At 51.4% G+C, this 144,179-nt stretch overlaps 1 protein-coding gene across 1 annotated transcript; it reads left to right on the forward strand.

Moving 5' to 3' along the window:
* The first annotated feature begins 22,573 nt into the window (after positions 1–22,573).
* PPP1R16A (protein phosphatase 1 regulatory subunit 16A) lies at positions 22,574–104,506 on the forward strand. Its single transcript, XM_069732177.1, has 10 exons — positions 22,574–23,210; positions 41,480–41,550; positions 46,517–46,662; positions 48,226–48,329; positions 48,405–48,529; positions 61,526–61,651; positions 63,035–63,110; positions 88,741–88,870; positions 88,948–89,113; positions 101,630–104,506. The coding sequence occupies exons 1-10, from the start codon at positions 22,967–22,969 to the stop codon at positions 102,074–102,076; spliced, it is 1,635 nt and encodes a 544-aa protein (XP_069588278.1). The 5' UTR covers positions 22,574–22,966; the 3' UTR covers positions 102,077–104,506.
* The last annotated feature ends 39,673 nt before the right edge of the window (positions 104,507–144,179 follow it).

A 144,179-nucleotide genomic window follows, 5' to 3' on the forward strand; every position in this document is an offset into this window, starting at 1 on the left:
CAGAGCCCACCAGGAAGCCACCTGCATCCGACTTATGGGGGTCACCAAGGGGAACTCAATGGAGAACCCAGAGCCCACCAGGAAGACCCTCCATCCCACTTATCTATTACTCCCTGTTATCAGCCATTACTGGGAAGGTGACTGGAGGACAGGTGCCCACAATCAGCCACACCCTGCTAGGAGCAGCACCTGTCTCGTGAGCTCCAGCACTTCCAGCAGGAGGCCCAGAGTCGGCCTCTCTTCTCCCCTGGGGAGGCCGGCATGGCTTCCCAGGCTTCTGTTCCCCAGTCTGTGTCGGCGGGGGACAGAGAGCAACAGTAATCGGCCCAAGAGGGACTGAGGAGGTCAGGACGGGTGAGAAGAACCATACCCACCTACACCAACCCTGAGACGGCTCATCGTTCGCCCAGAGAGGGAGACAGGGGCGCCCCAGGAAGGAGAGCCCAGGAACATCCTGGGGGGAGACGAGCTCCGGCGAGTCCTCGAGTACCTTCTCCTCCCGAGTGGTCGCCATGCTACGTGAGTACGAGGACGCCGGCAAAGCACTGACCGGGCTGAAGGAGGAGCTGCAGGTGGCTCGGGTCCTGAGCGTCTCCTCGCAGTTGTCGGTTGTGGAGGTGGAATTCTCCGATCACTGTTTGATTATGTTTTCTCTGAGCGTTACAGAGACTCCTCGGATGGGAAGAGGTTATTGGAAGCTGAATTCGTCACTCCTTGAGAAAGAAGCTGTAAGACGGTCCTTTGAGGAAGTTCTTCAGAGCCAGGTACCGTTGCTGGGCCTAAGTAACACTAAAGGTACCTTCACACTGAGCAACTTTAGAACGATAGCGATCCGTGACGTTGCAGCGTCCTGGATAGCGATATCGTTGTGTTTGAAACGCAGCAGCGATCTGGATCCTGCTGTGCCATCGTTGGTCGGAGCTAGAAGGCCAGAACTTTATTTCAGCGCTGGATCACCCGCTGACATCGCTGAATCGGCGTGTGTGACGCCGATCCAGTGATGTCTTCACTGGTAACCAGGGTAAACATCGGGTTACTAAGCGCAGGGCCGCGCTTAGTAAGTCGATGTTTGCCCTGGTTACCATTGTAAATATATAAAAAAAAAAAAACACTACATACTTCCATTCCGGTGTCGGGGGACGCGACAGATACCGGAATGTAAGTATGAAGTGTTTTGGTTTTTTTTTACATTTACAATGGTAACCAGGGTAAACATCGGGTTACTAAGTGCGGCCCTGCGCTTAGTAACCCGATGTTTACCCTGGTTACCCGGGGACTTCGGCATCGTTGGTCGCTGGAGAGCTGTCTGTGTGACAGCTCTCCAGTGACCACACGGCGATGCTGCAGCGATCGGGATCGTTCTCTAGATCGCTGCAGCGTCGCTAAATGTGACGGTACCTTTAGTCTGAGTGGTGGGAGATGTTCAAACATCGGGTGGCGAGATTTTTCCGGCAACTCTCGAACCTCAGAAGCCTGAACAGGGATCGTCTGTATCAGAGCCTGAGGAGGAAACTCGAGCATCTTGTCTCGACTGGGGGTTGCCGCGAGGCGATCTCCAGTGTGAAATCCTTGCTGAAGAGGTGTCAGTACGATAGGCACGCATCTTTGGTTTTTGAGAGGGACTACGGGAAATACTACTCACCCGACCGTTACAGAAGCTGCAAGATGTCAGTGAATAGTAAGATAGTGACAGGGCTGATGGACAGTACGGGATCCCCGAGAAGATCCAGATCAGGGATCTTGGAGGTCGTCAGTTCATACTACTCGCACCTCTTGGGGAGGAAGGAACTGGATCGTGACAGGATGTCGGCTTTCCTGGCTGAAGCTGTTCCAGAGCCAGGGGCTGACCTCTCGCTGGGCGGCTTGACAGAAGCGATCAAAGAAGAGGAAGTGAGACTGGCGATCGATGGGCTCCGGCCCAAAAAATCGCCAGGTCCGGATGGCTTAACATCCGAGTTCTTTAGGATTTTTAGGGACTCCTTGGTCCCCCTCTTGACTCAGGTGTTTAATGAGTGTCTCTCCTCGGGCACTCTGCCGAGATCATTAAGGAGGTCGGCTCTGATCATTTTGTCAAAGGGTAAGGATCCGTCACTAGTGTTGAGCATTCATTTTTATTAGAAGACAGCAATCTATATTATTTATACCAATTGTAATAATATCTAATATTATCAGTAAAGGAGTTATCCATTAAAAAGGCCATGGTAGGTAATGCTTGAAAATACAAAAATAATCGTTGTTTAAAGAGGACCTGTCACACGTTTTTGCTCCTACTTTATTCTTGCTACTCCCCTAAGTATTTAGCTTATTGTTTTTTTTGTTTTTTATTATTCTAATCTGCCATATGGTTCCAGGGATATGGACCTTATTATTTAGATTTAAATTTGATGGTTTTTACAAGGGGGAGTTGCTACAGGATTCTCTGGGGACGTGACTTTCGGCTGCTCTTTAAAATTACCCTGTGAGCCCCGCTCCCTTGATAATTACCATATAACTTTAAACCAAATAAAAAAGGCCCATATTTCTGGAGCTGTAAGACAGATTTATTAAAATAAAAGGAATGCTTAGGGGAGAATTAGGAATAAATTAAGAGTAAAAACGGGTCACTTTTGAAGTTTCTACAGAACATCCTTTGCCTTTCCTTGGCTCCTCTGAGGTCTCTCTTGACAGGGTTGTAGTGCTCACTAGAGATGTGCGGTGTTCGAGTCGAACTGTTCGCCAATTTCAAATTCGGGCTGTTTTGGGCGGTGTTCGAGTCGTTCATCGAACTTGAACAATTTGCTTAAAATTCGGCTGTTCGAGTTTCTGTTTGATAACTGTTCGTTCACCAAAAGATCTGTGCTGAATAGTGTTGAGCATTCCGATACTGCAAGTATCGGGTATCGGCCAATATTCGCTGTATCGGAATTCCGATACCGAGTTCCAATACTTTTATATTGGATACCGGAATCAGAAGTTCCCATAGTGCAATGATGCACTACAATGGAGTGTGGGCGGAACGTGGGCGGTGCGTGGGCGGAGACTGCATGTGTGTGTGCGCCGGCAGGGTCTGTGCGTGACCGTGGGGCTCTGTGCGGCCTGCCGGGGCTCTGTGCGGGCCTGCCGGGGCTCTGTGCGGGCTGCCGGGGCTCTGTGCGGGCTGCCGGGGCTCTGTACAGCCTGCCGGGGGTCTGTGCGGGCCTGCCGGGGGTCTGTGCGGGCCTGCTGGGGGTGTGTACGGCCTGCCGGGGCTCTGTACGGCCTGCCGGGGGTCTGTGCGGGCCTGCCGGGGCTCTGTGCGGCCTGCCGGGGCTCTGTACGGCCTGCCGGGGCTCTGTGCGGGCCTGCCGGGGCTCTGTGCAGGCTGCCGGGGCTCTGTGCGGCCTGCCGGGGCTCTGTGCGGCCTGCCGGGGCTCTGTGCAGCCTGCCGGGGCTCTGTGCGGGCTGCTGGGGCTCTGTGCGGGCCTACCTGGGCTCTGTGCGGCCTGCCGGGGCTCTGTACGGCCTGCCGGGGCTCTGTGCGGGCTGCTGGGGCTCTGTGCGGGCCTACCTGGGCTCTGTGCGGCCTGCCGGGGCTCTGTACGGCCTGCCGGGGCTCTGTGCGGGCTGCTGGGGCTCTGTGCGGGCCTACCTGGGCTCTGTGCGGCCTGCCGGGGCTCTGTGCGGCCTGCCGGGGCTCTGTGCGGCCTGCCGGGGCTCTGTGCGGGCCTACCTGGGCTCTGTGCGGCCTGCCGGGGCTCTGTACGGCCTGCCGGGGCTCTGTGCGGGCTGCTGGGGCTCTGTGCGGGCCTACCTGGGCTCTGTGCGGCCTGCCGGGGCTCTGTGCGGCCTGCCGGGGCTCTGTGCGGGCTGCTGGGGCTCTGTGCGGGCCTACCTGGGCTCTGTGCGGCCTGCCGGGGCTCTGTACGGCCTGCCGGGGCCATGTGCGGGCTGCTGGGGCTACATACATACAGTTATGGCCAAAAGTATTGACACCCTTGCAATTCTGTCAGATAATACTCAGTTTCTTCCTGAAAATGATTGCAATCACAAATTCTTTGTTATTATTATCTTCATTTAATTTGTCTTAAATGAAAAAACACAAAAAGAATTGTCCTAAAGCCAAATTGGATATAATTCCACACCAAACATAAAAAAGGAGGTGGACAAAAGTATTGCCGGGGCTCTGTGGGGGCCTGCCGGGGGTCTGTGCGGGCCTGCCGGGGGTCTATGCGGGCCTGCCGAGGCTCGGTACGGGCCTGCCAGGGCTCTGTGCGGCCTGCTGGGGCTCTGTACGGGCCTGCCGGGGCTCTGTGCGGCCTGCCGGGTGTCTGTGCAGGCCTGCCGAGGCTCTGTACGGGCCTGCCGGGGCTCTGTGCGGCCTGCCGGGGCTCTGTGCGGGCTGCCAGGGCTCTGTGCGGCCTGCCGGGGCTCTGTACGGCCTGCCGGGGCTCTGTGCGGCCTGCCGGGGGTCTGTGCGGGCCTGCCGAGGCTCTGTACGGGCCTGCCAGGGCTCTGTGCGGCCTGCCGGGGCTCTGTACGGGCTGCTGGGGCTCTGTACGGGCCTGCCGGGGCTCTGTGCGGCCTGCCGGGTGTCTGTGCAGGCCTGCCGAGGCTCTGTACGGGCCTGCCGGGGCTCTGTGCGGCCTGCCGGGGCTCTGTGCGGGCTGCTGGGGCTCTGTGCGGCCTGCCGGGGCTCTGTACGGCCTGCCGGGGCTCTGTGCGGCCTGCCGGGGCTCTGTGCGGGCTGCTGGGGCTCTGTACGGCCTGCCGGGCTCTGTGCAGCCTGCCGGGGCTCTGTGCGGGCTGCCGGGGCTCTGTGCGGGCTGCCGGGGCTCTGTACGGCCTGCCGGGGCTCTGTGCGGCCTGCCGGGGCTCTGTGCGGCCTGCCGGGGCTCTGTACGGCCTGCCGGGGCTCTGCGGCCTGCCAGGTGTCTGTGCAGGCCTGCCGAGGCTCTGTACGGGCCTGCCGGGGCTCTGTGCGGCCTGCCGGGGCTCTGTACGGCCTGCCGGGGCTCTGTGCGGCCTGCCGGGGCTCTGAGCGGGCTGCTGGGGCTCTGTACGGCCTGCCGGGGCTCTGTGCGGGCCTGCCGGGGCTCTGTGCGGGCCTGCCGGGGCTCTGTGCGGCCTGCCAGGGGTTTGTGCGGCCTGCCGGGGCTCTGTGCGGCCTGCCGGGGGTCTGTGCGGGCCTGCCGGGGATCTGTGCGGGCCTGCCGGGGGTCTGTGCGGGCCTGCCGGGGGTCTGTACGGGCCTGCTGGGGCTCTGTGCGGCCTGCCAGGGGACTGTGCGGGCCTGCCGAGGCTCTGTACGGGCCTGCCGAGGCTCTGTACGGGCCTGCCAGGGCTCTGTACGGGCCTGCCGAGGCTCTGTACGGGCCTGCCAGGGCTCTGTGCGGCCTGCCGGGGCTCTGTACGGGCCTGCCGGGGCTTTGTACGGCCTGCCGGGGCTCTGTGCGGGCTGCCGGGGCTCTGTGCGGCCTGCCGGGGCTCTGTGCGGGCTGCCGGGGCTCTGTGCGGCCTGCCGGGGCTCTGTGTGGCCTGCTGTGGCTCTGTGCGGGCTGCTGGGGCTACATACATACAGTTATGGCCAAAAGTATTGACACCCCTGCAATTCTGTCAGATAATACTCAGTTTCTTCCTGAAAATGATTGCAATCACAAATTCTTTGTTATTATTATCTTCATTTAATTTGTCTTAAATGAAAAAACACAAAAAGAATTGTCCTAAAGCCAAATTGGATATAATTCCACACCAAACATAAAAAAGGGGGTGGACAAAAGTATTGGCACTGTTCAAAAACTCATGTGATGCTTCTATAATTAGTGTAATTAACAGCACCTGTAACTTACCGGTGGCACCTAACAGGTGTTGGCAATAACTAAATCACACTTGCAGCCAGTTGACATGGATTAAAGTTGACTCAACCTCTGTCCTGTGTCCTTGTGTGACCACATTGAGCATGGAGAAAAGAAAGAAGACCAAAGAACTGTCTGAGGACTTGAGAAACCAAATTGTGAGGAAGCATGAGCAATCTCAAGGCTACAAGTCCATCTCCAAAGACCTGAATGTTCCTGTGTCTACCGTGCGCAGTGTCATCAAGAAGTGTAAAGCCCATGGCACTGTGGCTAACCTTCCTAGATGTGGACGGAAAAGAAAAATTGACAAGAGATTTCAACGCAAGATTGTGCGGATGTTGGATAAAGAACCTCGACTAACATCCAAACAAGTTCAAGCTGCCCTTCAGTCCGAGGGTACAACAGTGTCAACCCGTACTATCCATCGGCATCTGAATGAAAATGGACTGTATGGTAGGAGACCCAGGAAGACCCCACTTCTTACCCCGAGACATAAAAAAGCCAGGCTGGAGTTTGCCAAAACTTACCTGAAAAAGCCTAAAACGTTTTGGAAGAATGTTCTCTGGTCAGATGAGACAAAAGTAGAGCTTTTTGGGCAAAGGCATCAACGTAGAGTTTACAGGAGAAAAAAGAGGCATTCAAAGAAAAGAACACGGTCCCTACAGTCAAACATGGCGGAGGTTCCCTGATGTTTTGGGGTTGCTTTGCTGCCTCTGGCACTGGACTGCTTGACCGTGTGCATGGCATTATGAAGTCTGAAGACCACCAACAAATTTTGCAGCATAATGTAGGGCCCAGCGTGAGAAAGCCGGGTCTCCCTCAGAGGTCATGGGTCTTCCAGCAGGACAATGACCCAAAACACACTTCAAAAAGCACTAGAAAATGGTTTGAGAGAAAGCACTGGAGACTTCTAAGGTGGCCAGCAATGAGTCCAGACCTGAATCCCATAGAACACCTGTGGAGAGATCTAAAAATGGCAGTTTGGAGAAGGCGCCTTCAAATATCAGGGACCTGGAGCAGTTTGCCAAAGAAGAATGGTCTAAAATTCCAGCAGAGCATTGTAAGAAACTCATTGATGGTCACCGGAAGCGGTTGGTCGCAGTTATTTTGGCTAAAGGTTGTGCAACCAAGTATTAGGCTGAGGGTGCCAATACTTTTGTCTGGCCCATTTTTGGAGTTTTGTGTGAAATGATCAATGTTTTGCTTTTTGCTTCATTCTCTTTTGTGTTTTTTCATTTAAGACAAATTAAATGAAGATAATAACAAATAATTTGTGATTGCAATCATTTTCAGGAAGAAACTGAGTATTATCTGACAGAACTGCAGGGGTGTCAATACTTTTGGCCATGACTGTACATACTACATACTACATACATACTATATACTACATACATACATACATACTATATATTCATACATTATATACAATACATACAGTAAATATAGACATACAGTACATTACACATAGAGTACATATTCACCATTACTTGTCATTTTGATCCCCGAAGCCAGTGTCATCTGTAAAAAAGATTAAAATATCAAACAACCAATATACTCCCTGTCCGCAGAAATCCACGAATGTCCCACGACGATCTCACGTGGAGAACGGCAGCATCAGCGATTGCGACCGCTCTCCATGGGCCCAGAAACACAATGACGGGAGGAAGGTATCCTTCCGCACTGTATTCCTCCACCGCTGTAAAAAAATAGTCCCTAGTCTCACTTTTGGCATTGCTGAGTTAGAAATTTTCCCACGCAGCAATTGCCATAAAGTGAGACTTCGTCCTCAGGTAACCTCTCAGTGATGCACTGCAGGAGCCATTGTCTCCTGTCAGTGTGTCACTGAGGGTCCTATAAAGCAGTGACATCACCCGATGTCACTGTTCTATAGGGGAGATCGTCGTGGGACACTCGTTATTAATTGGACTACGGCGGACAGGTAGTATACGGTTTATTATTTTACTTTTTTTGCAGGCGCTGAAGTATGGTAAGTATGGTGAAATGAAGAATATTATAATACTTTTTTCCTAATGTGTGTGTTTTATTAACCCTTTCTTACTATTGGATTAATAATGGATAGGTGTCTTATTGACGCCTCTCCGTTATTAACCCGGCTTAATGTCACCTTACAATAGCAAGGTGACATTAACCCCTTATTACCCCATATCCCACCGCTACTCGGGAGTGGGAAGAGAGGGGCTAAGTGGCGGAATTGGCGCATCTTACAGTTGCGCCATTTCTGGGGCGGCTGTGGACTGGTATTTGTAGCCGGGGGGGGGGGGTGGCAATATCCATGGCCCCTCTCTAGGCTATGAATACTGCAGCTGTCTGCGTAGCCTTTCTGGCTATAAAATATAGGGGAACCCCACGCAATTTTTTTTGGGGGGGTCCCCCTCTTTTAATAGCCAGTAAAGGCTACGCAGACAGCTGCGGGCTGATATTCATAGCAGGCTACAGATATTGGCCCCCGGCCGTCGGCTTTCCCCCTCTGGCGCAGAAAATTGCGCAAGAGCCCACGCCGTTTTTTTCTATTTTTTTAATTTTTAATTCAATGCTCATTAAGGCCTCTTTCACATTTGCGTCAGTACGGGTCTGTCGCTATGCGTCGGGCCGACGTACCGACGCACGTTGTGAAATTTGTGCCTGACGTGGGCAGCGGATGCAGTTTTTCAACACATCCACTGCCCATTCTGAAGTCTGGGGAGGAGGGGGCGGAGTTCACTTGAATGTTTTTTCGTGCCGACAGTCCGCCAAAACACGACGGATCCGATGTGTGGCCATCCGTCGCGATCCGTCGCTAATACAAGTCTATGGGTAAAAAACGCATCCTGCGAGCACATTTGCAGGATCCGTTTTTTTCCCAAAACGATGGATTGCGACGGATTGCTAAAAACGCAAGTGTGAAAGTAGCTTTAGAAACATCGATCTTTCTATTATATATCTATGGATATATCTCTCTATACATACATCTATAGATTCATAGATGCATCTATCCATATGTCTGGCTGCTTTCACACATCAGGTTTTTGCCGTCAGGCACAATCCGGCGAGTTTTGAAAAACGGATCGTATTTTTTTCTGCCGGATCCGTTTTTTCCCACCGGATCCGTTTTTTTCTGCCTGATCCATTTTTTCCCGTCGGATCCGTTTTTTTTCCGCAGGATCCATTTTTTTTACCGGATTCCGTTTTTTTCCGCAGGATCCGTTTTTTTCAAAACAGGAGGAGATCTGCCGCGCTGTCACAGGAGGAGATCTGGCGCACTGTCACAGGAGGAAATCTGCCATGCTGTCACAGGAGGAGATCTGCTGCGCTGTCACAGGAGGAGATCTGCCGCTCTGTCACAGGAGGAGATCTGCCGCGCTGTCACAGGAAGAGATCTGCCGCGCTGTCACAGGAAGAGATCTGCCGCGCTGTCACAGGAGGAGATCTGCCGCGCTGTCACAGGAAGAGATCTGCCGCGCTGTCACAGGAGGAGATATGCCGCGCTGTCACAGGAGATCTGCCGCGCTGTCGCAGGAGGAGATCTGCCGCGCTGTCACAGGAAGAGATCTGCCACGCTGTCACAGGAGGAGATCTGCCACGCTGTCGCAGGAAGAGATATGCTGCGCTGTCACAGGAGGAGATCTGCCGCGCTGTCGCAGGAGGAGATCTGCCGCGCTGTCACAGGAAGAGATCTGCCACGCTGTCACAGGAGGAGATCTGCCACGCTGTCGCAGGAGGAGATCTGCCGCGCTGTCACAGGAAGAGATCTGCCACGCTGTCACAGGAGGAGATCTGCCACGCTGTCGCAGGAGGAGATCTGCCGCGCTGTCACAGGAGATCTGCCGCGCTGTCACAGGAAGAGATCTGCCGCGCTGTCACAGGAGGAGATATGCCGCGCTGTCACAGGAGGAGATCTGTCGCGCTGTCGCAGGAGGAGATCTGTCGCAGGAGGAGATCTGCCGCGCTGTCACAGGAAGAGATCTGCCACGCTGTAACAGGAGGAGATCTGCCATGCTGTCGCAGGAGGAGATCTGCCGCGCTGTCACAGGAGATCTGCCGCGCTGTCACAGGAAGAGATCTGCCGCGCTGTCACAGGAGGAGATATGCCGCGCTGTCACAGGAGGAGATCTGCCGCGCTGTCGCAGGAGGAGATCTGCTGCGCTGTCGCAGGAGGAGATCTGCCGCGCTGTCACAGGAAGAGATCTGCCACGCTGTCACAGGAGGAGATCTGCCACGCTGTCGCAGGAGGAGATCTGCCACGCTGTCACAGGAGGAGATCTGCCGCGCTGTCACAGGAAGAGATCTGCCACACTGTCACAGGAGGAGATATGCCGCGCTGTCACAGGAGGAGATCTGCCGCGCTGTCGCAGGAGGAGATGTGCCGCGCTGTCACAGGAAGAGATCTGCCACGCTGTCACAGGAGGAGATCTGCCACGCTGTCGCAGGAGGAGATATGCTGCGCTGTCACAGGAGGAGATCTGCCGCGCTGTCGCAGGAGGAGATCTGCCGCGCTGTCACAGGAAGAGATCTGCCACGCTGTCACAGGAGGAGATCTGCCACGCTGTCGCAGGAGGAGATCTGCCGCGCTGTCACAGGAAGAGATCTGCCACGCTGTCACAGGAGGAGATCTGCCACGCTGTCGCAGGAGGAGATCTGCCGCGCTGTCACAGGAGATCTGCCGCGCTGTCACAGGAAGAGATCTGCCGCGCTGTCACAGGAGGAGATATGCCGCGCTGTCACAGGAGGAGATCTGCCGCGCTGTCGCAGGAGGAGATCTGCCGCGCTGTCGCAGGAGGAGATCTGCCGCGCTGTCACAGGAAGAGATCTGCCACGCTGTCACAGGAGGAGATCTGCCGCGCTGTCGCAAGAGGAGATAAGGCACAGGATGTAATGAGGCATTGGATGTAATGAGGCATCGGGATGAGGCACTGTATGTAATGAGGCACGGGGATGATACACTAGATCTAATGAGGCACTGGAGGTGATTAGGGATCATGATGAGGCACAGGATGTAATGAAGCACTGAGATGATGCACTAGATGTAATGAGTCACCAGGATGAGACTCTGGAGGTGATGAGGCACTGGAAGTAATGAGGTGCTGGTATGGGGCACTAGAGATACTGAGGCACCGAGATGAGGTACTGGATATAAGACCGGGGTCACACTTGTGTGTGCAATGTGAGAATCTCGCCCGAGCCTCTCGCATCAATACCCGGCACTCAGGACCGGAGCGTTCACTGCATAGAAATACATGAAGCCGCAGCTCCGGTCCCCAGTGCCGGGTATTGATGCGAGAGGCTCGGGCGAGATTCTCACATTACACACAAGTGTGACCCCGGCCTAAGGCACACGGTTGACTTGAGGTAATGAGGTTGAGGTACTGGATGTATTGAGGCACCGGGAGGAGGCACTGGAGGTAATGAGACGAGATGAGATGAGAAGATAGTATTCTGCTGCAGATGGATCTGGATAAGTTGGAAACTTGGGCTGAAAGGTGGCAGATGAGGTTTAACAATGATAAATGTAAGGTTATACACATGGGAAGAGGGAATCAATATCACCATTACACACTGAACGGGAAACCACTGGGTAAATCTGACAGGGAGAAGGACTTGGGGATCCTAGTTAATGATAAACTTACCTGGAGCAGCCAGTGCCAGGCAGCAGCTGCCAAGGCAAACAGGATCATGGGGTGCATTAAAAGAGGTCTGGATACACATGATGAGAGCATTATACTGCCTCTGTACAAATCCCTAGTTAGACCGCACATGGAGTACTGTGTCCAGTTTTGGGCACCGGTGCTCAGGAAGGATATAATGGAACTAGAGAGAGTACAAAGGAGGGCAACAAAATTAATAAAGGGGATGGGAGAACTACAATACCCAGATAGATTAGCGAAATTAGGATTATTTAGTCTAGAAAAAAGACGACTGAGGGGCGATCTAATAACCATGTATAAGTATATAAGGGGACAATACAAATATCTCGCTGAGGATCTGTTTATACCAAGGAAGGTGACGGGCACAAGGGGGCATTCTTTGCGTCTGGAGGAGAGAAGGTTTTTCCACCAACATAGAAGAGGATTCTTTACTGTTAGGGCAGTGAGAATCTGGAATTGCTTGCCTGAGGAGGTGGTGATGGCGAACTCAGTCGAGGGGTTCAAGAGAGGCCTGGATGTCTTCCTGGAGCAGAACAATATTGTATCATACAATTATTAGGTTCTGTAGAAGGACGTAGATCTGGGGATTTATTATGATGGAATATAGGCTGAACTGGATGGACAAATGTCTTTTTTTCGGCCTTACTAACTATGTTACTATGTTACTATGTTACTATGAGACACCAGAATGTGGCACGGGTGATGATGAGGAACTGAAGGTAATGAGGCACTAGATTTAATAAGGCACCAGAATGTGGCACTGGATATAGTGAGGCACAGGGATGAGGCACTGATGTAATGAGGCACTGGAATGAGGCACTGTATGTAATGAGGCACTGATTAAAATAGGTACTAGAGGTAATGAGGCACTGGAGGTGATGAGGCATTGTAATGAGGCACTGAAGAAAAAGGCACTGGAGTTATCGAGGCACTGGAGGTGATGAGGCACGAGGAAGATGCACAGGTGATGAGGCATTGAGATGAGGCACTGGAAGTAATGAGGCAATGGCATGAGGTACTGAAAGTAATAAAGCACCAGGCTGACTTGAGGTAATGAGGCGCTGCATGCAATGAGGCACTGGTATGAGGCACTAGAGGTAACAAGGTAACTGGATGAGGTAGTGGTGTTGATGAGGCACCTGGATGTAATAAGGCACTTAGCTGACTTGAGGTAATGAGGCGCTGCATGTAATGAGGCACTGGTATGAGGCACTAGAGGTAATGAGGCAACTGGATGAGGTACTGGTGTTGATGAGGCACCTGGATACAATAAGGCACCTAGATGTAATAAGGCACTTGGCTGACATGAGGTAATAGGGCATTGCATGTAATGAGGCACTGGTATGAGGCATTTGAGGTATTGAGGCAATGGGATGAGACACTGGAAGTAATGAGGCACCTAGATGAGTCACTGGATCTAATGAGGCACCGATTTGAGGCACTGGATGTAATGAGGCACTGGGATGAGGCACTAGCTGTAATGAGGCACTATGATGAGGCACATGATGTAATGAGGAGGTGATGAGGCATTGCAATGAGGCCCTAGAGGTGATGAAGCACTGGATGGAATGAAGCCCTGAGATGAGGCACTGGAGGTAACTAGGCACTGAATATAATGAGGCATCAGGATGAGGCACTGTAGGTAATGAGGCAATAGGATGAGGCACTTGAGGTAATGGGGTACTGAAATGAGGCATTGGAAATAATGAGGCACTGGGAGGAGGCATTGTATATAATGAGGCACCAGGATGAGGCACTGGAAGTAATGAGGCACAAAGATGATACACTACATCTAATGAGGCACTGCAGATGATAAGGCATCATGATGAGGCACTGGGATGAGGCCTTAGAGGTAATGAGGCAATGGGATGAGGCACTGGGTGTAGTGAGGCACCAGGATGAGGCACTGTATGCATTGAGGTACTGGGTGTAATGAGGCACCTGGATGTAATGAGGTGCTGCATGTAATGAGGCACCAAGATGAGGCATTGGATGTAATGAAGCACTGAAACTATGCACTGGGGTAATAAGGCACTGGATGTATTGAGGCACAGGAGGTAATGAGGTACCAGGATGAAGCACTGGATGTATTGAGGCAACGGCATGAGGCAAATAGATAAACTTGGGAGTCCGGCTCAACAGGACTGGATTTTCCTTTTTCAAAATAAATTACGGTGCATACATGAGAAAAACGTACATAGTCGACATGATGCGTTTCGAATGCACTAGGCAGTCTTACTCATGACGGGATGAGGCACCTGGATGTAATGAGGCATAGGAGGTTAATAAGGCACCTGGATGTAACGAGACACAGGAGGTCATGAGGCACCTGTGTGCAATGAGGCACAGAAGGTAATGAGACACCAGGATGAGGCACAGGAGGTAATGAGACACCAGGATGAGGCACCTGGATGCAATGAGGCACAGAAGGTAATGAGACACCAGGATGAAGCACCTTTATGTAATGAGGCACAGGAGGTAATGAGACACCAGGACGAGGAACTGGATGTAATGAGGCTCAAAAGGTATTGAGACACCTGGATGTAATGAGGCACAGGATGTAATGAGACACCAGAATGAGGCATCTGGATGCAATGAGGCACATGAGGTAATGAGGCACCTGGATGCAATGAGGCACAGGAGGTAATGAGACACAAGGATGATTCACCTAGATGTAACGAGGCACAGGAGGTAATGAGGCAACTGGATGAGGTACTGGTGTTGATGAGGCACCTGGATACAATAAGGCACCTGGATGTAATAAGGCACTTGGCTGACTTGAGGTAATAGGGCATTGCATGTAATGAGGCACTGGTATGAGGCATTTGAGGTATTGAGGCAACGGGATGAGACGCTGGAAGTAATGAGGCACCTAGATGAGTCACTGGATCTAATGAGGCACCGATTTGAGGCACTGGGTGTAATGAGGCACTAGCTGTAATGAGGCACTATGATGAGGCACATGATGTAATGAGGCACTGGAGGTGATGAGGCATTGCGATGAGGCCCTAGAGGTGATGAAGCACTGGATGGAATGAAGCCCTGAGATGAGGCACTGGAGGTAATTAGGCACTGAATATAAGGCTGCCGTCACACTAGCAGTATTAGGTCAGTATTTTACATCAGTATTTGTAGCCAAAACCAGGAGTGGAACAATCAGAGGAAAAGTATAATAGAAACATCTGCACCACTTCTGTATTTATCACCCACTCCTGGTTTTAGTTTACAAATACTGATGTAAAATACTGATCAAATCCTGCTAGTGTGACGGCAGCCTAATGAGGCATCAGGATGAGTCACTGTAGGTAATGAGGCAATAGGATGAGGCACTGGGATGAGGCCTTAGAGGTAATGAGGCAATGGAATGAGGCACTGGGTGTAGTGAGGCACCAGAATGAGGCACTGTATGCAGTGAGGTACTGGGTGTAATGAGGCACCTGGATATAATGAGGTGCTGTGTGTAACGGGGCACCAAGATGATGAATTGGATGAAATGAAGCACTGAAACTTTGCACTGGGGTAATAAGGCACTGGATGCATTGAGGCACAGGAGGTAATGAGGTACCAGGATGATGCACTGGTGTAATAAGGCACTGGATGTAATGAGGCACAGGAGGTAATGAGGCACCAGGATGAAGCACTGGATGTATTGAGGCAACGGGATGAGGCAAATAGATAAACTTGGGAGTCCGGCTCAACAGGACTGGATTTTCCTTTTTCAAAATAAATTACGGTGCATACATGAGAAAAATGTACATAGTCGACATGATGCGTTTCGAATGCACTAGGCAGTCTTACTCATGACGGGATGAGGCACCTGGATGTAATGAGGCATAGGAGGTAATGAGGCACCTGGATGTAACGAGACACAGGAGGTTATGAGGCACCTGGATGCAATGAGGCACAGAAGGTAATGAGACACCAGGATGAGGCACCTTTATGTAATGAGGCACAGAAGGTAATGATACACCAGGATGAAGCACTTGGATGCAATGAGGCACAGGAGGTAATGAGACACCATGATGAGGCACAGGAGGTAATGAGACACCAGGATGAGGCACCTTTATGTAATGAGGCACATGAGGTAATGAGGCACAGGAGGTAATGAGACACTAGGATGAGGCACCTGTATGCAATGAGGCACAGAAGGTAATGAAACACCAGGACGAGGAACTGGATGTAATGGGGCTCAAAAGGTATTGAGACACCTGGATGTAATGAGGCACAGGAGGTAATGAAACACTAGGAAGAGGCACCATGATGTAATGAGGCACAGGATGTAATGAGACACCAGGATGAGGCATCTGGATGCAATGAGGCACAGGAGGTAATGAGGCACCTGGATGCAATGAGGCACAGGAGGTAATGAGACACCAGGATGATGCACCTAGATGTAATGAGGCACAGGATGTAATGAGGCACCATAATGAGGTACCTGTATGCAATGAGGCACAGGAGATAATGAGACACCAGGATGAGGCACCTAGATGTAATGAGGCACAGGAGGAGGTAATGAGACACCAGGATGATGCACCTAGATGTAATGAGGCACAGGAGGTAATGAGACACCAGGTTGAGGGACCTGGATGCAATGAGGCACAGGAGGTAATGAGACACCAGGATGAGGCACCTAGATGTAATGAGGCACAGGAAGTAATGAGGCACCATAATGAGGTACCTGTATGCAATGAGGCACAGGAGGTAATGAGACATCAGGATGAGGCACCTAGATGTAATGAGGCAAGGAGGAGGTAATGAGACACCAGGATGATGCACCTAGATGTAATGAGGCACAGAAGGTAATGAGACACCAGGGTGAGGAACTGGATGTAATGAGGCACAGGAGGTAATGAAACGCTAGGAAGAGGCACCATGATGTAATGAGGCACAGGATGTAATGAGACACCAGGATGAGGCATCTGGATGCAATGAGGCACAGGAGGTAATGAGGCACCTGGATGCAATGAGGCACAGGAGGTAATGAGACACCTGGATGATGCACCTAGATGTAATGAGGCACAAGATGTAATGAGGCACCATAATGAGGTACCTGTATGCAATGAGGCACAGGAGGTAATGAGACACCAGGATGAGGCACCTAGATGTAATGAGGCACAGGAGGAGGTAATGAGACACCAGGATGATGCACCTAGATGTAATGAGGCACAGGAGGTAATGAGACACCAGGATGAGGGACCTGGATGCAATGAGGCACAGGAGGTAATGAGACACCAGGATGAGGCACCTAGATGTAATGAGGCACAGGAGGTAATGAGGCACCATAATGAGGTACCTGAATGCAATGAGGCACAGGAGGTAATGAGACACCAGGATAAGGCACCTAGTTGTAATGAGGCACAGGAGGAGGTAATGAGACACCAGGATGATGCACCTAGATGTAATGAGGCACAGAAGGTAATGAGACACCAGGATGAGGAACTGGATGTAATGAGGCACAGAAGGTAATGAAACGCTAGGAAGAAGCACCATGATGTAATGAGGCACAGGAAGTAATGAGGCACATGAGGTAATGAGACACCAGAATGTGGCACTGGTGGTGATGAGGAACTGAAGGTAATGAGGCACCTTAATAAGGCACCAGAATGTGGCACTGGATATAGTGAGGCACAGGGATGAGGCACTGGATGTAATAAGGCACCAGGGTGAAGCACTGGATGTAATGAGGCACTTGAGATAATGAGACACCGGAATGAGGCACTTGAGGTAATGAGACATGAGGATTAATTGCTGGAGGTGATGAGGCACTGGGGTGAGGCACTTGAGGTAATGAGGCACTGGGATGAGGAACTGGATGTAATAAGGCACTGGGGTGCGTTGCTAGAGGTAATGAGTCACCAGATGAGGCACTGCATGGTGTGAGACACTAGATGTAATGAGGCACTGGAGGTAATGAGGCACCAGGATGAGGAACTGGATGTAATGAGGCAGCGGGATGCATTATCAGAGGTAATGAGTCACCAGATGAGGCACTGTCTGGTGTGAGGCACTAGATATAATAAGGCACCAGGATGAGGCACTGGAGACAATGAAGAACTTGAATGTGGCACTGGTGGTGGTGAGGAACTGAAGGTAATGAGGCACTAGCTTTAATGAGGCACAAGAATGTGGCACTGGATGTAGTGAGGCACAGGGATGAGGCACTGGATGAAGAACTGGATGTAATGAGGCACTGGAATGAGGCACTTGAGGTAATGAGGCACCGGGATGAGGAACTGGATGTAATGAGACAGTGATTAAAACAGGTACTAGAGGTAACAAGGCACTGGAGGTGATGAGGCATTGTAATGAGGCACTGAAGATAAAGGCACTGGAGTTATCGAGGCACTGGAGGTGATGAGGCACAAGGAAGATGCACAGAAGGTGATGAGGCATTGAGATGAGGTACTGGAAGTAATGAGGCAATGGCATGAGGTACTGAAAGTAATAAAGCACCAGGCTGACTTGAGGTAATGAGGCGCTGCATGTAATGAGGCACTGGTATGAGGCACTAGAGGTAATGAGGCAACTGGATGAGGTACTGGTGTTGATGAGGCACCTGGATACAATAAGGCACCTGGCTGTAATAAGGCACTTGGCTGACTTGAGGTAATAGGGCATTGCATGTAATGAGGCACTGGTATGAGGCATTTGAGGTATTGAGGCAACGGGATGAGACACTGGAAGTAATGGGGCCCCTAGATGAGTCACTGGATCTAATGAGGCACTGATTTGAGGCACTGGATGTAATGAAACACTGGGATGAGGCACTAGCTGTAATGAGGCACTATGATGAGGCACATGATGTAATGAGGCACTAGAGGTGATGAGGCATTGCGATGAGGCCCTAGAGGTGATGAAGCACTGGATGGAATGAAGCCCTGAGATGAGGCACTGGAGGTAATTAGGCACTGAATATAATGAGGCATCAGGATGAGGCACTGTAGGTAATGAGGCAATAGGATGAGGCACTGGAGGTAACGGGGTACTGAAATGAGGCATTGGAAATAACGAGGCACTGGGAGGAGGCATTGTATATAATGAGGCACCAGGATGAGGCACTGGAAGTAATGAGGCACAGAGATGATACACTAGATCTAATGAGGCACTGCAGATGATAAGGCATCATGATGAGGCACTGGGATGAGGCCTTAGAGGTAATGAGGCAATGGGATGAGGCACTGGGTGTAGTGAGGCACCAGGATGAGGCACTGTATGCAGTGAGGTACTGGGTGTAATGAGGCACCTGGATGTAATGAGGTACTGTGTGTAATGAGGCACCAAGATGAGCCATTGGATGTAATGAAGCACTGAAACTATGCACTGGGGTAATAAGGCACTGGATGTATTGAGGCACAGGATGTAATGAGGCACGAGGATGATGCACTGGTGTAATAAGGCACTGGATGTACTGAGGCACAGGAGGTAATGAGGCACCAGGATGAAGCACTGGATGTATTGAGGCAACGGGATGAGGCAAATAGATAAACTTGGGAGTCCGGCTCAACAGGACTGGATTTTCCTTTTTCAAAATAAATTACGGTGCATACATGAGAAAAATGTACATAGTCGACATGATGCGTTTCGAATGCACTAGGCAGTCTTACTCATGACGGGATGAGGCACCTGGATGTAATGAGGCATAGGAGGTAATGAGGCACCTGGATGTAACGAGACACAGGAGGTCATGAGGCACCTGGATGCAATGAGGCACAAAAGGTAATGAGACACCAGGATGAGGCACCTTTATGTAATGAGGCACAGAAGGTAATGATACACCAGGATGAAGCACCTGGATGCAATGAGGCACAGGAGGTAATGAGACACCAGGATGAGGCACAGGAGGTAATGAGGCACAGGAGGTAATGAGACACCAGGATGAGGCACAGGAGGTAATGAGACACCAGGATGAGGCACCTTTATGCAATGAGGCACAGGAGGTAATGAGACACCAGGATGAGGTACAGGAGGTAATGAGACACCAGGATGAGGCACCTTTATGTAATGAGGCACAGGAGGTAATGAGGCACCTGGATGTAATGAGGCACATGAGGTAATGAGACACCAGGATGAGGCACCATGATGTAATGAGGCACAGGAGGTAATGAGACACCAGGACGAAGAACTGGATATAATGAGGCTCAAAAGGTATTGAGACACCTGGATGTAATGAGGCACAGGAGGTAATGAAACACTTGGATGAGAAACCTGGATGTAATGAGACACAAGAGGTAATGAGACACCAGGATGAGGCACCATGATGTAATGAGGCACAGGATGTAATGAGACACCAGGATGAGGCATCTGGATGCAATGAGGCACAGGAGGTAATGAGGCACCTGGATGCAATGAGGCAAAGGAGGTAATGAGACACCAGGATGATGCACCTAGATGTAATGAGGCACAGGAGGTAATAAGGCACCATAATGAGGTACCTGTATGCAATGAGGCACAGGAGGTAATGAGACACCAGGATGAGGCACCTAGATGTAATGAGGCACAGGAGGAGGTAATGAGACACCAGGATGATGCACCTAGATGTAATGAGGCACAGGAGGTAATGAGACACCAGGTTGAGGGACCTGGATGCAATGAGGCACAGGAGGTAATGAGGCACCTGGATGTAATGAGGCATAGGAGGTAATGAGGCACCTGGATGTAATGAGGCATAGGAGGTAATGAGGCACATGGATGTAATGAGACACAGGAGGTCATGAGGCACCAGGAAGAGGCACCTGGATGTAATGAGGCACAGAAGGTAATGATACACCAAGATGAAGCACCTGGATGCAATGAGGCACAGGAGGTAATGAGACACCAGGATGAGGCACCTGGATGCAATGAGGCACAGGAGGTAATGAGACACCAGGATGAGGCACCTGGATGTAATGAGGCACAGGATGTAATGAGACATCAGGATGAGGCACCTGGAAGCAATGAGGCACAGAAGGTAATGAGACACCAGGACGAGGCACCTTTATGTAATGAGGCACAGGAGGTAATGAGACACCAGGATGAGGCACCTGGATCTAACGAGGCACAGAAGGTAATGATACACCAGGATGAGGCACCTGGATGCAATGAGGCATAGGAGGAGGTAATGAGACACCAGGATGAGGCACCCAGTGACTGCGAGGCACAGGAGGTAATGAGACACCAGGATGAGGCACCGGGATGTAATGAGGCACAGGAGGAGGTAATGAGACACCAGGATGAGGCACCGGGATGTAATGAGGCACAGGAGGAGGTAATGAGACACCAGGATGAGGCACCTGGATCTAACGAGGCACAGAAGGTAATGATACACCAGGATGAGGCACCTGGATGCAATGAGGCATAGGAGGAGGTAATGAGACACCAGGATGAGGCACCCAGTGACTGCGAGGCACAGGAGGTAATGAGACACCAGGATGAGGCACCGGGATGTAATGAGGCACAGGAGGAGGTAATGAGACACCAGGATGAGGCACCGGGATGTAATGAGGCACAGGAGGAGGTAATGAGACACCAGGATGAGGCACCTGGATGCAATGAAGCACAGAAGGTAATGATACACCATGATGAGGCACCTGGATGCAATGAGGCATAGGAGGAGGTAATGAGACACCAGGATGAGGCACCCAGTGACTGCAAGGCACAGGAGGTAATGAGAAACAAGGATGAGGCACCATGATGTAAAGAGGCACAGGAGGTAATGAGACACCAGGATGAGAAACCTGGATGTAATGAGGCACAGGATGTAATGAGGCACCAGAAAGAGGCACCATGATGTAATGAGGCACCAGGATGAGGAACAAGATGTAATGAGGCACTGAGGTGATGCAGTGTGGGGCAATGAGACGTCTGGATGAGGCACCAGGATGAGGCACTGAGGTGATGTAGTGGAGTAATGAGGCACCTTTGATGTAATGATGCAGAGATGAGGCACTGAGGTGATGAGGCAGCGGGATGTAATGAGGCACAGAAGGTAATGAGAACCAGGATGGGGCACCTGGATGTAACGAGGCACAGAGATGAGGCACTGAGGTGATGAGGCAGCGGGGTTTCTTTTGTTTCGCCGTTTTGCTGGTTCGGACGTGTCTTTCCACTTTCCCTCGTTTCGCCGTTACAGGTCTCCGTTATGTGCCACGCTCCTTTAGATCCGCCCACTCACACGTCTCCTCCTGTCTTAGTTTTCTTGCCACGCCCAGTCTGCTATTTTTCTCGCTACGCTGAGCACACCCACTCATGACTCCACCCACTTTCAGTTCCTTTCTCTGTTTTCTTTGCCGTCTCTCTTTTTGCTCCGCCTTCTCTATCTCCGCCCCCTGCTCCATGACCACGCCCCTTCATCATGATCTCCAGGAAGCGGCGAAGGCAGTGTCAGAGAGAACCCGACCGAAGGTCCCGAGCTCCGGGGGGCCCCGACCGCACGTCCCGAGCTCCGGGGGGCCCCGACCGCACTTCCCGAGCTCCGGGGGGCCCGACCGCACGTCCCGAGCTCCGGGGGGCCCCAAGCGCACTTCCCGAGCTCCGGGGGGCCCCGACCGCACTTCCCGAGCTCCGGGGGCCCCGACCGCACTTCCCGAGCTCCGGGGGGCCCCGACCGCACTTCCCGAGCTCCGGGGGGCCCCGACCGCACTTCTCGAGCTCCGGGGGCCCCGACCGCACGTCCCGAGCTCCGGGGGGCCCCGACCGCACTTCCCGAGCTCCGGGGGGCCCCGACCGCACTTCCCGAGCTCCGGGGGGCCCCGACCGCACTTCCCGAGCTCCGGGGGGCCCCGACCGCACGTCCCGAGCTCCGGGGGGCCCCGACCGCACTTCCCGAGCTCCGGGGGCCCCGACCGCACGTCCCGAGCTCCGGGGGGCCCCGACCGCACTTCCCGAGCTCCGGGGGCCCCGACCGCACGTCCCGAGCTCCGGGGGCCCCGACCGCACGTCCCGAGCTCCGGGGGGCCCCGACCGCACGTCCCGAGCTCCGGGGGGCCCCAAGCGCACTTCCCGAGCTCCGGGGGGCCCCGACCGCACTTCTCGAGCTCCGGTGGGCCCCGACCGCACGTCCCGAGCTCCGGGGGGCCCCGACCCCACTTCCCGAGCTCCGGGGGGCCCCGACCGCACGTCCCGAGCTCCGGGGGGCCCCGACCCCACTTCCCGAGCTCCGGGGGGCCCCGACCGCACGTCCCGAGCTCCGGGGGGCCCCGACCGCACTTCCCGAGCTCCGGGGGGCCCCGACCGCACTTCCCGAGCTCCGGGGGGCCCCGACCGCACGTCCCGAGCTCCGGGGGGCCCCGACCGCACGTCCCGAGCTCCGGGGGGCCCCGACCGCACGTCCCGAGCTCCGGGGGCCCCGACTCCAGGTTCTCTCTGGGCTTGGCTGCTCGGGGGCAGTTCCTCTGTCCGCTCCTCGGGGGCGGTTCCTACCGCTCACATTGGTAAATGGGCACATGCGGCGCTAGCGGTGCAGTTCGGGGGCCCCTGAGTGCGGAGGACATGTGGGGCTGGAGCAGGTAGTGGCCCCCGGTGTCCTGAGCCCCCACAATGGCGGAGCACCTGGAGCTACTGTCGGAGATGCCGGCGGTCGGCCGTATGAGCACGCAGGAGCGGCTGAGGCACGCGCAGAAGAGGCGGGCGCAGCAGCTGAAGAGGTGGGCGCAGGGCGAGAAGGAGGCGCCGGGCCGGAGGCCGAAGAGCCGGAGAGTGGGGGCCCGAGCCGGCCGCAGGGTGCTGTTCCCTCAGAACGTCACCTTACTGGAGGCCGGAGCACGGAACGACGCCGAGGAGGGTGAGAGGCAGCGTGCCGCCGGGATGTGTACACCCTCCCATATATATTCCCCCCTGTTGTGAATTCTGTGGCAGAGCTCCCTCCTGTGGTCACAAGTGGTACTTCGGCTGGTTCTCTCTGTGAGCCAACGGAGGAAAGTGGTACTGCGGCTTCTGAGTTTCCTTCCTCAGGTGATGTGGTGAAGTCGTTAGGTGCTGCTCTATTTAACTCCACCTAGTGCTTTGATCCTGGCCTCCAGTCAATGTTCTAGTATTGGACCTGTTTCCTCCTGGATCGTTCCTGTGGCCTGCTGCTCTGCATAGCTAAGTTCTGCTTTGCTATTTTGTTTGCTGTTTTTTTCTGTCCAGCTTGTCTATTTGTTTTTTCCTGCTTGCTGGAAGCTCTGGGACGCAGAGGGTGTACCTCCGTGCCGTTAGTTCGGTACGGAGGGTCTTTTTGCCCCCTTTGCGTGGTTTTTGTAGGGTTTTGTGTTGACCGCAAAGTTAACTTTCCTATCCTCGCTCTGTTCAGAAAGTCGGGCCTCACTTTGCTAAATCTATTTCATCTCTACGTTTGTCTTTTCATCTTAACTCAGTCATTATATGTGGGGGCTGCCTTTTCCTTTGGGGTATTTGTCTGAGGCAAGGTAGGCTTATTTTCTATCTTCAGGCTAGCTAGTTTCTCAGGCTGTGCCGAGTTGCATAGGGAGCGTTAGGCGCAATCCACGGCTGCCTCTAGTGTGGTTGGAGAGGATTAGGGATTGCGGTCAGCAGAGTTCCCACGTCTCAGAGCTCGTTCAATGTTTTTGGGTTATTGTCAGGTCACTGTATGTGCTCTGACCTCTATGTCCATTGTGGTACTGAATTACCTTTTCATAACACCCCCCCATATATATACACCTCATATATATATATATATACACCCCATGTGGTGAAATGTGTATATATATTATATATATCTCTATATGTGTGTAGGGACATATGTCTAGGGTTATATGTGTGACTAGTGAGAATGTAGCATCTGTCCTGAGGGCCAGTCGCACCTAGGTGTTAATAGGTACTTCCTTGGGACTAGTAGAAATTCTGTCTCCATATCTCACCAGGGGGTCTGGCTAAGGCCAAAGAACAAAAGGGACACTTGACACCTCTGAGGTCTTGGAGGGGAGATGCTAAATGCTGCTTGAGGGAAGGTATCCCTGGGAACCATTTCACAAGTGTCTCCAGAGGAAATTAATATACAGGTCCTTCTCAAAAAATTAGCATATAGTGTTAAATTTCATTATTTACCATAATGAAATGATTACAATTAAACTTTCATATATTATAGATTCATTATCCACCAACTGAAATTTGTCAGGTCTTTTATTGTTTTAATACTGATGATTTTGGCATACAACTCCTGATAACCCAAAAAACCTGTCTCAATAAGTTAGCATATTTCACCCATCCAATCAAATAAAAGTGTTTTTTAATAACAAACAAAAAAACCAACAAATAATAATGTTCAGTTATGCACTCAATACTTGGTGGGGAATCCTTTGGCAGAAATGACTGCTTCAATGCGGCGTGGCATGGAGGCAATCAGCCTGTGACACTGCTGAGAGGTTATGGAGGCCCAGGATGCTTCAATAGCGGCCTTAAGCTCATCCAGAGTGTTGGGTCTTGCGTCTCTCAACTTTCTCTTCACAATATCCCACAGATTCTCTATGGGGTTCAGGTCAGGAGAGTTGGCAGGCCAATTGAGCACAATAATACCATGGTCAGTAAACCATTTACCAGTGGTTTTGGCACTGTGAGCAGGTGCCAGGTCGTGCTGAAAAATGAAATCTTCATCTCCATAAAGCATTTCAGCCGATGGAAGCATGAAGTGCTCCAAAATCTCCTGATAGCTAGCTGCATTGACCCTGCCCTTGATGAAACACAGTGGACCAACACCAGCAGCTGACATGGCACCCCACACCATCACTGACTGTGGGTACTTGACACTGGACTTCAGGCATTTTGGCATTTCCTTCTCCCCAGTCTTCCTCCAGACTCTGGCACCTTGATTTCCGAATGACATGCAAAATTTGCTTTCATCGGAAAAAAGTACTTGGGACCACTTAGCAACAGTCCAGTGCTGCTTCTCTGTAGCCCAGGTCAGGCGCCTCTGCCGCTGTTTATGGTTCAAAAGTGGCTTTACCTGGGGAATGCGGCACCTGTAGCCCATTTCCTGCACACGCCTGTGCACGGTGGCTCTGGATGTTTCCACACCAGACTCAGTCCACTGCTTCCTCAGGTTCCCCAAGGTCTGGAATCGGTCCTTCTCCACAATCTTCCTCAGGGTCCGGTCTCCTCTTCTCGTTGTACAGCGTTTTCTGCCACATTGTTTCCTTCCAACAGACTTACCATTGAGGTGCCTTGATACAGCACTCTGGGAACAGCCTATTTGTTGAGAAATTTCTTTCTGGGTCTTACCCTCTTGCTTGAGGGTGTCAATGATGGCCTTCTTGACATCTGTCAGGTCGCTAGTCTTACCCATGATGGGGGTTTTGAGTAATGAACCAGGCAGGGAGTTTATAAAAGCCTCAGGTATCTTTTGCATGTGTTTAGAGTTATTTAGTTGATTCAGAAGATTAGGGTAATAGGTCGTTTAGAGAACCTTTTCTTGATATGCTAATTTATTGAGACAGGTTTTTTGGGTTATCAGGAGTTGTATGCCAAAATCATCAGTATTAAAACAATAAAAGACCTGACAAATTTCAGTTGGTGGATAATGAATCTATAATATATGAAATTTTAATTGTAATCATTACATTATGGTAAATAATGAAATTTAACACTATATGCTAATTTTTTGAGAAGGACCTGTATATTCATTAGTAGCACGGCCGTGGCCCAATCAGACAGGCAACAGTTATGATATTGGCCTGAGGGGCCGGTCTAGAAACCTGACCTCAGACCAAAGTTATAAATTTAGGCTGCAGACAGAGAATGGTGTTCACATGTGAGGGCAGCCTGAGACGCTGATGTGTTCCACAACTACATTCACCCCCCCTCAGGGAGCAGAAAGCAGACTACAAGTTAGATCATTTCTGTAAGTTTTCTCCTGTTTATTTTATACTGTTTTGCATAAGTTGTATGTCTTTTCATTATCATATTTTTATACCTTTTTCTTATTGTAAGCATTGAACCTTTTTCTATTAAATTATAAACTTTAATAAGTTGAACCTTGAATGTTCTAAAGAATCCATAGCCTAGAGGTGTGTGAGCCTTATGAGTGATAGACATATTTTGATTAGTTATTTCTGGGACTCATCGCCCGTGTATTCGATGAGTGGTGGCAGCGTGTATGAGCGGGTGTGTGGCCTGGGTCGGTGTGTGATTTATGCTCCCATTACAGCATAGGACAGAGGTTGAATGCTGGACGGAGAGTGGCGAGATAGATTAACCCTTGCAGGCACAACCTAAAGTCACGTGTGAGAGCAGGCACGTGACAAATAAGTGACACCACGGAGCAGCGATTCGTGACACCCCATATATATATACCCCCATATATGTACACCCCCATATATGTACATAATTGTCTAAGGGTCACTTCCGTCCGTCTGTCTGTCCTTCTGTCACGGTTATTTGTTCGCTGATTGGTCTCGGCAGCTGCCTGGTCGCGGCAGCCATGACAATCAGCGACGGGCACAGTCCGATTAGTCCCTCCCCTACTCCTCTGCACTCGAAATCTGTGCTTTGGTCTGATGAGTCCAAATTTGAGATTTTTGGTTCCAACCACCGTGTCTTTGTGCGACGCAGAAAAGGTGAACGGATGGACTCTACATGCCTGGTTCCCACCGTGAAGCATGGAGGAGGAGGTGTGATGGTGTGGGGGGGCTTTGCTGGTGACACTGTTGGGGATTTATTCAAAATTGAAGGCATAATGAACCAGCATGGCTACCACAGCATCTTGCAGCGGCATGCTATTCCATCCCGTTTGTGTTTAGTTGTACCATCATTTATTTTTCAACAGGACAATGACCCCAAACACACCTCCAGGCTGTGTAAGGGCTATTTGACCAAGAAGGAGAGTGATGGGGTCTACGCCAGATGACCTGGCCTCCACAGTCACCAGACCTGAGCCCAATCGAGATGGTTTGGTGTTATGAACAGGTAATTCAGAACCACAATGGACCTTGAAGTTCAGAGCACACAAGGTGATCTGACATTTACCAAAAACATAGGACGAGCTCTGAGACGTGGAAACTCTGCTGACCGCAATCCCTAATCCTATCACACCACACTAGAGGTAGCCGTGGATTGCGCCTAACGCTCCCTATGCAACTCGGCACAGCTTGAGAAACTAACTAGCCCTGAAGATAGAAAAATAAGCCTACCTTGCCTCAGAGAAATTTCCCAAAGGAAAAGGCAGCCCCCCACATATAATGACTGTGAGTAAAGATGAAATACAAACACAGAGATGAAATAGATTTAGCAAAGTGAGGCCCGACTTACTGAATAGACCGAGGATAGGAAAGATAGCTTTGCAGTCAACACAAAAACCTACAAACAACCACGCAGAGGGGCAAAAAGACCCTCCGCACCGACTAACGGTACGGAGGTGCTCCCTCTGCGTCCCAGAGCTTCCAGCAAGCAAGAAAAACCAATATAGCAAGCTGGACAGAAAATATAGCAAACAAAAATAACACAAGCAGAACTTAGCTTATGCAGGATAGACAGGCCTCAGGAACGATCCAGGAGGAAGCAAGACCAATACTAGAACATTGACTGGAGGCCAGGATCAAAGCACCAGGTGGAGTTAAATAGAGCAGCACCTAACGACTTAACCTCATCACCTGAGGAAGGAAACTCAGAAGCCGCAGTACCACTCTCATCCACCAAAGGAAGCTTATAGACAGAACCAGCCGCAGTACCACTCACGACCACAGGAGGGAGCTTGGCCACAGAATTCACAACAGTTTGGGGTGAGCTGGACCACAGAGTGAAGGCAAAAGGGCCAACAAGTGCTAAGCATCTCTGGGAACTCCTTCAACATTGTTGGAAGACCATTCCCGGTGACTACCTCCTGAAGCTCATCAAGGGCTGTGTATCCACCAGCCTTCTGCTCAACACATAGGCAGCATCAATAGTAAAAGGTTGGGGACACACAGGGTTAATAGCGGCGGTAACGGAATGCGTTACCCGCGGCAACGCGGTCTGTTACCGCCGGCATTAACCCTGTGTTAGCGGTGACCGGAGGGGAGTATGGAGCGGGCGCCGGGGACACTGACTGCGGGGAGTATGGAGCGGAGCGCCGGGGACACTGACTGCAGGGAGCGGAGCGCCGGGGACACTGACTGCGGGGAGTATGGAGCGGAGCGCCGGGGACACTGACTGCGGGGAGTATGGAGCGGAGCGCCGGGGACACTGACTGCGGGGAGTATGGAGCGGAGCGCCGGGGACACTGACTGCGGGGAGCGGAGCGCCGGGGACACTGACTGCGGGGAGTATGGAGCGGAGCGCCGGGGACACTGACTGCGGGGAGTATGTAGCGGAGCGCCGGGGACACTGACTGCGGTGAGTATGGAGTGGAGCGCCGGGGACACTGACTGCAGGGAGCGGAGCATCGGGGACACTGACTGCGGGGAGCGGAGCGCCGAGGACACTGACTGCGGGGAGTATGGAGCGGAGCAACGGGGACATTGACTGCGGGGAGTATGGAGCGGAGCGCCGGGGACACTGACTGCAGGGAGCGGAGCGCCGGGGACACTGACTGCGGGGAGCGGAGCGCCGGGGACACTGACTGAGGGGAGCGGAGCGCCGGGGACACTGCGGGGAGCGGAGTGCCGGGGACACTCACTGCGGGGAGCGGAGCGCTGGGGACACTGACTGCCGGGAACGGAGCACCAGGGACACTGACTGCAGGGAGCGGAGCGCTGGGGACACTGACTGCGGGGAGTATGGAGCGGAGCGCCGGGGACACTGACTGCGGGGAGCGGAGCGCCGGGGACACTCACTGCGGGGAGCGGAGCGCCGGGGACACTGACTGCGGGGAGTATGGAGCGGAGCGCTGGGGACACTCACTGCGGGGAGCGGAGCGCCGGGGACACTGACTGCGGGGAGCGGAGCGCCGGGGACACTGACTGCGGGGAGTATGTAGCGGAGCGCCGGGGACACTGACTGCGGGGAGTATGGAGCGGAGCGCTGGGGACACTCACTGCGGGGAGCGGAGCGCCGGGGACACTGACTGCGGGGAGCGGAGCGCCGGGGACACTGACTGCGGGGAGTATGTAGCGGAGCGCCGGGGACACTGACTGCGGGGAGTATGTAGCGGAGCGCCGGGGACACTGACTGCGGGGAGTATGGAGCGGAGCGCTGGGGACACTGACTGCGGGGAGCGGAGCGCCGGGGACACTGACTGCGGGGAGCGGAGCGCCGGGGACACTGACTGCGGGGAGCGGAGCGCCGGGGACACTGACTGCGGGGAGCGGAGCGCCGGGGACACTGACTGCGGGGAGCGGAGCGCCGGGGACACTGACTGCGGGGAGCGGAGCGCCGGGGACACTGACTGCGGGGAGCGGAGCGCCGGGGACACTGACTGCGGGGAGCGGAGCGCCGGGGACACTGACTGCGGGGAGTATGGAGCAGAGCGCCGGGGACACTGACTGCGGGGAGCGGAGCGCCGGGGACACTGACTGCGGGGAGCGGAGCGCCGGGGACACTGACTGCGGGGAGCGGAGCGCCGGGGACACTCACTGCGGGGAGTATGGAGCGGCCATTTTCTTCCGGACTGTGCCCATCGCTGATTGGTCGTGGCTGTTTTGCGGCGACCAATCAGCGACTTGGATTTCCATGATAGATAGAGGCCACGACCAATGAATATCCATGACAGAAGGACAGACAGACGGAAGTACCCCTTAGACAATTATGTGTATATATATATATATATATATATATATATATATATATATATATATATATATATATATATATATATATATATATATATATATATGGGTGTGTACATATATTAGGGGGTGTATATATATATATATACTAGACTGTGGCCCGATTTTAATGCATCGGGTATTCTAGAATATGCATGTCCCCGTAGTATATGGACAATGATGATTCCAGAATTCGCGGCAGACTGTGCCCGTCGCTGATTGGTCGAGGCAACCTTTATGACATCATCGTCGCCATGGCAACCATTATGACATCTAAGTCGATACTGTGCCCGTCGCTGATTGGTTGAGGCGAATTCGCGGCAGACTCTGCCCGTCGCTGATTGGTCGAGGCAACCTTTATGACATCATCGTCGCCATGCTGTGCCCGTCGCTGATTGGTCGAGGCCTGGCGGCCTCGACCAATCAGACGCGGGATTTCCAGGACAGACAGACAGACAGAAAAATCCTTAGACAATATATAATTGTCTAAGGGTTTTTCCGTCTGTCCTGGAAATCCCGCATCTCTGATTGGTCGAGATGTCATAAAGGACGTAGACATCCCGCGTCTCTGATTCAGCGACGGGCACAGTATCGACGTAGATGTCATAATGGTTGCCTCGACCAATCAGCGACGGGCACAGTCTGCCGCGAATTCTGGAATCATCATTGTCCATATACTACGGGGACATGCATATTGTAGAATACCCGATGCGTTAGAATATATATATATACCAAAAAAAAACAACAAATCAGCACTTCCAATGTGAACACGTGCAAGCTGCAAACTGCAACACACAGATAAAAAAAGACCACAGCAGCACATGTACATGAATCGGCCATGTGAAAACACAGACAAATATACATTTCGCAAAAATATTATATATACTATATACTAGATGGTGGCCCTATTCTAACGCATCGGGTATTCTAGAACATGCATGTCCACTTAGTATATTGCCCAGCCACGTAGTATATTGCCCAGTCACGTAGTATATTGCCCAGCCATGTACTATATTGCCCAGTCACGTAGTATATTGCCCAGTCACGTAGTATATTGCCCAGTCACGTAGTATATTGCCCAGTCACGTAGTATATTGCCCAGTCACGTAGTATATTGCCCAGCCACGTAGTACTGTATATTGCCCAGCCACGTAGTATATTGCCCAGCCACGTAGTATATTGCCCAGCCACGTAGTATATTGCCCAGCCACGTAGTATATTGCCCAGCCACGTAGTATATTGCCCAGTCACGTAGTATATTGCCCAGCCACGTAGTATATTGCCCAGTCACGTAGTATATTGGCCAGCCACGTAGTATATTGGCCAGCCACGTAGTATATTGGCCAGCCACGTAGTATATTGGCCAGCCACGTAGTATATTGGCCAGCCACGTAGTATATTGCCCAGTCACGTAGTATATTGCCCAGTCACGTAGTATATTGCCCAGTCACGTAGTATATTGCCCAGTCACGTAGTATATTGCCCAGCCACATAGTATATTGCCCAGTCATGTAGTATATTGGCCAGCCACGTAGTATATTGCCCAGTCACGTAGTATATTGCCCAGTCACATAGTATATTGCCCAGTCATGTAGTATATTGGCCAGTCACGTAGTATATTGCCCAGTCACGTAGTATATTGCCCAGTCACGTAGTATATTGCCCAGTCACGTAGTATATTGCCCAGCCACGTAGTATATTGCCCAGTCATGTAGTATATTGCCCAGTCACGTAGTATATTGCTCAGTGACGTAGTATATTGCCCAGTCATGTAGTATATTGGCCAGCCACGTAGTATATTGCCCAGTCATGTAGTATATTGCCCAGCCACGTAGTATATTGCCCAGTGACGTAGTATATTGCCCAGTCACGTAGTATATTGCCCAGCCACGTAGTATATTGCCCAGCCACGTAGTATATTGCTCAGTGACGTAGTATATTGCCCAGTCACGTAGTATATTGCCCAGTCATGTAGTATATTGCCCAGCCACGTAGTATATTGCCCAGTGACGTAGTATATTGCCCAGTCACGTAGTATATTGCCCAGTCACGTAGTATATTGCCCAGTCACGTAGTATATTACCCAGCCACGTAGTATATTGCCCAGTCATGTAGTATATTGCCCAGCCACGTAGTACTGTATATTGCCCAGTCACGTAGTATATTGCCCAGCCACGTAGTATATTGCCCAGTCATGTAGTATATTGCCCAGCCACGTAGTACTGTATATTGCCCAGCCACTTAGTGAGTGTGCGGCTGCTTGTATTTCTATGCAGCCACACACTCCGGTCCCGAGTGCCGCCGGCAGCGCCCGGTATTGATGCGAGAGATTTGCGCGTCTTCCTTGATCACACTCACAAGTCATGAACACTGACCTTTGCTGAGGCAAGCAGGTATCTGGACATTGTGGGGTCTTTTGTGACCTCTTGGATGAGTCGTCGCTGCGATCTTTGGGTAATTTTGGTCTGCCGGCTCCTCCTGCAAAGTTTCACCACTGCTCCATGTTTTCGCCATTTGAGGATAATGACTCCCACTGTGATTCTCTGGAGTCCCAAAGCTCTAGAAATGGCTTTATAACTTTTTCCAGACTGATCGATCTCAATTACTTTGTTTCTCATTTGTTCCAGAATTTCTTTGGATTGCTGCATCACGTCTAGCTATTGAGGAGCTTTTGGTCTATTTCTCTTTTTTTCAGGCAGGTCCTATTTAAGTGATTTCTTGATTGAGAACAGGTGCAGCAGTAATCAGGCCTTTGTGTGGGTTTGGAATATGAGCTCAGCTTCCCAAAGATGTGATACACCTCAGTAATTTAAGGGGGAAGGGGATGATCACTTTTTCTGTGTCCACGCGGACCGCCCCCGCCCGTTGTCACTCACCCCCTGATTAGTTTCTCTTCTTCATCCTTCGGTTTTTGTCATTGATAATCTATTAACCCTTCTGTGTCTGCAGCGTTTGTTGGTCACTCGCCTATGATTTCTGCACAGCACTGCTGGTGGAGCGCGCGGTGGGGTTCAGGTGACACATGTTGGGGGTGTTCTCTCTCTGGTGTCAGCCCGTCTGCTGCACCTCTCTCCTCCACCTGCAGCACTTCCTGTAATGCGATCGTCCTCTCTGCCCCTCATTGTTGTCCCTGCGGCCCCGGGATGTAAGGGCCACTGATCCCCACAGGACGGACCATCCGTTTGTGTGGGGGGGGGAGGGGGTCCCTGCAAAACGGACCGGCCTATTTAATGTACTAATTACATCTGGGATTTCTGTGGGTGATGGGGGTCAGGGGCTTCGTGTCAGGCTCTGTTGTGGGCTGTGATACCAGTTGGACGCTGTGATTGTTGGTAGACGTGATGGTTTGACGTGGGAGGGAGGACATGACAGAGGTGACAGGTGTCAGAAGTCCGACCCTGTGCCACTACAGGGCTTCCCACCCCACACATAGCCCCCCACAGGGGTATGTGGCCCTTGGGGCCTGAGATTCCTCCATGAAGGCCAGTCTGACCTCTGGCGTTATATGCTAATGGCTGGGGTATCCTCAGGGGGGATCTGCTGGCCTCTCCTGTCTCCTCCTGACCCTTGGTGGGATGGGGGGATCTGCAGGCCTCTCCTGTCTCCTCCTGACACTTGGTGGGGGGATCTGCAGGCCTCTCCTGTCTCCTCTTGACACTTGGTGGGATGGGGGGATCTGCAGGCCTCTCCTGTCTCCTCCTGACCCTTGGTGGGATGGGGGGATCTGCAGGCCTCTCCTGTCTCCTCCTGACCCTTGGTGGGATGGGGGGATCTGCAGGCCTCTCCTGTCTCCTCCTGACACTTGGTGGGGGGATCTGCTGGCCTCTCCTGTCTCCTCCTGACCCTTGGTGGGATGGGGGGATCTGCAGGCCTCTCCTGTCTCCTCCTGACACTTGGTGGGGGGATCTGCAGGCCTCTCCTGTCTCCTCCTGACACTTGGTGGGATGGGGGGATCTGCTGGCCTCTCCTGTCTCCTCCTGACACTTGGTGGGGTGGGGGGATCTGCAGGCCTCTCCTGTCTCCTCCTGACCCTTGGTGGGGTGGGGGGATCTGCAGGCCTCTCCTGTCTCCTCCTGACACTTGGTGGGATGGGGGGATCTGCAGGCCTCTCCTGTCTCCTCCTGACCCTTGGTGGGGTGGGGGGATCTGCAGGCCTCTCCTGTCTCCTCCTGACCCTTGGTGGGATGGGGGGATCTGCAGGCCTCTCCTGTCTCCTCCTGACCCTTGGTGGGGTGTGGGGGGATCTGCAGACCTCTCCTGTCTACTCCTGACCCTTGGTGGGGTGGGGGGGATCTGCAGGCCTCTCCTGTCTCCTGCTGACCCTTGGTGGGATGGGGGGATCTGCAGGCCTCTCCTGTCTCCTCCTGACACTTGGTGGGATGGGGGGATCTGCAGGCCTCTCCTGTCTCCTCCTGACACTTGGTGGGGTGGGGGGATCTGCAGGCCTCTCCTGTCTCCTCCTGACCCTTGGTGGGATGGGGGGATCTGCAGGCCTCTCCTGTCTCCTCCTGACCCTTGGTGGGATGGGGGGATCTGCAGGCCTCTCCTGTCTCCTCCTGACCCTTGGTGGGATGGGGGGATCTGCAGGCCTCTCCTGTCTACTCCTGACCCTTGGTGGGGTGGGGGGATCTGCAGGCCTCTCCTGTCTCCTGCTGACCCTTGGTGGGATGGGGGGATCTGCAGGCCTCTCCTGTCTCCTCCTGACCCTTGGTGGGATGGGGGGATCTGCAGGCCTCTCCTGTCTCCTCCTGACCCTTGGTGGGGTGGGGGGATCTGCTGGCCTCTCCTGTCTCCTCCTGACCCTTGGTGGGGTGGGGGATCTGCAGGCCTCTCCTGTCTCCTCCTGACCCTTGGTGGGATGGGGGGATCTGCAGGCCTCTCCTGTCTCCTGCTGACCCTTGGTGGGGTGGGGGGATCTGCAGGCCTCTCCTGTCTCCTGCTGACACTTGGTGGGATGGGGGGATCTGCTGGCCTCTCCTGTCTCCTCCTGACACTTGGTGGGATGGGGGGATCTGCAGGCCTCTCCTGTCTCCTGCTGACCCTTGGTGGGATGGGGGGATCTGCAGGCCTCTCCTGTCTCCTGCTGACCCTTGGTGGGGTGGGGGGATCTGCAGGCCTCTCCTGTCTCCTGCTGACCCTTGGTGGGATGGGGGGATCTGCAGGCCTCTCCTGTCTCCTCCTGACCCTTGGTGGGATGGGGGGATCTGCAGGCCTCTCCTGTCTCCTCCTGACCCTTGGTGGGATGGGGGGATCTGCAGGCCTCTCCTGTCTCCTGCTGACACTTGGTGGGATGGGGGGATCTGCAGGCCTCTCCTGTCTCCTCCTGACCCTTGGTGGGGTGGGGGGATCTGCAGGCCTCTCCTGTCTCCTGCTGACCCTTGGTGGGGTGGGGGGATCTGCAGGCCTCTCCTGTCTCCTGCTGACCCTTGGTGGGGTGGGGGGATCTGCAGGCCTCTCCTGTCTCCTGCTGACCCTTGGTGGGATGGGGGGATCTGCAGGCCTCTCCTGTCTCCTCCTGACCCTTGGTGGGATGGGGGGATCTGCAGGCCTCTCCTGTCTCCTCCTGACCCTTGGTGGGGTGGGGGGATCTGCAGGCCTCTCCTGTCTCCTGCTGACACTTGGTGGGATGGGGGGATCTGCTGGCCTCTCCTGTCTCCTCCTGACCCTTGGTGGGGTGGGGGGATCTGCAGGCCTCTCCTGTCTCCTCCTGACCCTTGGTGGGGTGGGGGGATCTGCAGGCCTCTCCTGTCTCCTCCTGACCCTTGGTGGGGTGGGGGATCTGCAGGCCTCTCCTGTCTCCTCCTGACCCTTGGTGGGGTGGGGGGATCTGCTGGCCTCTCCTGTCTCCTGCTGACCCTTGGTGGGATGGGGGGATCTGCAGGCCTCTCCTGTCTCCTGCTGACCCTTGGTGGGATGGGGGGATCTGCAGGCCTCTCCTGTCTCCTGCTGACCCTTGGTGGGATGGGGGGATCTGCTGGCCTCTCCTGTCTCCTCCTGACACTTGGTGGGATGGGGGGATCTGCAGGCCTCTCCTGTCTCCTCCTGACCCTTGGTGGGGTGGGGGGATCTGCAGGCCTCTCCTGTCTCCTCCTGACACTTGGTGGGGTGGGGGGATCTGCAGGCCTCTCCTGTCTCCTCCTGACCCTTGGTGGGATGGGGGGATCTGCAGGCCTCTCCTGTCTCCTCCTGACACTTGGTGGGGTGGGGGGATCTGCAGGCCTCTCCTGTCTCCTCCTGACCCTTGGTGGGGTGGGGGGATCTGCAGGCCTCTCCTGTCTCCTCCTGACCCTTGGTGGGGTGGGGGGATCTGCAGGCCTCTCCTGTCTCCTCCTGACCCTTGGTGGGGTGGGGGGATCTGCAGGCCTCTCCTGTCTCCTCCTGACCCTTGGTGGGGTGGGGGGATCTGCAGGCCTCTCCTGTCTCCTCCTGACACTTGGTGGGATGGGGGGATCTGCAGGCCTCTCCTGTCTCCTCCTGACCCTTGGTGGGGTGGGGGATCTGCAGGCCTCTCCTGTCTCCTCCTGACCCTTGGTGGGGTGGGGGGATCTGCAGGCCTCTCCTGTCTCCTCCTGACACTTGGTGGGATGGGGGGATCTGCAGGCCTCTCCTGTCTCCTCCTGACCCTTGGTGGGGTGGGGGATGTGGAGGCCTCTGCTCTCTCGGTAGGGTGGTGTTAAGTGATAATCTTGTTACTCCCGCCGTTGGGGGGCAACTTTCCAGGATTAGTGGGATTACTGTGAGGTGCGTGAGGCCGGAGTGACTCCTGCGTTTTGGCCTTCCCATGTGTGTGTGTGTATATATATATATATTTACATACATACACACACACACACACACACACACACACACACACACACACACACACACACACACACACACACACACACACACACACACACAATACATACATACCTAACCTGGGGTAAATCTTGCCCCACTTCTGGCGGGCACCGTTAACACACAAATAATAGGGAGGCCCCAATTAACCCCTACCCCACAGCAGTAATGTCTGCGGGTGAACACTAAGGGTCGGAGACTGTAATCTGATGCCGAGTCCCACGGCGGAGATCTCCGCCCTGCGGGGGAACACCGGCCCGCTGCCCTGTATAAGATATTGTAATTGAATTGATATTAGGGTGCTGCTGATGTCCCCCCCGTTCCTGGGACATGTCCAGGGTCTCTGCTGATTATCGGGGTCTGCCGTCTCCTCCGTCCATGTCACATTTAGGCATCCTGGAGTAGTATCCCCACCATCCAGGATCCCTGGTGTTATCTCCCCTGCTGCGCAGATATTAGTGCCCCGGGGAGCGATGACTTTACAGAGCAGCGTAAATACATTACATGGATACAAGTAAGTGCACCCCCTGTATTATCGGGATCGGTGTATCCGCCACACCCTGTGTAAACAGGTGCATGGAGCAGCCGTGTAATCTCCATACATACTGGTCGTCCTGGAGAATGCCACCACCCAAAACTTGTAGGCTGCCACGAGATTGCCTGGAGGAGGACAGGGAAGGGGAGCCTGGAGAAGGAGAACAGGGAAGGGGAGCCTGGAGGAGGACAGGGAAGGGGAGCCTGGAGGAGAAGGACAGGGAAGGGGAGCCTGGAGGAGGAGAACTGGGAAGGGGAGCCTGGAGGAGGAGGACAGGGAAGGGGAGCCTGGAGGAGGAGAACTGGGAAGGGGAGCCTGGAGGAGAAGAACAGGGAAGGGGAGCCTGGAGGAGGAGGACAGGAAAGGAGAGCCTGGAGGAGGAGAACAGGGAAGGGGAGCCTGGAGGAGGAGAACAGGGAAGGGGAGCCTGGAGGAGGAGAACAGGGAAAGGGAGCCTGAAGGAGGAGAACAGGGAAGGGGAGCCTGGAGGAGGAGAACAGGAAAGGAGAGCCTGGAGGAGGAAGACGGGCAAGGAGAGCCAGGAGGAGGAAAGGAGAGCCTGGAGGAAGACGGCGAACGGGAGCCTGGAGGAGGAGGATAGGAAAGGGAAGCCTGGAAGATGGGTAAGATGGCGAACGGGAGCATAGAGGAGGAGAAGGACCGGAAAGGAGAGCCTGGAAGAGGACAGGGAAGGGGAGCACGGGGAATGGGGATCATGAAGGAGGAGGACAGGAAAGTAGACCCAGGAGGAGGAGAGGGAAGGGGAGCCTGGAGAAAGAGAAGGATGGGAAAGGAGAGCCTGGAAGAGGAAAGGGAAGGGGAGCACAGGGAATGGGGATCATGGAGGAGGAGGACAGGGAAGGGGAGCCTGGAGGAAGAGAAGCATGGGAAAGGAGAGCCTGGTTGAGGAGGAAGATGTGGAAGCAGAGCCTTAAGGAGGACGGGGAGGAGGAGGATGCATCATGCAAGGCACATTAGTACCAAAGGGGAGGGACATAACTGGATGATGCAAGACCTGGATAGAATAGGACGGGAAGTGGGGGCCATTATGACGGATTTTGTGGGTGCACAGCCCCCCATATATAATGACTTCTACATCAGGCAGCCCGTCCTCTGCCCTCATGTCTGCACTCGAGACACTTGTTATCTGGGGGGAACGGATGACCCCACTCACTGCCCTCATACTGAGCCTCCTGGTTCATGGATATTCCGCTCTGTAGTGACGCCTGGCATTGCGCGCTCTCCGCTCTGTAGTGACGCCTGGCATTGCGCTCTCCGCTCTGTAGTGACGCCTGGCATTGCGCGCTCTCCGCTCTGTAGTGACGCCTGGCATTGCGCGCGCTCCGCTCTGTAGTGACGCCTGGCATTGCGCGCTCTCCGCTCTGTAGTGACGCCTGGCATTGCGCTCTCCGCTCTGTAGTGACGCCTGGCATTGCGCGCGCTCCGCTCTGTAGTGACGCCTGGCATTGCGCGCTCTCCGCTCTGTAGTTACGCCTGGCATTGCGCGCTCTGTAGTGACGCCTGGCATTGTGCGCTCTCCGCTCTGTAGTGACGCCTGGCATTGTGCGCTCTCCGTTCTGTAGTGACGCCTGGCATTGCGCGCTCTCCGCTCTGTAGTGACGCCTGGCATTGCGCGCTCTCCGCTCTGTAGTGACGCCTGGCATTGCACGCTCTCCGCTCTGTAGTGACGCCTGGCATTGCACGCTCTCTGCTCTGTAGTGACGCCTGGCATTGCGCGCTCTCCGCTTTGTAGTGACGCCTGGCATTGCGCGCTCTCCGCTCTGTAGTGACGCCTGGCATTGCGCGCTCTGTAGTGACGCCTGGCATTGCGCGCTCTGTAGTGACGCCTGGCATTGCGCGCTCTGTAGTGACGCCTTTCATTGCGCGCTCGCCGCTCTGTAGTGACGCCTGGCATTGCGCGCTCTGTAGTGACGCCTGGCATTGCACGCTCTGTAGTGACGCCTGGCATTGCGCGCTCTGTAGTGACGCCTTTCATTGCGCGCTCGCCGCTCTGTAGTGACGCCTGGCATTGCGCGCTCTGTAGTGACGCCTGGCATTGCGCGCTCTGTAGTGACGCCTGGCATTGCGCGCTCTGTAGTGACGCCTGGCATTGCGCGCTCTCCGCTCTGTAGTTACGCCTGGCATTGCGCGCTCTCCGCTCTATAGTGACGCCTGGCATTGCGCGCTCTCCGCTCTGTAGTGACGCCTGGCATTGCGCGCTCTCCGCTCTATAGTGACGCCTGGCATTGCGCGCTCTCCGCTCTGTAGTGACGCCTGGCATTGCGCGCTCTGTAGTGACGCCTGGCATTGTGCGCGCTCCGCTCTGTAGTGACGCTTGGCATTGCGCGCTCTCCGCTCTGTAGTGACGCCTGGCATTGCACGCTCTCTGCTCTGTAGTGACGCCTGGCATTGCGCGCTCTCCGCTCTGTAGTGACGCCTGGCATTGCGCGCTCTCCGCTCTGTAGTGACGCCTGGCATTGCACGCGCTCCGCTCTGTAGTGACGCCTGGCATTGCGCGCTCTCCGCTCTGTAGTGACGCCTGGCATTGCGCGCTCTCCGCTCTGTAGTGACGCCTGGCATTGCACGCGCTCCGCTCTGTAGTGACGCCTGGCATTGCGCGCTCTCCGCTTTGTAGTGACGCCTGGCATTGCGCGCTCTCCGCTCTGTAGTGACGCCTGGCATTGCGCGCTCTCCGCTCTGTAGTGACGCCTGGCATTGCGCGCTCTCCGCTCTGTAGTGACGCCTGGCATTGCGCGCTCTCCGCTCTGTAGTGACGCCTGGCATTGCGCGCTCTCCGCTCTGTAGTGACGCCTGGCATTGCGCGCTCTCCGCTCTGTAGTGACGCCTGGCATTGCGCGCTCTCCGCTCTGTAGTGACGCCTGGCATTGCGCGCTCTCCGCTCTGTAGTGACGCCTGGCATTGCGCGCTCTCCGCTCTGTAGTGACGCCTGGCATTGCGCGCTCTCCGCTCTGTAGTGACGCCTGGCATTGCGCGCTCTCCGCTCTGTAGTGACGCCTGGCATTGCGCGCTCGCCGCTCTGTAGTGACGCCTGGCATTGCACGCTCTCCGCTCTGTAGTGACGCCTGGCATTGCGCGCTCTCCGCTCTGTAGTGACGCCTGGCATTGCGCGCTCTCCGCTCTGTAGTGACGCCTGGCATTGCGCGCTCTCCGCTCTGTAGTGACGCCTGGCATTGCGCGCGCTCCGCTCTGTAGTGACGCCTGGCATTGCGCGCTCGCCGCTCTGTAGTGACGCCTGTCATTGCGCGCTCGCCGCTCTGTAGTGACGCCTGGCATTGCGCGCTCTGTAGTGACGCCTGGCATTGCGCGCTCTGTAGTGACGCCTGGCATTGTGTGCTCTGTAGTGACGCCTGGCATTGTGTGCTCTGTAGTGACGCCTGGCATTGCGCGCTCTGTAGTGACGCCTGGCATTGCTTTCCCCTGCTCCTGGCACGTGGTGAGGTGCGAGGTTGGCGCGGTCTCGCCGTCCTGCTTGTTGGAGACCTCGCTGTTGACTCCGAGATCAGGAAGTTGCTGCTTCCTCTTCATCACTGAGGGTGGTCCGAGGTTAACCCCTGCACTGCTGGCCTAGCTGTGGCCGGGGCACACTGGTCGGCAGTGTCTATGGGGGTGTTAGGGACGCTGCACTTCTGCCTCCTTTTTTCTCCAGGGTTGTGGCTTCTCTTGGGCTAATGCCGTTTCCAGGGCTGGATATTTACCCAGCAGACAGTAATGTGCATGGAGGCTGCCAACTCAAACACGGGCACGGCCCGTCCAACACCACCGACTCCGCAGTGCGCCGAGACCCACATCCTGCGCCAACTGCACACTGTCGGGGTTAACCCTTCCTCGTCTGCTCGGTTGCATTTTGGGAATGTTGGGTGGGGTCTTGTGCCTGCACTGACCCCCGGCGTGGTCCCGCAGACCCCCGGCGTGGTCCCGCTGCTGCGCCTTCTGTAATGACCGGTGTCCTCCGCTCTGTATAATGGTCTCTTTCCCTCTGTCCAGTTCGTCAGCTACTGCAGAGCGGATTCAGCGCCAATCTGTGCAACGAGGACGGCCTGACAGCGCTGCACCAGGTGAGTGTGGGACCCCAGGGGACGAAGACTGCCCCTGACAGGGCAGCCCCCCTCCCAACAGTGCCAGCATCAACTGCAACCCCCCAGACACTGCCACAACCCCCCCATCTCCAACAGTGTACACCCCACACTCAGTGCCAGACAGACCAATGCCCCTTACTTTTCCTCCTTCCTTGTCTCCCTCCCTCATCCTCCTTCCTGGTCTAGCCCGCCCCCCCCCCTCGTCCTCCTTCCTTGTCTCCCCTCGTCCTCCTTCCTTGTTGTCCCCTCATCCTCCTTCCTTGTCTCCCCCGTCCTCCTTCCTTGTCCCCCCTCATCCTCTTTTCTTGTCTCCCCCCCCCCCCCCCTTGTCTTTCTCATCCTCCTACCTTGTCTCCCCCCTCGTCCTCCTTCCTTGTCTCCCCCCCTCGTCCTCCTTCCTGGTCTCCCCCCCCCCCCCCCCCACCCCGTCCTCCTTCCTTGTCTCCCCCCACCTCGTCCTCCGTCCTTGTCTCCCCCCCCACCTCGTCCTCCTTCCTTGTCTCCCCCCCACCCCACCTTGTCCTTTTTCCTTGTCTCCCCCCCCTTGTCCTTCCTTGTCTCCCCCCCTTCCTCATCCTACTTTTTTGTCTCCCTCCTTCCTTGTCTCCCCCCCTCGTCCTCCTTTTCTGTCTCCCTCCTTCCTTGTCTCCCCCCCTCGTCCTCCTTCCTTGTCTCCCCCCCCTCGTCCTCCTTCCTTGTCTCCCCCCCCTCGTCCTCCTTCCTGGTCTCCCCCCCTCGTCCTTCCTTGTCTCCCCCCCCTCGTCCTTCCTTGTCTCCCCCCCCCCCTCGTCCTTCCTTGTCTCCCCCCCCTCGTCCTCCTTCCTTGTCTCCCCCCCCCCTCGTCCTCCTTCTTTGTCTCCCCCCCTCGTCCTTCCTTATCTCCCCCCCCCTCGTCCTCCTTTTTTGTCTCCCTCCTTCCTTGTCTCCCCCTCCCTCGTCCTCCTTTTCTGTCTCCCTCCTTCCTTGTCTCCCCCCCCCCCCCTCGTCCTCCTTCCTTGTCTCCCCCCCCCCCCCCCCTAGTCCTCCTTCCTGGTCTCCCCCCCCCCCCCTCGTCCTCCTTTTCTGTCTCCCTCCTTCCTTGTCTCCCCCCCCTCGTCCTCCTTCCTTGTCTCCCCCCCCCCCCCCTCGTCCTCCTTCCTGGTCTCCCCCCCCCCCCCCTCGTCCTCCTTTTTTGTCTCCCTCCTTCCTTGTCTCCCCCTCCCTCGTCCTCCTTTTCTGTCTCCCTCCCTCCTTGCCTCCCCCCCTCGTCCTCCTTCCTTGTCTCCCCCCCCCTCGTCCTCCTTCCTTGTCTCCCCCCCCCCCCCTCGTCCTCCTTCCTTGTCTCCCCCCCTCGTCCTCCTTCCTTGTCTCCCCCCCCCCTCGTCCTCCTTCCTTGTCTCCCCCCCCCCTCGTCCTCCTTCCTTGTCTCCCCCCCCTCGTCCTCCTTCCTTGTCCCCCCCTCGTCCTCCTTCCTTGTCACCCCCCCCCCTCGTCCTCCTTCCTGGTCTCCCCCCCCCCTCGTCCTCCTTCCTTGTCTCCCCCCACTCGTCCTCCTTCCTTGTCTCCCCCCCCCTCGTCCTCCTTCCTTGTCTCCCCCCCCCCTCGTCCTCCTTCCTTGTCTCCCCCCCCCCTCGTCCTCCTTCCTTGTCTCCCCCCCCTCGTCCTCCTTCCTTGTCCCCCCCTCGTCCTCCTTCCTGGTCTCCCCCTCCCTCGTCCTCCTTTTCTGTCTCCCTCCCTCCTTGCCTCCCCCCCCTCGTCCTCCTTCCTTGTCTCCCCCCCCCCCCCTCGTCCTCCTTCCTTGTCTCCCCCCCCCTCGTCCTCCTTCCTTGTCTCCCCCCCCCTCGTCCTCCTTCCTTGTCTCCCCCCCCCCCCTCGTCCTCCTTCCTTGTCTCCCCCCCCTCGTCCTCCTTCCTTGTCTCCCCCCCTCGTCCTCCTTCCTTGTCTCCCCCCCCTCGTCCTCCTTCCTTGTCTCCCCCCCCCCCTCGTCCTCCTTCCTTGTCCCCCCCCCCCTCGTCCGCCTTCCTTGTCCCCCCCCCCTCGTCCTCCTTCCTGGTCTCCCCCCCCCCCCCCTCGTCCTCCTTTTCTGTCTCCCTCCTTCCTTGTCTCCCCCTCCCTCGTCCTCCTTTTCTGTCTCCCTCCCTCCTTGCCTCCCCCCCTCGTCCTCCTTCCTTGTCTCCCCCCCCCTCGTCCTCCTTCCTTGTCTCCCCCCCCTCGTCCTCCTTCCTTGTCTCCCCCCCCCTCGTCCTCCTTCCTTGTCTCCCCCCCCCTCGTCCTCCTTCCTTGTCTCCCCCCCCCCCTCGTCCTCCTTTTTTGTCTCCCTCCTTCCTTGTCTCCCCCTCCCTCGTCCTCCTTTTCTGTCTCCCTCCCTCCTTGCCTCCCCCCCTCGTCCTCCTTCCTTGTCTCCCCCCCCCCTCGTCCTCCTTCCTTGTCTCCCCCCCCCTCGTCCTCCTTCCTTGTCTCCCCCCCCTCGTCCTCCTTCCTTGTCTCCCCCCCCCCCCTCGTCCTCCTTTTTTGTCTCCCTCCTTCCTTGTCTCCCCCTCCCTCGTCCTCCTTTTCTGTCTCCCTCCTTCCTTGTCTCCCCCTCCCTCGTCCTCCTTTTCTGTCCCCCTCCTTCCTTGTCTCCCCCCCCTCGTCCTCCTTCCTTGTCTCCCCCCCCTCGTCCTCCTTCCTTGTCTCCCCCCCTCGTCCTCCTTCCTTGTCTCCCCCCCCTCGTCCTCCTTCCTTGTCTCCCCCCCTCGTCGTCCTTCCTTGTCTCCCCCCCCCTTGTCCTCCTTTTCTGTCTCCCTCCTTCCTTGTCTCCCCCCCCCCCTCGTCCTCCTTCCTTGTCTCCCCCCCCCCCCTCGTCCTCCTTCCTGGTCTCCCCCCCCCCCCCTCGTCCTCCTTTTTTGTCTCCCACCCTCCTTGCCTCCCCCCCTCGTCCTCCTTCCTTGTCTCCCCCCCCCCCCTCGTCCGCCTTCCTTGTCTCCCCCCCCCTCGTCCTCCTTCCTTGTCTCCCCCCCCTCGTCCGCCTTCCTTGTCTCCCCCCCCATCGTCCTCCTTCCTTGTCTCCCCCCCCTCGTCCTCCTTCCTTGTCTCCCCCCCCTCGTCCTCCTTCTTTGTCTCCCCCCCCTCGTCCTCCTTCCTTGTCTCCCCCCCCTCGTCCTCCTTCCTTGTCTCCCCCCCCTCGTCCGCCTTCCTTGTCTCCCCCCCCCTCGTCATCCTTCCTTGTCTCCCCCCCCCCCTCGTCCTCCTTCTTTGTCTCCCCCCCCCTCGTCCTCCTTCCTTGTCTCCCCCCCCCCCTCGTCCTCCTTCCTTGTCTCCCCCCCCTCGTCCTCCTTCCTTGTCTCCCCCCCCCCTCGTCCTCCTTCCTTGTCTCCCCCCCCTCGTCCTTCCTTGTCTCCCCCCCCCTCGTCCTTCCTTGTCTCCCCCCCTCGTCCTCCTTCCTTGTCTCCCCCCCCCCCTCGTCCTCCTTCCTTGTCTCCCCCCCCCCCGTCCTCCTTCCTTGTCTCCCCCCCCCTCGTCCTCCTTCCTTGTCTCCCCCCCCCCCCTCGTCCTCCTTCCTTGTCTCCCCCCCCCCCTCGTCCTTCCTTGTCTCCCCCCCCCCTCGTCCTCCTTCCTTGTCTCCCCCCCCCCCCCTCGTCCTCCTTCCTTGTCTCCCCCCCCTCGTCCTCCTTCCTTGTCTCCCTCCCCCCCCCTCGTCCTCCTTCCTTGTCTCCCCCCCCTCGTCCTCCTTCCTTGTCTCCCCCCCCTCGTCCTCCTTCTTTGTCTCCCCCCCCTCGTCCTCCTTCCTTGTCTCCCCCCCCTCGTCCTCCTTCCTTGTCTCCCCCCCCCTCGTCCTCCTTCCTTGTCTCCCCCCCCTCGTCCGCCTTCCTTGTCTCCCCCCCCCCTCGTCCTCCTTCCTTGTCTCCCCCCCCCCTCGTCCTCCTTCCTTGTCTCCCCCCCTCGTCCTCCTTCCTTGTCTCCCCCCCCTAGTCCTCCTTCTTTGTCTCCCCCCCCCTCGTCCTCCTTCCTTGTCTCCCCCCCCCCCTCGTCCTCCTTCCTTGTCTCCCCCCCCCTCGTCCTCCTTCCTTGTCTCCCCCCCCCCTCGTCCTCCTTCCTTGTCTCCCCCCCCTCGTCCTTCCTTGTCTCCCCCCCCCTCGTCCTTCCTTGTCTCCCCCCCTCGTCCTCCTTCCTTGTCTCCCCCCCCCCCTCGTCCTCCTTCCTTGTCTCCCCCCCCCCCGTCCTCCTTCCTTGTCTCCCCCCCCCTCGTCCTCCTTCCTTGTCTCCCCCCCCCCCTCGTCCTCCTTCCTTGTCTCCCCCCCCCCTCGTCCTTCCTTGTCTCCCCCCCCCCTCGTCCTCCTTCCTTGTCTCCCCCCCCCCCCTCGTCCTCCTTTCCTGTCTCCCCCCCCTCGTCCTCCTTCCTTGTCTCCCTCCCCCCCCCTCGTCCTCCTTCCTTGTCTCCCCCCCCCCCCCCCTCGTCCTCCTTCCTTGTCTCCCCCCCCCCTCGTCCTCCTTCCTTGTCTCCCCCCCCCCCCCCCCTCGTCCTCCTTCCTTGTCTCCCCCCCCTCGTCCTCCTTCCTTGTCTCCCTCCCCCCCCCCCTCGTCCTCCTTCCTTGTCTCCCCCCCCCTCGTCCTTCCTTGTCTCCCCCCCCCCCCCTCGTCCTCCTTCCTTGTCTCCCCCCCCCTCGTCCTTCCTTGTCTCCCTCCCCCCCCCCCTCGTCCTCCTTCCTTGTCTCCCCCCCCCTCGTCCTTCCTTGTCTCCCCCCCCCCCCCCTCGTCCTCCTTCCTTGTCTCCCCCCCCCCCCTCGTCCTCCTTCCTTGTCTCCCTCCCCCCCCCCCTCGTCCTCCTTCCTTGTCTCCCTCCCCCCCCCCCTCGTCCTCCTTCCTTGTCTCCCCCCCCCCCCCCCCCCTCGTCCTCCTTCCTTGTCTCCCCCCCCTCGTCCTCCTTCCTTGTCTCCCCCGCCTCCTCCTTCCTCGTCTTCGGTCATGGATGTGTTTGTGCCCTCAGTGCTGCATTGATGACTATGAGGAGATCGTCCGGTTGCTGTTGGACGCCGGAGCTGATGTGAACGCCTGCGACAGTGAACTGTGGACGCCGCTGCACGCCGCCGCCACCTGCGGACACCTGCACCTGGTGGAGCTGCTCATCCAGCAGTAAGTGTCACCATAGCAACGTGGAGGAGACCATTGTACACATGTCGGGGGGTGTCCCATAGTAACGTGGAGGAGACCATTGTACACATGTCGGGGGGTGTCCCATAGCAACGTGGAGGAGACCATTGTACACATGTCGGGGGGTGTCCCATAGTAACGTGGAGGAGACCATTGTACACATGTCGGGGGGTGTCCCATAGTAACGTGGAGAAGACCATTGTACACATGTCGGGGGGTGTCCCATAGTAACGTGGAGGAGACCATTGTACACATGTCGGGGGGTGTCCCATAGCAACGTGGAGGAGACCATTGTACACATGTCGGGGGGTGTCCCATAGTAACGTGGAGGAGACCATTGTACACATGTCGGGGGGGGGGTGTCCCATAGCAATGTGGAGGAGACCATTGTACACATGTCGGGGGGTGTCCCATAGCAATGTGGAGGAGACCATTGTACACATGTCGGGGGGTGTCCCATAGTAACGTGGAGGAGACCATTGTACACATGTCGGGGGGTGTCCCATAGTAACGTGGAGGAGACCATTGTACACATATCGGGGGGTGTCCCATAGCAACGTGGAGGAGACCATTGTACACATGTCGGGGGGTGTCCCATAGTAACGTGGAGGAGACCATTATACACATGTCGGGGGGTGTCCCATAGCAATGTGGAGGAGACCATTGTACACATGTCGGGGGGTGTCCCATAGTAACGTGGAGGAGACCATTGTACACATGTCGGGGGGTGTCCCATAGCAATGTGGAGGAGACCATTGTACACATGTCGGGGGGTGTCCCATAGTAACGTGGAGGAGACCATTGTACACATGTTGGGGGGTGTCCCATAGTAACGTGGAGGAGACCATTGTACACATGTCGGGGGGGGGTGTCCCATAGTAACGTGGAGGAGACCATTATACACATGTCGGGGGGTGTCCCATAGTAACGTGGATGAGACCATTGTACACATGTCGGGGGGGGTGTCCCATAGTAACGTGGAGGAGACCATTGTACACATGTCGGGGGGGGGGGTGTCCCATAGTAACGTGGATGAGACCATTGTACACATGTCGGGGGGTGTCCCATAGTAACGTGGATGAGACCATTGTACACATGTCGGGGGGGGTGTCCCATAGTAACGTGGATGAGACCATTGTACACATGTCGGGGGGGGTGTCCCATAGTAACGTGGATGAGACCATTGTACACATGTCGGGGGGTGTCCCATAGTAACGTGGAGGAGACCATTGTACACATGTCGGGGGGTGTCCCATAGTAACGTGGAGGAGACCATTGTACACATGTCGGGGGGTGTCCCATAGTAACGTGGATGAGACCATTGTACACATGTCGGGGGGTGTCCCATAGTAACGTGGATGAGACCATTGTACACATGTCGGGGGGTGTCCCATAGTAACGTGGAGGAGACCATTGTACACATGTCGGGGGGTGTCCCATAGTAACGTGGAGGAGACCATTGTACACATGTCGGGGGGGTGTCCCATAGTAACGTGGAGGAGACCATTGTACACATGTCGGGGTGACCGTGCTCTCTCTCCATAGCAATGCCAACCTGCTGGCTGTGAACTCTGACGGGAACATGCCCTATGACCTCTGCGAGGATGACGTCACCCTGGACCACATAGAGACCGCTATGGCTGATCAGGGTGAGTCCCGCCGCCCTCCCGCTGGCGTCTCGTGTGAAGGTTTCCTCTGACTCTCGCGGGGTCTCTCCTAACTAGGTATCACCCAGGAGAAGATCGAGGAGGCGCGGGCGGCCACCGAGGTGATGATGGTGTCTGATATCCGGCAGCTGCTGGAGTCCGGGGCCGAGGTCAACGCTCAGGACGCGGCCGGCACCAGCCTGGTGAGCGACTCCTGTGTGTGTGTGTGTGTCACTATTGTCACAGCCTGGGAGGCCGGTCAGCCACAGGTAGGACCCGACTCCGACTCCTTCATAAATGGCCAATTGGTAACAATAAATTTACTGTTGTCAAATATTAACATCGTGCTTATTCAGTTTCTCACCATCATAAGTAATCAGACCACTTAGAGCAAAAACTATATTTATTAGAATACAATTAGAATATAGCAAATAACTTTTATAAACTCTTGTAAGTAAATATGCAATAAACAGTGTTATGCAGTTAAAAAGAAGAAATCTATAAATTTGTCCTCAGTAAAGTATTGCCTCTGTCAGATCCTCCTTCATATCTGATGTAATCATTCTGAGAGCAGAGAGCGACCTCTCTACAGTAACTTGTGTTACCACTCGGGAACATCTCTGACAATGTCCGGATACAGAGGAATCGCTTGTTGTTATTTTTGATGAACGGTCAAATTTCTCCATTTCTCTTAGTGCACATGAACAATCCTGCTGAAATGTCCTGGCCGTGTTCTTTATGGGGATGACTCTTCTATGCGGGAACGCTTTGCACGGTCCTTGTGATCCAAATATTTGTCTAAATTAAATTCTTCATCAGTTGATGAGGGTGAAGATGTGGCAGGACGACCAAATTCTTCTTGTTCCTCCTGATTGTTCTGTAACCCTTTCATCCTTACTGCTATTCTTTTCCTTTACTTAGCTGTTGATCATCTAGAAGAATCCGATGCATTGGGTCTACATAAACAGCGGCCAATGAATGTTATTTTGTAATAGTGGCTCCTCTCTCCATATCATTGATGTAGCGATGCCACTTGCAATTAACCCTCCTCTTTGGGACAGGCGAAACATCAGGTTCTTCCGCTCCTGTAAGAAAATACCTGGAGTTACGTCCTCTGCTTGTCATTTTTTAGTAAATGGCTGCTCAGCAATTTTTCCAGCTCAGTCGCCTGATTCCACTGACTTTCATTTAGCGTCAGTTGAGGGTTGGCCATGTCTACAAGAAAGGTTTTCAGTTCAACCAAGCGCTGAATCATTACGTAAGTACTGCCCCATCGTGTGGCTTGATCAATAATCGCCCCTTTTCCAGCACGTCTCTTCAAAATTGAGTCCACTTTAGGGGTTCTGACAACACCAGCCAATGTTCTCACCTTGCCAATCAGGGCAGCAGCATGTCCTTCTTGCAGACTGTCTTATAGCCAGCTGTAGCGTATGCACAACACCGCGCATGTGATGAATGAAAGAACGTACTGACACAGTTTCACAAGATCATCTAAACTATCATGTCGCCGTTCATCTGAAGCAACTTCAGTTTGCTCCTCGGTTACAATACGGTGTTCCTCTATTTCAGACATCTCTGTGTCTGTGGACCCAGAATGTTCTTCTAGCTGCTGGTCACCATCATTACTCTCATTCATTAGCTTAATAGAACTTATCATATTTGAAGCATTGTCAGTTACGACAGAAAGAACTTGCTAGTTTTTAAGTTCATAGACTTGTAGAACCTTTTCCACCAAGACCTGGAGAAACTCACTGGTGTGATGAGCTTTGGTGTCTTTTACTGCCAATGTCTTGGGAACTATTTCATTCTTGTCACAAACAAATAGGACATTGATGGCAAAATAGTTCCCTCTGTGACGTGTGCAGGCATCCATTTTAAGAAACAGAAACCTTCCCTTGAGAGTTTTTTTAAGTTCTTCCTTTTGTTTAAACGCTTCTTCGATTACTAATTTTCTAATACTCTCTCTCTCCAGAGAAACATCAAGCTTGCGGGCCATTTCCCCATTCAGACACATAAAAGCTGGTCGTGAAAATAATGAAATAGGCACACTATCCTTTACAACAAGCTCTGTGATCTGTTTTTTAAATGTATCTACTGTCATTGTCACAGTAACTTTGTCACTGACAAAATATATTGCAACTGATGGCTGCAAAGTTCTCTGCTCCTTTGTTTGGCTGGAAGAGCTGGGCACTGGTTCATTGGTTTGGATGCAGTCTTTCTCATCCACTGCTTTCAGTACTTCTGGATGAAAGAGCTGTAAATGTCTCTTTAGATTAGAAGCTCTGGTAGGAGCATTTTTTATCTTTGCCTGAGTATGCACTGATCTTGGCTTCACAGCATTTGTTTTCGTCTGGATCATTTGTCATACACTGACAGACATAATGTTTTCTATCTCGAGTGATGGTGAAATGTTCAAATACAGCTGATTTAATGTGATGCTTCTTTGCATTCTCAGGTTTTTAATTCTGCATTCACAATCCAAATGACAATTGTTTTTCCTAAAAACAATTGTACAAAATTATTGCCAGGTCGTAGAACTGATATAGGGGTCAGTAATACTGTTATTCCCCATGTACTCACAGTTAACTGATGCAAAGTTTGTTGAAAGGATAATACTTCTTACAGTCTTCCTCTTCTGTGTAGCAGCTGTGAGATGCTTGGAAGACGCACAACAAACATCTAGTCTAGAGGAGGAGCTTTACTACTAAAGGTACCGTCACACTGAACGATATCGCTAGCGATCCGTGGCGTTGCAGCGTCCTGGCTAGCGGTATCGTTCAGTTTGACAGGCAGCAGCGATCAGGATCCTGCTGTGATGTCGTTGGTCGCTGCATAAAGTCCAGCACTTTATTTCGTCGCTGGACCTCATGCAGACATCGCTGAATCGGCGTGTGTGACGCCGATTCAGCGATATCTTCACTGGTAACCAGGGTAAACATCGGGTTACTAAGCGCAGGGCCGCGCTTAGTAACCCGATGTTTACCCTGGTTACCAGCGTAAAAGTAAAAAAAAAAACACACTACATACTTACCTTCCGCTGTCTGTCCCCCGGCGCTGTGCTTCTCTGCACTGGCTGTGAGCGCCGGCCAGCCGGAAAGCACAGCAGTGACGTCACCGCTCTGCTTTCCGGCTGCCCGGCGCTCACAGCCAGTGCAGAGTAAAGTAGCGCCGGGGACAGACAGCGGAAGGTAAGTATGTAGTGTTTTTTTTTTTTTTACTTTTACGCTGGTAACCAGGGTAAACATCGGGTTACTAAGTGCGGCCCTGCGTTTAGTAACCCGATGTTTACCCTGGTTACGGGGACCTCGGGGTTGCTGGAGAGCGGTCTGTGTGACAGCTCTCCAGCGACCAAACAGCGACGCTGCAGCGATCGACATCGTTGTCGGTATCGCTGCAGCGTCGCTTAGTGTGACGGTACCTTAAGAATTTGCAACACATTTTCACTTTCAGTTTCATACATTGTAAGTAGGGGGGGTTGGGGCAGCATGAGGTTAACCAAGTATAAGATTAGATAAGGGCAGTGGAGAACAGTGACAAAAGGCAGGGAGCCAGCACACCGAGGAAATACAGGAAGCACGGATCTCCGTCCTGACGTGACGTGAAGAATATCCAAAAAACGAAAAGATGATCCAGCTTCCAAATAAAATATAAAAGTTTAATCCAACATATTAAAATAAGGAGACAACTCCTGGGACGGCATCATACACATAGTAAGGCGAGCGACGCGTTTCGACCAAGCGGTCTTTATCACAGCTCTGTTTATCACAGAGCTGTGATAAAGACCGCTTGGTCGAAACGCGTCGCTCGCCTTACTATGTGTATGATGCCGTCCCAGGAGTTGTCTCCTTATTTTAATATGTTGGATTAAACTTTTATATTTTATTTGGAAGCTGGATCATCTTTTCGTTTTTTGAGAACAGTGACACACAAGAAGTAAGAAATGTCTCTATCTCCTGCAGAACTGCTTATCACTGTTGTTCATGGTTTGATAGAACATATATTTGAGTAACATTTATAAAATTCATATGAAAGTTCAATTATGAAATATTAATACATTTTTTTTAAAAGCTGGAGTTGGTACATTTCTACCGACTCCGACTCCAACCAAAACTAACTCCAACTCCACGACTCCAACTCCACAGCCCTGGTATATACCTGTGTGCCATCTCCTCCTGTATATAGTATATACCTGTGTGTCATCTCTCCTGTATATAGTATATATCTGTGTGTCATCTCCTCCTGTATATAGTATATACCTGTGTGTCATCTCCCCTGTATATATATGTACCTGTATGTCATCTCTTCCTCTATATAGTATATACCAGTGTGTCATCTCTCCTGTATATAGTATATATCTGTGTGTCATCTCCCCTGTATATAGTATATACCTGTGTGTCATCTCTCCTGTATATAGTATATATCTGTGTGTCATCTCCTCCTGTATATAGTATATACCTGTGTGTCATCTCTCCTGTATATAGTATATATCTGTGTGTCATCTCCTCCTGTATATAGTATATACCTGTGTGTCATCTCCCCTGTATATATATGTACCTGTATGTCATCTCTTCCTCTATATAGTATATACCAGTGTGTCATCTCTCCTGTATATAGTATATATCTGTGTGTCATCTCCCCTGTATATAGTATATACCTGTGTGTCATCTCCCCTGTATATATATGTACCTGTATGTCATCTCTTCCTCTATATAGTATATACCTGTGTCATCTCCCCTGTATATATATGTACCTGTATGTCATCTCTTCCTCTATATAGTATATACCTGTGTGTCATCTCTCCTGTATATAGTATATATCTGTGTGTCATCTCCTCCTGTATATAGTATATACCTGTGTGTCATCTCCCCTGTATATATATGTACCTGTATGTCATCTCTTCCTCTATATAGTATATACCAGTGTGTCATCTCTCCTGTATATAGTATATATCTGTGTGTCATCTCCTCCTGTATATAGTATATACCTGTGTGTCATCTCTCCTGTATATAGTATATACCTGTATGTCATCTCCTGTATATAGTATATACCTGTGTGTCATCTCCTCCTGTATTAGACCTCGTTCACACGTTATTTGCTCAGTATTTTTACCTCAGTATTTGTAAGCTAAATTGGCAGCCTGATAAATCCCCAGCCAACAGGAAGCCCTCCCCCTGGCAGTATATATTAGCTCACACATACACATAATAGACAGGTCATGTGACTGACAGCTGCCGTATTTCCTATATGGTACATTTGTTGCTCTTGTAGTTTGTCTGCTTATTAATCAGATTTTTATTTTTGAAGGATAATACCAGACTTGTGTGTGTTTTAGGGCGAGTTTCATGTGTCAAGTTGTGTGTGTTGAGTTTTGTGTGGTGACATGCATGTAGCAACTTTTTGTGTGTCGAGTTGCATGTGGCAGGTTAGTGTAGCAAGTTGTGTGCAGCAAGTTTTACGCATGGCGAGTTTTGTGTGGTGCGTTTTGAGTATGTGCAAGTTTTGTGTCAGGCAACTTTTGTGCATGTGGCAAGTTTTGCGTGTGGCGAGTTTTCCATGTGGTGAGTTTTGCGCGTGTGGCGAGTTTTGCATGAGCCTGGTTTTGCGTGAGCCTAGTTTTGCGCGTGGCGAGTTTTGAGCGGCGACTTTTGTGTTTCGCCTTTTATGTGGCGAGGTTGGTGTATGTGTGGTGAAATGTGTGCTGAGGGTGGTATATGTGTTCAAGCACGTGGTAGTGTGTAGCGCATTTTGTGTGTGTTCATATCCCCGTGTGTGGTGAGTATCCCATGTCGGGGCCCCACCTTAGCAACTGATCGGTATATACTCTTTGGCGCCATCCCTCTCACTCTTTAAGTCCCCCTTGTTCACATCTGGCAGCTGTCAATTTGCCTCCAACACTTTTCCTTTCACTTTTTCCCCATTATGTAGATAGGGGCAAAATTGTTTGGTGAATTGGAACGCGTGGGGTTAAAATTTCGCCTCACAACGTAGCCTATGACGCTCTCAGGGTCCAGACGTGTGACTGTGCAAAATTTTGTGGCTGTAGCTGCGACGGTGCAGATGCCAATCCCGGACATTTACCAGATCCGGCGCCCACTATCTTCCATTCTAGCTGTCCGGTTTTTCGCCGCAGACAAAAAACGTAACTTTGTATGTTTTTTCCAGTCTATGAGAAAACAATGGATCCAGAGGCATCATTCGCCGAATCTGTTTTTTTTTCAAAAGTCGCCGGATTGAGCCTGATGGCAAAAACCTGATGTGTGAAAGCAGCCTAAGAAAAAAGGATTAACCTGATCGCTAAATGGCGTAGCGAGAAAAGTCAAAACACCAGAATTACGTTTTTTTTTCGTCACCTTGACATTGCATTAAAATGCAATGAGGGGCGATCAAAAGAACGTATCTGCATCAAAATGGTGTAAAAAACAAAACAAAAACAGCTTGGCACGCGGAAGGTGAGCCCTCACCTGACCCGAGATCACGAAAAATGGACACGCTACAGGTATCGGAAAATGGCGCAATTTTTCTCTTTTTTTAAAGCAACGTTTGGAATTTTTTTTACCACTTAGATAAAAAATAACCTGGACATGTTTGGTGTCTATGAACTCGTACTGACCTGGAGAATCATAATGGCAGGTCAGTTTAAGCATTTAGTGAACCTAGCAAAAAACCCAAACAAAAAACAAGTGTGGGATTGCACTTTTTTTGTAATTTCATTGCACTTGGAATTTTTGTTTCCCGTTTTCTAGTACACGACATGCTAAAACCAATGGTATTATTCAAAAGTACAACTCGTCCCGCAAAAAATAAGCCCTCACATGACCATAGTGACGGAAAAATAAACAATTATGGCTCTGGGAAGGAGGGGAGCAAAAAACGAAAACGCAAAACCGAAAAAAAGCTCCGGGGGTGAAGGTAATTTCACACACAACCCAAAATATTGGCCGGACACAAACCAAGCCTTTCCAAAAGTGTACATGAAAGAAAATCGGAGAAGTGAGGTCATCATGATGAAGACACATGTACTACGAGGAGGAACAGCACGGAGCAACCCAGGGCTGAAGTAAGGAGCTACGAGGAGGAACAGCGCAGAGCCGCCCAGGGCTGCAGCAAGGAGCTACGAGGAAGAGCAGCACGGAGCCGCCCAGGGCTACAGCAAGGAGCTACGAGGAAGAGCAGCACGGAGCCGCCCAGGGCTGCAGCAAGGAGCTATGAGGAGGAACAGCGTGGAGCTGTCCAGGGCTGCAGCAAGGAGCTATGAGGAGGAACAGCGCGGAGCCGTCCAGGGCTGCAGCAAGGAGCTACAAGGAGGAACAGCGCGGAGCCGCCCAGGGCTACAGCAAGGAGCTACGAGGAAGAGCAGCACGGAGCCGCCCAGGGCTGAAGTAAGGAGCTATGAGGAGGAACAGCGCGGAGCCGTCCAGGGCTGCAGCAAGGAGCTATGAGGAGGAACAGCGCGGAGCCGTCCAGGGCTGCAGCAAGGAGCTATGAGGAGGAACAGCGCGGAGCCGTCCAGGGCTGCAGCAAGGAGCTATGAGGAGGAGCAGCGTGGAGCATTTGAAAGTCCAGACTACAGAGAAATGAAGTATACTTTCTGTCATTCCTGGTTTTAATGTTTTTGTCAAACTTCAAGTTTTTCTTACTTGAGGACGTTTCACTGGAGAGTCTACTTTTTTCTAGAATTGTCAGTAAGCATCTTTGTTTCCAGCATGTGATGCTCGTTCGCACTCACCTGTGGCAAGTAACATATTGGCAATGTGAAAATCCCACCTGAAACCAGATAAAAGGGGATAAGTTGCCTCAATCTTTGCATTGTGTGTCTGTGTGTGCCACACTAAGCATGGAGAACAGAAAGAGGAGATAAGAACTGTCTGAGGACTGGAGAACCTCAATATCACCAATCTGAAGGTTACAAGTCCATCGCCAGAGATCGTATGTTCCTTTGTCCACAGTGCACAACATAATGAAGAAGTTTACGACCCCTGGTACTGTAGCTAATCTCCCTGGACAGAAGAGAAAAATTGATAAAAGGTTGCAACGCAGGATAGTCTGGATGGTGGATCAACCCCAGTCAAGGTCCAAAGAAATCCAAGCTGTCCTTCAGACTGAAGGGTCTCAGTGTCAGCACGGACTATCTGTCCACATAGAAATGAAATGCTATGTCAGGAGACCCCAAAGGACCCCATTGCTTACACAGAGACATAAAAAAGCTAGTCTGCAGTTTTCCAAACTGTATGTGACTAACCAAAATCCTTCTGGGAAAGCGTCTTGTCGACAGATGAGACCAAGATAGAAGCTTATGATAAAGCACTCTACTGTTTACAGAAAACGCCATTAGGCTACAAAGAAAAGAACACAGCACCTACAGTCAGACATGGTGGATGGTCACAGCTGGTTTGCGGTTGTTTTGTTGCCTCTAGCACTGGATGCCTTTACTGTGCAAGGCATCATGAAATCTGAGGATTACCAAAGTGTTTTGGGTGGCAGTGTAGGGCCTGGTGTCAGAAAGCTGGGTGTCCGTCTTAGGTCATGGGTCTTCCAGCAGGACACACAAAGTCCCCAGAAATAGATGCACTGGAGAGTTGTGAAGTGGCTGCAATGAGCCCAGACATAAATCTTATTGATCCCCTGTGGAGAGATCTTACAATATCTGTTGGGAGAAGGTGAAATATGAGACCAGGAACAGATTGTAAGAAGAGTCCAAGATCCCGGCTGAGAGGAGTAAGAAGCTTGTGGATGGTTATAGAAGAGTCCAAGATCCCGGCTGAGAGGAGGAAGAAGGTTGTGGATGGTTATAGAAGAGTCCAAGATCCCGGCTGAGAGGAGGAAGAAGCTTGTGGCTGGTTATAGAAGAGTCCAAGATCCCGGCTGAGAGGAGGAAGAAGCTTGTGGATGGTTATAGGAGAGTCCAAGATCCCGGCTGAGAGGAGGAAGAAGCTTGTGGATGGTTATAGGAGAGTCCAAGATCCCGGCTGAGAGGAGGAAGAAGCTTGTGGATGGTTATAGAAGAGTCCAAGATCCCGGCTGAGAGGAGGAAGAAGCTTGTGGATGGTTATAGGAGAGTCCAAGATCCCGGCTGAGAGGAGGAAGAAGCTTGTGGATGGTTATAGGAGAGTCCAAGATCCCGACTGAGAGGAGGAAGAAGCTTGTGGATGGTTATAGAAGAGTCCAAGATCCCAGCTGAGAGGAGTAAGAAGCTTGTGGATGGTTATAGAAGAGTCCAAGTTCCCGACTGAGAGGAGGAAGAAGCTTGTGGATGGTTATAGAAGAGTCCAAGATCCCGGCTGAGAGGAGGAAGAAGCTTGTGGATGGTTATAGAAGAGTCCAAGATCCCGGCTGAGAGGAGGAAGAAGCTTGTGGATGGTTATAGAAGAGTCCAAGTTCCCGACTGAGAGGAGTAAGAAGCTTGTGGATGGTTATAGGAGAGTCCAAGATCCCAGCTGAGAGGAGTAAGAAGCTTGTGGATGGTTATAGAAGAGTCCAAGATCCCGGCTGAGAGGAGTAAGAAGCTTGTGGATGGTTATAGAAGAGTCCAAGATCCCGACTGAGAGGAGTAAGAGGCTTGTGGATGGTTATAGGAGAGTCCAAGTTCCCGGCTGAGAGGAGGAAGAAGCTTGTGGATGGTTATAGAAGAGTCCAAGATCCCGGCTGAGAGGAGGAAGAAGCTTGTGGATGGTCATAGGAAGCGACCGACTGCAGTTATTCTGAAGGGCGTGACCAAATATTAAGGAGGGCGCCAACAATTGTGTCCGCCGTATTTTATGTGAAATTATGTCCAATTTGCCTTTTTTGTGTTGTTCCAATAAACACAAAGGAAATAAGTGGAAAAGAAAGCGTGTAATTGTAATAATTGTTTGGGAGAAACACTTTCAGCGATGACTGTGTTGGTTCAGTTTACGTGTGTGTGTGCTGACACCAGAGAACAATAACCCCAGCAGTAATAACCGTCCTTACTGTAATACTGACAAGTGCCCCCCATTTCCCGGGCTGGCGGACCTCCGCTGGTCTCACATCTGCCGCCTCCTTCTGTGTTCTCAGCTCTCAGCCTCATGTATAATTCACACCTTATTCCCGGTGTCAGGTGACATCTTGTGTGTAAGGAGATGTCTGTGCCCAACGGGCGAGCGTCATTACCTAGTGAACGCCCGCCAGACTGTCACATACCCTGGTTTATAGCGAACTGCCCCTAATGCACGGGGAGCAACTCATCCCTGCCCCTAATGCACGGGGAGCAACTCATCCCTGCCCCTAATACACGGGGAGCAACTCATCCCTGCCCCTAATACACGGGGAGCAACTCATCCCTGCCCCTAATACACGGGGAGCAACTCATCCCAGCCCCTAATACACGGGGAGCAACTCATCCCTGCCCCTAATACACGGGGAGCAACTCATCCCTGCCCCTAATACACGGGGAGCAACTCATCCCTGCCCCTAATGCACCGGGAGCAACTCATCCCTGCCCCTAATGCACCGGGAGCAACTCATCCCTGCCCCTAATACACGGGGAGCAACTCATCCCTGCCCCTAATACACGGGGAGCAACTCATCCCTGCCCCTAATGCACCGGGAGCAACTCATCCCTGCCCCTAATACACAGGGAGCAACTCATCCCTGCCCCTAATGCACGGGGAGCAACTCATCCCTGCCCCTAATGCACGGGGAGCAACTCATCCCTGCCCCTAATACACGGGGAGCAACTCATCCCTGCCCCTAATACACGGGGAGCAACTCATCCCTGCCCCTAATGCACGGGGAGCAACTCATCCCTGCCCCTAATACACGGGGAGCAACTCATCCCTGCCCCTAATACACGGGGAGCAACTCATCCCTGCCCCTAATACACGGGGAGCAACTCATCCCAGCCCCTAATACACGGGGAGCAACTCATCCCTGCCCCTAATACACGGGGAGCAACTCATCCCTGCCCCTAATACACGGGGAGCAACTCATCCCTGCCCCTAATACACGGGGAGCAACTCATCCCTGCCCCTAATACACGGGGAGCAACTCATCCCTGCCCCTAATACACGGGGAGCAACTCATCCCAGCCCCTAATACACGGGGAGCAACTCATCCCTGCCCCTAATACACGGGGAGCAACTCATCCCTGCCCCTAATACACGGGGAGCAACTCATCCCTGCCCCTAATACACGGGGAGCAACTCATCCCTGCCCCTAATACACGGGGAGAAACTCATCCCTGCCCCTAATACACGGGGAGCAACTCATCCCTGCCCCTAATACACGGGGAGCAACTCATCCCTGCCCCTAATACACGGGGAGCAACTCATCCCTGCCCCTAATACACGGGGAGCAACTCATCCCAGCCCCTAATACACGGGGAGCAACTCATCCCTGCCCCTAATACACGGGGAGCAACTCATCCCAGCCCCTAATACACGGGGAGCAACTCATCCCAGCCCCTAATACACGGGGAGCAACTCATCCCAGCCCCTAATACACGGGGAGCAACTCATCCCTGCCCCTAATACACGGGGAGCAACTCATCCCAGCCCCTAATACACGGGGAGCAACTCATCCCTGCCCCTAATACACGGGGAGCAACTCATCCCTGCCCCTAATACACGGGGAGCAACTCATCCCAGCCCCTAATACACGGGGAGCAACTCATCCCTGCCCCTAATACACGGGGAGCAACTCATCCCTGCCCCTAATGCACGGGGAGCAACTCATCCCTGCCCCTAATGCACGGGGAGCAACTCATCCCTGCCCCTAATGCACGGGGAGCAACTCATCCCTGCCCCTAATACACGGGGAGCAACTCATCCCTGCCCCTAATACACGGGGAGCAACTCATCCCAGCCCCTAATACACGGGGAGCAACTCATCCCCCCCCCTAATACACGGGGAGCAACTCATCCCTGCCCCTAATACACGGGGAGCAACTCATCTCCCCCCCCCCCCCCCCCCTCTAATACACGGGGAGCAACTCATCTCCCCCCCCCCCCCCCCCCAATACATGGGGTGCTGCTCATCTCCCCCCTCTTAATACATGGGGAGCAGCTTGTCCCTCCCCCCCCTCTAATACACGGGGAGCAACTCATCCCTGCCCCTAATACACGGGGAGCAACTCATCCCTGCCCCTAATGCACGGGGAGCAACTCATCCCTGCCCCTAATACACGGGGAGCAACTCATCCCTGCCCCTAATACACGGGGAGCAACTCATCCCTGCCCCTAATACACGGGGAGCAACTCATCCCTGCCCCTAATACACGGGGAGCAACTCATCCCAGCCCCTAATACACGGGGAGCAACTCATCCCTGCCCCTAATGCACCGGGAGCAACTCATCCCTGCCCCTAATACACGGGGAGCAACTCATCCCTGCCCCTAATACACGGGGAGCAACTCATCCCTGCCCCTAATACACGGGGAGCAACTCATCCCAGCCCCTAATACACGGGGAGCAACTCATCCCAGCCCCTAATACACGGGGAGCAACTCATCCCTGCCCCTAATACACGGGGAGCAACTCATCCCTGCCCCTAATACACGGGGAGAAACTCATCCCTGCCCCTAATACACGGGGAGAAACTCATCCCTGCCCCTAATACACGGGGAGCAACTCATCCCAGCCCCTAATACACGGGGAGCAACTCATCCCTGCCCCTAATACACGGGGAGCAACTCATCCCAGCCCCTAATACACGGGGAGCAACTCATCCCTGCCCCTAATACACGGGGAGCAACTCATCTCCCCCCCCCCCCCTCTAATACACGGGGAGCAACTCATCTCCCCCCCCCCCCCCCCCCAATACATGGGGTGCTGCTCATCTCCCCCCTCTTAATACATGGGGAGCAGCTTGTCCCTCCCCCCCTCTAATACACGGGGAGCAACTCATCTCCCCCCCCCCCCCCCCCAATACATGGGGTGCTGCTCATCTCCCCCCTCTTAATACATGGGGAGCAGCTTGTCCCTCCCCCCCTCTAATACACAGGGAGCACCTCATCTTCCCCCCCAATACACGGGGAGCAGCTCATCTCCCCCTCCCCTAATACACGGGGAGCAACTCATCTCCCCCCCCCCCCAATACGCATGGAGCAGCTCATCTTCCCCCCCCAATACGCATGGAGCAGCTCATCTCCCCTTCCCCCCTCCCTTATACACGGGGAGCAGCTCATCTTTTCCCCTCTCTAATGCACCGACCTCAGGACTGTGACCTCTTCCTCTGTATTACAGCTACATATTGCTGCAGCGAATGGTTACGTGGCGGCGGCGGAGCTTCTGCTGGAACACATGGCCTCATTGAATGCTCGGGACAGTGATGGTTGGGAGCCGCTCCATGCCGCAGCTTGTTGGGGTCAGGTAAGTGCCTGTCCGCTTCTGCCTGGCGGAGGGAAGCGGGGCCTCGGGCTGCCTGGTGGAGGGAGGTGGGGCCTCGGGCTGCCTGGCGGAGGGAAGCGGGGCCTCGGGCTGCCTGGCGGAGGGAAGCGGGGCCTCGGGCTGCCTGGCGGAGGGAGGTGGGGCCTCGGGCTGCCTGGCGGAGGGAGGTGGGGCCTCGGGCTGCCTGGCGGAGGGAGGTGGGGCCTCGGGCTGCCTGGCGGAGGGAAGCGGGGCCTCGGGCTGCCTGGCGGAGGGAAGCGGGGCCTCGGGCTGCCTGGCGGAGGGAGGCGGGGCCTCGGGCTGCCTGGCGGAGGGAGGTGGGGCCTCGGGCTGCCTGGCGGAGGGAGGTGGGGCCTCGGGCTGCCTGGCGGAGGGAAGCGGGGCCTCGGGCTGCCTGGTGGAGGGAGGTGGGGCCTCGGGCTGCCTGGCGGAGGGAAGCGGGGCCTCGGGCTGCCTGGCGGAGGGAAGCGGGGCCTCGGGCTGCCTGGTGGAGGGAGGTGGGGCCTCGGGCTGCCTGGTGGAGGGAAGCGGGTTCTCGGGCTGCCTGGCGGAGGGAGGCGAGACCTCGGGCTGCCTGGTGGATAAAGGCGGGGCCTCGGGCTGCCTGGCGGAGGGAAGTGGGGCCTCGGGCTGCCTGGCGGAGGGAGGTGGGGCCTCGGGCTGCCTGGTGGAGGGAGGCGGGTTCTCGGGCTGCCTGGCGGAGAGAGGCGAGACCTCGGGCTGCCTGGTGGATAAAGGCGGGGCCTCGGGCTGCCTGGTGGAGGGAGGCGGGGCCTCGGGCTGCCTGGCGGAGGGAGGTGGGGCCTCGGGCTGCCTGGCGGAGGGAGATGGGGCCTCGGGCTGCCTGGCGGAGGGAGATGGGGCCTCGGGCTGCCTGACGGAGGGAGGTGGGTCCTCGGGCTGCCTGGCGGAGGGAGGCGGGGCCTCGGGCTGCCTGGTGGAGGGAGGCGAGACCTCGGGCTGCCTGGTGGATAAAAGCGGGGCCTCGGGCTGCCTGGCGGAGGGAGTTGGGGCCTCGGACTGCCTGGCGGAGGGAGGTGGGTCATCGGGCTGCCTGGTGGAGGGAGGTGGGGCCTCAGGCTGCCTGGCGGAAGGAGGTGGGGCATCAGGCTGCCTGGTGGAGGGAGGCGGGGCCTCGGGCTGCCTGGCGGAGGGAAGCGAGACCTCGGGCTGCCTGGTGGATAAAGGCTGGGCCTTGGCCTGCCTGGTGGAGGGAGGCGGGGTCTCGGGCTGCCTGGTGGAGGGAAGCGGGGTCTCGGGCTGCCTGGTGGAGGGAGGCGGGGTCTCGGGCTGCCTGGTGGAGGGAGGCGGGGCCTCGGGCTGCCTGGCGGTGCTGTGTTATCACCAGTTTTTTGTCTTCCACAGATGCAATTGGTGGAGATGCTTGTTGCTCATGGTGCCGACCTGAACACCAAATCTTTGCTGGATGAGACGCCACTGGGTGAGGACACGTGATGTAACTGTGTGGGGGAGGTCGGACATAATGATGCGATCACATGATCACAAATCCCTTCTGGCATTTAAAGAAAAAAAATCTAAAAAGTTGTAGAAAGTGGAACCTGTGCGGATGACAAGTATGTGTACATATATGTGGTGACATGTAAAAGTCTGTGCGCCCCTGGCCGTGATTCCTTTATCTGGAACAGTGAAGCAGGTTCCGTTCCCTTTGTATTTTATAGCAGGTCTCGCAGCTTGTAGACACGTCTTCCCATTCTTTGAGGGTTTTTCCGCCGTTCTTCTTGGAGAATTCCTCCCGTTCTGTGAGGTTCCTGGTGGTCTCGCGTCCTCTGCTATGCTGAGGTCTCACCACAGATTGTCAGTGATGATCAGGGGACTGTGAGGGCCATTGTAAAGCCTCCATCTCGTGCCTTCTGACGTCGTCTATGGTGGAATCTGCCGTGTGTTTAGGATCATTCTCCTTTTTTTTATTTTACCATAATCTTTTTCTTGTTTTATAAGTCATACTTTACAATGTAGCCTCCGATCATTGCCCATCATTACAATGTCTTTCTTAATCATTTATGGGCTACACATAACTATTATGGGAGGAGGTGACGCCGTCAGATGATTATCCGGCGTATCGCCATTATTAGACCTCTGTCTCCTCAGTCTAGTGTGAATGGTGGCAGCCGGCCCGTCTCCTCAGACGTGACCCTGTGTTACTGGTGGATGGAGCCATTATCTTCTCTGACAGACAGCGGTCCTTCACCAGAGCCACGATCTTGGCTAGTGACGGACATTGGGGGTTTCTCCAATATCCTGCGATTCTAATGTTCGTAGCTATGAGAGTGTGCGATCACTGTCCGGAGCTGGGGTGGGATTACATCCAGGTCAGTGGCCAGAAGCGCCTGCTCCCTCCTATTCTTCATTGGGATGCCGCTAATCTGGGACACTAAGTGAGGGATTGCCCCCCAGAGCCGCTCCACCCTATGGCAATCCCACCAGACTTGTATCACATCTGTGTTGGGGTCTCGTCACACATCCGGGGAGCTGCGGTAGATCTCAGACACTGTATAATGTGAATACCACCGCTACAGCAGCTTTCTGGCGCTCTCCAGGAGGTCGGGGCACCTAGAGTGTCCATATCATTGAGACGGACGTCCGCCACTGACCGGGGAGATCACGGATTGTAGATCAGTCTCCCATTTGTGGAGATACGAGTCCAGAGAGGGGAAGGTCTCCTCCAGCATATGGTTGTGGCCTACAGACCGCTCTCCTTTGCCGCGCTGGGCGAGGAGCATCGTATATAGATTGGAGGTTGTGAGAATATTTTATACTAGATGGTGGCCCGATTCTAACGCATCGGGTATTCTAGAATATGCATGTAGTTTATGAAGTTTTCAGAATAATGCAATTTAGACACAGGATTCGGCCGGCCGGACGCGACCAATTAGCGAAGCATCGTTCAAAGACTGCGCCAATTCACGGCCGGCCACGAACAATCAGTGAAGCCAGGGCCGGCTCCAGGTTTTTGACGGCCCCGGGCGAAAGAGTCTCAGTGGGCCCACCTCTTTAACACATACCACGATTCATGATGCACAGATACAGCAGAGAAATATAGCACAGCCACGTAGCATATAACACAGCCCACGTAGTATATAACACAGCCCACGTAGTATATAGCACAGCCACGTAGCATATAGCACAGCCCTCGTAGTATATAACAGCCACATAATATATAGCACAGCCACGTATATTACACAGCCCACGTAGTACATAGCACAGCCCACGTAGCATATAGCACAGCCCACGTAGTATATAGCACAGCCCACGTAGTATATAGCACAGCCACGTAGTATATAGCACAGCCACGTAGTATATAGCACAGCCACGTAGTATATAGCACAGCCACGTAGTATATAGCACAGCTCACGTAGTATATAGCACAGCCCACGTAGTATATAGCACAGCCACAAAGTATATAGCACAACCCCGTAGTACACAGCATAGCCACGTAGTATATAGCACAGCCTACATAGTATATAACACAGCCACATAGTATATAGCACAGCTACGTAATATATAGCACAGCCACGTAGTATATTGCACATCCACGTAGTTTATAGCACAGCCCACGTAGTATATAGCACAGCCCACGTAGTATATAGAACAGCCATGTAGTATATAGCACAGCCCACGTAGTATATAACAGCCACGTAGTGTATTGCCCAGCCAGGGTAATATATTGCACAGCCACGTAGTATATGGCATAGCCCACGTATATAGCACAGAGATGTAGTATATAACACAGCCCACGCAGTATATAACACAGCCACGTAGTTTATAGCACAGGCCACGTAGTGTATATAACACAGCCCACATAGTATATAGCACAGCCCATGTATATAGCACAGCCCACATAGTATATAACAACCACGTATTGCCCAGCCAGGGTAATATAATGCACAGCCACGTAATATATAGCACAGCCCACGTATATAGCACAGAGACGTAGTATATAACACAGCCACGTAGTTTATAGCACAGGCCACGTAGTGTATATAACACAGCCCACATAGTATATAGCACAGCCCATGTATATAGCACAGCCCACATAGTATATAACAGCCACGTATTGCCCAGCCAGGGTAATATAATGCACAGCCACGTAATATATAGCACAGCCCACGTATATAGCACAGAGACGTAGTATATAACACAGCCCACGCAGTATATAACACAGCCATGTAGTATATAGCACAGCCCACATAGTAGTATATAGCAATTCACAGAAAAAAATCCCCTGTGTTAACTAGATAAAAATTACCTTTATTATTATTACATTAAAAACCAACAAAATAGGTGCACTACACAAACCATCACCATGACAGCAACATATCATAGAAAAGACCAGGGTGGTGCCTAGCCCTGTACTGCACTACCTGCACCCTGCCTGCCAGCGGAGGTTGGCACCCTATAATCCTGCGCAATTGGCGCCCCCGCTCACCGGCGACTATCCCTCCTACCCCTATTGGGCCCTAACAGGATGGGATAGGAACATAAACAGTCATAACAAATCACAGTCGTTTGTATGATTGAAGCAAAATTGGGGTCTATAATGCTATCTACTCTGCCCCTGCCTGTCAGCGGAGGTTGGCACCCTACAATAGTACGACAGTGGCGCCCCCGCTCCATGACGACTCTCCTCTATGCTGTCCCTTGTTAGATGATTAAGGGTATAATATGTAATAAGGTGCTGTAGTGCTTATCAGAAATACTCCAAATATACTTCATGAGTACAGAAGGGATACGCTTACAGACATATAAGCAATATATATGGTTGTGCCCAAGGGTTTTATACGGTACCCTAATAGCAAGGAGACCGACTGATTATGGTCTATTATTTGGGGTCCGAATAGTGGTGACACCGATTGATTGTGGATTATATATATTTGGTAATAATTAGTGCACCAGGGTGATCTGGATGTGCACTAGGCCAGATACTTGGAATTTTTTACATCAAACTGTACTGTGTCTGGAATACATGTATTACTAATCAGAGTTATACTGAGGGGATCCGTACATATATATGTAACCCTGGGGAGCATTTATACATTTTGATAAGCACTACAGCACCTTATTACATATTAATCCTCTAACAAGGGACAGGATAGAGGGATAGTCGCCGGTGAGCGGGGGCGCCACTGTCGTACTATTGTAGGGTGCCAACCTCCGCTGGCAGGCAGGGTGCAGGTAGTGCAGCACAGGGCTAGGCACCACCCTGGTCTTTTCTATGATATGTTGCTGTCATGGTGATGGTTTGTGTTGAGTGCACCTATTTTGTTGGTTTTTAATATATAATTTTTTTTTTTGTGTGAATTTTTTAAGGATATAGGTCCCCAAAGATATTCTTTTTTTCTCTGTGAACGTAGTATATAGCAATGTGGGCACCATATCCCTGTTAAAAAAAAAAAAAAAAAAAAAAGAATTAAAATAAAATAGTAATATCCTCACCTTCCGTCGGCCCCTGGATCCAGCCCAGGCGTTTAGCGATGCTCCTCGCGAGGCTCCGGTCCCAAGAATGCATTGCGGTCTCGCGAGATGACGTTGCAAAACCGCAATACATTCTTGTGACCGGAGCGTCGCGAGGAGCGGGAAAGACGACGGAAGGTGAGAATATAATTTTTTATTTTTTAATTATTTTTATCATTAGATCTTTTTACTATTGATGCCGCATGAATAGTAAAAAGTTGGTCACACAGGGTTAATAGCGGCGTTACCGGACTTCATACACCGCAGTGTGACGCAGCCATTAACCCTGTGTGAGCGGTGACTGGAGGGGCACTGACGGAGAATAGGAAGGGGAGAATTCGCGGCCGGACTGTGCCCGACGCTGATTGGTCGGTCAACAACGCGGGATTTCCGTAACAGACAGACAGACGGAAGTGACCCTTGGACGATTATATAGATTATTGTTTCCCTATAGAAAATGCCTAATTGTAGATATTTATAATGATCTCTATGTGGAAGGTGATATCTCTCTGATCGTAGAGGAGGACGACCATATTCCTTCCTCATACAAGTCCCCAACCAGTAGGACTCCAGGGATTTCCAGTTATTGAATCTGGAGGTCCAGAATAGACTGCTCCAAAGTCTGTATGGGGGCTCTAGACAGCGGCAATGTAATAGTGTGCAGGTTATTGATCAGTACGCCCCACGCTCCCAGCGCCGGCTCCACCGCTAGTGGCCGACACAACTAATATCACCGCCGGGGTTACACCCGGTAATGATATATGAATAGAAACACCATCCAACATTGAAGAATTTATATCCAATGTCTGATACACGAAAGAAATATATCTTGGTACCGTGTTAGCCAGTGGATAGAAAATGTCTGTCATCCTAATCATTCCATATCAACCTCAGTTGTTCAAATATGACTGCTCTATAAAACCTCAACACTGAGGGGCAGCTCTGTCCTCCCTCTGTTATTGGGATGTATAATATGGCTGCTCTATAAAACCTCAACACTGAGGGGCAGCCCAGTCCTCCCTCTGTTATTGGGATGTATAATATGTCTGCTCTATAGTATCTCACCACTGAGAGGCAGCCCAGTCCTCCCTCTGTTATTGGGATGTATAATATGGCTGCTCTATAGTATCTCACCACTGAGGGGCAGCCCAGTCCTCCCTCTGTTATTGGGGTGTATAATATGGCTGCTCTATAGTATCTCACCACTGAGGAGCAGCCCAGTCCTCCCTCTGTTATTGGGATGTATAATATGGCTGCTCTATAGTATCTCACCACTGAGGGACAGCCCAGTCCTCCTTCTGTTATTGGGATGTATAATATGTCTGCTCTATAGTATCTCACCACTGAGGGGCAGCTCAGTCCTCCTTCTGTTATTGGGATGTATAATATGACTGCTCTATAGTATCTCACCACTGAGGAGCAGCCCAGTCCTCCCTCTGTTATTGGGATGTATAATATGTCTGCTCTATAATATCTCACCACTGAGGGGCAGCTCAGTCCTCCCTCTGTTATTGGGATGTATAATATGACTGCTCTATAGTATCTCACCACTGAGGGGCAGCTCTGTCCTCCTTCTGTTATTGGGGTGTATATTATGGCTGCTCTATAGTATCTCACCACTGAGGAGCAGCCCAGTCCTCCCTCTGTTATTGGGATGTATAATATGTCTGCTCTATAGTATCTCACCACTGAGGAACAGCCCAGTCCTCCCTCTGTTATTGGGATGTATAATATGGCTGCTCTATAGTATCTCACCACTGAGGAGCAGCCCAGTCCTCCCTCTGTTATTGGGATGTATAATATGTCTGCTCTATAGTATCTCACCACTGAGGAGCAGCCCAGTCCTCCCTCTGTTATTGGGATGTATAATATGTCTGCTCTATAGTATCTCACCACTGAGGGGCAGCCCAGTCCTCTCTCTGTTATTGGGATGTATAATATGTCTGCTCTATAGTATCTCACCACTGAGGAGCAGCCCAGTCCTCCCTCTGTTATTGGGATGTATAATATGACTGCTCTATAGTATCTCACCACTGAGGAGCAGCCCAGTCCTCCCTCTGTTATTGGGATGTATAATATGACTGCTCTATAGTATCTCACCACTGAGGGGCAGCTCTGTCCTCCTTCTGTTATTGGGATGTATAATATGTCTGCTCTATAGTATCTCACCACTGAGGAGCAGCCCAGTCCTCCCTCTGTTATTGGGATGTATAATATGTCTGCTCTATAGTATCTCACCACTGAGGGGCAGCCCAGTCCTCTCTCTGTTATTGGGATGTATAATATGTCTGCTCTATAGTATCTCACCACTGAGGAGCAGCCCAGTCCTCCCTCTGTTATTGGGATGTATAATATGACTGCTCTATAGTATCTCACCACTGAGGAGCAGCCCAGTCCTCCCTCTGTTATTGGGATGTATAATATGACTGCTCTATAGTATCTCACCACTGAGGGGCAGCTCTGTCCTCCTTCTGTTATTGGGATGTATAATATGACTGCTCTATAGTATCTCACCACTGAGGAGCAGCCCAGTCCTCCCTCTGTTATTGGGATGTATAATATGGCTGCTCTATAGTATCTCACCACTGAGGGACAGCCCTGTCCTCCCTCTGTTATTGGGATGTATAATATGTCTGCTCTATAGTATCTCACCACTGAGGAGCAGCCCAGTACTCCCTCTGTTATTGGGATGTATAATATGTCTGCTCTATAATATCTCACCACTGAGGGGCAGCCCTGTCCTCCCTCTGTTATTGGGATGTATAATATGGCTGCTCTATAGTATCTCACCACTGAGGGGCAGCTCTGTCCTCCCTCTGTTATTGGGATGTATAATATGGCTGCTCTATAGTATCTCACCACTGAGGAGCAGCCCAGTCCCCCTTCTGTTATTGGGATGTATAATATGGCTGCTCTATAGTATCTCACCACTGAGGGGCAGCCCAGTCCTCCCTCTGTTATTGGGATGTATAATATGTCTGCTCTATAATATCTCACCACTGAGGGGCAGCCCAGTCCTCCCTCTGTTATTGGGATGTATAATATGTCTGCTCTATAATATCTCACCACTGAGGGGCAGCCCAGTCCTCCCTCTGTTATTGGGATGTATAATATGGCTGCTCTATAGTATCTCACCACTGAGGGGCAGCTCTGTCCTCCCTCTGTTATTGGGATGTATAATATGGCTGCTCTATAGTATCCCACCACTGAGGAGCAGCCCAGTCCCCCTTCTGTTATTGGGATGTATAATATGGCTGCTCTATAGTATCTCACCACTGAGGGGCAGCCCAGTCCTCCCTCTGTTATTGGGGTGTATAATATGGCTGCTCTATAATATCTCACCACTGAGGGGCAGCCCAGTCCCCCTTCTGTTATTGGGATGTATAATATGGCTGCTCTATAGTATCTCACCACTGAGGGGGAGCCCAGTCCTCCCTCTGTTATTGGGATGTATAATATGTCTGCTCTATAATATCTCACCATTGAGGGGCAGCCCAGTCCTCCCTCTGTTATTGGGGTGTATAATATGGCTGCTCTATAGTATCTCACCACTGAGGGGCAGCCCAGTCCTCCCTCTGTTATTGGGATGTATAATATGTCTGCTCTATAATATCTCACCATTGAGGGGCAGCCCAGTCCTCCCTCTGTTATTGGGGTGTATAATATGGCTGCTCTATAGTATCTCACCACTGAGGGGCAGCCCAGTCCTCCCTCTGTTATTGGGGTGTATAATATGGCTGCTCTATAATATCTCACCACTGAGGGGCAGCCCAGTCCCCCTTCTGTTATTGGGATGTATAATATGGCTGCTCTATAGTATCTCACCACTGAGGGGCAGCCCAGTCCTCCTTCTGTTATTGGGGTGTATAATATGTCTGCTCTATAGTATCTCACCATAGAGGGGCAGCCCAGTCCTCCTTCTGTTATTGGGGTGTATAATATGGCTGCCCTATAATATCTCACCACTGAGGGGCAGCCCAGTCCTCCTTCTGTTATTGGGGTGTATAATATGGCTGCCCTATAGTATCTCACCACTGAGGAGCAGCCCAGTCCTCCCTCTGTTATTGGGAGGTATAATATGTCTGCTCTATAATATCTCACCACTGAGGAGCAGCCCAGTCCTCCCTCTGTTATTGGGAGGTATAATATGTCTGCTCTATAGTATCTCACCACTGAGGGGCAGCCCAGTCCTCCCTCTGTTATTGGGATGTATAATATGGCTGCTCTATCATATCTCACCACTGAGGGGCAGCCCAGTCCTCTCTCTGTTATTGGGATGTATAATATGACTGCTCTATAATATCTCACCACTGAGGGGCAGCGCAGTCCTCCCTCTGTTATTGGGATATATAATATGGCTGCTCTATAGTATCTCACCACTGAGGAGCAGCCCAGTCCTCTCTCTGTTATTGGGATGTATAATATGGCTGCTCTATAGTATCTCACCACTGAGGAGCAGCCCAGTCCTCTCTCTGTTATTGGGATGTATAATATGTCTGCTCTATAATATCTCACCACTGAGGGGCAGCCCAGTCCTCTCTCTGTTATTGGGATGTATAATATGTCTGCTCTATAATATCTCACCACTGAGGGGCAGCCCAGTCCTCCCTCTGTTATTGGGATGTATAATATGGCTGCTCTATAGTATCTCACCACTGAGGGGCAACCCAATCCTCCCTCTGTTATTGGGGTGTATAATATGGCTGCTCTATAATATCTCACCACTGAGGAGCAGCCCAGTCCTCCCTCTGTTATTGGGATGTATAATATGGCTGCTCTATATTATCTCACCACTGAGGGGCAGCCCAGTCCTCCCTCTGTTATTGTGATGTATAATATGTCTGCTCTATAGTATCTCACCACTGAGGAGCAGCCCAGTCCTCTCTCTGTTATTGGGATGTATAATATGGCTGCTCTATAGTATCTCACCACTGAGGGGCAGCCCAGTCCTCTCTCTGTTATTGGGATGTATAATATGTCTGCTCTATAATATCTCCCCACTGAGGGGCAGCCCAGTCCTCCCTCTGTTATTGGGATGTATAATATGTCTGCTCTATAGTATCTCACCACTGAGGGGCAGCCCAGTCCTCCCTCTGTTATTGGGATGTATAATATGGCTGCTCTATAGTATCTCACCACTGAGGAGCAGCCCAGTCCTCCCTCTGTTATTGGGATGTATAATATGTCTGCTCTATAGTATCTCACCACTGAGGGGCAGCCCAGTCCTCCCTCTGTTATTGGGATGTATAATATGGCTGCTCTATAGTATCTCACCACTGAGGGGCAGCCCAGTCCTCCTTCTGTTATTGGGATGTATAATATGTCTGCTCTATAATATCTCACCACTGAGGGGCAGCCCAGTCCTCCCTCTGTTATTGTGATGTATAATATGGCTGCTCTATAATATCTCACCACTGAGTGACAGCCCAATCCTCCCTCTGTTATTGGGATGTATAATATGGCTGCTCTATAGTATCTCACCACTGAGGAGCAGCCCAGTCCTCCCTCTGTTATTGGGATGTATAATATGGCTGCTCTATAATATCTCACCACTGAGGGGCAACCCAATCCTCCCTCTGTTATTGGGATGTATAATATGTCTGCTCTATAATATCTCACCACTGAGTGACAGCCCAGTCCTCCTTCTGTTATTGGGATGTATAATATGTCTGCTCTATAATATCTCACCACTGAGGAGCAGCCCAGTCCTCCCTCTGTTATTGGGATGTATAATATGGCTGCTCTATAATATCTCCCCACTGAGGGGCAGCCCAGTCCTCCCTCTGTTATTGGGATGTATAATATGGCTGCTCTATAATATCTCACCACTGAGGGGCAGCCCAGTCCTCCCTCTGTTATTGGGATGTATAATATGTCTGCTCTATAGTATCTCACCACTGAGGGACAGCCCAGTCCTCCTTCTGTTATTGGGATGTATAATATGGCTGCTCTATAGTATCTCACCACTGAGGAGCAGCCCAGTCCTCCCTCTGTTATTGGGATGTATAATATGTCTGCTCTATAGTATCTCACCACTGAGGGACAGCCCAGTCCTCCTTCTGTTATTGGGATGTATAATATGGCTGCTCTATAGTATCTCACCACTGAGGAGCAGCCCAGTCCTCCCTCTGTTATTGGGATGTATAATATGTCTGCTCTATAGTATCTCACCACTGAGGAGCAGCCCAGTCCTCCCTCTGTTATTGGGATGTATAATATGGCTGCTCTATAGTATCTCACCACTGAGGAGCAGCCCAGTCCTCCTTCTGTTATTGGGATGTATAATATGTCTGCTCTATAGTATCTCACCACTGAGGGACAGCCCAGTCCTCCTTCTGTTATTGGGATGTATAATATGGCTGCTCTATAGTATCTCACCACTGAGGAGCAGCCCAGTCCTCCCTCTGTTATTGGGATGTATAATATGGCTGCTCTATAATATCTCACCACTGAGGGGCAGCCCAGTCCTCCCTCTGTTATTGGGATGTATAATATGGCTGCTCTATAGTATCTCACCACTGAGGGGCAGCCCAGTCCTCCCTCTGTTATTGGGATGTATAATATGGCTGCTCTATATTATCTCACCACTGAGGGGCAGCCCAGTCCTCCCTCTGTTATTGGGATGTATAATATGGCTGCTCTATAATATCTCACCACTGAGGGGCAGCCCAGTCCTCTCTCTGTTATTGGGATGTATAATATGGCTGCTCTATAGTATCTCACCACTGAGGAGCAGCCCAGTCCTCCCTCTGTTATTGGGATGTATAATATGTCTGCTCTATAGTATCTCACCACTGAGGGGCAGCCCAGTCCTCCCTCTGTTATTGGGATGTATAATATGTCTGGTCTATAATATCTCACCACTGAGGGGCAGCCCAGTCCTCCCTCTGTTATTGTGATGTATAATATGTCTGCTCTATAGTATCTCACCACTGAGGGGCAGCCCAGTCCTCCCTCTGTTATTGGGATGTATAATATGTCTGCTCTATAGTATCTCACCACTGAGGGGCAGCCCAGTCCTCCCTCTGTTATTAGGATGTATAATATGGCTGCTCTATAGTATCTCACCACTGAGGAGCAGCCCAGTCCTCCCTCTGTTATTGGGATGTATAATATGGCTGCTCTATAATATCTCACCACTGAGGGACAGCCCAGTCCTCCCTCTGTTATTGGGATGTATAATATGGCTGCTCTATAGTATCTCACCACTGAGGGGCAGCCCAGTCCTCCCTCTGTTATTGGGATGTATAATATGTCTGCTCTATAATATCTCACCACTGAGGGGCAGCCCAGTCCTCCCTCTGTTATTGGGATGTATAATATGGCTGCTCTATAGTATCTCACCACTGAGGAGCAGCCCAGTCCTCCCTCTGTTATTGGGATGTATAATATGTCTGCTCTATAGTATCTCACCACTGAGGGGCAGCTCTGTCCTCCTTCTGTTATTGGGATGTATAATATGTCTGCTCTATAGTATCTCACCACTGAGGGGCAGCTCTGTCCTCCTTCTGTTATTGGGATGTATAATATGTCTGCTCTATAATATCTCACCACTGAGTGACAGCCCAGTCCTCCCTCTGTTATTGGGATGTATAATATGGCTGCTCTATAATATCTCACCACTGAGGGGCAACCCAATCCTCCCTCTGTTATTGGGATGTATAATATGGCTGCTCTATAGTATCTCACCACTGAGGAGCAGCCCAGTCCTCCCTCTGTTATTGGGATGTATAATATGGCTGCTCTATAATATCTCACCACTGAGGGGCAACCCAATCCTCCCTCTGTTATTGGGATGTATAATATGTCTGCTCTATAGTATCTCACCACTGAGGAGCAGCCCAGTCCTCCCTCTGTTATTGGGATGTATAATATGTCTGCTCTATAGTATCTCACCACTGAGGGGCAACCCAATCCTCCCTCTGTTATTGGGATGTATAATATGGCTGCTCTATAATATCTCACCACTGAGGGGCAACCCAATCCTCCCTCTGTTATTGGGATGTATAATATGGCTGCTCTATAGTATCTCACCACTGAGGAGCAGCCCAGTCCTCCTTCTGTTATTGGGATGTATAATATGGCTGCTCTATAATATCTCACCACTGAGGGGCAGCCCAGACCTCCCTCTGTTATTGGGATGTATAATATGGCTGCTCTATAATATCTCACCACTGAGGGGCAGCCCAGTCCTCCCTCTGTTATTGGGATGTATAATATGACTGCTCTATAGTATCTCACCACTGAGGAGCAGCCCAGTCCTCCCTCTGTTATTGGGATGTATAATATGTCTGCTCTATAATATCTCACCACTGAGGGGCAGCTCAGTCCTCCCTCTGTTATTGGGATGTATAATATGACTGCTCTATAGTATCTCACCACTGAGGGGCAGCTCTGTCCTCCTTCTGTTATTGGGGTGTATATTATGGCTGCTCTATAGTATCTCACCACTGAGGAGCAGCCCAGTCCTCCCTCTGTTATTGGGATGTATAATATGTCTGCTCTATAGTATCTCACCACTGAGGAACAGCCCAGTCCTCCCTCTGTTATTGGGATGTATAATATGGCTGCTCTATAGTATCTCACCACTGAGGAGCAGCCCAGTCCTCCCTCTGTTATTGGGATGTATAATATGTCTGCTCTATAGTATCTCACCACTGAGGAGCAGCCCAGTCCTCCCTCTGTTATTGGGATGTATAATATGTCTGCTCTATAGTATCTCACCACTGAGGGGCAGCCCAGTCCTCTCTCTGTTATTGGGATGTATAATATGTCTGCTCTATAGTATCTCACCACTGAGGAGCAGCCCAGTCCTCCCTCTGTTATTGGGATGTATAATATGACTGCTCTATAGTATCTCACCACTGAGGAGCAGCCCAGTCCTCCCTCTGTTATTGGGATGTATAATATGACTGCTCTATAGTATCTCACCACTGAGGGGCAGCTCTGTCCTCCTTCTGTTATTGGGATGTATAATATGTCTGCTCTATAGTATCTCACCACTGAGGAGCAGCCCAGTCCTCCCTCTGTTATTGGGATGTATAATATGTCTGCTCTATAGTATCTCACCACTGAGGGGCAGCCCAGTCCTCTCTCTGTTATTGGGATGTATAATATGTCTGCTCTATAGTATCTCACCACTGAGGAGCAGCCCAGTCCTCCCTCTGTTATTGGGATGTATAATATGACTGCTCTATAGTATCTCACCACTGAGGAGCAGCCCAGTCCTCCCTCTGTTATTGGGATGTATAATATGACTGCTCTATAGTATCTCACCACTGAGGGGCAGCTCTGTCCTCCTTCTGTTATTGGGATGTATAATATGACTGCTCTATAGTATCTCACCACTGAGGAGCAGCCCAGTCCTCCCTCTGTTATTGGGATGTATAATATGGCTGCTCTATAGTATCTCACCACTGAGGGACAGCCCTGTCCTCCCTCTGTTATTGGGATGTATAATATGTCTGCTCTATAGTATCTCACCACTGAGGAGCAGCCCAGTACTCCCTCTGTTATTGGGATGTATAATATGTCTGCTCTATAATATCTCACCACTGAGGGGCAGCCCTGTCCTCCCTCTGTTATTGGGATGTATAATATGGCTGCTCTATAGTATCTCACCACTGAGGGGCAGCTCTGTCCTCCCTCTGTTATTGGGATGTATAATATGGCTGCTCTATAGTATCTCACCACTGAGGAGCAGCCCAGTCCCCCTTCTGTTATTGGGATGTATAATATGGCTGCTCTATAGTATCTCACCACTGAGGGGCAGCCCAGTCCTCCCTCTGTTATTGGGATGTATAATATGTCTGCTCTATAATATCTCACCACTGAGGGGCAGCCCAGTCCTCCCTCTGTTATTGGGATGTATAATATGTCTGCTCTATAATATCTCACCACTGAGGGGCAGCCCAGTCCTCCCTCTGTTATTGGGATGTATAATATGGCTGCTCTATAGTATCTCACCACTGAGGGGCAGCTCTGTCCTCCCTCTGTTATTGGGATGTATAATATGGCTGCTCTATAGTATCCCACCACTGAGGAGCAGCCCAGTCCCCCTTCTGTTATTGGGATGTATAATATGGCTGCTCTATAGTATCTCACCACTGAGGGGCAGCCCAGTCCTCCCTCTGTTATTGGGGTGTATAATATGGCTGCTCTATAATATCTCACCACTGAGGGGCAGCCCAGTCCCCCTTCTGTTATTGGGATGTATAATATGGCTGCTCTATAGTATCTCACCACTGAGGGGGAGCCCAGTCCTCCCTCTGTTATTGGGATGTATAATATGTCTGCTCTATAATATCTCACCATTGAGGGGCAGCCCAGTCCTCCCTCTGTTATTGGGGTGTATAATATGGCTGCTCTATAGTATCTCACCACTGAGGGGCAGCCCAGTCCTCCCTCTGTTATTGGGATGTATAATATGTCTGCTCTATAATATCTCACCATTGAGGGGCAGCCCAGTCCTCCCTCTGTTATTGGGGTGTATAATATGGCTGCTCTATAGTATCTCACCACTGAGGGGCAGCCCAGTCCTCCCTCTGTTATTGGGGTGTATAATATGGCTGCTCTATAATATCTCACCACTGAGGGGCAGCCCAGTCCCCCTTCTGTTATTGGGATGTATAATATGGCTGCTCTATAGTATCTCACCACTGAGGGGCAGCCCAGTCCTCCTTCTGTTATTGGGGTGTATAATATGTCTGCTCTATAGTATCTCACCATAGAGGGGCAGCCCAGTCCTCCTTCTGTTATTGGGGTGTATAATATGGCTGCCCTATAATATCTCACCACTGAGGGGCAGCCCAGTCCTCCTTCTGTTATTGGGGTGTATAATATGGCTGCCCTATAGTATCTCACCACTGAGGAGCAGCCCAGTCCTCCCTCTGTTATTGGGAGGTATAATATGTCTGCTCTATAATATCTCACCACTGAGGAGCAGCCCAGTCCTCCCTCTGTTATTGGGAGGTATAATATGTCTGCTCTATAGTATCTCACCACTGAGGGGCAGCCCAGTCCTCCCTCTGTTATTGGGATGTATAATATGGCTGCTCTATCATATCTCACCACTGAGGGGCAGCCCAGTCCTCTCTCTGTTATTGGGATGTATAATATGACTGCTCTATAATATCTCACCACTGAGGGGCAGCGCAGTCCTCCCTCTGTTATTGGGATATATAATATGGCTGCTCTATAGTATCTCACCACTGAGGAGCAGCCCAGTCCTCTCTCTGTTATTGGGATGTATAATATGGCTGCTCTATAGTATCTCACCACTGAGGAGCAGCCCAGTCCTCTCTCTGTTATTGGGATGTATAATATGTCTGCTCTATAATATCTCACCACTGAGGGGCAGCCCAGTCCTCTCTCTGTTATTGGGATGTATAATATGTCTGCTCTATAATATCTCACCACTGAGGGGCAGCCCAGTCCTCCCTCTGTTATTGGGATGTATAATATGGCTGCTCTATAGTATCTCACCACTGAGGGGCAACCCAATCCTCCCTCTGTTATTGGGGTGTATAATATGGCTGCTCTATAATATCTCACCACTGAGGAGCAGCCCAGTCCTCCCTCTGTTATTGGGATGTATAATATGGCTGCTCTATATTATCTCACCACTGAGGGGCAGCCCAGTCCTCCCTCTGTTATTGTGATGTATAATATGTCTGCTCTATAGTATCTCACCACTGAGGAGCAGCCCAGTCCTCTCTCTGTTATTGGGATGTATAATATGGCTGCTCTATAGTATCTCACCACTGAGGGGCAGCCCAGTCCTCTCTCTGTTATTGGGATGTATAATATGTCTGCTCTATAATATCTCCCCACTGAGGGGCAGCCCAGTCCTCCCTCTGTTATTGGGATGTATAATATGTCTGCTCTATAGTATCTCACCACTGAGGGGCAGCCCAGTCCTCCCTCTGTTATTGGGATGTATAATATGGCTGCTCTATAGTATCTCACCACTGAGGAGCAGCCCAGTCCTCCCTCTGTTATTGGGATGTATAATATGTCTGCTCTATAGTATCTCACCACTGAGGGGCAGCCCAGTCCTCCCTCTGTTATTGGGATGTATAATATGGCTGCTCTATAGTATCTCACCACTGAGGGGCAGCCCAGTCCTCCTTCTGTTATTGGGATGTATAATATGTCTGCTCTATAATATCTCACCACTGAGGGGCAGCCCAGTCCTCCCTCTGTTATTGTGATGTATAATATGGCTGCTCTATAATATCTCACCACTGAGTGACAGCCCAATCCTCCCTCTGTTATTGGGATGTATAATATGGCTGCTCTATAATATCTCACCACTGAGGGGCAGCCCAGTCCTCCCTCTGTTATTGGGGTGTATAATATGGCTGCTCTATAGTATCTCACCACTGAGGAGCAGCCCAGTCCTCCCTCTGTTATTGGGATGTATAATATGGCTGCTCTATAATATCTCACCACTGAGGGGCAACCCAATCCTCCCTCTGTTATTGGGATGTATAATATGTCTGCTCTATAATATCTCACCACTGAGTGACAGCCCAGTCCTCCTTCTGTTATTGGGATGTATAATATGTCTGCTCTATAATATCTCACCACTGAGGAGCAGCCCAGTCCTCCCTCTGTTATTGGGATGTATAATATGGCTGCTCTATAATATCTCCCCACTGAGGGGCAGCCCAGTCCTCCCTCTGTTATTGGGATGTATAATATGGCTGCTCTATAATATCTCACCACTGAGGGGCAGCCCAGTCCTCCCTCTGTTATTGGGATGTATAATATGTCTGCTCTATAGTATCTCACCACTGAGGGACAGCCCAGTCCTCCTTCTGTTATTGGGATGTATAATATGGCTGCTCTATAGTATCTCACCACTGAGGAGCAGCCCAGTCCTCCCTCTGTTATTGGGATGTATAATATGTCTGCTCTATAGTATCTCACCACTGAGGGACAGCCCAGTCCTCCTTCTGTTATTGGGATGTATAATATGGCTGCTCTATAGTATCTCACCACTGAGGAGCAGCCCAGTCCTCCCTCTGTTATTGGGATGTATAATATGTCTGCTCTATAGTATCTCACCACTGAGGAGCAGCCCAGTCCTCCCTCTGTTATTGGGATGTATAATATGGCTGCTCTATAGTATCTCACCACTGAGGAGCAGCCCAGTCCTCCTTCTGTTATTGGGATGTATAATATGTCTGCTCTATAGTATCTCACCACTGAGGGACAGCCCAGTCCTCCTTCTGTTATTGGGATGTATAATATGGCTGCTCTATAGTATCTCACCACTGAGGAGCAGCCCAGTCCTCCCTCTGTTATTGGGATGTATAATATGTCTGCTCTATAGTATCTCACCACTGAGGAGCAGCCCAGTCCTCCCTCTGTTATTGGGATGTATAATATGGCTGCTCTATAGTATCTCACCACTGAGGAGCAGCCCAGTCCTCCTTCTGTTATTGGGATGTATAATATGGCTGCTCTATAGTATCTCACCACTGAGGAGCAGCCCAGTCCTCCTTCTGTTATTGGGGTGTATAATATGGCTGCTCTATAATATCTCACCACTGAGGGGCAGCCCAGTCCTCCCTCTGTTATTGGGATGTATAATATGGCTGCTCTATAGTATCTCACCACTGAGGAGCAGCCCAGTCCTCCTTCTGTTATTGGGGTGTATAATATGGCTGCTCTATAATATCTCACCACTGAGGGGCAGCCCAGTCCTCCTTCTGTTATTGGGATGTATAATATGGCTGCTCTATAATATCTCACCACTGAGGGGCAGCCCAGTCCTCTCTCTGTTATTGGGATGTATAATATGGCTGCTCTATATTATCTCACCACTGAGGGGCAGCCCAGTCCTCCCTCTGTTATTGGGATGTATAATATGGCTGCTCTATAATATCTCACCACTGAGGGGCAGCCCAGTCCTCTCTCTGTTATTGGGATGTATAATATGGCTGCTCTATAGTATCTCACCACTGAGGAGCAGCCCAGTCCTCCCTCTGTTATTGGGATGTATAATATGTCTGCTCTATAGTATCTCACCACTGAGGGGCAGCCCAGTCCTCCCTCTGTTATTGGGATGTATAATATGTCTGGTCTATAATATCTCACCACTGAGGGGCAGCCCAGTCCTCCCTCTGTTATTGTGATGTATAATATGTCTGCTCTATAGTATCTCACCACTGAGGGGCAGCCCAGTCCTCCCTCTGTTATTGGGATGTATAATATGTCTGCTCTATAGTATCTCACCACTGAGGGGCAGCCCAGTCCTCCCTCTGTTATTAGGATGTATAATATGGCTGCTCTATAGTATCTCACCACTGAGGAGCAGCCCAGTCCTCCCTCTGTTATTGGGATGTATAATATGGCTGCTCTATAATATCTCACCACTGAGGGACAGCCCAGTCCTCCCTCTGTTATTGGGATGTATAATATGGCTGCTCTATAGTATCTCACCACTGAGGGGCAGCCCAGTCCTCCCTCTGTTATTGGGATGTATAATATGTCTGCTCTATAATATCTCACCACTGAGGGGCAGCCCAGTCCTCCCTCTGTTATTGGGATGTATAATATGGCTGCTCTATAGTATCTCACCACTGAGGAGCAGCCCAGTCCTCCCTCTGTTATTGGGATGTATAATATGTCTGCTCTATAGTATCTCACCACTGAGGGGCAGCTCTGTCCTCCTTCTGTTATTGGGATGTATAATATGTCTGCTCTATAGTATCTCACCACTGAGGGGCAGCTCTGTCCTCCTTCTGTTATTGGGATGTATAATATGTCTGCTCTATAATATCTCACCACTGAGTGACAGCCCAGTCCTCCCTCTGTTATTGGGATGTATAATATGGCTGCTCTATAATATCTCACCACTGAGGGGCAACCCAATCCTCCCTCTGTTATTGGGATGTATAATATGGCTGCTCTATAGTATCTCACCACTGAGGAGCAGCCCAGTCCTCCCTCTGTTATTGGGATGTATAATATGGCTGCTCTATAATATCTCACCACTGAGGGGCAACCCAATCCTCCCTCTGTTATTGGGATGTATAATATGTCTGCTCTATAGTATCTCACCACTGAGGAGCAGCCCAGTCCTCCCTCTGTTATTGGGATGTATAATATGTCTGCTCTATAGTATCTCACCACTGAGGGGCAACCCAATCCTCCCTCTGTTATTGGGATGTATAATATGGCTGCTCTATAATATCTCACCACTGAGGGGCAACCCAATCCTCCCTCTGTTATTGGGATGTATAATATGGCTGCTCTATAGTATCTCACCACTGAGGAGCAGCCCAGTCCTCCTTCTGTTATTGGGATGTATAATATGGCTGCTCTATAATATCTCACCACTGAGGGGCAGCCCAGACCTCCCTCTGTTATTGGGATGTATAATATGGCTGCTCTATAATATCTCACCACTGAGGGGCAGCCCAGTCCTCCCTCTGTTATTGGGATGTATAATATGTCTGCTCTATAGTATCTCACCACTGAGGGGCAGCCCAGTCCTCCTTCTGTTATTGGGATGTATAATATGTCTGCTCTATAGTATCTCACCACTGAGGGGCAGCCCAGTCCTCCCTCTGTTATTGGGATGTATAATATGGCTGCTCTATAATATCTCACCACTGAGGGGCAGCCCAGTCCTCCCTCTGTTATTGGGATGTATAATATGGCTGCTCTATAATATCTCCCCACTGAGGGGCAGCCCAGTCCTCCCTCTGTTATTGGGATGTATAATATGGCTGCTCTATAATATCTCACCACTGAGGGGCAGCCCAGTCCTCCCTCTGTTATTGGGATGTATAATATGGCTGCTCTATAATATCTCACCACTGAGGGGCAGCCCAGTCCTCCCTCTGTTATTGGGATGTATAATATGGCTGCTCTATAGTATCTCACCACTGAGGGGCAGCCCAGTCCTCCCTCTGTTATTGGGATGTATAATATGGCTGCTCTATAGTATCTCACCACTGAGGGGCAGCCCAGTCCTCCCTCTGTTATTGGGATGTATAATATGGCTGCTCTATAATATCTCCCCACTGAGGGGCAGCCCAGTCCTCCTTCTGTTATTGGGATGTATAATATGGCTGCTCTATAGTATCTCACCACTGAGGAGCAGCCCAGTCCTCCTTCTGTTATTGGGGTGTATAATATGGCTGCTCTATAATATCTCACCACTGAGGAGCAGCCCAGTCCTCCCTCTGTTATTAGGATGTATAATATGTCTGCTCTATAGTATCTCACCACTGAGGGGCAGCCCAGTCCTCCTTCTGTTATTGGGATGTATAATATGGCTGCTCTATAATATCTCACCACTGAGGGGCAGCCCAGTCCTCCTTCTGTTATTGGGATGTATAATATGTCTGCTCTATAGTATCTCACCACTGAGGGGCAGCCCAGTCCTCCCTCTGTTATTGGGATGTATAATATGGCTGCTCTATAATATCTCACCACTGAGGGGCAGCCCAGTCCTCCTTCTGTTATTGGGGTGTATAATATGGCTGCCCTATAATATCTCACCACTGAGGGGCAGCCCAGTCCTCCCTCTGTTATTGGGATGTATAATATGACTGCTCTATAGTATCTCACCACTGAGGGGCAGCCCAGTCCTCCCTCTGTTATTGGGATGTATAATATGGCTGCTCTATAATATCTCACCACTGAGGGGCAGCCCAGTCCTCCTTCTGTTATTGGGGTGTATAATATGGCTGCCCTATAATATCTCACCACTGAGGGGCAGCCCAGTCCTCCCTCTGTTATTGGGATGTATAATATGGCTGCTCTATAATATCTCACCACTGAGGAGCAGCCCAGTCCTCCCTCTGTTATTGGGATGTATAATATGTCTGCTCTATAGTATCTCACCACTGAGGAGCAGCCCAGTCCTCCCTCTGTTATTGGGATGTATAATATGTCTGCTCTATAGTATCTCACCACTGAGGAGCAGCCCAGTCCTCTCTCTGTTATTGGGATGTATAATATGGCTGCTCTATAGTATCTCACCACTGAGGGGCAGCCCAGTCCTCCTTCTGTTATTGGGGTGTATAATATGGCTGCCCTATAATATCTCACCACTGAGGGGCAGCCCAGTCCTCCCTCTGTTATTGGGATGTATAATATGACTGCTCTATAGTATCTCACCACTGAGGGGCAGCCCAGTCCTCCCTCTGTTATTGGGATGTATAATATGGCTGCTCTATAATATCTCACCACTGAGGGGCAGCCCAGTCCTCCTTCTGTTATTGGGGTGTATAATATGGCTGCCCTATAATATCTCACCACTGAGGGGCAGCCCAGTCCTCCCTCTGTTATTGGGATGTATAATATGGCTGCTCTATAATATCTCACCACTGAGGAGCAGCCCAGTCCTCCCTCTGTTATTGGGATGTATAATATGTCTGCTCTATAATATCTCACCACTGAGGGGCAGCCCAGTCCTCCCTCTGTTATTGGGATGTATAATATGTCTGCTCTATAGTATCTCACCACTGAGGAGCAGCCCAGTCCTCTCTCTGTTATTGGGATGTATAATATGGCTGCTCTATAGTATCTCACCACTGAGGGACAGCCCAGTCCTCCCTCTGTTATTGGGATGTATAATATGTCTGCTCTATAGTATCTCACCACTGAGGGGCAGCCCTGTCCTCCCTCTGTTATTGGGATGTATAATATGACTGCTCTATAGTATCTCACCACTGAGGGGCAGCCCAGTCCTCCCTCTGTTATTGGGGTGTATAATATGGCTGCTCTATAATATCTCACCACTGAGGAGCAGCCCAGTCCTCCCTCTGTTATTGGGGTGTATAATATGGCTGCTCTATAGTATCTCACCACTGAGGGGCAGCCCTGTCCTCCCTCTGTTATTGGGATGTATAATATGACTGCTCTATAGTATCTCACCACTGAGGAGCAGCCCAGTCCTCCCTCTGTTATTGGGGTGTATAATATGTCTGCTCTATAGTATCTCACCACTGAGGGGCAGCCCAGTCCTCCCTCTGTTATTGGGATGTATAATATGTCTGCTCTATAGTATCTCACCACTGAGGGGCAGCCCAGTCCTCCCTCTGTTATTGGGGTGTATAATATGGCTGCTCTATAATATCTCACCACTGAGGGGCAGCCCAGTCCTCCCTCTGTTATTGGGATGTATAATATGGCTGCTCTATAGTATCTCACCACTGAGGGGCAGCCCAGTCCTCCCTCTGTTATTGGGATGTATAATATGTCTGCTCTATAGTATCTCACCACTGAGGAGCAGCCCAGTCCTCCCTCTGTTATTGGGATGTATAATATGGCTGCTCTATAGTATCTCACCACTGAGGGGCAGCCCAGTCCTCCTTCTGTTATTGGGGTGTATAATATGGCTGCTCTATAGTATCTCACCACTGAGGGGCAGCCCAGTCCTCCTCCTGTTATTGGGATGTATAATATGTCTGCTCTATAGTATCTCACCACTGAGGAGCAGCCCAGTCCTCCCTCTGTTATTGGGATGTATAATATGGCTGCTCTATAGTATCTCACCACTGAGGGGCAGCTCTGTCCTTCCTCTGTTATTGGGATGTATAATATGGCTGCTCTATAATATCTCACCACTGAGGAGCAGCCCAGTCCTCCCTCTGTTATTGGGATGTATAATATGGCTGCTCTATAGTATCTCACCACTGAGGGGCAGCTCTGTCCTTCCTCTGTTATTGGGATGTATAATATGGCTGCTCTATAGTATCTCACCACTGAGTGACAGCCCAGTCCTCCCTCTGTTATTGGGGTGTATAATATGGCTGCTCTATAATATCTCACCACTGAGGGGCAGCCCAGTCCTCCCTCTGTTATTGGGGTGTATAATATGTCTGCTCTATAGTATCTCACCACTGAGGGGCAGCCCAGTCCTCCCTCTGTTATTGGGGTGTATAATATGTCTGCTCTATAGTATCTCACCACTGAGGGGCAGCCCAGTCCTCCCTCTGTTATTGGGGTGTATAATATGTCTGCTCTATAATATCTCACCACTGAGGGGCAGCCCAGTCCTCCCTCTGTTAATGAGATGTATAATATGGCTGCTCTATAATATCTCACCACTGAGGAGCAGCCCAGTCCTCCTTCTGTTATTGGGATGTATAATATGTCTGCTCTATAGTATCTCACCACTGAGGGGCAGCCCAGTCCTCCCTCTGTTATTGGGGTGTATAATATGTCTGCTCTATAGTATCTCACCACTGAGGGGCAGCTCTGTCCTTCCTCTGTTATTGGGATGTATAATATGTCTGCTCTATAATATCTCACCACTGAGGGGCAGCCCTGTCCTCCTTCTGTTATTGGGATGTATAATATGTCTGCTCTATAATATCTCACCACTGAGGGGCAGCCCAGTCCTGCTCCTGTTATTGGGATGTATAATATGTCTGCTCTATAATATCTCACCACTGAGGGGCAGCCCAGTCCTCCTTCTGTTATTGGGATGTATAATATGTCTGCTCTATAGTATCTCACCACTGAGGGGCAGCCCAGTCCTCCCTCTGTTATTGGGGTGTATAATATGTCTGCTCTATAGTATCTCACCACTGAGGGGCAGCCCAGTCCTCCCTCTGTTATTGGGGTGTATAATATGTCTGCTCTATAATATCTCACCACTGAGGGGCAGCCCAGTCCTCCCTCTGTTATTGGGATGTATAATATGTCTGCTCTATAGTATCTCACCACTGAGGAGCAGCCCAGTCCTCCTTCTGTTATTGGGATGTATAATATGTCTGCTCTATAGTATCTCACCACTGAGGAGCAGCCCAGTCCCCCCTCTGTTATTGGGATGTATAATATGACTGCTCTATAATATCTGACTACTGAGGGGCAGCCCAGTCCTTCCTCTGTTATTGGGATGTATAATATGTCTGCTCTATAGTATCTCACCACTGAGGGGCAGCCCAGTCCTCCCTCTGTTATTGGGGTGTATAATATGTCTGCTCTATAGTATCTCACCACTGAGGGGCAGCCCAGTCCTCCCTCTGTTATTGGGATGTATAATATGTCTGCTCTATAGTATCTCACCACTGAGGGGCAGCCCAGTCCTCCCTCTGTTATTGGGGTGTATAATATGTCTGCTCTATAGTATCTCACCACTGAGGGGCAGCCCAGTCCTCCCTCTGTTATTGGGGTGTATAATATGTCTGCTCTATAGTATCTCACCACTGAGGGGCAGCCCAGTCCTCCTTCTGTTATTGGGATGTATAATATGTCTGCTCTATAGTATCTCACCACTGAGGGGCAGCCCAGTCCTCCCTCTGTTATTGGGGTGTATAATATGTCTGCTCTATAATATCTCACCACTGAGGGGCAGCCCAGTCCTCCCTCTGTTATTGGGTTGTATAATATGGCTGCCCTATAATATCTCACCACTGAGGGGCAGCCCAGTCCTCCCTCTGTTATTGGGATGTATAATATGGCTGCTCTATAATATCTCACCACTGAGGGGCAGCCCAGTCCTCCCTCTGTTATTGGGATGTATAATATGGCTGCTCTATAGTATCTCACCACTGAGGGGCAGCCCAGTCCTCCCTCTGTTATTGGGATGTATAATATGGCTGCTCTATAGTATCTCACCACTGAGGGGCAGCCCAGTCCTCCCTCTGTTATTGGGATGTATAATATGGCTGCTCTATAATATCTCACCACTGAGGGGCAGCCCAGTCCTCCCTCTGTTATTGGGATGTATAATATGGCTGCTCTATAATATCTCACCACTGAGGGACAGCCCAGTCCATATTTATGTAGGTTTCTCACAACTGCAGAATCTGATTTACCTCTCTTGCAATCCTACTAGCAGCTCTCACTGAAATTTTGCTTGGTCTTCCTGACCTTATCTTGACCTTCACTGTTGCTGGTAACGAACATTTCTTAATGACATTTCGAACTGAGTAAAGGGAAACTTGAAAACGCTTTGCTATCTCTCTCCTGCTTTGTGGCCTCCACCATGTTTATTCTGAGTGCTCCCCGCTGCTTAGAAGAGCCCATGGCTGCTGGTTTTTGGCACAAGGTTAGAGGAGGCTGGGTTTTCTAAAGATTGAAATTTGCATCACCGGGCCTTTCTTAACGATGATTAACTAAAATACAAAGGAAATTTGTCATCTGTAATTTTAGGCCTTTTTAGATCATTTTATCTTCATCTTGCGTGATTGCTCAGAGTAACAATAATTTTGGCCAGGGGCCCTCAGACCCTCAGACTTTTTCATGCCTCTGTATTTGTGTTTCTGTGACTGACGATGGAGAGGCTGAACCTCCCCCGGCAGGACGGACCCCGCTGACAGCCAGCCCCGCTGCTCCATACACAAGGGGTCTGGTTGTAACTTTGCCTTTTATTGCGCTCATTTTTATTGGTGTCGGAGCCTCCGGTAATAATTTGTCTCTCGTTCGCCTGCGTCCGTTTAGAAATAAAAATGAGAGTGAATAAAACAAATGTTTCCAAAGGGAGAAATAAAGTTATAATATTCAAGTAGAATAACAAGTAATTGTGCAGCATAATGAAGGGTTAATGTGCGGGATGGGGCCCATCGTCTCCGTGCGCTCCGGTGGCGGCCTCTCCATAATTCCGCCTTTCTGACTCTCCGCAGACGTGTGCAGTGATGAGGACGTGCGCGCCAAGATCCTGGAGCTGAAGCACAAGCACGACGCCATCAGGAAGTCCCAGGACAAGCACAAGAGCGCCCTCCAGAGGAGAACGTCCAGCGCGGGCAGCCGGGGGTGAGGTCACTGCTGCTCCGTCAGTATGGCCGCCAGAGCTGTCAGCCGACCCTGACCATACCGCCTTGTGTCTGCAGGAAGGTAGTCCGCCGCGTGAGTGTCACTGAGCGCACAAACCTGTACCGCCGAGAGCACCAGAAGGAGGCCATGGTGTGGCAGCAGCGAGGATCCCGGGAGAGCGAGGTGGAAGCCCAGGACGACGAGGAGGAGAAGCCAGCAGCGGCCGAAATCCAGCAGCAGGAGGTGAGGAGTAATGATGACTGCGGGCGCTGCCCTGTAATGATAATGGGGGGACTGCGGGCGCTGCCCTGTAATGATAATGGGGGGACTGCGGGCCCTGCTCTGTAATGATAATGGGGAGACTGCGGGCCCTGCCCTGTAATGATAATGGGGAGACTGCGGGCGCTGCCCTGTAATGATAATGGGGGGACTGCGGGCGCTGCCCTGTAATGATAATGGGGGGACTGCGGGCGCTGCCCTGTAATGATAATGGGGAGACTGCGGGCCCTGCCCTGTAATGATAATGGGGAGACTGCGGGCCCTGCCCTGTAATGATAATGGGGAGACTGCGGGCGCTGCCCTGTAATGATAATGGGGAGACTGCGGGCCCTGCCCTGTAATGATAATGGGGAGACTGCGAGCCCTGCCCTGTAATGATAATGGGGGGACTGCGGCCCCTGCCCTGTAATGATAATGGGGAGACTGCGGGCCCTGCTCTGTAATGATAATGGTGAGACTGTGGGCCCTGCCCTGTAATGATAATGGGGAGACTGCGAGCCCTGCCCTGTAATGATAATGGGGGGACTGCGGGCGCTGCCCTGTAATGATAATGGGGGGACTGCGGGCGCTGCCCTGTAATGATAATGGGGAGACTGCGGGCCCTGCCCTGTAATGATAATGGGGAGACTGCGGGCCCTGCCCTGTAATGATAATGGGGAGACTGCGGGCGCTGCCCTGTAATGATAATGGGGAGACTGCGGGCCCTGCCCTGTAATGATAATGGGGAGACTGCGAGCCCTGCCCTGTAATGATAATGGGGGGACTGCGGCCCCTGCCCTGTAATGATAATGGGGAGACTGCGGGCCCTGCTCTGTAATGATAATGGTGAGACTGTGGGCCCTGCCCTGTAATGATAATGGGGAGACAGCGAGCCCTGCCCTGTTATGATAATGGGGAGACTGCAGGCGCTGCCCTGTAATGATAATGGTGAGACTGCGGGCCCTGCCCTGTAATAATGGGGAGACTACGAGCCCTGCCCTGTAATGATAATGGGGAGACTGTGGGCCCTGCCCTGTAATGATAATGGGGAGACTGTGGGCCCTGCCCTGTAATGATAATGGGGAGACTGCGGGCCCTGCCCTGTAATGATAATGGGGAGACTGCGAGCCCTGCCCTGTAATGATAATGGGGAGACTGCGGGCCCTGCCCTGTAATGATAATGGGGAGACTGCGGGTCCTGCCCTGTAATGATAATGGGGAGACTGCGAGCCCTGCCCTGTAATGATAATGGGGAGACTGCGGGCCCTGCCCTGTAATGATAATGGGGAGACTGCGGGCCCTGCCCTGTAATGATAATGGGGAGACTGCGAGCCCTGCCCTGTAATGATAATGGGGGGACTGCGGGCCCTGCTCTGTAATGATAATGGGGAGACTGCGGGCCCTGCCCTGTAATGATAATGGGGGGACTGCGGGCCCTGCCCTGTAATGATAAGAGACTGCGGGCCCTGCCCTGTAATGATAATGGGGAGACTGCGGGCCCTGCCCTGTAATGATGGGGAGACTGCGAGCCCTGCCCTGTAATGATAATGGGGAGACTGCGGGCCCTGCCCTGTAATGATAATGGGGAGACTGCGGGCCCTGCCCTGTAATGATAATGGGGGGACTGCGGGCCCTGCTCTGTAATAATGGGGAGACTGCGGGCCCTGCCCTGTAATGATAATGGGGGGACTGCGGGCCCTGCCCTGTAATGATAATGGGGAGACTGCGGGCCTTGCTCTGTAATGATAATGGGGAGACTGCGGGCCCTGCCCTGTAATGATGGGGAGACTGCGAGCCCTGCCCTGTAATGATAATGGGGGGACTGCGGGCCCTGCTCTGTAATAATGGGGAGACTGCGAGCCCTGCCCTGTAATGATAATGGGGAGACTGCGGGCCCTGCCCTGTAATGATAAGAGACTGCGGGCCCTGCCCTGTAATGATAATGGGGAGACTGCGAGCCCTGCCCTATAGTGATAATGGGGAGACTGCGAGCCCTGCTCTGTAATGATAATGGAGAGACTGCGGGACCTGCCCTGTAATGATAATGGGGGGACTGCGGGCCCTGCCCTGTAATGATAATGGGGAGACTGCGGGCCCTGCCCTGTAATGATAATGGGGAGACTGCGGGCCCTGCTCTGTAATGATAATGGAGAGACTGCGGGACCTGCCCTGTAATGATAATGGGGAGACTGCGGGCCCTGCTCTGTAATGATAATGGGGAGACTGCGGGCCCTGCCCTGTAATGATAATGGGGAGACTGCGGGCCCTGCTCTGTAATGATAATGGAGAGACTGCGGGACCTGCCCTGTAATGATAATGGGGAGACTGCGGGCCCTGCCCTGTAATGATAATGGGGAGACTGCGGGCCCTGCCCTGTAATGATAATGGGGAGACTGCGGGCCCTGCTCTGTAATAATGGGGAGACTGCGGGCCCTGCCCTGTAATGATAATGGGGAGACTGCGAGCCCTGCCCTGTAATGATAATGGGGAGACTGCGGGCCCTGCCCTATAATGATAATGGGGAGACTGCGAGCCCTGCCCTATAGTGATAATGGGGAGACTGCGAGCCCTTCCCTGTAATGATAATGGGGAGACTGCGGGCCCTGCCCTGTAATGATAATGGCGAGACTGCGGGCCCTGCCCTGTAATGATAATGGGGAGACTGCGGGCCCTGCCCTGTAATGATGGGGAGACTGCGAGCCCTGCCCTGTAATGATAATGGGGAGACTGCGGGCCCTGCCCTGTAATGATAATGGGGAGACTGCGGGCCCTGCCCTGTAATGATGGGGAGACTGCGAGCCCTGCCCTGTAATGATAATGGGGAGACTGCGGGCCCTGCCCTGTAATGATAATGGGGAGACTGCGAGCCCTGTTCTGTAATGATAATGGTGAGACTGCGGGCCCTGCTCAGTAATGATAATGGGGAGACTGCGAGCCCTGCCCTGTAATGATAATGGGGAGACTGCGAGCCCTGCCCTGTAATGATAATGGGGAGACTGCGAGCCCTGCCCTGTAATGATAATGCGGAGACTGCGGGCCCTGCCCTGTAATGATAATGGGGAGACTGCGGGCCCTGCCCTGTAATGATAATGGGGAGACTGCGGGCCCTGCCCTGTAATGATAATGGGGAGACTGCGGGCCCTGCTCTGTAATGATAATGGGGAGACTGCGAGCCCTGCCCTGTAATGATAATGGGGGGACTGCGGGGCCTGCCCTGTAATGATAATGGGGAGACTGCGGGCCCTGCCCTGTAATGATAATGGGGAGACTGCGGGCCCTGCCCTGTAATGATAATGGGGAGACTGCGAGCCCTGCCCTGTAATGATAATGCGGAGACTGCGGGCCCTGCCCTGTAATGATAATGGGGAGACTGCGGGCCCTGCCCTGTAATGATAATGGGGAGACTGCGAGCCCTGCCCTGTAATGATAATGCGGAGACTGCGGGCCCTGCCCTGTAATGATAATGGGGAGACTGCGGGCCCTGCCCTGTAATGATAATGGGGAGACTGCGGGCCCTGCCCTGTAATGATAATGGGGAGACTGCGGGCCCTGCTCTGTAATGATAATGCGGAGACTGCGGGCGCTGCCCTGTAATGATAATGGGGAGACTGCGAGCCCTGCCCTGTAATGATAATGGGGAGACTGCGAGCCCTGCTCAGTAATGATAATGGGGAGACTGCGAGCCCTGCCCTGTAATAATGGGGAGACTGCGGGCCCTGCCCTGTAATGATAATGGGGAGACTGCGAGCCCTGCCCTGTAATGATAATGGAGAGACTGCGAGCCCTTCCCTGTAATGATAATGGGGAGACTGCGAGCCCTGCACTGTAATGATAATGGAGAGACTGCGGGCCCTGCCCTGTAATAATGGGGAGACTGCGGGCCCTGCCCTGTAATGATAATGGGGAGACTGCGAGCCCTGCTCAGTAATGATAATGGGGAGACTGCGAGCCCTGCCCTGTAATAATGGGGAGACTGCGGGCCCTGCCCTGTAATGATAATGGAGAGACTGCGGGCCCTGCCCTGTAATGATAATGGGGAGACTGCGAGCCCTGCCCTGTAATGATAAGAGATTGCGGGCCCTGCCCTGTAATGATAATGGGGAGACTGCGGGCCCTGCCCTGTAATGATAATGGGGAGACTGCGGGCCCTGCTCTGTAATGATAATGGGGAGACTGCGGGCCCTGCCCTGTAATGATAATGGGGGGACTGCGGGCCCTGCCCTGTAATGATAATGGGGAGACTGCGGGCCCTGCAATGATAATGGGGAGACTGCGGGCCCTGCCCTGTAATGATAATGGGGAGACTGCGAGCCCTGCCCTGTAATGATAATGGGGAGACTGCGAGCCCTGCCCTGTAATGATAATGGGGAGACTGCGAGCCCTGCCCTGTAATGATAATGGGGAGACTGCGGGCCCTGCCCTATAATGATAATGGTGAGACTGCGAGCCCTGCCCTATAGTGATAATGGGGAGACTGCGAGCCCTGCTCAGTAATGATAATGGGGAGACTGCGGGCCCTGCCCTATAATGATAATGGTGAGACTGCGGGCCCTGCCCTGTAATGATAATGGGGGGACTGCGGGCCCTGCCCTATAGTGATAATGGGGAGACTGCGGGACCTGCCCTGTAATGATAATGGGGGGACTGCGGGACCTGCCCTGTAATGATAATGGGGAGACTGCGGGACCTGCCCTGTAATGATAATGGGGGGACTGCGGGCCCTGCCCTGTAATGATAATGGGGAGACTGCGAGCCCTGCCCTGTAATGATGGGGAGACTGCGAGCCCTGCACTGTAATGATAATGGGGAGACTGCGAGCCCTGCCCTGTAATGATAATGGGGAGACTGCGGGCCCTGCCCTGTAATGATAATGGGGAGACTGCGAGCCCTGCCCTGTAATGATAATGGGGAGACTGCGGGCCCTGCCCTGTAATGATAATGGGGAGACTGCGAGCCCTGCTCTGTAATGATAATGGTGAGACTGCGGGCCCTGCCCTGTAATGATAAGAGACTGCGGGCCCTGCCCTGTAATGATAATGGGGAGACTGCGAGCCCTGCCCTGTAATGATAATGGGGAGAATGCGAGCCCTGCCCTGTAATAATGGGGAGACTGCGGGCCCTGCCCTGTAATGATAATGGGGAGACTGCGAGCCCTGCCCTGTAATGATAATGGGGAGACTGCGGGCCCTGCCCTGTAATGATAATGGGGAGACTGCGGGCCCTGCCCTGTAATGATAATGGAGAGACTGCGAGCCCTGCCCTGTAATGATAATGGGGAGACTGCGGGCCCTGCCCTGTAATGATAATGGGGAGACTGCGGACCCTGCTCTGTATTGATAATGGGGAGACTGCGGGCCCTGCTCTGTAATGATAATGGGGAGACTGCGAGCCCTGCCCTGTAATGATAATGGAGAGACTGCGAGCCCTGCCCTGTAATGATAATGGGGAGACTGCGGGCCCTGCCCTGTAATGATAATGGGGAGACTGCGGACCCTGCTCTGTATTGATAATGGGGAGACTGCGGGCCCTGCCCTGTAATGATAATGGAGAGACTGCGAGCCCTGCCCTGTAATGATAATGGGGAGACTGCGGGCCCTGCCCTGCAATGATAATGGGGAGACTGCGGGCCCTGCCCTGTAATGATAATGGGGAGACTGCGGGGCCTGCCCTGTAATGATAATGGGGAGAATGCGGGCCCTGCCCTGTAATGATAATGGGGAGAATGCGGGCCCTGCCCTGTAATGATAATGGGGAGACTGCGAGCCCTGCCCTGTAATGATAATGGGGAGACTGCGAGCCCTGCCCTGTAATGATAATGGGGAGACTACGAGCCCTGCCCTGTAATGATAATGGGGAGACTGCGGGCCCTGCCCTGTAATGATAATGGGGAGACTGCGAGCCCTGCTCTGTAATGATAATGGGGAGACTGCGAGCCCTGCCCTGTAATGATAATGGGGAGACTGCGGGCCCTGCCCTGTAATGATAATGGGGAGACTGCGGGCCCTGCCCTGTAATGATAATGGGGAGACTGCGAGCCCTGCCCTGTAATGATAATGGGGAGACTGCGGGCCCTGCTCTGTAATGATAATGGGGAGACTGCGGGCCCTGCCCTGTAATGATAATGGGGAGACTGCGGGCCCTGCTCTGTAATGATAATGGGGAGACTGCGGACCCTGCTCTGTATTGATAATGGGGAGACTGCGAGCCCTGCCCTGTAATGATAATGGGGAGACTGCGAGCCCTGCCCTGTAATGATAATGGGGAGACTGCGGGCCCTGCCCTGTAATGATAATGGGGAGACTGCGGGCCCTGCCCTGCAATGGTAATGGGGAGACTGCGGGCCCTGCCCTGTAATGATAATGGGGAGACTGCGGGGCCTGCCCTGTAATGATAATGGGGAGACTGCGGGCCCTGCTCTGTAATGATAATGGGGAGACTGCGGGCCCTGCCCTGTAATGATAATGGAGAGACTGCGAGCCCTGCCCTGCAATGATAATGGGGAGACTGCGAGCCCTGCTCAGTAATGATAATGGGGAGACTGCGGGCCCTGCTCTGTAATGATAATGGGGAGACTGCGGGCCCTGCTCTGTAATGATAATGGGGAGACTGCGGGCCCTGCCCTGTAATGATAATGGGGAGACTGCGGGCCCTGCTCTGTAATGATAATGGGGAGACTGCGGGCCCTGCCCTGTAATGATAATGGAGAGACTGCGAGCCCTGCCCTGCAATGATAATGGGGAGACTGCGGGCCCTGCCCTGTAATGATAATGGGGAGACTGCGGGGCCTGCCCTGTAATGATAATGGGGAGACTGCGAGCCCTGCCCTGTAATGATAATGGGGAGACTGCGAGCCCTGCCCTGTAATGATAATGGGGAGACTGCGAGCCCTGCCCTGTAATGATAATGGGGAGACTGCGGGCCCTGCCTGTAATGATAATGCGGAGACTGCGGGCCCTGCTCTGTAATGATAATGAAGAGACTGCGAGCCCTGCCGTGTAATGATAATGGGGGGACTGCGGGGCCTGCCCTGTAATGATAATGGGGAGACTGCGGGCCCTGCCCTGTAATGATAATGTGGAGACTGCGGGCCCTGCCCTGTAATGATAATGGGGAGACTGCGAGCCCTGCCCTGTAATGATAATGGGGAGACTGCGGGCCCTGCTCTGTAATGATAATGAAGAGACTGCGAGCCCTGCCGTGTAATGATAATGGGGGGACTGCGGGGCCTGCCCTGTAATGATAATGGGGAGACTGCGGGCCCTGCCCTGTAATGATAATGGGGAGACTGCGGGCCCTGCTCTGTAATGATAATGAAGAGACTGCGGGCCCTGCCCTGTAATGATAATGGGGGGACTTGGGGCCCTGCCCTGTAATGATAATGGGGAGACTGCGGGCCCTGCCCTGTAATGATAATGGGGAGACTGCGGGCCCTGCCCTGCTCTGTAATAATGGGGAGACTGCGGGCCCTGCCCTGTAATGATAATGGAAAGACTGCGGGCGCTGCCCTGTAATGATAACGGGGAGACTGCGAGCCCTGCTCTGTAATAATGGGGAGACTGCGAGCCCTGCTCTGTAATGATAATGGGGAGACTGCGGGCCCTGCCTGTAATGATAATGGGGAGACTGCGGGCCCTGCCCTGTAATGATAATGGGGAGACTGCGGGCCCTGCCCTATAATGATAATGGGGAGTCTGCGGGCCCTGCTCTGTAATGATAATGGGGAGACTGCGGGCCCTGCCCTGTAATGATAATGGGGAGACTGCGAGCCCTGCCCTGTAATGATAATGGGGAGACTGCGGGCCCTGCCCTGTAATGATAATGGGGAGACTGCGAGCCCTGCCCTGTAATGATAATGGGGAGACTGCGGGCCCTGCCCTGTAATGATAATGGGGAGACTGCGAGCCCTGCCCTGTAATGATAATGGGGAGACTGCGGGCCCTGCCCTGTAATGATAATGGGGAGACTGCGAGCCCTGCCCTGTAATGATAATGGGGAGACTGCGGGCCCTGCCCTGTAATGATAATGGGGAGACTGCGGGCCCTGCCCTATAATGATAATGGGGAGTCTGCGGGCCCTGCTCTGTAATGATAATGGGGAGACTGCGGGCCCTGCCCTGTAATGATAATGGGGAGACTGCGAGCCCTGCCCTGTAATGATAATGGGGAGACTGCGGGCCCTGCCCTGTAATGATAATGGGGAGACTGCGGGCCCTGCCCTGTAATGATAATGGGGAGACTGCGAGCCCTGCCCTGTAATGATAATGGGGAGACTGCGAGCCCTGCCCTGTAATGATAATGGGGAGACTGTGGGCCCTGCCCTGTAATGATAATGGGGAGACTGTGGGCCCTGCCCTGTAATGATAATGGGGAGACTGCGGGGCCTGCCCTGTAATGATAATGGGGAGTCTGCGGGCCCTGCTCTGTAATGATAATGGGGAGACTGCGGGCCCTGCCCTGTAATGATAATGGGGAGACTGCGAGCCCTGCTCTGTAATGATAATGGGGAGACTGCGAGCCCTGCTTTGTAATGATAATGGGGAGACTGCGGGCCCTGCCCTGCTCTGTAATAATGGGGAGACTGCGGGCCCTGCCCTGTAATGATAATGGGGAGACTGCGGGCCCTGCCCTGTAATGATAATGGGGAGACTGCGAGCCCTGCCCTGTAATGATAATGGGGAGTCTGCGGGCCCTGCTCTGTAATGATAATGGGGAGACTGCGAGCCCTGCCCTGTAATGATAATGGGGAGACTGCGAGCCCTGCTCTGTAATGATAATGGGGAGACTGCGGGCCCTGCCCTGTAATGATAATGGGGAGACTGCGAGCCCTGCTCTGTAATGATAATGGGGAGACTGCGGGCCCTGCCCTGTAATGATAATGTGGAGACTGCGAGCCCTGCCCTGTAATGATAATGGGGGGACTGCGGGGCCTGCCCTGTAATGATAATGAGGAGACTGCGGGCGCTGCCCTGTAATGATAATGGGGAGACTGCGAGCCCTGCTCTGTAATGATAATGTGGAGACTGCGGGCCCTGCCCTGTAATGATAATGGGGAGACAGCGAGCCCTGCCCTGTAATGATAATGTGGAGACTGCGGGCCCTGCCCTGTAATGATAATGGGGGGACTGCGGGCCCTGCCCTGTAATGATAATGGGGAGACTGCGGGCCCTGCTCTGTAATGATAATGGGGAGACCGAGCCCTGCCCTGTAATGATAATGGGGAGACTGCGGGCCCTGCCCTGTAATGATAATGGGGAGACTGCGAGCCCTGCTCTGTAATGATAATGGTGAGACTGCGGGCCCTGCCCTGTAATGATAATGGGGAGACTGCGAGCCCTGCCCTGTAATGATAATGGGGAGACTGCGAGCCGTGCCCTGTAATGATAATGGGGAGACTGCGAGCCCTGCTCTGTAATGATAATGGGGAGACTGCGAGCCCTGCCCTGTAATGATAATGTGGAGACTGCGGGCTCTGCCCTGTAATGATAATGGGGAGACTGCGAGCCCTGCTCTGTAATGATAATGGGGAGACTGCGGGCCCTGCCCTGTAATGATAATGGGGAGACTGCGAGCCCTGCTCTGTAATGATAATGGGGAGACTGCGGGCCCTGCCCTGTAATGATAATGGGGAGACTGCGGGCCCTGCTCTGTAATGATAATGAAGAGACTGCGAGCCCTGCCGTGTAATGATAATGGGGGGACTGCGGGGCCTGCCCTGTAATGATAATGGGGAGACTGCGGGCCCTGCCCTGTAATGATAATGGGGAGACTGCGGGCCCTGCTCTGTAATGATAATGAAGAGACTGCGGGCCCTGCCCTGTAATGATAATGGGGGGACTGCGGGCCCTGCCCTGTAATGATAATGGGGAGACTGCGGGCCCTGCCCTGTAATGATAATGGGGAGACTGCGGGCCCTGCCCTGCTCTGTAATAATGGGGAGACTGCGGGCCCTGCCCTGTAATGATAATGGAAAGACTGCGGGCCCTGCCCTGTAATGATAATGGAAAGACTGCGGGCCCTGCCCTGTAATGATAATGGGAAGACTGCGAGCCCTGCCCTGTAATGATAACGGGGAGACTGCGGGCCCTGCCCTGTAATAATGTGGAGACTGCGAGCCCTGCTCTGTAATGATAATGGGGAGACTGCGGGCCCTGCCTGTAATGATAATGCGGAGACTGCGGGCCCTGCCCTGTAATGATAATGGGGAGACTGCGGGCCCTGCCCTGTAATGATAATGGGGAGACTGCGGGCCCTGCCCTATAATGATAATGGGGAGTCTGCGGGCCCTGCTCTGTAATGATAATGGGGAGACTGCGGGCCCTGCCCTGTAATGATAATGGGGAGACTGCGAGCCCTGCCCTGTAATGATAATGGGGAGACTGCGGGCCCTGCTCTGTAATGATAATGGGGAGACTGCGAGCCCTGCTTTGTAATGATAATGGGGAGACTGCGGGCCCTGCCCTGCTCTGTAATAATGGGGAGACTGCGGGCCCTGCCCTGTAATGATAATGGGGAGACTGCGGGCCCTGCCCTGTAATGATAATGGGGAGACTGCGAGCCCTGCCCTGTAATGATAATGGGGAGACTGTGGGCCCTGCCCTGTAATGATAATGGGGAGACTGCGGGGCCTGCCCTGTAATGATAATGGGGAGTCTGCGGGCCCTGCTCTGTAATGATAATGGGGAGACTGCGGGCCCTGCCCTGTAATGATAATGGGGAGACTGCGAGCCCTGCTCTGTAATGATAATGGGGAGACTGCGGGCCCTGCTCTGTAATGATAATGGGGAGACTGCGAGCCCTGCTTTGTAATGATAATGGGGAGACTGCGGTCCCTGCCCTGCTCTGTAATAATGGGGAGACTGCGGGCCCTGCCCTGTAATGATAATGGGGAGACTGCGGGCCCTGCCCTGTAATGATGGGGAGACTGCGAGCCCTGCCCTGTAATGATAATGGGGAGACTGCGGGCCCTGCTCTGTAATGATAATGGGGAGACTGCGGGCCCTGCCCTGTAATGATAATGGGGGGACTGTGGGCCCTGCCCTGTAATGATAATGGGGAGACTGCGAGCCCTGCCCTGTAATGATAATGGGGAGACTGCGGGCCCTGCTCTGTAATGATAATGGGGAGACTTCGGGCCCTGCTCTGTAATGATAATGGGGGGACTGCGGGCCCTGCTCTGTAATGATAATGGGGAGACTGCGGGCCCTGCTCTGTAATGATAATGGGGGGACTCCGGGCCCTGCTCTGTAATGATAATGGGGAGACTGCGGGAACTGCTCTGTAATGATAATGGGGAGACTGCGGGCCCTGCTCTGTAATGATAATGGGGAGACTGCGAGCCCTGCTCTGTAATGATAATGGGGAGACTGCGGGCCCTGCCCTGTAATGATAATGATGAGACTGCGGGCCCTGCCCTGTAATGATATTGGGGGGACTGTGAGCCCTGCCCTGTAATGATAATGGGGAGACTGCGAGCCCTGCCCTGTAATGATAATGGGGAGACTGCGGGCCCTGCCCTGTAATGATAATGGGGAGACTGCGGGCCCTGCTCTGTAATGATAATGGGGAGACTGCGGGCCCTGCCCTGTAATGATAATGGTGGGACTGCGGGCCCTGCTCTATAATAATGGGGAGACTGCGGGCCCTGCCCTGTAATGATAATGGTGAGACTGCGGGCCCTGCCCTGTAATGATAATGGGGGGACTGTGAGCCCTGCCCTGTAATGATAATGGGGAGACTGCGAGCCCTGCCCTGTAATGATAATGGGGAGACTGCGGGCCCCACCCTGTAATGATGATGAGTGGAGTTGAGCGAATTTGATCGGGTCCCTGCTTATTCAGTAAGTTATAGCGCTTGCAGAATAAGCTGCAGAGGGAACCCGGATACATGGAGCGTGCCGGCTGATCAGCTGTCCGATGCCGCAGTTGCATGTGTGACAGCTTGTGTGTTGGGCTCTCCTTGCATGTGCTGTGGCTGTAACACAGCCGCAACACATGCAGCTGTAGCCCCGGATAGCTGATCGGTCAGCACGCTCCATGTTTCCAGGTTCCCTCTGCAGCATATACGGCAATCGCTATGGCTTGCCGAATATGCAGGGACCTGATCAAATTCTCTTAACTCTAATAATGAAATGACTGCTGACCCCGCCCTCTGATAACGAGATAACTGCTGACCCCGCCCTCTGAGATGACTTCTGACCCGCCCTCTGATAATGAGATGACTGCTGACCCCGCCCTCTGATAATGAGATGACTGCTGACCCCACCCTCTGATAATGAGATGACTGCTGACCCCACCCTCTGATAATGAGATGACTGCTGACCCCACCCTCTGATAATGAGATGACTGCTGACCCCACCCTCTGATAATGAGATGACTGCTGACCCCACCCTCTGATAATGAGATGACTGCTGACCTCACTGGACGATAATAGGGAGGCTGCTGACCCTGCAGACATCTTTGTGGCTTCTCCGCCGCGTCTTACTGCTTTCTCTCCTTTTTGGTAGCTGGAAGCCGAGCCTCAGAAAGTTGAGGTTAATGAGAGAGAAGATGACCAGAAGAATGGCGCAGCTGGGGCAGCTCCGGCATCTTTGTCACAGCAGAACGGTAGTGTGCGATCCACCCCTAAGCACACCTTCTCCAAGCGCCTGGACCGCAGCATGTCTTACCAGCTGGCCACCCAGGCCGAGCTCTGCCCGGACCTGAGCCATGAGCGCTCCCACCACACGCTGGCAGAACTGAAGCGACAGCGGGCAGCAGCCAAGGTGCACAAGCATGCCCCTCCGCTGCCCAGCCCGGGGCCCCCAGCACAGGAGCTGGACCCCTCAGAGATAACGTCCCCTGACTCAGTCTATTACACTAATGCCAGCGGGGAGCCCCCATTACTGAAGCTCATCGCCCCCGCGGAGGACACCACCCCGGCTGAGAAGAGACCATGCTGCCGGGTCATGTGACTACCAAACATTCTGATAGGGTTATAAAGGGCCCCGGGTCCTTGACCAGAGAACCTATTTTTGTATGGTGGTTTCCGGGATCCAGACTCTGTGCCCGCTGGGTCTTCCTGACAGTTTTCTGCATTTTAAGAGATATATTTTTATCTAAAAATTTTCTATATAATTTAATATTGTATTAGAGGAGGGTGAACTTCAGTTGTGATCACCATAACCCCACCCCTAAGGGGGTATAGCCCAACCCCTGAGGTGCTGCTGTCCGAGAAGTGACCCTTCTGTCCTGTCCTGTATAACCCTTCAAAGTCCCCGTGTCATGACACTAATATCCATACACTACAACCTCAGCCTGTCACGGGGGACGCAGGTGCTGTAACCGTAGCAACCAGCATTATTACAGTCCTGGACAAAAGTTTCCGCACACATTTTCCCTCTTCAGTCAACTGTTTCTATGGTTAGTGACGGACAATTCTAAACATTCTGCATTTTGTTACATATTAGTGATCAATCCATGAAGTCTCTGTGACACCCCAGTATTCCCTTCAGCGTGGCCCCTTATTCTCCACGCTCCTGTCCCTTATTCTCCACACTCCGGCCCCTTATTCTCCAGACTCCTGCCCCTTATTCTCCACACTCCTGCCCCTTATTCTCCACACTCCGGCCCCTTATTCTCCAGACTCCGGCCCCTTATTCTCCACGCTCCGGCCCCTTATTCTCCACGCTCCTGCCCCTTATTCTCCAGACTCCGGCCCCTTATTCTCCACGCTCCGGCCCCTTATTCTCCACACTCCTGCCCCTTATTCTCCACACTCCTGCCCCTTATTCTCCACGCTCCGGACCCTTATTCTCCACGCTCCTGCCCCTTATTCTCCACGCTCCTGCCCCTTATTCTCCACGCTCCTGCCCCTTATTCTCCACGCTCCTGCCCCTTATTCTCCACGCTCCGGCCCCTTATTCGCCACGCTCCAGCCCCTTATTCGCCACGCTCCGGCCCCTTATTCTCCAGACTCCGGCCCCTTATTCTCCAGACTCCGGCCCCTTATTCTCCAGACTCCGGCCCCTTATTCTCCAGACTCCGGCCCCTTATTCTCCAGACTCCGGCCCCTTATTCTCCAGACTCCGGCCCCTTATTCTCCAGACTCCGGCCCCTTATCCTCCACGCTCCAATGTGTGGAGAATTTGGGGCTGGAAAGTGGAGAAGGAGAATAAGGGGCAGAAGTCTGGAGACTTGGGGTCCGGTGCATGGAGACTTGGGGGCCGCGCTGATGGGAATATTGAGGAGCCACAAGAACTTCATGGATTTGTCCCTAATATGTAACAACCTGTGGAATGTTTATAATTGTTGCCGACTGAAAAGGCAGAACGTGAAAAATGAGGTCAGTTTGGAGGGTCCGGCCACATCTGCGCCTCTGGCGTTATCTGGTGCTGATCGGAGGGAGCGAGCGTCACCTTATCCCATGGACGGCGGCTGACTGTCACATTGCGGCCCCCCGGCCCCGCCTGCTCACATCCGGCTCTGACAATCATAACTAGAGAATATTGTTATATTTCCGGTCACCAGCTGTTTTTAGTCTCCGTGCACACTGTGCGTTCTGTCACCGCCTGCCCCTCATATATTCACCGGCAGTCTCCGGCAGTGAGTGCGGCCCACATGTACATGGAGACGGGAGCATTGCACAAGTATTCACACCCATTATATCCTGTACAGCATTGATAATTTCTGTGTTGAGGAACCGCCCAAGCTGGTCTGTGACCCTCTGCTGGAGGTTGCCGGCCCATACCCCGCACCGAATGATGCCCTGGGATCACTTACTTGCTGGCCCGTGCCCCACTGACATGTACCCATCCTCTGAGGGACGCCGGACCACGCTCCGCTTCTGAGGGTCATTGACCCGTGCCCATCCTCTTGGGGTTGCCAGACCATGCCCTGCTTCTTGAGGTCGACGGCCCATGTCCTGTTTCTGAGGTCTACAGCTCGTGCCCCTTCCCACACCGCATGATGTTGCCCCCGCTCCTGGGGTCACATACTCGCTGGTCGGGAATGTGAGCTGAAGGTCTCGTTCGGCCCAATCTTAGAGATTGCACAGGAGTAGACCCATGGGACTTTCCTTCGTACGTCATGACTCCATGGGTTGTCTGGTTCTGCAGCAGCGCACACAACCTGACACAATCCCTACAGTCATTCATACATTCAAGCTATTGCTCTCTGCTACCAGCCATATCGTGTCTGCTGTACGGTGACGTGTAGGAACCTCCCTGCCCCCGTTATGTTGACGTTATGGCACGTCCCCATGTAGATGTGACTGATATCAGCCACTGCTGTTATTACCCTCCAGCACTGATCTGAGCCGCGAACTACAGGGTTACCGGCCCTTTAAGTGCTTCTTTCTCATTTCTTGTGATTTCATATAATATAAATTTTAATTTTATCCAGAACTTTGTCTTATTTAATCTTTGTTCACTTTCCGGACAAATGTTCCATCCTGTGACCCTCTCCTCCACGAGAGAACTGCGAGGACCGGGCAAAAAAGTGTTGTAGGGGCGGAGTCATCACGAAGAGGCGGGGTCTTCGCAGGAGGGAAAGATCACTGGATGGGCAGAGTATTCACTGGATGAGGCAGGGATCACTGCATGTGTTTCACCATTGGTGCAGCTCATCCACGGCCTGGAGCTTTCCTGGAGAATACAGAATTGCAGTGTAGCACCTGGGAAGCCCCCGTCATCTACTCATTATAATCTCCCCACCCCCTATTCACTATAATCTCCCCACCCTCTTCACTATAATCTCCCCACCCCCTATTCACTATAATCCCCCACCCTCTATTCACTATAATCCCCCACCCTCTATTCACTGTAATCTCCCCACCCTCTATTCACTATAATCTCCCCACCCCCTATTCACTATAATCCCCCACCCTCTATTCACTATAATCCCCCACCCTCTATTCACTATAATCCCCCACCCTCTATTCACTGTAATCTCCCCACCCTCTATTCACTATAATCTCCCCACCCCCTACTCATCATAATCTCCCCACCTCCTATTCACTATAATCTCCCCACCCTCTATTCACTATAATCTCCCCACCTCCTATTCACTATAATCCCCCACCCTCTATTCACTGTAATCTCCCCACCCTCTATTCACTATAATCTCCCCACCCCCTACTCATCATAATCTCCCCACCTCCTATTCACTATAATCTCCCCACCTCCTATTCACTATAATCTTCCCACCCTCTATTCACTATAATCTCCCCAACCCCTATTCACTATAATCTCCCCACCCCCTATTCACTATAATCTCCCCACCCTCTTCACTATAATCTCCCCACCCCCTATTCACTATAATCCCCCACCCTCTATTCACTGTAATCTCCCCACCCTCTATTCACTGTAATCTCCCCACCCTCTGTTCACTATAATCCCCCCACCCTCTATTCACTATAATCCCCCCACCCTCTATTCACTATAATCCCCCCACCCTCTATTCACTATAATCCCCCCACCCTCTATTCACTATAATCTCCCCCACCCTCTATTCACTATAATCTCCCCACCCTCTATTCACTATAATCTCCCCACCCCCCTATTCACTATAATATCCCCACCCTCTATTCACTGTAATCTCCCCACCCTCTATTCACTGTAATCTCCCCACCCTCTATTCACTATAATCCCCCACCCTCTATTCACTATAATCTCCCCACCCTCTATTCACTATAATCTCCCCACCCCCTACACATCATAATCTCCCCACCTCCTATTCACTATAATCTCCCCACCCTCTATTCACTATAATCTCTCCACCCCCTATTCTGTACAAATCCCTAGTTAGACCACAGATGGAGTACTGTGTCCAGTTTTGGGCACCGGTGCTCAGGAAGGATATAATGGAACTAGAGAGAGTACAAAGGAGGGCAACAAAATTAATAAAGGGGATGGGAGAACTACAATACCCAGATAGATTAGCGAAATTAGGATTATTTAGTCTAGAAAAAAGACGACTGAGGGGCGATCTAATAACCATGTATAAGTATATAAGGGGACAATACAAATATCTCGCTGAGGATCTGTTTATACCAAGGAAGGTGACGGGCACAAGGGGGCATTCTTTGCGTCTGGAGGAGAGAAGGTTTTTCCACCAACATAGAAGAGGATTCTTTACTGTTAGGGCAGTGAGAATCTGGAATTGCTTGCCTGAGGAGGTGGTGATGGCGAACTCAGTCGAGGGGTTCAAGAGAGGCCTGGATGTCTTCCTGGAGCAGAACAATATTGTATCATACAATTATTAGGTTCTGTAGAAGGACGTAGATCTGGGGATTTATTATGATGGAATATAGGCTGAACTGGATGGACAAATGTCTTTTTTTCGGCCTTACTATGTTACTATATTCACTATAATCTCCCCACCCTCTATTCACTATAATCTCCCCACCCCCATTCACTATAATCTCCCCACCCACTATTCACTATAATCCCCCACCCTCTATTCACTATAATCTCCCCACCCTCTGTTCACTATAATCCCCCACCCTCTGTTCACTATAATCCCCCACCCACTATTCACTATAATCTCCCCACCCTCTATTCACTATAATCCCCCACCCTCTATTCACTATAATCCCCCACCCTCTATTCACTATAATCTCCCCACCCACTATTCACTATAATCCCCCACCCTCTATTCACTATAATCTCTCCACCCTCTATTCACTATAATCCCCCACCCTCTATTCACTATAATCCCCCACCATTTATTCACTATAATCCCCCACCCTCTATTCACTACAATCCCCCACCCCCTATTCACTATAATCCCCCATTGTCTATTCACTATAATCTCCCCACCCTCTATTCACTATAATCTCCCCACCCCCTATTCACTATAATCTCCCCACCCTCTATTCACTATAATCTCCCCACCCTCTATTTACTATAATCTTCCCACCATCTATTCACTATAATCTCCCCACCATCTATTCACTATAATCTCCCACTCCCTATTCACTATAATCCCCCACCCCCTATTCACTATAATCTCCCCACCCTCTATTCACTATAATCTTCCCACACTCTAATCACTATAATCTCCCCACCCCTATTCTGTCACGCTGCAGCACTGCAGGTAAATACAAACTCCACTAGATGGCAGCAGAGGGCTGAAATCCTCAGAACAGACCAGCAGAACTGCAGCGAGGCTACCACCAAGTGGCAGCAGAATAGTCAGACAAGCCAGGTCGATACCAGAGAGTAGGGAAGTACCAAGGGGAATTCCAAGCAGACACTCAGAGGAGCGCCAAAAGGTCATTACCAGTCCATAGCAGAAGTACTAGAAAGAGGAGAGAAAATCGAGTCAGAGCCAATGCAGAGTCGAGTACCGGGGAATCCAAACACACAGGGACACGCAGATTCGAAGCGGGAAGAGAGGAGAGAACAGACACAGCCAAAAACAGCAAAACGCAGCAGGACAAATCAGGGTTTCACCAGAGCCAGCTACACACGCCGTACACAGGAAATATAACTGGCACTGCCTGCAGGATGCAGCGCAGAGAAATAGCAGACCCGACACCGGAACAAGGCAGATAAAGTTAACCCATGACCAGACCAGGAAAGGAGAGAGAAGACCCAAAACCTGGTCTAGATCATGACATTTACTATAATCCCCCCCCTCTATTCACTATAATCTCCCCACCCCCTATTTACTATAATCTCCCCACCCCCTATTTACTATAATCTCCCCACCCTCTATTCACTATAATCCCCCTATTCACTATAATTTCCCCACCCCCTGTTCACAATAATCACCCCACCCTCTATTCACTATAATCCCCCTATTCACTATAATTTCCCCACCCCCTGTTCACAATAATGTCCCCACCCTCTATTCACTATAATCTCCACACTCTATCTATATATATATATATATATAATTGTCTAAGGGTTTTTCCATCTGTCTGTCTGTCTTTCTGTCCGTCTGTCCTGGAAATCCCGGGTCTCTGATTGGTCGAGGCTGCCAGGCCAGACCAATCAACGACGGGCACAGCGACGATGATGTCATAAAGGACGTAGAAATCCCACGTATCTGATCCAGCGACGGGCACAGTATCGACGTAGATGTCATAATGGTTGCCATGGCGACGAGGATGTCATAAAGGTTGACTCGACCAATCAGCGACGGGCACAATCTGCCGCGAATTCTGGAATCATCATTGTCCATATACTACGGGGACATGCATATTCTAGAATACCCGATGCGTTAGAATCGGGCCACAATCTAGTTCACTATAATCTCCCAACCATCTATTCACTGTAATCTCCCCACCCCCTATTCACGATAATCTCCCCACCCCCTATTAGCTATAATCCCACACCGTCTATTCACTATAATCTCCCAACCCTCTAATCACTATATCCCCACCCCAATTCACTATAATCTCACTCCCAATTCACTATAACCTCCCCACCCTCTATTCACTATAATCTCCCCACCTCCTATTCACTATAATCTCCCCACCCTCTATTCACTGTAATCTCCCCTATTCAGTCACGCTGCAGCACTGCAGGTAAATATACACTCCACTAGATGGCAGCAGAGGGCTGAAATCCTGCTCAGAACAGACCAGCAGAACTGCAGCGAGGCTACCACCAAGTGGCAGCAGAATAGTCAGACAAGCCAGGTCGATACCAGAGAGTAGGGAAGTACCAAGGGGAATTCCATGCACAGAGTCAGAGGAGCACCAAAAAGTCATTACCAGTCCATTGCAGAAGGAGGAGAGAAAATTGGGTCAGAGCCAAAGCAGAGTCGAGTACCGGGGAATCCAAACACACAGGGACACGCAGAGTCGGGGTGGTAAGAAAGGAGAAAACAGACACAGCCAAATACAGCTAAACGCAGCAGGACAAATCGTGGTTTCACCAGAGCCAGCTACACACGCCGTACACTGGAAATATAACTGGCACTGCCTGCAGGATGCAGCGCAGAGAAATAGCAGACCCGACACCGGAACAAGGCAGAGAAAGTTAGCTCCTGGCCAGACCAGGAAAGGAGAGGCAAGACCCAAAACCCTGTCTGGATCATGACATTTACTATATTCTCCCCACAATCTCCTCACCCTCTATTCACTATCATCTCCCCACCCCGTATTCACTATAATCTCCCCACCCCCTATTCACTATAATCTCCCCACCCACTATTCACTATAATCCCCCACTACCTATTCACTATAATCTCCCCATCCTCTATTCACTATAATCCACCACCCTCTATTCACTATAATCCCCCCAACCCCTATTCACTATAATCTCCCCACACTCTATTCACTATAATCTCCCCACCCCCTATTCACTATAATCTCCCACTACCTATTCACTATAATCTCCCCACCCTCTATTCACTATAATCTCCCCACCCTCTATTCACTAGAATCCCCCACCCTCTATTCACTATAATCTCCCCACACTCTATTCACTATAATCCCCCCACCCTCTATTCACTATAATCTCCCCACACTCTATTCACTATAATCTCCCCACCCCCTATTCACTATAATCTCCCCACCCCCTATTCACTATAATCTCCCCACCCCCTATTCACTATAATCTCCCCACACTCTATTCACTATAATATCCCCACCCCCTATTTACTATAATATCCCCACCCCCTATTCACTATAATCTCCCCACCCCCTATTCACTATAATCTCCCCACCCACTATTCACTATAATCTCCCCACACTCTATTCACTATAATATCTCCACCCCCTATTCACTATAATATCTCCACCCCCTATTCACTATAATATCCCCACCCCCTATTCACTATAATCTCCCCACCCCCTATTCACTATAATCCCCCACCCTCTTCACTATAATCTACCCTCACCTATTCACTATAAACCCCCCACCCTCTATTCGCTATAATCTCCCCACCACCTATTCACTATAATCTCCCCACCCTTTATTCACTAGAACCTCCCCTCCCCCACCCTCTGTTTACTATAATCTCCCCTCCCCCACCCTCTATTCACTGTAATCTCACCACGTTCTTCACTCTAGTCTCCCCACCCCCCATTCTCTATGATGTCCCGACCCTCTATTCACTATAATCTTAACCTACTGAACCGCTGCACAACCAGCTCTACCCTCTCCTCCTGTATTCTCATCCATCCCTTGTAGATTGTGAGCCCTCGCAGGCAGGGTCCTCTCTCCTCCTGTATTCTCACCCATCCCTTGTAGATTGTGATCCCTCGCGGGCAGGGTCCTCTCTCCTCCTGTATTCTCACCCATCCCTTGTAGACTGTGAGCCCTCGCGGGCAGGGTCCTCTCTCCTGTATTCTCACCCATCTCTTGTAGACTGTGAGCCCTCGCGGGCAGGGTCCACTCTCCTCCTGTATCCTCACCCATCCCTTGTAGACTGTGAGCCCTCGCGGGCAGTGTCCTCTCTCCTGTATTCTCACCCATCTCTTGTAGACTGTGAGACCTCGCGGGCAGGGTCCTCTCTCCTCCTGTATCCTCACCGATCCCTTGTAGACTGTGAGCCCTCGCGGGCAGTGTCCTCTCTCCTGTATTCTCACCCATCTCTTGTAGACTGTGAGCCCTCGCGGGCAGGGTCCTCTCTCCGGTATCCTCACCCATCCCTTGTAGATTGTGAGCCCTCGCGGGCAGGGTCCTCTCTGCTCCTGTATCCTCACCCATCCCTTGTAGATTGTGAGCCCTCGCGGGCAGGGTCCTCTCTCCTCCTGTATCCTCACCCATCCCTTGTAGATTGTGAGCCTTCGCGGGCAGGGTCCTCTCTCCTCCTGTATTCTCACCCATCCCTTGTAGATTGTGAGCCCTCGCGGGCAGGGTCCTCTATCCTGTATTCTAACCCATCCCTTGTAGACTGTGAGCCTTTGCGGGCAGGGTCCTCTCTCCTCCTGTATCCTCACCCATCCCTTGTAGATTGTGAGCCCTCGCGGGCAGGGTCCTCTCTCCTCCTGTATTCTCACCCATCCCCTGCAGACTGTGAGCCCTCGCGGGCAGGGTCCTCCCTCCTTATGTACCTGTGTGCCTTGTTTTTTTGCTCATGTTTAACCCCTTAACCCCATATGACGTACTATCCCGTCCAGGTGACCTGGGACTTAATACCCAGTGACTGGATAAAACGTCATAGCGATCGGCTGCACTCATGGGGGGAGCGCGGCCAATCGCGGCAGGGTGTCAGCTGACTATCGCAGCTGACATCTGGCACTATGTGCCAGGAGCGGTCACGGACCGCCCCCGGCACATTAACCCCCGGCACACTGCGATCAAACATGATCTCAGTTTTCTGGCGGTACAGGGAAGCATCGCGCAGGGAGGGGGCTCCTTGCGGGCTTCCCTGAGACGATCGGTACAAGGCGATGTGCTCACCATGTACCAAGCGTTTCCTCCCTGCAGGCCCCGGATCCAAAATGGCCGCGGGGCTACTTCCGGGTCCTGCAGGGAGGTGGCTTACAAGCGCCTGCTCAGAGCAGTCGCCTGTAAGCCAGGAGCAGGGCACGTCAGATCGCTGATCGGGCACAGTCCATTGCAAAGTGTCAAGTCAGCGATCAGACCTTATATCATGATGCCCCCCTGGGACAAAGTTATAAAGTAAAAAAAAAATTGTTTCCATAAATACATTCCTTTATCTAAATAAAAAAAATAAATAAAAGTGCACATATTTAGTATCGCAGCGTCAGTAGCGACCCAACCTACAAAACTGTCCCACTAGTTAACCCCTTCAGTGAACACCGTAAAAAAAAAGGCGAGGCAAATAACAACGCTTTATTATAATGCCGCCAAACAAAAAGTGGAATAGCACGCGACCAAAAAGACGGATATAAATAACCCTGGTACCGCTAAAAACGTCATCTTGTCCCGCAAAAAACGAGCTGCCATACAGCATCATCAGCAAAAAAATAAAAAAGTTATAGTCCTGAGAATAAAGCGATGCCAAAAAAAATAATTATTTTTTCCATAAAATAGTTTTTATCGTATATGTTCTGTCCTCACTAGCTGAGGCAGGCTCATACGTAGCTATACAGTCAGCTAAACCGCTAATCCAATAAGGAGACTGTGGTTGAGTCTGTGCTTTATTAAACGTAGTGGTATATTGATGCGGTGAAACTGTGAACAATGATATACATAGAATCAGTGCATGGCATAGAACAGATACATAATACACATGATATACATTATGCATAACATTTAGAAAGCTAGTGACTAAACTGGGAGTACAACTGGTTAAACTAAGCTAATATAGAGCAGGAATATCTATAGGAAGCATAAAGACATACCGGCAATGCAATCGCAAGGGGGATGAAGTGAAGCGTCTTTCCTTGAAGGCAAACTGAAGAAAGTGAAAGGAAAAATGGAGGGAAATGGAGGCTGAGCTACCATAATGCATTGCAAAGGAGGAGGAGAATCAGACATGGATAATACAAAAACAAGATTGAACTGCCAACATAACTCTGACCGCTAGAGGGAGCCAAAGCATCACAGATGAATAAAGGCATGAATATATCAATACTGTATACTGAGGAAACTGCAATTATGCAAGCAAATAATCAGGGTAACAATATTAGATGGCGGAGACAGAACACTCCCCGTCTGGCATCAACGGATGTCACTACTCCTTTCTTCCGAAGGCAACAATAGGACCAGTTCAGATACCGGTCTGGAAAATGTCTTAGGTTCATTTACCTTGGTCATCCTTAGCTCAACTTTGCGGACGTTGCCGTCCTTGCTTGGGAACGTTGCGGTAACTAGACCAAGTGGCCACTGATTCCGGTGAATCTGACAGTCTTTCGCAAGAACAAGGTCACCTATGTTCAGATTAGGTTTAGTAGATTGCCACTTCGTCCGTGGCTGCAGGGTAGACAAATATTGTTTGCGCCACCTGTCACAGAAAGTATTTGCAAGACTTTGTACCTGTCTCCATTGGCGCTTGTAGAGGTCCTTCGCGTCGAATCCTCCTGGAGGGGCACTGGACAGTCCTGTTTTCTGGGTAAGTAAAGTAGCTGGAGTCAATAACAAAGGCTCCTCAGGGTCGTTAGGAACTGGAACCAGGGGTCTTGCGTTAATTATAGCTGCAGCTTCAGCCATGAAGGTGATGAGACTTTCGTGGGTGAGTCTCGCTGCTCCTTCTTGAAGAAGAGTGGAGTCAAGAATTCTCCGTACTAGACCAATCATTCGTTCCCAAGAACCTCCCATATGTGAAGAGTGAGGTGGGTTGAATGACCATGTGCAGCCTTGGTCACTGAGGAACCTCTCGAGAGTCTTATAGTTTAGATTTGAGGGTATTCCTAATTCCTTTGCTGCACCAACGAAGTTAGTACCTCTGTCTGAACGTATGTGCTTGATAGGATCACGGATGGCCATAAAACATCTTAAGGCATTGATGAAGCTTGACGTGTCAAGGGACTCGATGACCTCTATGTGGACGGCTCTGATTGACATGCAAGTGAACATGACTGCCCAACGTTTACTATTGGCTTGGCCGCCTCTCGTACGACGTGTAACAACTGACCAAGGCCCAAACACATCGAGACCAACGCTAGTAAAGGGAGGGTCTGGGCTGAGTCTATCTGCTGGTAGGTCAGCCATCTTTTGGGTTTGAGTTGAACCACGAAGCTTACGGTAGGTAACACATTTGTAGATGACACTACTAATGAGTCTTTTTGCACCGATGATCCACAAGCCAGCAGATCTGATGGCTCCTTCTGGAAATAGTCTTCCTTGGTGCTTGACCAGATTGTGGTAATGTTGTACGATTAGGTAGGCAACATGACATTTTCCGGGAAGTATAAGAGGGAATTTCTCCACAAACTCCATCTCAGCTTCTTTGAGTCGGCCTCCTACCCTCAGCAGGCCGCTGTTGTCGATGAATTGGTCGAGTTTTCTCAATACGCTGCTCGCTGGTATTGGAGCTTTGTTAGTAAGACATTGGATTTCTGCCAAGTAGGTTTCTCTTTGAACAGTGAGGATGATGTGATTTCTAGAGAACTCTAAGTCGGAGGTAACGTAGGTATTTTTACAAAGATGCCAACCTTTACATTTTTCTGTGCCACAAGTTCTGGTAGCCATGAATGAGCGAGCTATATGTGTCAGGCAGGTAATGGCTCGAGTAAGTGACTTCCAACTTGAGAATCTGTCGAACCTGCAAGATCCAAGCTGGATAACAGAGGTCATTGTATGTAGTGTAGACACCTGAGGGCGGATTTCAGCATCTGAGTCCTCTCCTACAAGTTCGAAGGTGTCTGGAAAACATTCCTCAATGTACAATAGTTTTGGTCCAGAGAGCCACGTTGTGCTTCCTAGTCGACTTGCGTCAACTGCTCTAGTTGCATGATCTGCGGGATTCTGGTCTGTGGGTATGTAATGCCACTGCTGTGGGTGAACTGATTCGTAGCACTCTGTTATTGACATAAACGTAGAATCGCCTGGTTTCGTTGTGGATATATCCCAGGACTACTTAGCTGTCTGAGTAGAACTTGGCCTGTGTCAGGTCGATATCCATTTCGGATGCGATGAACTCCGCTAACTCAACGGTTAAGACTGCGGCACAAAGCTCTAATCTGGGTATAGTGTGCTCTGGTTGTGGTGCGAGTTTGGCTTTTCCCATGACGAAACCAATGTGGCACTGACATTTGGAGTCTACAGTTTTGAGGTAGGCAACAGCGGCAATTGCTTTGATAGAAGCATCTGCAAATACGTACAGTCTTTGGCTCTGTATCTCAGTAGATGGCACAGGGGTGTATGGTCTTGGCATATGCAAGTTGGAGAGTGCCGCTAACGAGTTCTTCCACTCTTCCCACTGGATCCTCTTATCAGGTGGCAGAGGTGCATCCCAGTCAGATGTTTCCCTAGTTAAGTCTCTTAGTAGGGCCTTGCCTTGTATAGTAACAGGAGCTGCGAAACCCAAGGGGTCGTACAGACTGTTGATGGTAGACAGGACGCCTCTACGTGTGAAAGGCCTTTCTTCCTGGCTGACCTGAAAGGTGAAAGTGTCTGATTGTAGATTCCAGAGAAGCCCGAGGCTGCGTTGCATTGGTGCGGGGTCTGACCCCAGGTCCAGGTCTCTGAGACCATTACATAGGTCTTGAGAAGGGAACGCTTCCATGAGTTCTTGGCTGTTTGAGGCTATTTTATGAAGCCTAAGGTTCGAGCAGGCAAGCATGTCCTGAGCTCTCCTGAGAAGACTGATGGCAGTCTCATTTGAAGGCATGGCTTTTAGACAGTCGTCGACATAAAAGTCCTTTTCTATGAATTGTCTGACATCTGCTCCGTATTCTGGTTCTCCTTCCTGAGCTGACCTTTTGAGTCCGTAAATGGCGACTGCAGGTGAAGGACTGTTGCCAAAGATGTGCACTCTCATGCGATACTCTGTGACTTCTTTAGTAGGATCATTGTCTCTGTACCAGAAGAATCTTAGGAAGTTCCTGTCTCTCTCTCACAAGGAAACAATGGAACATTTGCTGGATGTCAGCGATGAAGGCAATGGAATCCTTACGGAAGCGCATAAGTACACCCAGTAGTTTGTTATTGAGGTCTAGTCCTGTCAGCAGAACGTCATTCAGGGAGACATCATTAAATTTAGCACTGGAATCAAACACGACTCTGATCTGGCCTGGTTTCTTAGGGTGGTATACTCCGAACATGGGTAGGAACCAGCATTCTTCAGAGTCTTTGAGAGTGGGAGCTAGTTCTGCGTGACGGTTTTCAAAAATCTTTGACATGAAGGAGAAAAGGTGATCTTTCATCTCTGGTTTCTTTTGCAGATTACGAATGAGAGAGGAGAAACGTTGTAATGCCTGATTTCTGTTGTTCGGTAGACGTGGTCTGTGGGTTTTGAAGGGAAGAGGTGCGACCCAGCTGTTGGTCTCATCTTTAACGAGTCCCTTGTCCATTACCTCTAAGAACAACTTGTCCTCTACCGACATTGCCACTTGGTTGTCCTGCTTAGTTCTCTGGAAGACTGTGCCCCCTAACTGATCCTCATAGCTTCCTGACACTATACTGCTGTCGTGAGTAAAGTCTATTAAATGATCAGGTAGTTGGATGCTGTGTGGCAGTTCCCTGACATGGAACTCATTGTTACAAGGTTGAAACAGAGATGGACGTCCTTTCTCCAATGTATTTGTCAGCATGCTTGTCACAGAAGATGGGGCGTGCATGCGTCCCAAGCATACGTTGCCAATTATGACCCATCCTAGGTCTAGCCTTTGGGCATAGGGAGCATTGTGGAGTCCGTTGATATGACGTCTCACTTTATGAACCTGTAGGATATCTCTCCCCAACAGCAGAATTATCTGGGCCTGATGGTCGAGTTCCGGTATAAGGTGTGCTATTTGTTTTAAGTGAGCGTGATGGATTGCTACATCTGGCGTAGGGATTTCAGATCTGTTGTCTGGGATCTGGTTACATTCGATGATCGTAGGTAGTGGTAGGCAGAATTGTCCGTCTAAAGACTCGATCTGGTAGTCAGTAGCTTTCCTGCCTGCTGTTGTCACAGTACCTGCACACGTCTTTAAGGAGTAGGGAGTGCTTGGCCCTTTGATGTTGAATAGGTCAAAGAACGTTGATCTAGCCAAGGATCGATTACTTTGGTCATCTAAGATAGCATACAGTCTTACAGCTTGGTCTCTATGGCCCTTCGGGTATACTTTGACGAGGCATATTTTTGAACAGGACCTACTGTCTATTGTCCCTTTGCAGACCTCGGTACATTGTGAAGTGATCTCTGGCGTAGCTGTATCAGTGTTCCTTTCCTCCCCGCCATGCTCACTGTCAGCAGGCGTGTTTTGTGTACTCCATGGAGCTGGGCCAGGGTGTAGAGCGGTGTTATGATCTGTGGTGCCACATTCTGTGCATTTTACACTGACCTTGCAATCCTTGGCGAGATGAGCTGTGGACGAGCAGCACTTGTAGCAGATACCGTTTTCATTCAGGAAGCTTCTGCGATCTGGCATAGATTTTCCTCTGAAGGCTCTGCATTTCAGGAGAGGATGAGGCTTCTGATGAAGTGGGCACTGCTTGTCAGGGTCCTGCACCTTTGTCTCTGATTGGGAGCAGTCAGCAGACCTGTAATTAGAACCTGGAGAAGAAACATAAGTCTTGTGTACTGCCACAGATGTTCTGCGTGGATTTGCAGGTGGTGACGGTGTGGCATATGGTATTGCAAAGTCAAAGCTGGGATCGTTTCTAATTTTTGCTTGTTGGTGTATGAAGTCTACAAAAACGGAGAAGGGAGGGAATGGAACGCTGTGTTTGTATTTGTACGTGGAACCATGTGTGAGCCACCTCTCCTGTAGATTGTAGGGCAACTTCTGGACTATAGGGTTAACACCTCTGGCTGTGTCGAGAAATGCAAGTCCCTGTAGGTCGTCCTCGTATTTGGCAACTTGGACTTCCTTTAGCAAGTCGTTTAGCTCTCTAAGTTTCTGGAGACCTTTGTTAGATATTTTAGGAAAGTCATCGATTCTTTTGAACAAGGCTCTTTCTATTACTTCTGCTGAGCCGTAACACTCATCCAGCCTTTTCCAGATCTCTTTGAGGCCAGTCTCAGGGCGGTTTATATTAATGTCTCTGATCCTTACTGCGTGTTTGACTGACTCTTCTCCCAGGTATTTGACTAACAGGTCTATCTCTTCCCTGTGTTGTAGCCCCAAGTCTCTAATGACATTTTGGAAGGAAGCTTTCCAAGCTCTGTAACCTTCAGCTCGGTCAGTGAATTTCATGAGTCCCTTGGCAACCAGTTCACGTCGTGTGAAGAACTTGGCAAATTCTGTCGTGAACCGGTTGTCAGCAGAGTATACTGGTGATGGGTCGCCCTGATAATGATGTGAGGTGCGTTCGTACCTGTTAGTGTCCTCAGGGTGGCGCCAGCCGGTGTCGTATTGCTTCGGTTTGATGTACGGTGTGTCAGCAGGGTGATCCACGTTGGTTACCTGATGAGGGGCAAGGTAGTCATTAGCAGAGTTGTTTTGCCTCACATTTTCGAGTTTGTTTCTGTCCTGAGCCTCGTGACGACTCTCACTCACTTCGCTGGAGGTGTCGTATTCTGGTTTTGGTACTGGTTCAGGGTTATAGTTTGGATCAGGAAGGTCATTAACATACTGAGATGTGCGTTGTGGTGAGTCTTGCAGTGGAAACTCCAGACTCGACGTACTGCTTTGGCTATGCAGCTTGAGATTTTGCGCGGCTTCTAGCGATTCTGCTTCGGCGAGGGCTGCGGCAGCTTCCCTTTTTGCTGCTAGGCTTTCTAAGGCGGCATTCACACGTGCCTTCTCTAACTGCGACCTTCTCTTTTGATCGGCTCTCTCTTCATCTATGCGTGCTTTTTCTAATTTAAGTTGCATCTCTTGGTCAGCAAAGCTCGCTCGTATTTTGGCAGCTTCAGCATTTGCATGGGCAATGGCGACAGCGCTGCTGATGTTGTCTTTGAGGAGACGGAAGTAACAGATCTTGTCCTATGCGATTTGTGAGACATGGTGTCTTGGGAAAGTGCTTGGCTGTGCAGAGATTGCTGTAGTTGTATTTAGTCTCTGAGTAGCCGGTGACTTGAATCCCACTAGTTGGATGGCTGCCGTTTCACTGTTCTGTCCTCACTAGCTGAGGCAGGCTCATACGTAGCTATACAGTCAGCTAAACCGCTATACCGGGGTCCAATAAGGAGACTGTGGTTGAGTCTGTGCTTTATTAAACGTAGTTGTATATTGATGCGGTGAAACTGTGAACAATGATATACATAGAATCAGTGCATGGCATAGAACAGATACATAATACACATGATATACATTATGCATAACATTTAGAAAGCTAGTGACTAAACTGGGAGTACAACTGGTTAAACTAAGCTAATATAGAGCAGGAATATCTATAGGAAGCATAAAGACATACCGGCAATGCAATCGCAAGGGGGATGAAGTGAAGCGTCTTTCCTTGAAGGCAAACTGAAGAAAGTGAAAGGAAAAATGGAGGGAAATGGAGGCTGAGCTACCATAATGCATTGCAAAGGAGGAGGAGAATCAGACATGGATAATACAAAAACAAGATTGAACTGCCAACATAACTCTGACCGCTAGAGGGAGCCAAAGCATCACAGATGAATAAAGGCATGAATATATCAATACTGTATACTGAGGAAACTGCAATTATGCAAGCAAATAATCAGGGTAACAATATTAGATGGCGGAGACAGAACAGTATAAAAGCGCCAAAACATAAAAAAATGATGTAAATGAGGTATCGCTGTAATCATACTGACCCGACGAATAAAACTGCTTCATCAATTTTACCAAACGCGGAACGGTATAAACGCCTCCCCCAAAAGAAATTCATGAATAGCTGGTTTTTGGTCATTCTGCCTCACAAAAATCGGAATAAAAAGCGTGCCCAAATAAATCGGAATAAATCACGTGCCCAAAAATGTTACCAATAAAAATGTCAACTCGTCCCGCAAAAAAACAAGACCTCACATGACTCTGTGGACCAAAATATGGAACAATTATAGCTCAAAATGTGGAGACTAGTGTTGAGCGATACCTTCCGATATCGGAAAGTATCGGTATCAGATTGGATCGGCCGATATTCAAAAAATATCGGATATAGCCGATAGCCGATCCTAATACAAGTCAATGGGACCTTGTAGGTTCATTCTACATGAAGGAAAACAACTAAGAATAATGCATGATGTATTTGGGGAGGTGGCGGAGACATTAAAGTCATAGGTTTAGCCCAATCAAATAGAATAGCAGGAATTTTAATTTTTTTTAAAGACGTTCGGAGTTACAAAGATATTGACTATGTAAAGATTTTTTTTATTTTGTCAGATATTGATGTTTCACTATTCCACGCCCTTCCTTCTTTTTTTTTTACTTTTCCCACACTTTCATCTTCATCATCATCATCAGCATCTTTGACATCAACTTCTCCTTCACCTTATTCATCTTCTTCTTCATCTTCTACATTTTTTTTAATTACATTATTCATATTCTTTTTATTCCACTGTTATTATTCTTCCTATTCTACTTCTTCATCATATTCTCATTTGTGACAGGCATTCCCGTAGTTGTTATCTATAAAAGTTTGAAGATTACACCTTCCGTTCTGCCAGTCACAAAAGTTACATTTGTCCGCGTTCAGTTTGGCCTGCAGCATCAGGCTTTATCCAGGGGCACCACGAGGAGGAACGGACTCACCCCCATACACTGCTTAGTCTTCTTCTGCATATAATTTAGATAATATCTTTTGCTCTGATATTAAGTGTTATGCTTAATGTTCTTCTGCTCTTTGTTCTGCAGCCTCTTGTTCTTCTGCTTCTCGGTCTTCCATGTCGTCGTCTCCAGGGTCGTCGTCTCCAGGGTCGTCGTCTCCGCCGTCGTCGTCCCCGCCGTCGTCTTCGTCATCGGGGTGGTCTTCAGGGTCGTCATCTCCAGGGTCGTCGTCATCTCAGTGGTTGTCGTCTCTGGTGTCGTCGTCATCTTAGGGGTGGTCTTCCGGGTCGTCGTCTTTAGGGTCTTAAACTTGGAAATGTAGCAGAAGGTACAAGAAGGCTGAGAAAATGCCGAGAACCAGCTGATGGAACTGGAACTCAGATGGCTACCTGAAGGTCAAAGAGCCAATGGAACTACCGAGGACCAGCTGACGTTACTGGAACCCGGTTACTAAGCAGGAGGTACCCGTGCTAAAAAGCACTACCAAGGACCGCCTGACGTTGGTGGAACTTGGATACCCAGAAGGAGGCACCTAAGCCAAAGGCTCTGCCCGGAACCAGCTGACGTTACTGGAACCAGGATGGGGAGCAGAAGGTACAAGAGCAAAAGACACTGCCGAGAACCAGCTGACGGTACTGGAACCCGGATGGGTAGCCGAAGGTCCAAGAGCCAATGGAACTACCGAGGACCAGCTGACGTTACTGGAACCCGGTTACTAAGCAGGAGGTACCCGTGCCTGAAAGCACTACCAAGGACCACTTGACGTTGGTGGAACTCAGATACCCAGAAGGAGGCACCTAAGCCAAAGGCTCTGCCCGGAACCAGCTGACGGTACTGGAACCAGGATGGGGAGCAGAAGGTACAAGAGCAAAAGACACTGCCGAGAACCAGCTGACGGTACTGGAACCCGGATGCGTTGGCCAACTGTGCAAGAGCCAATGGCACGACCGAGGACCAGCTGACGGTGCTGGAACCCGGTTACATAGCTGTAGGTACTCGCGCTTAAAAGCACTACCAAGGACCGCCTGGCATTGGCGGAACTCGGATACCTACAAGGAGGCACCTAAGCCAAAGGTTCTGCCCGGAACCAGCTGACGGTGCTGGAACCAGGATGTGGACCAGAAGGTCCACAGGAGAGGAGAGAACAGCTAGGCCGTGAGGCTGCCGCAGTTACCGAACACCAACAGTCCTACAGGGGGAGCTTGGCCTACTGGCACTACAGAACCAGCCTTGATTGCCAATTCCCGCAGCCCACATAGGAAGCTTCTAAACTGGAGGCATCATGGAGTTGGCTAACCCGACCGCAACACGACGGGACAACGTATTGGCGTCTAAGTGACCTTGACACTACCCGAAACCAGCTGACGGTGCTGGACTCAGGCTGGGCACGAGGGAGTACCCGTGACAAAGACACTGCCGAGAACCAGCTGATGGTACTGGAACCCGGATGCGTTGCCCAAGTATGCAAGAGCCAATGGCACCGAGGACCAGCTGACGGTGCTGGAACCCGGTTACAAAGCTGTAGGTACCCGCGCTTAAAAGCACTACCAAGGACCGCCTGGCGTTGGCGGAACTCGGATACCCAGAAGGAGGCACCTAAGCCAAAGGCTCGGCCCGGAACCAGCTGACGGTGCTGGAACCAGGATGTGGACCAGAAGGTCCACAGGAGAGGAGAGAACAGCTAGGCCGCGAGGCTGCCGAAGTTACCGAACACCAACAGTCCTACAGGGGGAGCTTGGCCTACTGGCACTGCAGAACCAGCCTTGATTGCCAATTCCCGCAGCCCACATAGGACGCTCCTAAACTGGAGGCACCATGGAGTTGGCTAACACGACGGGGCAACGTATAGGCGTCTAAGTGACCTTGACACTACCCGGAACCAGCTGACGGTGCTGGACCCAGGCTGGGCACGAGGGAGTACCCGTGACAAAGACACTGCCGAGAACCAGCTGACGGTGCTGGAACCCGGATGTGTTGCCTATTCAAGATTGTCTTCCTAGAGCCCCAACTAGCGGTGTTGGAGCAAAGGGTAAGCAGGGGGAGCAGAGTGTAGGCCGAAGCCTGCACTGGTGGCAGTTTTAGGTCTGTTGTGTCTGCGTGGCATTTGCAGGACACTTTGCCGGCTACACAGCAGGGGAACAGCTGGCGTTGCTGAACCCCACTGACACAATGGCGGGTGTTTTTCTCTGTGCAGTCTGCACTTCCAGGCACCAACTGGCGGTGTTAGAGCCCAGGGTCTGCAGGAGGAGCAGAGTGTAGGCTGAAGCCTAGTAGAACCAATTTCAAAGGTAACCTTTAACCCTCCCTCAGGTGTTACAATGTAGAAGAGCCACACCTTGTGCAGCAGTAATGCTCCACAAGTGAAAGGTTGCTCTTTAAATTTTGCTCATTGCACACGCTGAATGAAAGACGTACACAATTTTGCCCATTATACAGTAAAACTGTATTGGAGGCATGACTTGTCTTTTTAAGGAGACGCAGCACAGGTGTCCAAAATAACGCCTTGGTGCTGGGCGCAGCCTCCTGAGCATTGTTATTTGCTGTACAGGAGTCTGCGCTCTTGTTATCCCTTGGCCATGCGCTGTGAACGCTGCCCGTCTTATGACCTCATTTCATGTTGGCCGGTGCGGTTAACGATGGCCATGAATCCCAGACCCACAGTGTCTTTTCATAAAGTCACAGTGCGGGGCTGGGATTCGTGGCCTTGTGCAGTAAATATCTTCGCCGCTCACACATGTCCTTACACCTGCTTCAGACTGGACGGCCTCAGCTGATCCCTTATCGCATGCCACGGCCATGAGGCCGTACAGTCTGAAGAAGGCGGAAGGAGGGGAGTGAAGACAGGTGAAAATATGCACTGCTCGTGCCCATCAATCACACCCTCGCAGTCAAAATAAGTAAGACAACGAGGGGCGTTGTGTCAGGCCGGGGCGGACGCACAGGCACAGGCAGCCAACCAACGATGTCAGAAGACGGCCAGCGTTACCAATCGGGGTGCTGTGTGTCATTTGAAAAGGAAAGTCACACCTCAGGGACAGTGTAATGGTCTGTCAGGGACAGTGTAATGGTCTCTAATGAGACACATTTTGTACGTGTTGAGTTCGACGTGGGCAAGGAGAAAAAGTCAGCCATCTTGTACAAATGCAGCATTACTGCTGTACAAGGTGGCTGTTATACATAGAAACACCTGGGGGGGCAGGTTACCTTTAATTTCAGTTCAGATGCCTGCATGGCGTTTGCAGGACACGTTGCCGGCTACACAGCAGGGGAACAGCTGGCATTGCTGAACCCCACTGACACATTGGCGGGTGTTTTTCTCTGTGCAGCTAGCACTTCCGGGCAACAACTGGCGGTGTTAGAGCCCAGGGTCAGCAGGAGGAGGAGAGGAGCAGAGTGTAGGCCGAAGCCTGCACTAGTGGCAGCTTTTGGTGTGTTGTGCCAGCGTGGCTTGTGCTGGACACATTGCCAACTACACAGCAGGGGAACAGCTGGCGTTGCGGAACCCCACTGACACATCAGCGAGTGTTTTTTCTGTGTAGACAACACTTCCAGGTGACAACTGATAGTGTTGAAACCCAGGGAATCAAAGAGGAGCAAAGTGTAGGCCGAAGCCTGCACTGGAGGCAGGAAAATGTCTGTTATTGTGCCAGCGTGGCTTGTGCTGGACACGTTGCCGGCTACACAGCAGAGGAACAGCTGGCGTTGCTGAACCCCACTGACACATTGGCGGGTGTTTTTCTCTGTGCAGCTAGTACTTCCGGGCAACAACTGGCGGTGTTAGAGCCCAGGGTCTGCAGTAGGAGCAGAGTGTAAGCCGAAGCCTGCACTGGAGCAATTTGAAAGGGAACCTTTAACCCCCCCCCCCCCAGGCATTTGTTGCTGAAAGAGCCATCTTGTACAGCAGTAATACTGCAAATGGAAAAAGGTGGCTCTTTACATTATGCTCCTTGAAAACGCTCAACTACACACTCATATAATGTGTCCCCTCACACCGTTAAACTGTCCCGGAGGTTGGACTTTCCTTTGTAATGTGACACAGCACAGCCGTCATTCCAACCCCCTTGGTGCCATGTGCCACCTCCTCAACGTTGTTTGATTCTGTCACGGAGCCCGCGCTTGGCCATGCACACTTAGCGGTGCCCGTCTTCTGACATCATTTAGGTGTCAGGCTGGCAGTGCCTGTGCTTCCAAGCTGCCCGAGATCCTACCTCGCAGTGTCATCTAATGTAATCCCACTGCGGGCCTGGGATCCATGGGCATTCGCAGTGCATATCATCGCCTCTCACTCACCTCCTGCCTGCTTCAGACTGTGCGGCATCACGGCCGTGGCATGCTATTAGGGATCAGCTGACGCCGCCTAGTCTGAAGAAGCGTGAAGAAGGGGAGTGAGAGGCTAGTATATGCACTGCGCATGGCCATGGATACCAGGCCCACTGTGGGATCACATTAGACGACACTGCGAGGTTGGATTTAGGGCAGCGTGGACGCACAGGCGCAGCCAGGATGACAACAAATGATGTCAGAGGACGGGCAGCGCAAACTGTGCATGGCCAAGGGATAACATAACAGCGCAGGGTCCGTGACAGAATCAAACAACGCTAAGGAGGCGGCGCACGGAGCCAAGGGGGTAGGAATGATGGCTGTGCTGCGTCACATTACAAAGGAAAGTCCCACCTCCGGGACGGTTGGACGGTGTGAGGGGACACATTACATGAGTGTGTAGTTCAGCGTTTCCAAGGAGCATAATTTAAAGAGCCACCCTTTCCTTGTGCAGTATTAGTGCTGCACAAGTTGGCTCTTTCAGTAACAAACGCCTGGGGGGGGGGACAGGTTCCCTTACATTTTAGTTGTGCCAGCGTGGCGGTCGCATGACACGTTGCCGGATACACAGCTGGGGATCAGCTGACGTTACTGAACCCCAATAACAGAGGAGCGACTGTTGACTGTGCAGACAGCACTTCCAGGCACCAACTGGCGGTGTTAGAGCCCAGGGACAGCAGGAGGAGCAGATTGGAGGTATTGCCGCACACACAGCTGGGGATCAGCTGACGTTACTGAACCCCAATAACAGAGGAGCGACTGTTGACTGTGCAGACAGCACTTCCAGGCACCAACTGGCGGTGTTAGAGCCCAGGGACAGCACGAGTAGCAGAGGAACAGAGTGTAGGCGGAAGCCTGATTGGAGCAAGTTGAAAGGGAACCTTTAACCCCCCCCCCCAAGACGTTTGTAGCTGAAAGAGCCATCTTGTGCAGCACTAAGGATGCAAAAGGAAAAGGTTGCTCTTTTAATTATGCTCCTTGCAAACACAGAAGTAAACACTTAAAATGTGTCCCCTGATACCGTAAAACCGTCTTGGAGGTGGGAATTCCCTTCGTAATGGGACGCAGCACAGCTGTCATTCCTATCCCCTTGGTGCCGTGCGCTGCCTCATCAGCGTTGTTTTAAGCTGTCATGGAGCCTGCGCTGTTATGTTATCCCTTGGCCATGCACACTTAGCGGTGCCCGTCTTCTGACATCATTTAGGTGTCAGGCTGTCAGTGCCTGTGCGTCCACACTGCCCGAGATCCCATCTCGCAGTGTCGTCTAATGTAATCCCACTGCGGGCCTTGGATGCATGGGCATGCACAGTGCATATCCTCGACTCTCACTCCCCTCCTTCCCTCTTCTTCAGACTGTGCGGCGTCACGGCCGTGGCATGCTATTAGGGATCAGCTGACGGCGCACAGTCTGAAGAAGGCGGAGGGAGATGAGCGAGAGCCCGAGGTGAAGATATGCACTGCGCTTGCCCATGGATCCCAGGCGCACAGTGTGATTCAATCAGAAGACACTGCGAGGGGGGATCTCGGGCAGCTTGGATGCACAGGCACTGCCAGCCTGACACCAAATTATGTCAGAAGACAGGCAGCGCTAAGTGGGCATGGCCAAGTGATAACAGGACAGCGCAGGCTCCGTGACAGCTTAAAACAGCGCTGAGGAGGCGGCGCGCGGCACCAAGGGGGTAGGAATGATGGCTGTGCTGCGTCACATTACAAAGGAAAGTCCCACCTCCGGGACGGTATAACGGTATCAGTGGACACATTTTATAAGTGTTAAGTTCTGCGTGAGCAAGGAGCTAAACTAAAAGAGCTACCTTTTCCTTGTGCAACATTACTGCAGCACAAGGTGGCTCTTTCAGTAACAAACGCCGGGGGGGCGGGGGGGACAGGTTCCCTTACATTTCAGTTGTTGTGTCAGCGTAGCGGTCGCAGGACACATTGCCGGCTACACAGCTGGGGATCAGCTGACGTTACTGAAACCCAATAACACTGGGTCGTATGTTTTTACTGTGCAGCCTGCACTTCTGAGCCTTAACTGGCGGTGTTGGAGCCCAGGAATTGCAGTTCAGGTGGTAGAAAGATGAACTCATCGGGAGACCTGGATGACACCCAATTACTTAATCAGGCAGAGGAGTGGCAAATTCCTGCGAGATCCAGGCCTGGTTCATTTTCAGAAAAGTAAGCCGGTCAACGTTATCGGAGGATAGTCGCATGCGACGGTCTGTTAGTACACCACCTGCGGCACTAAAGACACGTTCCGATAAGACACTAGCCGCAGGGCAAGCCAGCACCTCCAATGCATACTGGCTTAGCTCTGGCCATGTATCCAGCTTAGAGACCCAAAACTTGAATGGGGAAGAGCCGTCTGGGAGTACAGTAAGAGGGCAAGACATGTAGTCTGTCACCATCTGATGGAACCGTTGCCTCCTGCTGACTGGAGCCGCTGGTGATGGTGTAAACATTTGGGGCGGGCACACAAAAGTTTGCCACAGTTGTGCCATACTGGTCTTGCCTTGGGCAGAGGCACTGCTTCTGCTCCCTCTTTGGGCAGAGCCTCCCCCACTGCCTCGACGCACTGAGCTGCTTTGTAAAGCACTAGCAGCACTCCTCTCAGTTGGACTGGAGAAGATGATGGAATTCACCAGTGTGTCGTGGTACTCCCGCATTTTACGCTCCCGGGTCAACGCTGGGATGAGGTTTTGGACGTTGTGCCGGTAGCGAGGATCGAGGAGGGTGAACACCCAATAATCAGGCATGTTGAGAATGTGGTCGATGCGGCGGTCGTTTCTCAGGCACTGCAGCATGAAATCAACCATGTGCTGCAGAGTGCCAACTGGCCCAGAAACGCTGTCCCCTGCTTGAGACATGATCTCTGCCCGCTCGTCATCACCCCACCCTCGCTGTACACACTGACCACTGGACAATTGTGTCGCTCCCTCCTCTGGACGGAGCTCTTCCTCCTCAATTGACTCCTCCTCATCCTCCTCACAAAGTGTCCCCTGCCTACACCTTTGTGAGGAACCACGTGGCGCTGACTCTCCAGAAGCTGATGGAAAAGGTGACTCCTCATCCTCCACCTCTTCTGCAACAACATCCCTTAACGCTTGCAGTGTTTGTTGAAGCAGGCAGATAAGGGGGACAGTCATGCTGACTAGTGCATCATCCGCACTTGCCATCCGCGTGGAATAATCGAAAGGATGCAAAACCTGGCAGACGTCCTTCATAGTGGCCCACTCTGTGGTTGTGAAGTCTGATCGGAGCTGACTGCGACTTCTTTGCGCCTGATGCAGCTGGTACTCCATAACTGCTTGCTGCTGCTCACACAACCGCTCCAACATATGAATTCCACCGGGTAGGTAGGTCACATATGATGCGGTGTTCCGGAAGGCGGAATCGGCGCTGCAGAGCACCAATGCGGGATCTTGCCAAGCTGGAACGCCGCAAGTGAGCACACTCTAGGCGGACCTTGTGCAGCAGGGCATCAAGATCCGGATAGTCCCTCAGAAAACTCTGCACAACCAAATTGAGCACATGTGCCAGACATGGGATGTGAGTGAGGTTGCCAATGGCCAAAGCTGCCACCAGATTTCGGCCATTGTCACACACTACCAAGCCTGGCTGGAGATTCGCTGGCACAAACCACACATCGCTCTCCTGCTTGATGGCAGAGCTCCTGTGCTGTGTGGCTTCGATTCCCCAAAGAAAGTAATTTCAAGACGGCCTGTTGACGTTTGGCCACGGCTGTGCTCATGTCGGTCATAGGTAAACGTTCACGGGTCCATGTGGAGGTGGACTGTGACGGATCCTGCAGAGTTGATTCTGAGGAACTTGTGTAAGAGGAGGAGTCGATGCGTACAGACTGGATTCCTGCAATCCTTGGAGTGGGCAGGACACGTCCTGCGCCACTCGCACGATCTGTACCTGGCTCAACAACATTAACCCAATGGGCAGTGAGGGAAACATATCGCCCCTGTCCATGCTGACTGGTCCACGCATCGGTGGTGAGGTGGACCTTGCTACTGACGGCGTTCAGTAGCGCATGTTTTATGTTTGCCTCAACATGCCTGTGCAGGGCAGGGACAGCCTGCCTGCTGAAGTAAAAGCGGCTGGGCACCTTGTACTGTGGGACTGCCAATGCCATCAAGTCACGGAAGCTGTCAGTCTCCACCAGCCTGAATGAGAGCATTTCCAGGGACAGAAGTTTGGCAATGCCTGCATTCAGAGCCTGTGCTCGGGGGTGGTTGGCCGAGAATGCCCGCCTTTTCTCCCATGCCTGTACTACCGATGGCTGTAGAGTAGACTGGGAGTGTGAGGATGACTGGGAACCTGGTGCTGTGGGTGGAATTACACTAGGTCTCTGGACAACAGTGCCAGAGGTTCTTCCATGGCGATCCTGGGAGGAAGCCAAACCAGCTGTGCGTGAGCTGGAGGAAGAGGCAACACGAGCTGAAGAGGTGGTAGATGCCGCTGTTGGTTGGCCTAGGTCTTCAATGTGTTTTTGTAACTCCACCGCGTGCCTGGTCCGCACATGTTTCCACATATTTTTGGTATTGAGGTTGCTGACACTTTTACCTCTTTTTACTTTCTGATGACACAGCTTGCATTTGACAAAACAAATGTCATCTGCAACTGTGTAAAAAAAGGACCAGGCACTGCAAGTCTTGGGAGCGCCCTTTTTGGCTTTTGAAAGAGACAGGCTCCTAACGGGTGCCAAAGTGGAGGCTACAGGCTCCGCAGTCTTCCCCCTCCCTCTCCCTCTTTGGCCCGTAAGGGGAAGCTCTTCCTCTGAGCTGCTCCCACCACCTTCCTGTTCCTCACGCCACGATGGGTCAAGGACCTCATCATCTCCACTACCCTCTGCCACCAACTGCTCCTCCAGGGTAGTCTCGGCAGCACAGTACGCACCAGAAAGCGGCACCTGAGTTTCATCATCAGATGCGTACTGCGCTGTGGTCACCGCAGGCACTGACCCACCCGCCTCTTCAGAGTCAGAGAGAAAAAGCTGTTGGGCATCACTGCACACTGCCTCTTCTTCCATTTCTCCAATGCTGCTTGGCTGGCCCCCTGTTTCCAAGCCAAGAGATTCAGAGAACAGAAGTAGAGACGGCTCCTGTCCTGGGCTCTCTGACTGCGTGGCCAATTTGGCAGGTGGTGAAGAGACAGATGGCTGCTCTCCAGTGGTCTGTGCCTGAGAGGATGTGGCACTAATTGAAGTCGATGCCGATGCGTTAGCTGCCATCCATCCGACAACGGCTTCAATTTGATCTTCACGCAGCAGCGGTGCACGGCGCTCTCCGACAAAGCTGCGCATGAAGGACTGTTCCCTGCTGAAACTGGGTGATGATGAGTCACCGGTGCCCGCAGCAGGAACAGAATCACCACGTCCTCTCCCTGCTCCTCTCCCTGCTCCGCGCCCACGCCCACGTGCCTTACTCCCTGCCCTCTTCATCTTGGTTGACAGATAAAGATAAGCAGAAAAGTACTAAGGCCTTAGTGTGCTTATTCCTGAAATGCTCCTCCTAACAGGTGTAAGAAACACTGATGTTGTAAAGTGTGGACTAGACTTTATTATTGATAAAATGTGGCCTACACAAGTGTTAAGTGGTGTTTGGTGAACTTTACTTTTTTTTTTCTGCAGATCGGGCTACAGAGCGACTTTAACTCACACGGGGACCGTGCAGACAGCCGTAAACGGCGCTGCAAGGCCTAAAAACACTCCTCTAGGTTATCCTAGTAGTGTTTTTCCACTATTTAGCTGGAGACCGGTGGAAAGACACTAATAGGAAATTTTAGAAAAAATGTGCAGCAGGCTGCACTATTTGCAAAAAAGGACAAGTTATTTTACGGTATGAGGCAGTGACGCACCCTGAGCTGAATACAACCGGCTGTGGCTGCACACAGACTACAGGGCGAGCTGCACTCACACGGAGACCGTGCAGACAGCCGTAAACGGCGCTGCAAGGCCCAAAAACACTCCTCTAGGTTATCCTATGTAGTGTTTTTCCACAATAGAGCTGGAGACGGGTGGAAAGACACTAATAGGAAATTTTAAAAAAAATGCAGCACGCTGCACTATTTGCAAAAAAGGACAAGTTATTTAACGGTATGAGGCAGTGACGCACCCTGAGCTGAATACAACCGGCTGTGGCTGCACACAGACTACAGGGCGAGCTGCGCTCACACGGAGACCGTGCAGACAGCCGTAAATGGCGCTGCAAGGCCCAAAAACCCTCCTCTAGGTTATCCTATGTAGTGTTTTTCCACAATTTAGCTGGAGACGAGTGGAAAGACACTAATAGGAAATTTTAGAAAAAATGTGCAACCGGCTATGGCTGCACACAGACTACAGAGTGAGCTGCACACACACATACACACAGAGACCTTGCAGAACGCTGTTAAAACAGCGCTGCAAGGCAAGAGCAAGGTGAACACACAGTGTTTGCTAAATTAGCCTGGGAAAAGCGCAATGAAGCAATTCGCTATCTCAACTGGCCCTCAGTCAGAACACAGCGTCCTGTCCCTAACTGAAATCACAGCAGAGTGAGCGCAAAATGGCGGCAGCGTTTTTTATAGTGCATCGTCACATCATTTCAGCAGCCAATCACAGCCTTGCCAGTAGTTACATGCCCACCATGCTAAACAGGATGTGCCCACACTTCCATTCGTTCCTCATTGGCTGCTGCGTGCAGTTTTGAATTCTGGGAACTTCCGATTCCGGTATCCGATACGCGGGAAATATCGGGATTCGGTATCGGAATGCTCAACACTAGTGGAGACGCAAAAACTATTTTTTGCACTAAAAAGCGTCTTTCAGTGTGTGACGGCTGCCAATCATAAAAATCCGCTAAAAAAACCCGCTATAAAAGTAAATCAAACCCCCCTTCATCACCCCCTTAGTTAGGGAAAAATAAAAAAATAAAAAAAATGTATTTCCATTTTCCCGTTAGGGTTAGGGCTAGGGTTACATTTACGGTTGGGATTAGGGTTAGGGGTGTGTCTGGGTTAGAGGTGTGGTTAGGGTTACTGTTAGGATTAGGGTTAGGGGTGTGTTTGGATTAGGGTTTCAGTTATAATTGGGGGGTTTCCACTGTTTAGACACATCAGGGGCTCTCTAAACACGACATGGCGTCCGATCTCAATTCCAGCCAGTTCTGCGTTGAAAAAGTAAAACCGTGCTCCTTCCCTTCCGAGCTCTCCCGTGTGTCCAAACAGGGGTTTACCCCAACATATGGGGTATCAGCGTACTCAGGACAAATTGGACAACAACGTCTGGGGTAAAATTTCTCTTGTTACCCTTGGGAAAATAAAAATTTGTGGGCTTAAAAAAACATTTTTGTAGGAAAAAAATGATTCTTTATTTTCACTGCTCTGCGTTATAAACTGTAGTGAAACACTTGGGGGTTCAAAGTTCTCACAACACATCTAGATAAGTTCCTTGGGTCTAGGTTCCAATATGGGGTCACTTGTGGGGGGTTTCAATGTTTAGGTGCATTAGGGGCTCTGCAAACCCAATGTGACGCCTGCAGACCATTCCATCTAAGTCTGCATTCCAAATGGAGCTCCTTCCCTTCCGAGATCTGCCATGCGCCCAAACGGTGGTTCCCCCCACATATGGGGTATCAGTGTACTCAGGACAAATTGGACAACAACTTTTGGGGACCAATTTCTCCTGTTACCCTTGGGAAAATACAAAATTGGGAGTTAAAGATAATTTTTGTGGAAAAAATTATTTTTTATTTTCACGGCTCTGTGTTATAAACTGTAGTGAAACACTTGGGGTGTAAAGTTCTCACAACACATCTAGATGAGTTCCTTGGGGGGTCTATTTTCCAATATGGTGTCACTTGTGGGGGGTTTCTACTGTTTAGGTACATATGGGGCTCTGCAAACGCAATGTGACGCCTGCAGACCATTCCATCTAAGTCTGCATTCCAAACAGTGCTTCTTCCCTTCCGAGCCCTCCCATGCGCCCAAACAGTGGTTCCCCCCCACATATGGGGTATCAGCGTACTCAAGACAAATTGCACAGCGACTTTTGGTGTCCAATTTCTCCTGTTAGCCATGGGAAAATACAAAACTAGGGGCTAAAAAATAATTTTTGTGGGAAAAAAAAATAATTTTTATTTTCACGGTTCTGCGTCATAAACTGTAGTGAAACACTTGGAGGTTCATAGCTCTCACAACACATCTAGATAAGTTCCTTAGTTGGTCTACTTTCCAAAATGGTGTCACTTGTGGGGGGTTTCAATGTTTAGGCACATCAGTGGCACTACAAACACAACATGGCGTCCCATCTCAATTCCAGTCAATTTTGCATTGAAAAGTCAAATGGCGCTCCTTCCCTTCCGAGCTCTGCCATGCGCCCAAACAGTGGTTTACCCCCACATATGGGGTATCAGTGTACTCAGGACAAATTGTACAACAACGTTTGGGGTCCATTTTCTCCTGTTACCCTTGGTAAAATAAAACAAATTGGAGCTTAAGTAAATTTTTTGTGAAAAAGTTAAATGTTCATTTTTTTTTTTTAAACATTCCAAAAATTCCTGTGAAACACCTGAAGGGTTAATAAACTTCTTGAATGTGGTTTTCAGCACCTTGAGGGGTGCAGTTTTTAGAATGGTGTCACACTTGGGTATTTTCTATCATATAGACCCCTCAAAATGACTTCAAATGTGATGTGGTCCCTAAAAAAAATGGTGTTGTAAAAATGAGAAATCGCTGGTCAACTTTTAACCCTTATATCTCCCTAACAAAAAAAAAATGTTTCCAAAATTGTGCTGATGTAAAGTAGACAGGTGGGGAATGTTACTTATTAAGTATTGTGAGACATATCTCTGTGATTTAATTGCATAAAAATTCAACGTAGGAAAATTGTGAAATTTTCAAATTTGTGTTTTTTTTTTCACAAATAAACGCAAGTTATATCAAAGAAATGTTACTACTATCATGAAGTACAACATGTCACGAGAAAACAATGTCAGAATCATCAGGATCCATGGAAGCGTTCCAGTGTTATAACCTCATAAAGGGACAGTGGTCAGAATTGTAAAAATTGGCCCCAACATTAACGTGCAAACCACCCTCAGGGCTTAAGGGGTTAATGTATTTGTTTATATTTGCCCCGTATTCACATGTAAAGTGCCATGGAATAAATGGTGCTATAAAAATGTATAATAATCTCCCCACCCCCAATTCACTTTAATCTCCCCATCCCTTATCCACTATAATCTCCCCACCCCTATTCAGTCACGCTGCAGCACTGCAGGTAAATACAAACTCCACTAGATGGCAGCAGAGGGCTGAAATCCTGCTCAGAACAGACCAGCAGAACTGCAGCGAGGCTACCACCAAGTGGCAGCAGAATAGTCAGACAAGCCAGGTCGATACCAGAGAGTAGGGAAGTACCAAGGTGAATTCCAAGCACAGAGTTAGAGGAGCGCCAAAAAGTCATTACCAGTCCATTGCAGAAGTACTAGAAGGAGGAGAGAAAATCGAGTCAGAGCCAATGCAGAGTCGAGTACCGGGGAATCCAAACACACAGGGACACGCAGAGTCGAGGCGGGAAGAGAGGAGAGAACAGACACAGCCAAAAACAGCTAAACGAAGCAGGACAAATCAGGGTTTCACCAGAGCCAGCTACACATGCCGTACACAGGAAATATAACTGGCACTGCCTGCAGGATGCAGCGCAGAGAAATAGCAGACCCGACACCGGAACAAGGCAGATAAAGTTAACCCCTGGCATGGCCAGACCAGGAAAGGAGAGACAAGACCCAAAACCTGGTCTAGATCATGACATTTACTATAATCCCCCCCTCTATTCACTATAATCCCCCCCTCTATTCACTATAATCTCCCCACCTACTATGCACTATAATCTCCCCACCCCCTATTCAGTATAATCTCCCCACCCTCTATTCACTATAATCTCCCCACCCCTTATTCACTATAATCCCCCACCCTCTATTCACTATAATCCCCCACCCTCTATTCACTATAATCTCCCACCATTTATTCACTATAATCTCCCCACCCTCTATTCAATATAATCTCCCCACCTTTATTCACTATAATCCCCCCACCCTCTATTCAATATAATCTACCCACCCTCTATTCACTATAATCTGCCCACCCTCTATTCACTATAATCTCCCCACCCTCTATTCACTATAATCCCCCACCTCCTATTCACTATAATCTCCCCACCTCCTATAATCCCCCCACCCTCTATTCAATATAATCTCCCCACCCTCTATTCACTATAATTCCCCCACCCTCTATTCACTATAATCTCCGCACCCTCTTCACTATAATCTCCCCACCCTCTCTTCACTATAATCCCCCCACCCTCTATTCACTATAAATCCCCCACCCTTTATTCACTATAATCTCCCCACCTCCTATTCACTATAATCTCCCCACCCCCTATAATCCCCCCACCCTCTATGCAATATAATCCCCCCACCCTCTATTCAATATAATCTCCCCACCCTCTATTCACTATAATCCCCCCACCCTCTATTCAATATAATCTCCCCACCCTCTATTCACTATAATCTCCCCACCCTCTATTCACTATAATCCCCCCACCCTCTATTTACTATAATCTCCCCACCCTCTATTCACTATAAACCCCCACCCTCTATTCACTCTAAGCTCCCCACCGTCTATTCACAATAATCCCCCCACCCTCTATTCACTATAATCTCCCCACCTCCTATTCACTATAATCTCCCCACCCTCTATTCACTATAATCTCCCCACCCTCTATTCACTATAAATCCACACCCCTATTCACTATAATCTCCCCACCCTCTATTCACTATAATCTCCCCACCCCCTATTCACTATAATCCCCCACCCTCTATTCACTATAATCTCCCCACCCTCTCTTCACTATAATCTCCCCACCCTCTATGCACTATAATCTCCCAACCCACTATAATCCCCCACCCTCTATTCAATATAATCTCCCCACCCTCTATTCAATATAATCTCCCACCCTCTATTCACTATAATTCCCCCACCATCTATTCACTATAATCTCCCCACCTCCTATTCACTATAATCTCCCCACCCCCTATAATCCCCCCACCCTCTATACACTGTAATCTCCCCACCCTCTCTTCACTATAATCTCCCCACCCTCTATGCACTATAATCTCCCCACCCTCTATTCACTATAATCTCCCCACCCTCTATTCACTATAATCCCCCCACCCTCTATTCAATATAATCTCCCCACCCTCTATTCACTATAATCCCCCCACCCTCTATTCAATATAATCTACCCACCCTCTATTCACTATAATCTCCCCACCCTCTATTCACTATAATCCCCCCACCCCCTATTCAATATAATCTCCCCACCCTCTATGCACTATAATCTCCCCACCCTCTATTCACTATAATCCCCCCACCCCCTATTCACTATAATCTCCCCACCCCCTATTCACTATAATCTCCCCACCCACTATTCACTATAATCTCTCCACCCTCTATTCACTTTATCTAAAAAACTAATTAAAGCTGCCAAAAAGGAAACAGAGAAGCACATTGCTAAGGAGAGTAAAACTAATCCCAAACTGTTCTTCAACTATATCAATAGTAAAAGAATAAAAACTGAAAATGTAGGCCCCTTAAAAAATAGTGAGGAAAGAATGGTTGTAGATGACGAGGAAAAAGCTAACATATTAAACACCTTCTTCTCCACGGTATTCACGGTGGAAAATGAAATGCTAGGTGAAATCCCAAGAAACAATGAAAACCCTATATTAAGGGTCACCAATCTAACCCAAGAAGAGGTGCGAAACCGGCTAAATAAGATTAAAATAGATAAATCTCCGGGTCCGGATGGCATACACCCACGAGTACTAAGAGAACTAAGTAATGTAATAGATAAACCATTATTTCTTATTTTTAGTGACTCTATAGCGACAGGGTCTGTTCCGCAGGACTGGCGCATAGCAAATGTGGTGCCAATATTCAAAAAGGGCTCTAAAAGTGAACCTGGAAATTATAGGCCAGTAAGTCTAACCTCTATTGTTGGTAAAATATTTGAAGGGTTTCTGAGGGATGTTATTCTGGATTATCTCAATGAGAATAACTGTTTAACTCCATATCAGCATGGGTTTATGAGAAATCGCTCCTGTCAAACCAATCTAATCAGTTTTTATGAAGAGGTAAGCTATAGGCTGGACCACGGTGAGTCATTGGACGTGGTATATCTCGATTTTTCCAAAGCGTTTGATACCGTGCCGCACAAGAGGTTGGTACACAAAATGAGAATGCTTGGTCTGGGGGAAAATGTGTGTAAATGGGTTAGTAACTGGCTTAGTGATAGAAAGCAGAGGGTGGTTATAAATGGTATAGTCTCTAACTGGGTCGCTGTGACCAGTGGGGTACCGCAGGGGTCGGTATTGGGACCTGTTCTCTTCAACATATTCATTAATGATCTGGTAGAAGGTTTACACAGTAAAATATCGATATTTGCAGATGATACAAAACTATGTAAAGCAGTTAATACAAGAGAAGATAGTATTCTGCTACAGATGGATCTGGATAAGTTGGAAACTTGGGCTGAAAGGTGGCAGATGAGGTTTAACAATGATAAATGTAAGGTTATACACATGGGAAGAGGGAATCAATATCACCATTACACACTGAACGGGAAACCACTGGGTAAATCTGACAGGGAGAAGGACTTGGGGATCCTAGTTAATGATAAACTTACCTGGAGCAGCCAGTGCCAGGCAGCAGCTGCCAAGGCAAACAGGATCATGGGGTGCATTAAAAGAGGTCTGGATACACATGATGAGAGCATTATACTGCCTCTGTACAAATCCCTAGTTAGACCGCACATGGAGTACTGTGTCCAGTTTTGGGCACCGGTGCTCAGGAAGGATATAATGGAACTAGAGAGAGTACAAAGGAGGGCAACAAAATTAATAAAGGGGATGGGAGAACTACAATACCCAGATAGATTAGCGAAATTAGGATTATTTAGTCTAGAAAAAAGACGACTGAGGGGCGATCTAATAACCATGTATAAGTATATAAGGGGACAATACAAATATCTCGCTGAGGATCTGTTTATACCAAGGAAGGTGACGGGCACAAGGGGGCATTCTTTGCGTCTGGAGGAGAGAAGGTTTTTCCACCAACATAGAAGAGGATTCTTTACTGTTAGGGCAGTGAGAATCTGGAATTGCTTGCCTGAGGAGGTGGTGATGGCGAACTCAGTCGAGGGGTTCAAGAGAGGCCTGGATGTCTTCCTGGAGCAGAACAATATTGTATCATACAATTATTAGGTTCTGTAGAAGGACGTAGATCTGGGTATTTATTATGATGGAATATAGGCTGAACTGGATGGACAAATGTCTTTTTTCGGCCTTACTAACTATGTTACTATGTTACTATGTTACTATGTTACTATAATCTCCCCACCCTCTATTCACTATAATCTCCCCACCCTCTATTCACTATAATCCCCCCACCCTTTATTCACTATAATCTCCCCACCTCCTATTCACTATAATCTCCCCACCCCCTATAATCCCCCCACCCTCTATTCACTATAATCCCCCCACCCTCTATTCAATATAATCTACCCACCCTCTATTCACTATAATCTCCCCACCCTCTATTCACTATAATCCCCCACCTCCTATAATCCCCCCACCCTCTATTCAATATAATCTCCCCACCCTCTATTCACTATAATTCCCCCACCCTCTATTCACTATAATCTCCCCACCCTCTTCACTATAATCTCCCCACCCTCTCTTCACTATAATCTCCCCACCCTCTATGCACTATAATCTCCCCACCCTCTCTTCACTATAATCTCCCCACCCCCTATTCACTATAATCTCCCCACCCACTATTCACTATAATCCCCCCACCCTTTATTCACTATAATCTCCCCACCTCCTATTCACTATAATCTCCCCACCCCCTATAATCCCCCCACCCTCTATTCACTATAATCCCCCCACCCTCTATTCAATATAATCTCCCCACCCTCTATTCACTATAATCCCCCCACCCTCTATTCAATATAATCTACCCACCCTCTATTCACTATAATCTGCCCACCCTCTATTCACTATAATCTCCCCACCCTCTATTCACTATAATCCCCCACCTCCTATTCACTATAATCTCCCCACCCCCTATAATCCCCCCACCCTCTATTCAATATAATCTCCCCACCCTCTATTCACTATAATTCCCCCACCCTCTTCACTATAATCTCCCCACCCTCTCTTCACTATAATCTCCCCACCCTCTATGCACTATAATCTCCCCACCCTCTATTCACTATAATCTCCCCACCCCCTATTCACTATAATCTCCCCACCCTCTATTCACTATAATCTCCCCACCTCCTATTCACTATAATCTCCCCACCCCCTATTCACTATAATCCCCCCACCCTCTATTCACTATAATCCCCCACCCTCTATTCACTATAATCCCCCCACCCTCTCTTCAGTAAGTGATACTGACCGCTGAGCCGTGTATCTAATCTTCTGTGTGATACTGACGGCTGAGCCGTGTATCTAATCCTCTCCTGTGTGATACTGACTGCAGAGCCGTGTATCTAATCCTCTCCTGTGTGATACTGACTGCTGAGCCGTGTATCTAATCCTCTCCTGTGTGATACTGTCTGCTGAGCAGTGTACCTAATCCTATCCTGTGTGATACTGTCTGCTGAGCTGTGTATCCAATCCTATCCTGTGTGATACTGTCTGCTGAGCCGTGTATCTAATCCTATCCTGTGTGATACTGACTGCTGAGCCGTGTATCTAATCCTATCCTGTGTGATACTGACTGCTGAGCCGTGTATCTAATCCTATCCTGTGTGATACTGACTGCTGAGCCGTGTATCTAATCCTATCCTGTGTGATACTGTCTGCTGAGCCGTGTATCTAATCCTCTCCTGTGTGATACTGACTGCTGAGCCGTGTATCTAATCCTCTCCTGTGTGATACTGACTGCTGAGCCGTGTATCTAATCCTCTCCTGTGTGATACTGACTGCTGAGCCGTGTATCTAATCCTCTCCTGTGTGATACTGTCTGCTGAGCCGTGTATCTAATCCTCTCCTGTGTGATACTGACCGCTGAGCCGTGTATCTAATCCTCTCCTGTGTGATACTGACTGCTGAGCAGTGTATCTAATCCTATCCTGTGTGATACTGTCTGCTGAGCCTTGTATCTAATCCTCTCCTTTGTGATACTGTCTGCTGTGTATCTAATCCTATCCTGTGTGATACTGACCGCTGAGCCGTGTATCTAATCCTCTCCTGTGTGATACTGACTGCTGAGCCTTGTATCTAATCCTCTCCTGTGTGATACTGTTTGCTGTGTATCTAATCCTGTCCTGTGTGATACTGTCTGCTGAGCTGTGTATCTAATCCTATCCTGTGTGATACTGTCTGCTGAGCCTTGTTGTTATGAAAGGTAATTCAGTACCACAATGGACATAGAGGTCAGCGCACATACAGTGACCTGACAATAACCCAAAAAACAAGAACGAGCCCTGAGACGTGGGAACTCTGTTGACCGCAATCCCTAATCCTAACCAACCACACTAAAGGCAGCCGTGGATTGCGCCTAACGCTCCCTATGCAACTCGGCACGGCCTGAGAAACTAGCTAGCCTGAAGATAGAAAATAAGCCTACCTTGCCTCAGAGAAATACCCCAAAGGAAAAGGCAGCCTCCACATATAATGACTGTGAGTTAAGATGAAAAGACAAACGTAGAGATGAAATAGATTTAGCAAAGTGAGGCCCAACTTTCTGAACAGAGCGAGGATAGGAAAGGTAACTTTGCGGTCAACACAAAACCCTACAAAAACCACGCAAAGGGGGCAAAAAGACCCTCCGTACCGAACTAACGGCACGGAGGTACACCCTCTGCGTCCCAGAGCTTCCAGCAAGCAGAAAAAAAAACAAATTGACAAGCTGGACAGAAAAAAACAGCAAACAAATAGCAAAGAGGAACTTAGCTATGCAGAACAGCAGGCCACAGGAACGATCCAGGAGGAAACAGGTCCAATACTAGAACATTGACTGGATGCCAGTATCAAAGCACTAGGTGGAGTTAAATAGAGCAGCACCTAACGACTTCACCACACCACCTGAGGAAGGAAACTCAGAAGCCGCAGTACCACTTTCCTCCACCAACGGAAGCTCACAGAGAGAACCAGCCGAAGTACCACTTGTGACCACAGGAGGGAGCTCTGCCACAGAATTCACAACAGTACCCCTTCCTTGAGGAGGGGTCACCGAACCCTCACCAGAGCTCCCAGGACGACCAGGATGAGCCATATGAAAGGCACGAACAAGATCGGGAGCATGGACATCAGAGGCAAAGACCCAGGAATTATCTTCCTGAGCATAACCCTTCCACTTAACCAGATACTGGAGTTTCCGCCTTGAAACACGAGAATCCAAAATCTTCTCCACAATATACTCCAACTCCCCCTCCACCAAAACCGGGGCAGGAGGATCAACAGATGGAACCATAGGTGCCACGTATCTCCGCAACAATGACCTATGGAATACGTTATGTATGGGAAAAGAATCAGGAAGGGTCAGACGAAAAGACACAGGATTAAGAACCTCAGAAATCCTATACGGACCAATAAAACGAGGTTTAAACTTAGGAGAGGAAACCTTCATAGGAATATGACGAGAAGATAACCAAACCAAGTCCCCAACCCGAAGTCGGGGACCCACACAGCGTCTGCGATTAGCGAAACGTTGAGCCTTCTCCTGGGACAAAGTCAAATTGTCCACTACATGAGTCCAAATCTGCTGCAACCTGTCCACCACAGTATCCACACCAGGACAGTCCGAAGACTCAACCTGCCCTGAAGAGAAACGAGGATGGAACCCAGAGTTGCAGAAAAACGGTGAAACCAAGGTAGCCGAGCTGGCCCGATTATTAAGGGCGAACTCAGCCAAAGGCAAAAAGGACACCCAGTCATCCTGATCAGCAGAAACAAAGCATCTCAGATAGGTTTCCAAGGTCTGATTGGTTCGTTCGGTCTGGCCATTAGTCTGAGGATGGAAAGCCGAGGAAAAAGACAAGTCAATGCCCATCCTACCACAAAAGGCTCGCCAAAACCTCGAAACAAACTGGGAACCTCTGTCAGTAACGATATTCTCTGGAATGCCATGTAAACGAACCACATGCTGGAAAAACAATGGCACCAAATCAGAGGAGGAAGGTAATTTAGACAAGGGTACCAAATGGACCATCTTAGAGAAGCGATCACAGACCACCCAAATGACTGACATCTTTTGAGAGACTGGAAGATCTGAAATAAAATCCATAGAGATATGTGTCCAAGGCCTCTTCGGGACCGGCAAGGGCAAAAGCAACCCACTGGCACGAGAACAGCAGGGCTTAGCCCGAGCACAAATCCCACAGGACTGCACAAAAGTACGCACATCCCGCGACAGAGATGGCCACCAAAAGGATCTAGCCACTAACTCTCTGGTACCAAAGATTCCAGGATGACCAGGAGTACAAAGGAGGGCAACAAAATTAATAAAGGGGATGGGAGAACTACAATACCCAGATAGATTAGCGAAATTAGGATTATTTAGTCTAGAAAAAAGACGACTGAGGGGCGATCTAATAACCATGTATAAGTATATAAGGGGACAATACAAATATCTCGCTGAGGGTCTGTTTATACCAAGGAAGGTGACGGGCACAAGGGGGCATTCTTTGCGTCTGGAGGAGAGAAGGTTTTTCCACCAACATAGAAGAGGATTCTTTACTGTTAGGGCAGTGAGAATCTGGAATTGCTTGCCTGAGGAGGTGGTGATGGCGAACTCAGTCGAGGGGTTCAAGAGAGGCCTGGATGTCTTCCTGGAGCAGAACAATATTGTATCATACAATTATTAGGTTCTGTAGAAGGACGTAGATCTGGGTATTTATTATGATGGAATATAGGCTGAACTGGATGGACAAATGTTTTTTTTCGGCCTTACTAACTATGTTACTATGTTACTATGTTACCAGCCAACACCGAACAATGAACCTCAGAGATAACTTTATTCGTCCACCTATCAGGGACAAACAGTTTCTCCGCTGGGCAACGATCAGGTTTATTAGCCTGAAATTTTTGCAGCACCCGCCGCAAATCAGGGGAGATGGCAGACACAATTACTCCCTCTTTGAGGATACCCGCCGGCTAAGATACACCCGGAGAGTCGGGCACAAAACTCCTAGACAGAGCATCCGCCTTCACATTTTTAGAGCCCGGAAGGTATGAAATCACAAAGTCAAAATGGGCAAAAAACAACGACCAACGAGCTTGTCTAGGACTCAACCGCTTCGCGGTCTCAAGATAAGTCAAGTTCTTATGATCAGTCAAGACCACCACGCGATGCTTAGCTCCTTCAAGCCAATGACGCCACTCCTTGAATGCCCACTTCATGGCCAGCAACTCTCGATTGCCCACATCATAATTTCGCTCAGCAGGCGAAAACTTCCTGGAAAAGAAGGCGCATGGTTTCATCACCGAGCAATCAGAACTTCTCTGCGACAAAACAGCCCCTGCTCCAATCTCAGAAGCATCAACCTCGACCTGGAACGGAAGCGAAACATTTGGTTGACACAACACAGGGGCAGAAGAAAAAGGACGCTTCAACTCTTGAAAAGCTTCCACCGCAGCAGAAGACCAATTGACCAAATCAGCACCTTTCTTGGTCAAATCGGTCAATGGTTTAGCAATACTAGAAAAATTGCAGATGAAGCGACGATAAAAATTAGCAAAGCCCAGGAACTTTTGCAGACTTTTCAGAGATGTCGGCTGAGTCCAATTATGGATGGCTTGGACCTTAACAGGGTCCATCTCGATAGTAGAAGGGGAAAAGATGAACCCCAAAAATGAAACCTTCTGAACACCAAAGAGACACTTTGATCCCTTCACAAACAAAGAATTAGCACGCAGGACCTGAAAAACCATTCTGACCTGCTTCACATGAGACTCCCAATCATACGAGAAGATCAAAATATCATCCAAGTATACAATCAGGAATTTATACAGGTACTCTCGGAAGATGTCATGCATAAAGGACTGAAACACTGATGGAGCATTGGCAAGTCCGAACGGCATCACTAGATACTCAAAATGACCCTCGGGCGTATTAAATGCAGTTTTCCACTCATCGCCTCGCTTAATACGCACAAGATTATACGCACCACGAAGATCTATCTTGGTGAACCAACTAGCCCCCTTAATCCGAGCAAACAAATCAGATAACAACGGCAAGGGGTACTGAAATTTAACCGTGATCTTATTTAGAAGGCGGTAATCTATACAAGGTCTCAGCGAACCATCCTTCTTGGCTACAAAAAAGAACCCTGCTCCTAATGGCGACGATGACGGGCGAATATGCCCCTTCTCCAAAGACTCCTTCACATAACTCCGCATAGCGGCGTGCTCAGGCACGGATAAATTAAACAGTCGACCTTTTGGGAATTTACTACCAGGAATCAAATCGATAGCACAATCACAATCCCTATGCGGAGGTAGGGTATCGGA

This window comes from Ranitomeya imitator, chromosome 6 (genome assembly GCF_032444005.1).
Source record: "Ranitomeya imitator isolate aRanImi1 chromosome 6, aRanImi1.pri, whole genome shotgun sequence".
Classification (NCBI taxonomy): domain Eukaryota; kingdom Metazoa; phylum Chordata; class Amphibia; order Anura; family Dendrobatidae; genus Ranitomeya; species Ranitomeya imitator.

Coding starts and splice junctions, on each gene's coding strand:
- PPP1R16A (XM_069732177.1), top strand. CDS start 22,967: ATGGCGGAGCACCTGGAGCTACTGTCGGAGATGCCGGCGGTCGGCCGT. Junction 61,652..63,034: donor CCGCAGCTTGTTGGGGTCAG/GTAAGTGCCTGT, acceptor TGTCTTCCACAG/ATGCAATTGGTGGAGATGCT. Junction 63,111..88,740: donor GCTGGATGAGACGCCACTGG/GTGAGGACACGT, acceptor GACTCTCCGCAG/ACGTGTGCAGTGATGAGGAC.